This window comes from Pelecanus crispus, chromosome 5 (genome assembly GCF_030463565.1).
Source record: "Pelecanus crispus isolate bPelCri1 chromosome 5, bPelCri1.pri, whole genome shotgun sequence".
NCBI classification, from domain to species: domain Eukaryota; kingdom Metazoa; phylum Chordata; class Aves; order Pelecaniformes; family Pelecanidae; genus Pelecanus; species Pelecanus crispus.
Genome location: NC_134647.1, coordinates 8,057,424 through 8,170,833, shown reverse-complemented (window position 1 = coordinate 8,170,833; position 113,410 = coordinate 8,057,424). Strand labels below are relative to the sequence as shown.

The window sequence follows — 113,410 nt, the reverse complement described above, 5'->3', positions numbered from 1 at the left end:
CTGATTAGGAACAAGGCCCAGCAAATACTTAATTCTTTTCACTCCAGTTTACAACTTACTTGGTAAGTGCCCTAGATTAAAAAAATTGTAACGTTTAATAAACTAGTTGTATTCTAATCCTGAATCGGATACTTACAGTTACTAAAGGCAGGTCACCCTCTCCGAGTGTTTTCCTTTAGGTTAAACAAGGGCAGTTAGTTACATTTTTCTGATCTGGATGTGCAGATACAATTAACAGGACTCTGGAAGTGCCAAAGGCCCCTGATATCTACAGTGGGCAGAGAATTCAAGTATTTCTGCTTTACAGTCTTGTTCATTCCTGATTTTGTGCAGTTTCATACTGTCCCTAGTAACTGAGCAGGGTTCAAACTCATCTAACCAAGGCCATTTCTACCTTCCTGACTTTTACGCTTCTGCCCCTTTTGGTTCCTTAAAACACACAAGCCTAGGGACCATGCAGAGAAACCCTGCACTAGATTTGTTCCACAGATTTGGATCATGTTCTAGAAAGCACAAAGATGCACTTTATGGCGTGAAATAGATGTTGTATGTAAAACCAGTGTTCTCAAGTGTTCTCAGCAAATCTAGTACTCTAGTGCATTTGAACTTCCTGTCATTTAACATTAAAGCCATTTTTAAAGCAAACAGTGGCAAAAGGAAGCAAGTGGCAACTTAAATTCTATTGCAGTATTTTAATACATTTTTCATTTGCATGGGAACATGTCTTACAACTTTCAGAGCTGAGGAAAAAGCACTGGAAGAATAACCAGAAAAGGTGAACAAATCTGGCAATTACCTACTCCACCGAAGGCTACTATTTCTTGATTTTCATTTTTAATTAATACAGTTATATTACCATGTAAAATGTATCCCTGAGCTGCGAACAGATTCAATGTTATTTGTGATATTACAGTGAAAATGATAATTCAAAATTAAGGAAACAAATTTAAGCACCATACTCTGGGAAACACTCAAAATCACACGGCCACAAGGCTGGATTCAGGAAGATCATAGCTGCATACCTGGGAATCTACTCACAGCTTCTACGTGGCTGCCAAACTGCAGCCTCACGTGCCGCGTGTTTCAGTAAGACTGGATTGGTATAAAGGGAAACATTGATAACAGGCGTCTTGCATCTTACCTGAGACTTCTCCCTGGGCACGTTTAACCTATTATAATCTGAAATCCTTTTCTTTCTCTCATATGCATACACTTAGAAGATGACATAAAAAGCAAAGCAATGGAACATCTACAAAGAAAGAAATTGAGCACTGTGGTGTACTGATGAAGACTACTGCTGAGGTGCTTCTACCTCCAACCATCCCTAATCCTACTGGCCTTTTGCAGAACATGCGTTATGTTTCAAGATCCAGGTGGTACAGGACGGTGGTAGGCAGATGGGAGTTCGGTTCTGCGAAAGCCTAAGAATTGTTTAGCTTGATGAATCAAATTGGGTACTTCGATATGCAACATGCCTTTCCCAGTAAGACCATTTTTTTGTCTTGCGCTATTCAAACAGCTCTATGCCCTCTTCCTATTAGTAATGCAAGCCACTTCCCTCTCAAGGTGGAATAAATAGTTACATTCTCATGCTATGACACTCATTTGTGCCTTAAAATTTCACATTTGACATGTTTGTTGTTTTGAGTTAATCTTGTACTAACTTGTCTGGATGTCTCAAGGGGAATCATTATTAAAATTGCAACTAACTTATTTTATAAATATCTATTTTAGCTCCATGACACATTTTTTCCCCTAGAAAATTGGCACAGGCTGTAATTTCCCGTATTTAGCTCTGAGACAAAGAATGTTTATAGGAAGTTTTGGATAAAATTGATCAAGCCACTTCTATGTTACAGGTCATAAAAAATTATTGTAGCTGGAATTTTTAGTATTTCCAGCTGAGAAAAGACTTATTTCAATCCCTTCAATGTTTCTACAGCTCGGTCTTCATGAAGGTTGACGTGCTGCCTCTATTCGATGTCCTGCTCCTATGCATAGTTAAAATGTTTTGGGTTTGGGTATTTTTGGCTATTGATGTCAACAAGTATAAACTTAAAGTGCACAATGACAATGTGACTTCATTTTGGAAGCCTTATTTCTTGGGTGTAGACCGGAACCCTTCAAAGGGCCTAATTTCCAAAACATTCTGAAAATAAAGTCCCTTTAAGTTCTTTTATTCTGGAACCTGAGAGCAAAGTCACTATTCACATCTGAAAACCACAGATGCAAGGTCCAGTGTAAATGAAGGTTCTTCTTGGCTGACTTGAAAATGTATGCAGCTATGTTCTTATCACAACACGTATGAGCCTCCTTTTAGTTCAATTTCTGCCTTGTGTGTTTAGGCTCGTAGGGCTGGAGTTTGGACCTGACTCTGGCAGCCCCTTATTAGCAAGGTTTATTTTCATCCTGCTTGTAACTACTTGATGTTTTGCAATGTTTGCTGTTTGTCAAAATTTGTCAGGTTGAAAGTGGATCTTGCTTAAGATATGATTAAGAAGCATTCAAATTTGGTCCAGGGCACAAACACGTTAGTGTGTGCTGCTTTTTTTCATTTTTCAGTCTTACTGGTAAAGCACACGAGCCTAGTCATTCTGTGGGATGCATGCAACTGTACTGGACTGTTTCTGCACTTCTGAAGAGAAACTTGAATGTCAGATAGGACTAGTGCTGTAAACCAAAGACCTATATAGGAAAATCTGTATGTTGCTGATAGTTGTATGCTTTTAAAACTGGTATAAATTATAAAAATAAACTGTGCTGCTGTGGATAATGCTTAACAGTGAGGTTTATTCTTAATTCAGTTCCCATGCCCCAACTAACTGAGAATCTGAATTAGACTAAGGATTGATTATAATACACCATGCTGACAGTAGTGAAATTTTTCAGACGCAGGTGCAACAAGAGGTAGAAGGCATGCTAGACGCTGGCTGCAATATGGACTAGCTTCAAGCCTAAGTGATCAGTTACATCTGAGTTCCCAAAATTACTTGACAGCTAACTTTAAAAAAAAAAAAAAAAGCAGCAATATTGCACATCATACTTGAATTACAGAGGACCTCGGTTTGAACTTGAGAGGGGAGGCACTGGCGCACTGCTTCTTTCTACTATTTTAACTTTTGCAGTAGTTATAGGGTTAATTAGGGAGATTGATACGCAGCACAGCCTTGCCCTTCTTATGATTTCCAACTCAGTTACTTTAAGAAACAGCATTATTAAGTGTGCTACGATAGTCTATCATCACATTGATTTATACATACTAGGAAATACACCAGAGCTTGTCTCCATGTTTACTCCAATTTGTTGCCTTTTTACTTGGCTTAAACTTTGACTTGTTAATGAACCACTGATTAGTGTGAAGCAACAGTGCAATTAAAAGAAGTAATTCGCTAATAAAACTATTTTCTTTTTTAATCCAAGTAGATCTGTGCTGTTTTGGGTGAAAAAATTAATCTCTTAAAATATAAATGACTGCCTTGCATTGTTTCCCATACTGATTGCTGAGTTTGGTTTTGTGCGTTCATTTTAACAAACTAGCTGACATTTCCACAAGAGTAACAGATGTCATTTCAGTCAAATTTGGCTCCCTGTGTTCTGAAGAGTCTTAGACTTGCAATAGTGAATGCTCTAGAAGTGGATTGAGGCTTCCTCAGACCTTAAAAAATGTGATTACAAGCAATTTGGTAAGCAGGCTGGATGTGGTAGAACCCTTTCAAAACGGCGCTAAAGAAAGGTTTGGGAAGTTACCCTGATCCATGTAGAGTTTTCCTTGTCTCTCTGGTTCTTATTTGTGTGTGTGTGTGTACGTACACACACACGACGTTTGCGATGGTGCAACACACCCAACTTGATCTCTCTGTCCTGCTTTACAAATGTTCCCTATGTATAAAGCAATTTGCCTAAGTCAGCCAAGGACTTGGCAGCACACCAGGGACCTGAATGCTTCGGCTATCAAATTATTTTTTCTTATTACTCAACAGAGCTTTCTACTTACGAGTTACTAGTTACCCCTCCCTTTTTCTAGGCCTATAAATTGAAGACCTCTGCTGTCTCCCAGGGGAGTCCCGCTCTAGGGACTCTCAGATTAATTATAGCAGCAGAGGCACATGCAACAGCAGCAACTCAGTGACCCTACAGTTAAAGAATTATACTTTTAAAATTGTAATTATTTGAGGATGTAATATAAATAGTTCCTGATGATGGGAAAGACTGTACACCCTTACTAAAGTTACCTATCCAGTCATTAGTAAGCCCTTCCACTTTTATGTTTAAACAAAATTTCTTCTTTGCTTGAAGTGGTGTAGAAGTTTTTGAAAATCGTATTTGCAAAATAATTTCAAAAAAATACGGTGCTCAACACTTCACTCACCCTTCTCAAGCAACTCTGCTTCCAACTTAGGGTTTCAAATAAGGTGCAATAAATGCAAACTACAGCAGCTGGGAGTGCCACAAGAATTAGTGCAAAACATCCAAATTCTTCATAGAGCTTAAGACACTAATACACGTTACAACCTAACCTCTTCCTCTACATGCACATGCGTAACAGAGATGTCTTTTTGTTCATCTCAAAAAATTGTATAGTTTAATTTAATACCAGCCAACCTTTGGCATTGTTCTCAAATCTGTTCTGTACCATGAAAAAAGAAAATACAAAAAAATAATACCATCTCAGCAGAAAAGCTATAGTGTTCTGACAGTTACTTCTTCAAGAACCTTGGAGAAGCACAGTATCTGTATGCAAAACTTATCCAGCGAGCAGGATTACTGTGACGCAGTGCTGCATCTGGAGAGAGGTGAAACAATTTTTGTATATTGTTGTTAACATTGATTTGCCTCTTTTGACTATAGCTTTGTAGGTTTTTTAGTTGTCATTATCCAGTAACTTTTCTAATTAAACTCCAGGTTACACAAAGTACAACAGCTTTCCAGGCTGAGAGACTCTGCATTTCTTGGCCTTCAAATGTTTGTCAGTCTCTGCCTCAGCAATAGTTACCCAGCATACATAGTAACAGTACTGTGTTTCAGAAAAAAATCAAGTGCAGCATTTTTTCCAAAATGTTATCATCAGAGCACTTGAAAAAAACTGTCCTGTCCTCATTACTGTGAAATGTCCATCAAAGAGACTGTCTGCATTTGCTGGCTGTGCCCCCACCACGGCTGTGCTGTGAACACTGCGCCGTCCCAGTCCCTCACGCAGCCTGGGCTCACCAGGGAGCACGGGAAGATGTCCTGGCCTCACCTCCTGCCACTCATGGAGGATCTGTGCACGCCACGCGCTCTACTTTTTGACATATTTAACATGGATTTCTGTCAAAACTGTTAGCACCTCCAATATTCTTCCCGTCTGTCGCACCCTTGACCTCCCCAGGGTGGATGCTGGGGCCAGGGTTAACTGTCGCCGTCCTGCCCTCGCAGCCCGTCGCCACAGGCCCCGGGGAGCACAGGGCGCACCCTGGGCGCGCAGACACCTTCCTCCCTGCCGCCGCCCCGAGCCTGCCTCCGCCATTTCGCGGCGGGACCCAGCCCCGGGCCGCAGCGCCGCCGCGGCCACAGGCCCGGCACCGAGGCGTCAAGATGGCGCCCGGCCGAGGCCGACCTGCCACCACCCCGCGCGCGATCGGGGGGCGGGCGCGCGGCCGCGCCCTGCCGCCAATCAGAAGGTGCCGTTGGGCGCGCACGCGCGGAAGCCGGGCCTCGGTGCGGCGGCGGCGGCGGCGCATGCGCCTGGTGGCGGCTGGCAGCGCCCGGGGCCGGCGGCACCATGATGTGGTTCGGCGGCTCCATCCCGGCCGCCATCGCCGCCGCCAAGCAGCGGAGCTCCGTCTTCGTCGTGTTCGTGTCAGGTAGGGCCCGGACGGGACGGGGCGCCGGGGCCCGCCCGCCCCTGCACTGACAGGGCGCCTGCGGCCGCGTCGTCGCCGGCCGCGGAGGGGGCCGGGAACAGCCGCCGCCGCTCGGGCAGGCCTCTGGGCTGCCCTGCCGCCCCTGAGGCCGGCGGGGACGGCCCCCCGCTCCGGCGGCCCCCGAATCGAGCGCTGTTCCCGGCCCGCCCGCTGCCCCGCGGGGTGCCGCTGCCCGCAGCCTCCCCCGGCGAGTGGGCCCGGCCCGCCCGCGGGCCTGGCAGCCGGCGCTGCTCGATCGCTCGCCCCCGGGCGGAGCTCGCCGGAGGCTCCGCAGCGCCTTCGCCAGCTGTTGCTTCCCCGCCTCCCCCTCCCGCCGTGCTGTGATTTCTGCTGTGTCAGTCCGAGTCCCTGCTGCCCGGCCTGGCGGTGCCTGGCCTGCCCGGGGGGTGTCCCAGCCCCGGGCCTTGCCCTTGTTGGGGTCTGTCGTGGCTGTAGGCACCGCGCCAGGCACTGAAATCAGTTGTTGCGATGTTTCATTTTTCCCTTCGTTACGTCCTTGTATAAGCCTGCATTCAGTCCTTACTGTTGTAACTTTCTTAGCTGTTTGTGTACAGTGTCCTTTTTCTTTCGAGTTACCTGTAGTGTTCTGTCACTGAACGGTAATTGAAGCCTATAGAAGCTCCAGTTGTCCTTGTGTACGTTGCCTTTCTCTGGAAAAATGAGAATGGGTAAAAGGAAAGGAGGACGTTAGGCTCTTAAACTTTCTTCTTGTGTTTTTATGTACGTGTGTGTGTTGTTTCTTTGTTTTTACTATTGCCTTAAGCGCTTGTGGCTTGAAGTTTCTCAGATGCCTTTTGAGAAAACAACCACGCTAAACACGTGACTAGCGTTGTTCCCTTAAGAATTATTGAACCGTGGGATTCGCTTAGCTTCAAGGAGAAGTTCACTCCCAGAGGGGATGTGAACAGAAAAGTAAAGTGCAGTTAAGTTCCTTTGTCGTTATACTTGGAGAACAACATTTTCTACTGGATAGTAAACACACTGCTAGAAATCAAGATCTCAGCCCACAACATGCTGTGTTGGTGTTGGAGGAAGGGATGGGGTAATGTATGCAGGCTTTAAGGAAGCATTTTAAAGCGCATGAATCATGGTGGCAGGTGGGTGCTATGATGTGAAAGCCTTTTACCATTGGATTGTTTTTTTCCATAAACATAACTTTAGTGTGTTTACCTACAGTGCTTACCTGATAGTTCTCTGCCTTCATAGTCAATAATGAGATGATCCTAGTGGGTTGTACAAAATTAAATGGAAGGCTAGGTAGTAAACAAGAAACCTCCTGGCAGAGGTGTTTTGCAACACTTGACATCATCACCCGTGCAACATAATGTGCTGTGACTTGGTTAAAAGCTGATCTTCCCCCCAACTCCCTACTCAGGGTTAAATGTTTTCTGCTAAATTTCTTGGATGTTTCAAATGCTCTGTATTGGGTTTGCATGGCAAGGTTTTGGTAGCGGGGGGCTACAGGGGTGGCTTCTGTGAGAAGATGCCAGAAGCTTCCCCCATGTCCGATAGATCCTATGCCAGCCGGCTCCAAGACGGACCCGCTGCTGGCCAAGGCCGAGCCCCTCATGGTGGTAGCGCCTCTGGGGTAATGTATATACGAAGGGGGAAAAAAAAACCTGCCCAAGTGCAGCTGTAGAGAGGAGTGAGTGAGAGTATGTGAGAGGAACGACTGTGCAGATCCCAAGGTCAGTGCCGAAGGAGGGCAGGAGGTGCTCCAGGCACGGAGCAGAGATTCCCCTGCAGCCCTGGTGCAGCCCCTGGTGAGGCAGCTGTGCCCCTGCACCCATGGAGGCCCCCAGGGAGCAGAGATCCCCCTGCACCCGGGGAGGAGCCCACGCCGGAGCAGGGGATGTGCCCCAAGGAGGCTGGGACCCCGGGGGAAGCCCGCGCTGGAGCAGGCTCCTGGCAGGAGCTGTGGCCCCGTGGAGAGAGGAGCCCAGGCTGGAGCAGGTTTGCTGGCAGGGCTGGGGACCCCGCGGGGGACCCACGCTGGAGCAGGCTGCTCCTGAGGGGCTGCACCCCGGGGAAGGGACCCACGCTGGAGCAGTGCACGAAGAACTGCAGCCCGTGGGAGGGACCCACGCTGGAGCAGGGGAGGAGTGTGAGGAGTCCTCCCCTGGGGAGGAAGGAGCAGCAGAGACGATGTGTAATTAACTGACTGCAGCCCCCATTCCCCATCCCCCTGCACCCCTCGGGGTGAGGAGGAAGAGAAATCAGGAGTGAAGTTGAGCCTTGGAAGCAGGGAGGGTGGGGCGAAGGTGTTTTAAAATTTAGTTTTTATTTCTCATTATTCTACTCTGGCTTCTGATTGGCAATAAGTTAAATTAATTTCCCCAAGTGGAGTCTGTTTTGCCCGTGATGGTAATTGCTGAGTCATCTCCCTGTCCTTATCTCAACCCATGAGCTTTTTGTTATGTTTTCTCTCCCCTGTCCAGCTGAGGAGGGCAGTGATAGAGTGGCTTTGGTGGGCATCTGGCATCCAGCCAAAGCTAACCCACCTCAAAGATTTTTTTAAATAGTAATTCAGTACCTATGAGTATTTTGAACTTGATACCTACGTATCAGGAGTTGAGAAGTGCACATAGTAACATATTTCCAACACTTTTTTATGAAACTAAAATTGTACATAAAACTGGCCATATCTTTTAGATGTGAATGTTGACTAGTTGGATGTAGGAATATGTAGATATACTGAGCAGAGATAAATTTGTGATTGCAGGGATGTAGTGTTTTGACATTGCAGTATGCTGTAAGGATTTGATTTGTTTTGTTTTGCTTGTTCTTACGAGTCCTGAAAAATGGGGAGTGTTACTTAGGGCGGGCATATCTCCAAAATGAAAGTGTGGGAGAGTTCTGCCTAGTTCGGGTCTACCCTAGGAACTTCAGGGCAGCTTACCTGTGATGGAGCTGATTGCGAAGCAGTTCTGTTATGCCTGCTGGGAAAGGGAATTGGGAAGCCCAAGAATGTACTTTCTTACCACGTGTAGAAGCAGGTGTGTTTGAAGGATGCCGAGTGCTGAAAGAATAGTCTATTTTTATGCTAGCAGTGACTGGGTTTGTTGGTTGGGTAGATCCGTGTTTAAAACAGCACAGCTGGTGGTGATGGTGGCTTTCAGGCTTTGCACTACACGCTTGCCTGTAGACACCGGAGACAAGCATTTGAAAGCAGCTCTCTGAGCAGGAAAACATGCTTTCAGAAATTTTCAGTGTTTCTGTTTTGTTGTGTACAAAAAATTAATAGAGGAAAAAAATTAGTGAGAGAAACGGAAAATATAAAGTAACTGTAATTTTAGGGTGGCCACTGTGGAGGGTAGCTATTAGAGCAGCCTTGACAAAAATTACTGAATTCTGTTAGGTTCATCTCTGGTTGGTGTCTGCTACTGTCTGCCTGTCCTTCTCTCCCACTTCACTGCACTTCTCTAAACAAGCACTAGAAAATGAAGAACTGGATTATTCTTTCTGATTCTAGAATATATTCCAGTCAAGCAAGGAATAATGCGACTATTTATCTTAACAGTGAGGTGGTGTTTGTAACTGCAATTGCATGTTGTTCAACCAGTTTTCTTTTCCTTTAACAGTTTTGCTTGTAGCTATAATACTAATATTTTTTAGTTCAGTTTTTAGAAGCCTCACAGCATATTCTGGTGATGCAGTTGTGTAAGCATATTAAAGATCCTGTTGAATTCACGGGGAGTTGCAATGAAAGGGGTTGCTCCATATGCTCCAGGGAGCGTGAGGTGAAGCGTGTCTGCCTTACAAAACTGATTTTAAATATTAAGGTGAGTTGTTAGATTAGAGGCTTCTGTATACATAAGGCAAAGAAGTTGTTTTTGGGAACCAGAAGAGTTATGTTGTGGCATCAAATAATTGCTAGTAGGCTCTGCTGCTGCATGAGGGAAGAATACTCCTGATACTGAAACAGTTCTGGTGAGTGTCTGTGGTATCGTGTTGGTAGCTGTTCTGTAGGTCATTTTCTAGCCTGCAGAGTTAAAAAACTCCTCTATTCTGTGAGTTATTAATCTAAAGTCAATTGTTCGTTTGATATGAACCCCCTCAGATACCTCCTCTGTTCTGATTGAGGTGTTTAAGATTATTCTTTCCAAAAGTTAGACATGTTCTGATCATGGAAATATCAGGTCACTCGTAAACACTGCTTTTCAGAAGTGAAAAAATGAAGGGGGGAGAAAAGAAAAAACTTCAAGCAAAAATGTTTGTCTTTTTTTTTTAGTAACATTTGTAGAAACACTCCTTCCTTTGTTCATAACTTTATTTTTAGACTACTTTTTTACAAAGCACTGATTTGCAGTCAACAGGCTATTTGTTAGTATTTTGTAGCCAAGCTGCATCAAAGCACTATTCAAGTTAAATATGTGAACTGACGCAAAGGAGGAGGAGGTGGACAACTTGATGTCCTGGCTTACTCTCATTTCCAGAATGGGCAATCCTTACTCTTACAGAGCAGTTACGAAATGTTGGACATTGAGAAGTCAGCTGGGCTTATCTTTCTTCTTCTGAAAGGAAAACACTTCTCCCTGATGACTGTGTGCTGAGGAATAGGGGATTAAAGTCCTTCGACAGCTTGTGATGGTTTTGAGTAAGTTCCTCGTACAGGAAATAAATCATTGCAGAAGAAGAGTCTCTTCCAATTATCTGAGTCACTTGAGAAATGATGGATGTGTTTTCCTTATGTAGATACCTAAATTTAGCTGACCAAATTGAAGAGATGAGCAAGTGTGACTGCAAATTGTGTTCAGGTCTTTCTGCTAAGTGAAATAAGGTGATGCTTTTGTTTGAGAAACATAAGAAATCTGAGAGTCTTGGGAACTAGAATTCTGAGGTGGTTGTGATAGCTCAGTGTTTAGCAGAATTATGAATTACATCGAGTTCCATTCAGCTTGACCTCTTGACTTTTCTGATGCTTTTCCTGTGACCTGGCAGTTTTCATTTCAGGATATAATTACTACTACAAAACTGTAATGAATGCACCTTAACCCCTAAATGAGAAAGGGTAATCAAAACAAAAAGATATATGAGAATAAGCAACTATTCAACTATGTGGGATAGTCACAATATTAAGCTGTGCTTTGTGGCGTAGAGCTTTATAAAATGTGAGTTATCAGTGTTTCATTCATGGGTCACATCTCTCAGAGACTGTAAGGTGAACAGTCTGACCTGTTTGTGTTTTTCAGCATTCTTTTTCTACAGCAGTTGTTTGTATGGAAAAGTTAGTGTTAGGCAAGTACTCGGATATTTTTAGTAGCCTAATTGGATGAGCACATGTCCTTTTGAAAAAGTGTGTGGTGAAGCAGCTGTCTGTCTCTGAGCATTTGGAAATGGGGGAGGAGGCTGACCTGCCCTTGGCAGAACAGCTGCATCCATTGACCACAGTTGGAAGGACTGCACTTAAAGGAAGAGGAAAGGTTCCTACATAAAATACTCTAAATATTTCCTTGCTTACGTAGGATAATAGTACTAAAGATGAATACATTCTTACTTGCTCCAGTACTTCCAGGGAAAAATCAATACATATGGTTGGAAAACACTTTTCTAGAATCAGTATATTTTTGATATATGTCTCTCAGAGAAGCGTTGTGGCCAGACAGTCATGGCCTTAAGGCAGCAGTGCTTCACCAGGGGACTGACTCCACATGTAACTCCTGATCTTTAACAAGTAAAAAATAGTGCATGAAATGGCAACTGGGATGAAACAAACAAATGGTTTGTTGTTGTCACTGAATATTGGATTACTGTACTTCTGTATTTGTGACTCAAATTCTTCATCAAGAGTACAGTTGATTGCAAGCTGCTAGGAAGTAATACAGATTGAAGATAAGCACATGGTTGCAGGACAGTTGACTTGTTGAAAGACGCTTAATACTCCTTGGAATCTATTAACCCACATCCTCACTAAACCGGTGCTTTGGAAGATAAATGCATGATTGATGCGTTTCATCTGATTAACACTTCTGAATCTGTGGCCACAGAGCTCCTTTTCAGTTTCCCATACTTCAGTAGCTCCTCTCTGTTATTCTTGTTCCTCTGTACTCCTCACTCCTTTTCCTCCCCTCCTACTATTACTGTTCACGTCAGGAACTGTAATACCAAACTAAGTTACAAATAATCCTGCAAATAAGTGTTTCTTGGTTGGTGTTTGGTTTTTTGGGTTTTTTTGTTTAACATCATCAAACTGTGAAACCTTGTCTGCTGAATTATATATTTACAAGGAGTGGAAAATACAGTTTTAACTCTTAGCAGCTCGTGTACCAATATGTAATTAAACTTCTAATGAGGGGTAAGCAGTGGATAGTTTTAGCACGTTAGCAGGTCAAGCTTAATGTCAGGGAGAAGCAATGGTTCCCTCTGTGCTGTGGGATCTCCTTGCATATTATGAGAGTATACTGAGCCAAAATACTAAAGCATAAGCATGCACACTGTAACATGAAAGTGAGGTCTTTTGGTAGTTGTGCAATTAGGCGATGGGCTTGATTGCATCTTCGGACTTGCCGTCACCTCCAGTTGCTCTAAGTGCATTCCACCTGTGTGGTCCAGTTCCTTCTGCTCCCTCGGACCAGCTCACCATGCAGTTGAATGACTACCAAAGTTACATGCTTGCTGGCTTGGAAGGATTTTTGGTATATTAGATTTTTGGCATGTTAGCAAGGCGAGTCAGCTGGAGTGAATTGTCTCCAGATTATTAAAAAAAAAATGATTAAACTGGCTTGAAAATAATCACGAGAGTGTCTTTCAAAGGTGATTTCAAGCAATTGAAGCAAAGCTAAAATCAGACCAGAAACAGTAATTTGTGGCAGGTTTAGCTTCACACATATGCTGTATCTTGCAGGTGAGGATGAACAATCTACTGAGATGGCTGCAAGGTGGGAAGATGAGAAGGTGACTGAAGCTGCCTCAGATGGTTTTGTTGCTATTAAAATCAACACCAAAAGGTTTGATCCTATTCTAGTTCTGTCTCTTACACAATCTTTCATTGATGATGATGAGAGTAAGAGGCTTTTGAAGTCCTTGCCCTGATTTGGAGGTAGTCTAAACACAAGGTTCCATAGCATGAGTAAATTCAATACTTCTGAAGCCACTAGAGCCTCAGAAAATTCCAGATTTCCAAATTTACTGTTGTGTTCTACAGAACAGTATTTCAGACTGTATTTCAGTACTAGTAAAAGAATGCTTGAGGTTGTCCCCTTTCAACAGGGAGAGACACAAAAGTTATGTAAAAAAGCTGGAATCAAAATGCAAGTACTCTTGAGGCAGTTCTTGATTTGCCAAGTTACATAATGAATTTAAAAACCCTCATGAATTCAGAAAGATAAAAATCTGTAAAGCCCTAGAGAAAATGTGTTTGTCTCTATTGTAACACATAGAACAGAGGACCATTGAAGTTCCTGGGTAAATTACTCAGCTATTTTTGTTATGTTGAAGTGTTCCAGTCCGTGTGAAGAAAGTGCATTGGCATTTCCCAAAATGGTATTATTTTGAAATGCTTTGTAGACATTTTATTAGACTTATTATATTATTTGTGTTCAATAGACTAGATGTCTTTTTCCTGAATTGCTTCTTAGCACTGTTTCCCTAAATTTTAAGGAGTCAACTGTGATAACCAGGGATTGTCACCATGTCAACACTTATGCAAAATGTTAATGAAAGATGCAATGCAAATTTGCTTTCAGTGTTCTCTCAAGTATTTAAATAGTTTTGTGTGTGGTAGTAGGACAGTTATTTTTATAATGAAAGACTTAATCTGAAGTTGTTGCAAAGTGATTGCTCCTCCTAAATGAATCTTTTCTTTTGAACAGTGAAGCATGCCTGCAGTTTTCTCAAATTTGTATCCTTTGAGATCAGTTTAGATGCTACGTTATGATTACAGATAATTGCTCTTTACAAGTTAATACTGTTCTTAAGACAAATATTTACAAGCAACGTTATTAAAATAGTTATGGCACAAAAATACGCAATAAACTGTGTAGTTAAAAGATACCATCTATGCAATCAACTTACTGTCAGTTCTTAGAAAAAGTGAACAAGTCGGGTTTTTTTAATGTTAATCCTATGTCATTCTCCAAATAGAAAATTGTCCAAAGCTTTATGTAAACAAAATAACTCATTGGTACTACTAATCAGCATTAGAAAACAAACAAGCAATGCTTTAAATTATTAGCTGAAGTTCAGAGTTACAGAGGAGGGAGAACAAGTAGTGGACCGGGTTCTGTCAGATACATGGCTATGAAGTTAGGTAAACATCTGCCTACCTTAAGTAGGTCACTGCATATAGCTCAGGAATTCTGTATGATGCTGGGAAAGTTCAAAGAAAAATTCAGTACCTTAACTTGGATTTTCTTAATGCTGTAAAGAGTTTGTTATTATTGTCTATATAAGATGTTGTCTCACACTAAAACAAAATCTTTCAAGTCAAAGCATAATCGGTTGTCGGATATGTATGTGTTGGAGAAAAATACTTGCGCTAACCATTTCAAAGTAAAGAAGAAATACTGATCAGTTGTATGTTATGTTTTCCAGCATTTTTGTTAGCGTGTTTTTTTCTTCCTCCCTTGGCACTGACTACTGGCAACCAGGTGGAGACAGAATATTGGGCTAGAAGGTTCTGTAGGAAGGACTTCTGCTTTTCCTTTTGAGGTTACTTTATAAACTTTTGTTGTTTGTTGCCCTTAACTGTTGCTGTGCAGATCCTGTAGTGTGCGTTCCATCCAGTTTTTTTATAGGAGACAATGGAATCCCTTTGGAAGTAATTGCTGGCAGCGTTTCTGTCGAAGAGCTTGTTACCAGAATCCATAAAGTTAAACAGGTAACGCTTGCGAACAGACTGGATCTTTCAGATGGAGTTGGGTGTGCTCACGTGCTCACAACAGGAGATGTCCCTGGCCCTTAGCGTGTGCCTTGGGGAAGTATGAATTGCTGGTTCTATATCAGCAGTCCTGGTTAACAGGGGAGGTCCCTGATGACTGGAGGCTTGCCAATGTGACGCCCATCTACAAGAAGGGCTGGAAGGAGGACCCGGGGAACTACAGGCCTGTCAGCGACCTCGGTGCCAGGAAAGATTATGGAGAGGTTCATATTGAGTGAACTCAACAGGCAAGTGCAGGTCAACCAGGGGATCAGGCCCAGCCAGCATGGGTTCATGAAAGGCAGGTCCTGCTTGACCAACCTGATCTCCTTTTATGACCTGGTGACCCGCCTGGTAGATGATGGAAAGGCTGTGGATGTCATCTACCTCGACTTTAGCAAAGCTTTTGACACCGTCTCCCACAATATTCTCCTTGGGAAGCTGGCAGCTCATGGCTTGGACGGGCATAGTCTTCTCTGGGTAAAAAACTGGTTGGGTGGCCGAGCCCAGAGAGTTGTGGTAAATGGAGTTAAGTCCAGTTGGCAGCCAGTCACGAGCGGTGTTCCCCAGGGCTCTGTTTTGGGGCCAGCCTTGTTTGATATCTTTATCGATGATCTGGATGAGGGGATTGAGAGAACCCTCAGTAAGTTTGCAGATGGCACCAAGTTGGGCAGGAGTGTCAATCTGCTGGAGGGTAGGATGGCCCTGCAGAGGGACCTGGACAGGCTGGACCGATGGGCCGAGGCCAACTGGATGAGGTTTAACAAGGCCAAGTGCCGGGTCCTGCACTTCGGGCACAACAATGCCATGCAGCGCTACAGGCTTGGGGAAGAGTGGCTGGAAAGCTGCCTGGCCGAAAAGGACCTGGGGGTGTTGGTCGACAGCCGGCTGAGCATGAGCCAGCAGTGTGCCCAGGTGGCCAAGAAGGCCAACAGCGTCCTGGCTTGTGTCAGGAATAGTGTGGCCAGCAGGAGCAGGGAGGTGATTGTTCCCCTGCACTGGCGCTGGTGAGGCCGCACCTGGAATACTGTGTCCAGTTTTGGGCCCCTCACTACAAGGAAGACATTGAGGTGCTGGAGCGTGTTCAATGAAGGGCAACAAGGCTGGTGAAGGGTCTGGAGCACAGGCCTTATGAGGAGCGGCTGAGGGAACTGGGGTTGTTTAGCCTGGAGAAGAGGAGGCTGAGGGGAGACCTTATTGCTCTCTACAACTACCTGAAAGGAGGTTGTAGTGAGGTGGGGGTCGGTCTCTTCTCCCAAGTAGTTAGTGATAGGACAAGAGGAAATGGGCTCAAGCTGTGCCAGGGGAGGTTTAGGTTGGAAATTAGGAGAAATTTCTTCATGGAAAGGGTAGTCAAGCATTGGAACAGGCTGCCCAGAGAGGTGGTGGAGTCATCATCCCTGGAAGTGTTCAAAAAACGGGTAGATGTGGCACTTGGGGACATGGTTTAGTGTAGTCTACCCTTGATTGGTTTAGCGGTGGGCTTGGTAGTGTAGGTTAATGGTTGACTGGATGATCTTAAAGGTCTTTTCCAACCTAAACGATTCTATGATTCTAACAACAAAATCTGCAAACTTAAATTCAGCACACATATTGAACAGGTTGGAAAGCACTGTGCAGAAGTGCTGCATTATTTTTTGTTTCACAGATTGGTTTAGATCATCTGTGTAACACCTACAGTATTGAAGAAATATGTCAAGAACTCTGAACTGGAATGACGTACTGATTACTTTTTCAGTTCATACATGGTTTTGTAATATCGTTTTGTAATGTGGATTTATAAAGTTATGCTATGGAACATAATACAACTGTAGATAGTTTTGTCACTTTGATTTCAAGTGTAAGACTAAAATTAGGAAAAAAAATATTAAATGAATGATTGCATTCTACTCAACAATATGTGATTAATTCTAGTTTTATATTTTAAATAGGACTGATTCTCCAAAAATAGTTTAGTCTTGACCTTTGAACCTGTGGAAAATTTTCAGAGTTTCATAGTCTTATGTTTTTCCCCCAATTTCTTAGATGCACACAGTAAAAGGGCAGCCTTTGGAAAATGGAAGTCAGCCATCTGCTCCCTGTCCCTCCTCTCAATCTGATGGTGCTCCAGAAAATACGCAATCCAGAGCAGTAGAGTTTTGTGACTCTCCTGAGTCTGTTACAGCTGAGACAATGAGACCTTCTGCTGGTAATGGTTAGTATTTTTACACAAATGCTAGCTAATTTGCTTTTGAAATAAGTTGTTATATGATGGTACATAAAAGGCAATATATTGAGTGGACTTGTTGAGGAAAAGCTTGCGTATCCCAGAATGCTTCTTGCAAGTCTAGAGGGAAGAGTAACTTGTCATTCTGCTCAGTTTTAATGAGTGAGAAATCTGTGGGTTTTAATACAATAAAAATTGTGTATGCTTTCTTGAAATAGGATTCAATTTTAAAAGTTTGTTTGGGTTAGTAACCTGAAACCAAATTATTGGGGGGGAAGTCTAAATAGCAGAACTGGATATCTCCTTGAGATACCCTAGTTGCTGCAAATTATGGCTAACAGTGAGCATAATGATTTTTTATGATAAGAAGTATACCTTTTATTTTTCTCTTATGCATTACTTTCTTGTAAATCACTTGAAGATGGAGCAAATTCAGGTCAAGCAAGCCAGGAAGCAACAAATTCTTCAGATGAGCAAGTGAGTGATGCTCAGCCTGTGAATGATCTTACACTCAAAGTAGAAAGGTAAGTCTTCTTTTGTAGACTACCTAATGTATTGTATTTGTTTCTCAGGAGGTGGTTTTGTTGGGTTTTGTTTTTCTTTTTTTAACAAACAGGCTTAATTACAGGATTTTTGGTGCTTATTCTGTTATCGTTTGGCACACACTTATGTGGTAGTCTTCTCATTTAGATATCTGGGAATACTAGGGTTGATACAAAAGCAGGTTTTAAATTAATCTCATTTCTCACGTACTCTGAAAGAAAAGAGTAATCTGAAAAACTAAAGATGTTGTCCTTATTTTGATATAACTTGAATACAGACAATATGCTGCAAAAATTTTGAAGGAGTTGAAACATTGAATTGAAAGCACTTGAAGCTGGGGTAATAAAGTGGTAACCTAGACTTTGTAGGGATGCCATCTTATTTCTTTTTCTTCTTGTCTACTTGATGACTGTTTGTAGTCTAGGCATGTTGAAAAAGCCAGAGGAATCCTATTCCGAGATGACTCTCTTGTTTTATTGGTGAACGAGGTCTGATGAGCAGTTCTAGTATGTTAAAGTATGGTGACCAGAAATATCTGGTTCAGTACATGGTTTGTTCATTAAATTGATTGGTTTTAAATACAAGATTTTGTGTATAAACTTCTTTTTTTAGCATCTGTAAGACTGATACTATTTGTAATATCCTATCTAAAACCAGTAACACATACTTAGGATTATTTATACTGCTAAAATGTATTTTAAAACTTTTTCCACATTTAATTTCCATTTTCTTCCAAAGTTGTTGGACAGTAAGTATAATTTTTACTTACCACTGATATGAAAATGCAGTCAATATTTTAACATAAGTACCAAAATTCCTTTCTAAAATGTGCATTAATCTTAAATTATGCTGTGTTTGCGTGTATCTACAGCATTTCTTTCGGGGGGGGGGGGGGGGGGGGGAGGTAAAGCGCTGTGGTAATTAGCATTTTCTTTTTAAAAGAAGCAAAACAGCTGCCATACAAACAACATTTTTCTGATTATCTGACTTCTCATGTTGTTTGGTCATGCCTGCCCTTTCCCTGGATTTAAAATATGTTGTAAATTACTGTGGTTTAAGTCAATCCTTATTCTAAGGCACCTTTCTGGATAGATCTATGAGACAGATGCATGGGCAGCTATGTCAGTGCTATATATTATTTGCTTTCCACTTTAGGAAGTGATGTGCAGAAGAAACCAGATGGCTTAAATAGCTATGAAGAGATTGAGATTTAGTGTTTCTGTTAGCACAAATCATAAATAGTACTTGCTTATCGTATGTCTTACAAGGTGGTTCGACAGTAAGAGTATGTAAGAGTCTTCATTTACTGAGTGGAAAAGGATAGAAGGAATATGTTAGAACTCCATTAAAAGTTGGAAACTAGGTGGTGAATCACCACCTCGTCTCTTTATGGATGGTACGCCCGCATGTGAATGAATCGTTACCATTACGCTAGGTATTAGCACTGCGTTACAGTTCATGTTCATTTTCCGGTGTTCCGTTCTTCTGTAAGTGTTGGCAAATGCTTCATTAAAATTTTAAAATGTTAGTAACAGATACTGCAATTTTAAGACTTTTCACTTTATTCCTAAATTTAGAATAACAAAAAAGCTTGAAGAAAGACGAGAAGAGAGAAGGAAAGAAGAAGAACAGGTAACACAAAAATGTAAAACCGCTTGCAATTTTTTTTATACCCTGATTTGAATAAACGCTTAGTTCCTTTTTAAACAAATGTACTTCAATCTTGTCCAAGGCAATTTTGTGGTCCAATTTTTGTCTTTATTGTTTATTCAGAAAGAAATTAAGAAAGAAATTGAAAGGAGAAGAACTGGTAAGGAAATGTTGGAGTACAAAAGACGACAGGAAGAAGAATTGACAAAACGTATGTTGGAGGAAAGGAACAGAGAAAAGGCAGAAGAGAAGGCTGCTAGAGAGCGTATAAGACAACAGATTGCAATGGTAAATCTTTCATTTGGGAAGATAGCTTGCTGCTTCTCCCTCTCACAAGGGCTACCAGTGTACTAAGAGGATGACTTTTCTCATTTGGTGAAACTTTGAAAGATTGTCCATTCTTCTGTTTGGAATCCCGTGACCTTGTATGGTAATTTGTGTTTGGGGTTTATGTAGCATTTCCTGTGTATAGAATGAAGCTTCTGCTTTCATGTTCACAATGATGTTTTCTATCTGAACAAACATACCAACTTTTCTGTCACACTGCTTGAATCCAGTGGAGAATTATCATTTAAACATAAAAATAATTGCAATTTAAGCATAGTTCTGGAACAGAAGCAAGGGTGTATTTAATTGTGGAACATGCAGAAGAACACTGATCTCAAAATGGTGGTGAGGATTGTTTTCTAAGTTTGTGCGTATATATGTGCGTACATGTATGGATATAAACAATTTGTAACAAATGAAATCCCTCCTCATTATTAGGTTTTGGTCTAGAACACTTAGAATTGTAATCGTGTAACTTGTCATGAGACTTCTCCCTGTGTCTTCACCGGAGTGTTAAACTTGCATGGGAAGATCATCCATTAACATCTATTTGCATGAAGTGACTCATTGAAAAGTGTCATCCTGGCTAATGACATGAGGTTATGCAGTTTGGCAGTGAATAATTCCTGGCAGCACTGTCTTTTCTCCTCATTAGGTACTGAGTACAGATCGTAGCTCTCTGTTTGAATGAATATTAAGCTACAACTCATGGTAAAAATTAAGGTTTCTGTTTGGTCCTTTCACAGGATCGTGCCGAGAGAGCAGCTCGCTTTGCAAAATCAAAGGAAGAAGCAGAAGCTGCAAAAGCTGCAGCTCTTCAGGCTAAACAGGCTGAAATAGAGGCCAGAAAAGAAGCATCTCAAAAGGAGCGAAGGTGAGTTCCTGTAGAGAAAGAAGTGTATGTTTCTGGGGAGCGAGGTGAAGAAACCTTACATAAACTTTTAAGAGATTTAGTATACATGCTAATCTATTAATTGATGCCATGTTGAACTGTTTAAACAGTGACATAAAAAGTTGGCTTTCTTTTATATTGTTTATTCGTAGCTCTTTACGTGAATAGCCTGTTCTCTGATAACTTTCATCCTTTTGACATTCCTGATTATGAAACACTGACCGCCTTTCCGTGTGCGTTATTTCAGTTAGAGAAGAGCTTTTGCTGTCTGATCTTTCATTTAAATGCCACATATAATGGGGCGAGGTGGGGAACTAGGTGAGGTGAGAACGTGATAGCTAATGACTAGATAATGTCCGTACTGCACGGGGGAGCATGGTACCGACCCAGCTGTTTGGCTGCATGCGCAATTGGCTTGGATTCAGCGCGGCTCAATTGGACTCATCAGCTGGCTGGGTCAGAGCTGTCTCCTGCTTTGCCCAACGCTGCTGTTCCAGGAAATACTCTAACCTGTAGAGACCTTACATGGAGCCACCGTGAGTCTAGCAGTGCCCCTGAACAGTGGGCGAGCACAGGATGAACCCTGTGTTGGTGTTGAAACTCCAACAGTAATGCTGGGCCGTAGCTAATCGAATATAGAATCACTTGCCAAGCCAGCTTAAATGTCTGTGCCCTCATAGTACAACTTCTTGAGAAAAGAACAAAAATAATACAGGCTACACAAAAGAAATACGGTGTGTATTTCATTCATGTATTAACTTTTTTGCATGATTAATGTAAATATCTTGTTTGAATGGTGATGGGTCTTGAACTCTGATAAAAACCAGAGGAGATGCATTGTGATATCTAGAAGATGGTTATCAACTGTGGATCCAAACTTGTAACCCATCTGCACTGCCATAAGTAGGGTGACTGTCCCTCTCGTCCACATTTCAACACTACCAAGCTAAAGGCCCAGGAGCGTTTGTCTGTAACTGTTCATGTGCTGACTGACCCCGATACGTGTCCTGCAGTGCAATAGCCAGGATTCAGTTCCGCCTCCCAGATGGATCTTCCTTTACTAACCAGTTCCCATCTGAAGCACGACTGGAAGAAGCAAGGCAGTTTGCTGCGCAGGTAAATCAGTGTTCCATTTTCTCAGCTATGTGCTGATTACAATTTGGTGTAGCATCAACTAGTCGTTGATCGTGGTGGAATTGTCATCAGCTGCTTTCCTTTTTGTTTATTTGAAGGGGGTTTTGGTAGCAGCCTTTGCCAGCATCACCAACTGCTTTTGTGTTACTGCAGCATGTTATTAGTAACAGGTAGTGGGATACGACAAATCCTCCATTTCTCTATAGGAAGATGATTGATAGTTTGATGTAGAACTCTTGGGTCAGTATGGCAAGGTATAAGCTGGCAATTCTGCAGTTGTTTGAAAGTGAACAGTTATAAATAAAATGCTTTCTTTATATTTTCACAGACAGTTGGTAATGCTTACGGCAATTTTTCACTGGCGACAATGTTTCCCAGAAGGGAGTTTACCAAAGAAGATTACGGAAAGAAATTAGTGGAGCTAGAGTTAGCGCCCAGCGCTTCAGTAGTGTTGCTGCCGGTAGGTGTTGGGTTTTGGTTTGTTTGCTTTTATGTCCTTGCAAACAGCAAAGCTGTCGCTGCATAGCTGCTTTTAGTTGGCAATGATAACATTTGAATTTTGGTCTTTTCTGTGTCTCAGATGGATTGCAAAATTACTTTAATTTTTCTCAGGACTGATTTGGAGAAGGATTTTCTCTGAAGCAGATAAATGGTGGTATAGGTATTTGTCTAACGTGTAACTAGAGGAGTTCTCTTGTGTCTGCTGAGCTGCTTCTAAATTATGTATGAAATACTCTGTCTACAAGAGCACGACTTCAGTGTCTGACAAGTTTGCTTTATGTGTTCATGACCAGGCGGGAAGACCTGCTACTTCCGTTGTTCAGGCTTCAGGCGGTGATCTGTGGAAGTTCTTGGGCACAATACTTTATCCCCTCTTAGCAGTTTGGAGATTTATTAGCAACTTCCTGTTTACGAGTCCACCCCCCTCACAGTCCACTGTGAGATCAGCGCATCAGCAAGACCATTCAAATCCTTCAACATCGAACAGCGTTGAGCAAAGCAGGTAATCCCAACCGTTCGAGGCAGCTATTTCTCGAGCTGCTGGCTGGCACTGTTTTCACGTAGTGTCATTGTCATGTTTTCATCACATAGTGGAGAACTGAACCGTATCTGTCTCTTAACCGCTGCCCTCTCCTTGTAGTTTCTGGCCACCACCCTTCCACCTGCTTAAAAGGGGATAACCCAGTGGCTGGCGAACTGCATGGCAGCTCTGACTAGGATTTGTTGGTTTTTACATGGGTGATTAAGCAAGAGCCATATTGTTTGCTGCTTCAGTTTCCAGTTACAGACTAGAAAAAGCATTGCCTTGCAGTCATTTATGAGTAGGCAGTTCGGCTGTAACTATAAACCTGGGCTTCACTTGAGCTGATACTGTTCGGAAGATAAGAATTTTGCAAATCAGATGTTAAAGTGTTATGCTATGGTTGTACAAGAAACCCGAGCAACTGAAGTCTGATTCTGACAGTTGAGGTTTTGTATTGCCTAGCAAATGAGAGATCTGCTCTACCAGGAGAGCCGCTGGGCTGGTTCACGTGACGCAGCCACCCATTGCTTCCATGACAGGTGCTTTCCAGGGGAAATGAGATTCTGTCAGTTTGTCTGATTCCTAAACGACAAACCTTCAGCTGGGTATTGCTTCCCAAGGAGACACAGGGCTGAAGAAAACTACTATTGGGGATAAGAGAAGGAAGGATGCATGATTTGCACAAGAAGCGAATGCAAAAAATGCAGTTATTACTAGGGGCAGCTGTCAAACCTCTCTGTCATTTGTACCCTAGGCAAGCAGTCAGGAAACGAGTAGTGGAAAAGCGGGGAGAAGACTTCAAAAAAGAAGGCAAAATATATAGACTGAGGACTCAAGACGATGGAGAAGATGAAAACAATACTTGGAATGGAAATTCTACACAACAAATGTAGTTTTGAGTAACTGCAGTAATCACTGTCTGGCTTTTTTTTTTTTCTTTTTTCTTTTTATTTGATCTAAGTCAACTAAAGCTTCTGGACAAGTGGGGCTTATTTTACACTGACTGAATTGCTTAATCCTTATTCCTGTAGCGGAGTATGGAATAAAGTCACCTAAGTCAGAAAAATGGAGTGGGTGTGGCTGAGGCCTAGAAGCAGAGAGTTAAAAAGACTGAAAATCTCCATCAGCTTTCGTAATCATTACCCTACTGCCATAGAAAGGCACTTTTTAATCTATAAATATTCTGCTATATAAATTTAAGGGCCAGATATTAATATAAAGGTCATGGTAGGCAATGACTGATTGAGGGTTTCAGAAGCACTATAAGTAGTAAATGGGGTAATTAATTTATGTTCAATTTTTTTCTTGCTTCTGCAACTGCAAGCAAAATCTTTGTAGTTTTTAATTCCCCAAGCACTCAATAAACTATTTTCCAGAAAACATAACTGTCTTTTCTTGTGAAGTTCCTCTGAAGTACTTGTGTCACAAGGAAGCAAGCAGTTAGGATCATACACTGAAATTTAAAATAGAGCGGACAAACTTTTTGTTCCAGTTTAAATGACCTTACTCGGGAGTTGTTCATACTAAAATCTGGTAAAACACATCGGAAATAGTGTTTTGGGTCCAGGCTATGGTACAGGAAGAAAAAAAAAAAAAGGGTCTTTATCACATAAGATGGAAATGTTGTTAGCAGGGGGCTGCAATACAAGAGCCTGGAAGTTTGTTTTTTTGGGGTTTTTTTTTGGAGGGAGGGTCATAGCCTTCCCCCATGGAAGGGTGTCAGCCTTCCTTCCCTCACAGCAAGTACTGTGCGCCTCATTGCTGGAGACCAAAATACTACGGCTGCTCTGCCCTGTGTCCGATTCCTGTTTAAAGGAGATTTAATTGAGTATTGCATTCTGTGCAATTGTGAAGGCATAGTACTAAGGCCACTTCCATTATTTTTTTTTTTTAATAATTGATGATACATAATTCAAAAAATACTGTATATGAAATAAAGGAAAGGGGAGAAAAAACCCAATACAGTAGCTGCAATAGAACAGTACGTTCTCCTTGACCAGTTTTCACCAGTGTAGACAGTAACTTAAAAACACTCAGAAGCGGTAGCGTTTCTAGGGGATGCTCTCAGATCCCTTGAAGAGATCTGCATCACCCAAGGGGAGATGATGAAGCCAGAAGAGATGAAAGTTCAAGTTCAGAATCCTTATGCAGATAGGAACAAGCAATTTTACTTTTGTCTTTAAGAAATCAAATCAATAATGCCTGGGGAGAAAAAGAGACAGTTAACATAGAAAAAAATTTGCCTTTGTATTTTGAACAAAATGCTGGGGAGCTATGTCTAAGGCAAGACACAAAGTTGCAGCAGTACGAGCACTAGGGGTTTTTTTCCTGGTGCTCTAGGCTTTTTTTACCAACAAAGAAACCAAACAAACACTTCAGCAAGTGGAAACTTTACAGTTTACTAAGTTCCATGTGTGATTGTTTACTGGATCTTTTGGATAATTTTCCATACATATAGGCAAAAAGAGCCAAGCCCAGTGCTCCAACTGCAGAAAGAGCAAAAAGCATGTACAGTGCTATTTCTGCGCTCTCTGCTGTTAAATCTAATCCCAAAAAGCGGACGCTGCCAGCCGGTCCTGGTGTGGTGTCTGTTGGTGTCACTGTCCCTGGGAAAACAAAAAGTATTAGTGCACAGCCTGGGGTGAACGCTTTCGTGCACGCATGTGCATCGCTGCTGCCTGCCTCCGCAAGGCTTTCACCGTTGCTTTTCTGTACTCTGGCAGTAGCCGTAATTCTTTGGGATCGGTGATTGACACAATTCTAGCTCAGCGCAGAGGCACAGCTGAGGCTGGCAGTGCAATTTTTGAGGCTCCAGGAGAGGCGAGTATTCTCTGGCAGCCATGGTCATCCCAAAAAGCTGATAAAAACAATTATTTAAAAACCCTGCACTAACAATGGTTGCTGTTTGATGTACTCCTCTAGTTCAGAAAATGTAAATGACAAAAGAGTATTTCCAAAGGCTTGCCCAAAACACCGAGTCATAAAGTATTCAAAATTGTTTAGAAAAAATGGTGTGGGAATACTGAATGTGTGTGGTTTAGAAAATATCTTAGGCAGTTCTGTTAATCAGAGAGAAGTAGAATGGGATAACTTTTTTTTGCTGCATTTTGGACACAGGTGTGTATCAAGGTGCTAGCACAGAAAATTTAGTTCTTGTTCTGGTTTTGCATACAGAAGTGACATAATGCCACATGAATGTCTTCAGCCGTAACTGATGACTAGTCACTGTGCTACTGAGCCCTTAAAAAGAATACTGGAGAAAACAGTGGTGTCTTAGAATCAAAGAGTCGTTTAAGTTGGAAAAGACCTTTAAGATCATCCAGTCCAACCATTAACCTAACACTACCATGTCCACCAGTAAACCAGTTAAGGGGAGAGTAGCAATTTCATGTTTCCTGGCTTGGTGGCTGGATTATTTTTAATGAAAGTAAAAACTAGGAATCATTAAGGTTGGAAAGGATCTCTAAGATCATCAGTCCAACCATCAACCGAACACCACCATGCCCACTAAACCATGTCCCCAAGTGCCACGTCTGCCCATTTTTTGAACACTTCCAGGGATGGTGACTCCACCACCTCTCTGGGCAGCCTGTTCCAATGCTTGACCACCCTTTTCGTGAAGAAATTTTTCCTAATATCCAATCTAAACCTCCCCTGGCGCAGCTTGAGCCCATTTCCTCTCGTCCTATCACTAACTACTTGGGAGAAGAGACCGACCCCCACCTCAGTACAACCTCCTTTCAGGGAGTTGTAGAGAGCGATAAGGTCTCCCCTCAGCCTCCTCTTCTCCAGGCTAAACAACCCCAGTTCCCTCAGCCGCTCCTCATCAGCCCTGTGCTCCAGACCCTTCCCCAGCTTCGTTGCCCTTCTCTGGACATGCTCCAGCAACTCAGTGTCCTTCTTGTACTGAGGGGCCCAAAACTGGTCTTTGGGATTGGAATCAGATGCACACACAAGCACGATTTCTGCTGCATCGCTTACCTTCCGGCTCCAGCGCCAGGCAGGGATGCGGGCCCATTGCTGGGTCTGGAAACCCGTTGCAGTTTATGATCTGCGAGTAATACCTGGCAGAAGCCTTGGGGCGCCGCGGCAAGCTGGGGTCTGTGAAATTCACGTGATAGAGCCCAAACCTTTCGTCAAAGCCCACTGCCCACTCGAAGTTGTCCATCAGTGTCCACGCGGTGTAGCCTCGTAAGTCGACGCCGTCGAGCACCACGGCTGTTAGCAGGGCCAGACAGAACAGGTTAGTTGTGCAGCCGGGTGACGGGAGGCATCACCACGGGGCGGGCAGTGGCACAAAGATGCTCCAGGACGCTCCACAGCAGCAGGGTGCCAAGCGCAGTGAGGTTATTGCCACGGTGGCCTCACTGGTTTTGTCATCTCCCTGGTCCCACCTCTCTCATGTGTTGCCTTAGCTCAGTTGCTCTGAGGTAGTTCAGCTGCCAAATTACAGCTAACGAACAACCAGGGTTGCTCAGTCAGCCTGCCAGCACTGGTGGCCGCTGTTCTCTGCTCTAAAAAGCAAAACTTTTATCCAATTAAGCAAAGGTTCAGGCATAGGGAAGAAAAGCCATCAACGCGCAACTGGGGTTTACACAAATGCTCGTGGGGCCTCGCTGCCAAAAGGCAGTAACCGAGCGCTTTCTGAACATCCGGCTGGCAGCTCCCAGGACATCAGAATAGCGAACTGAAAAAGCCCTTCCCCGATGTTTCTTGACGGCTGCTCTAATCTAAACCACTTTGGCCTGGGTTTTTTTGAAGAGATGCAGTTTTTAGACACAGCAGTAGTCAAACTATTAGTCAAAATAGGTATTCGTAACCTACCCGTCAAGTAGTGGAACCTTCTCCTGCCAGATGCAGCTATACAAGGAAGCCGCAGTTACCCTACCAAACCCAGGGTTTGTTCTTCCTTTGGGTCACCTTTCCCTGCAAAGTCGTGGCTATCCAGGGCCAATTTCTGCTAAACCCGCAGGCGCTCAGAAGCAGATACAGACTAAACCCACGTGGGCGTACACCTTGCAAGTGTGATGGCAGTGGTCTTTCAACTCTTGCTTTATACACATCAACAACTTGCTTTATACACATCGGTCTTGTGGCAAGACGCTGCTGCTTGCTAGAGATTTGGATGAGCATCTTGAAATAATCTCTCTTACCTTTCAGTGCTTCGTTAATGTAGCTCCGATAGTAATGCATTCGCCAAGTGTCGTTGAAGCCTAAGGCTCCCCTTTCTGAGATCCCGTTTTCAGTCACGTAAATCGGAGGGTTGTTGTACTCGTTCTTTATCCATCGCAGGAGCTTTCGGAAGCCAAAGGGTGTCACCTTTAGCCAGAAGGAACCAGACTTCAGCCAGCTGCGGTCGGTCACGGAAGCTACACCCCTGCGGAGGAGGACACACTCATCAAGGGACCGGTCCCAAGCGCCTGCCGCTGTGCCTGGCACCTCGTTGCTGCAGGGCTGAGAAATACGGTGCTGAGCTCTGCGGAAAACTGACCCAGAGGTGACATTATGGCAAGCTGGCAAAAAGCACAGCGGGCTGAGGTGGTGCTGGTGCTCACAAGCCTCTAGGAAACACTTCTCATACTTTGCTTTACAGTCATATTCTGCTTAAATCAACTATGGCTGAGGATATGGTGCTAGCTCCAAATCTTTGTCCTTTGACACCATTATTACTGTTCAACGTACAGCGCAGTGCTTGAGCACACAAAACTGCCATTTACACGTACATCTGGGAATGCAAGATTGGGCCCAGTGTCCTTCTGTGGGGCTAAACCACAGGGGCTGGGATGCAGCAGCAAAGGGAAGTTGTAATACGTTCATATATTCTCTGTGGAAACGTTTCAGAAAACAGCCTGTGTTCACCCCATGTACGGGCCCACCATTACCTTAGTTCTCATCAGAAAACTAGTAAGGTCCTACTGTTTACCTTTTGGAGCTGGGGAAAGAAATGGGTATCTCAATAAAAAAATCTTGACATATATACTTAAGCATGAAGTGATTTAGTTATCTAGGCTTTGAACTCACATTTATCCAATGCGGTGAGGGAGCTAACAGCTGTTTCACAGCAAATGGAGCAGTAGCAGGATAATCTAGCAGTGCAAACTGCGCATTGGGGGCAGGAATACGATAAATACAGTTTACAGCTGATCCCAAACTGCTGGGAGACTCACAAGTGCCAATTCCTTCCTTTAGTAGATCCTCTAATTTTCTTTGTTCTGTTTTAACCATTCACGTTTATCATCAGGTCTGTAAAAAGAGGGCTGTTGCTGCACTTTTGTGAAAGTAACAGTGCCACAGGTACTGTTTGGGGATGTTTTCCCTAGCATTGGTTAGACCAGCTTAAAATACCTGTCTCACAGCTTTATTTGCTATCAGTTTACATTGCTCAGTTGGCCCAGGCTCCAGGGTGCACATATTTTACTTGAACAGTAATTTATGTTCATCTGTTACCTGTCAGAGTCATACGACAGAACACCAGCAGGATATTTTACATTGTATGTTAAAACGGTAGTATAATGATTTAGACCAAAGTAGTCATATGTGCCTTTAATTCTTTGCTTTTCACTTTCAGTAAATTCTGGAAGTCTACAATAGAAAACAGAGAAAATCATAAACCCCTCAAAATGTATGTCTTCTCAGGATTTCTCCTTCTTTTGCGTCTATCCCTCCCCAGTCCTGTGGTACAAACCAAGCTTTTGCTAGAATATGCAATTCATGCTGCCTGCGCCAACATTTTCCAGGAGAACAGCCCTTTCACTGGCCAGAGAAGGGACACCTGATGGCTGGAGGCCCTGCTCATGGTCAAACAAGACATTTGCCCATCATCCTGCTTTTGTAAGACAAGAAAGAGCATTTGCCCAGTCAGGAATGTGTTGGGAGGAACTGGGAACAATCATTTTGGTTGTCATGTGCTTGCCACACCCCACGGAGAGCCAGCGCTGCAGTGGTCAAGAGCGCCCTGGCTCGGCCCGCCATCCTGCAAGAGCGTGACTAGCTCTGACAGAGGGAAGCACAAAATGGTGCCTCCTAGCAGCCCATGGCATCCAGGGGTCCTGTCCCCACTCAGGGGAGCTGTCACGAGCCCCCTCAAAACACTGTACTCATGCTTGCACGCACTGAAAGTGCAGCCAGCCACCTGTGCCGAGACGTGCTTCGCGGGGGCAGGGGAGCAGGCATCTGCTACAAAAGGAGCTCTTCTCTGTGTGGCAGTAGTAGGCCTTGGTAGGTCATGGCAGAGGCTACTGTTGTCTCATAAACTCTGGCTTCTACATGAGAAACAATAAAACTTCTGAGCTTTCTCCCCGAGATCCACCCTTTGAACACACTCCATGTGTAATGCTGGTACCCCTGCTACCAGCACCACAAGCACAAGGGGAGGTACCATGATCCTTCTGGAGGAACACGGCAAAACCCAGGAGAAACTGGGAACTAGGCTCTGTGTGTGGACTCTACCATATAATCCCAAAGTGCTTGGTTCCCTTCAGAAGGGAGGCCTCCACAGAAAAGAACAGCCCCCTTTGGCATCTGCAGCCCTGCACAGAGTAAGAAACGGAGTCAGGGGTACCCTGGAGCGACGTTTCAGCTCTCTTTCAGCGAGAAGAGGGAGAAAATTCTCCTGGGAATTAGCTCCCCAGGCAATCCCTGCTGAAAATGCAGCCGGTGCTCCTGGCAGTTTGGTGATGCTTGAGAGTTTGCAGTCTTAGACTGAGGACAGGACTTCTTCCCCAGATTGAGATGCTTGGGCACGTTATCTCATAAAGCAACACGCAGTGACTTTGCTCTCTTATTAATGGCAGCAACCGCCAGAGAAGAAATAACATGTCAAAAAAGGTGCTCAAGAATGCAAGTGTTTCAGCCACATAGAGAAGCATAACTGGAATCCTGGAGACCTGCCTTTGCTGCAGAGCACACACACTGACTCTTCCACCACCTCCCTCATTTCGAAACAAGTGGTCTCTCACATTTTCAGAGAGGAATGATCAGGAATAGCCCCAGATCTAATACACCCCATCAAATTGCTATTAAAATGAAGGGACGGGGGAAAGTTCTTTCCATATATGTGTCTAAAAAGGGAGAGAAAGGGAAAAACATTCATGATGGAGCACTGCTAGCACAATAGGGTGAAGAATAATTAATGGGAATGGAAAAGAGGAAACCTAATTCAGAGGGACCGATGAGTTCTCAGTGCTCAAGTTCAGGACATCATTTTAAGAACAGTTAAAACACATTTACCGTGGTCAGGTAAAGCACTCTGTCTAATGCAGATCATTTACTGTATCACTCTGAGCTGCCAACTTACTATCCCAAAGATATATTAGTAAATTTAGTTTGCAAGAGAGATAAAGATAGGGAACGGCAAAATGTACATGAGAGTTTTTCTGTGAGGATGCAGTAAGATTTTTACAGTAACATGGAAATTTAGCACTTCTTTCAGAAAAGCAGGTTTCAGCACAGCAGACCTGCCTGGGCTCTTACCGGGACTGGCTCAGGCCCTGAGCCAGACTGCGTTCCCGAATCCTCGTTTTCATCACTTCGTTATAATCGCCATTTTTGAAAATGGGATGAGCAAACCAACCTAGAAAAAACTGAGCCAGGAAATAAGGGAGAAGGATAAATTATGTATCAAAACAAGGGATTTAACCATCTCTCCATGTGCTGCTTTATAGCTAGTACCTGAATTTATAATGAGCAGGCACATGGAGATATGCAGGGATGCCCATTTAATGGCAGCAAATTTAATAAGCTTTTGGCACTGCAATCGTATTTTGCCTCATTTCTGTTGCATACTTGATCAGCCACCAGAAGAGGGTGATACATTTCCTTGCAGTGATGCCTGTGGCTCATCCTTTTTTTTCATGCTGGCACGGTGAGATGCTGATCTGGGGTTTGGGCATCTCCAGCACCCAGGATGGGGGTCCCACCATGAACAAACCCAGGAGCAGCAGGGAGAGCTGTGACCGGGTGTCACTGTACCTGCAAGTATTGTCTGGCAGCATCGATGTCCTCCTGGTTGTGTGGGTTCCTTGGTTCTGCCCAGTCAGAGTTGATGGTGATAGAGATTAATCCTCCTTGTTTTGCCCGGTAGGTCTCGTTGTAAAGGTGCCAGGCTTCTGCGTGGGCCTTTATTAAGTTGTGCCCCACCACGTAGGGGGCTCGCCCTGGCCGAACGGAGATGCCTGCAGAGACAGTGACAGCACAGGCAGCGGAGCAGCAGTTCCCAGCTTTCTCATCGCCTGCTTTCCAGGTTAACGCAGCACCCGAGACACCCACGCCTGCTAGTAAATGAATAAATGTGCAGCACCCCTGGGGCCCTGCCCTGGACCGAGACCGCTGCTTCGGCAGAGACAGCTGAAGGTGCAGCTGCAGCGGGCAGCCTGCGTGGCACCCCTGTCGTGGTTTAGCCCCAGCCCCAGCTCAGCACCACGCAGCCGCTCGCTCACTCCCCCTGCCCCGGTGGGATGGGGGAGAGAATCGGAGGAGTAAGAGTGAGAAACACTCCTGGGGTGAGATAAGAACAGTTTAAGAATTGAAATAAAGTAAAGTAAAATAGTAGTAGTAATAATAACAATATAATAATAACAGTAATAATAGTATACAAAGCAAGTGATGCACAATGCAATTGCTCGCCACCCGCCGACTGATACCCAGTTCCCAAGCAGCGATCGCTGCTCCCCAGCCAACTCCCCCCAGTTTCTATACTGAGCATGACGCCATATGGTATGGAATGTCTCTTTGGCCAGGTTGGGTCAGCTGGCCTGGCTGTGCCCCCTCCCAGTTTCTTGTGCACCTGGCAGAGCGTGGGAAGCTGAAAAGTCCTTGACTAGCACAAGCAGTACTTAGCAACAACTAAAACATCAGTGTGTTATCAGCATTCTTCTCCTACTAAATCCAAAACACAGCACTATGCCTGCTACTAGGAAGAAAATTAACTCTATCCCAGCCGAAACCAGGACAACCCCGCTTGCCCCTTCCTCCCGCTGCGTCGGGACACGGGCTGGCTCAGTGCTCTGCCCGTGCAGGGCTGCCAGCCCTGGCAACAGGCTGCTCAGGCCAGCTCCCAGCCCTCCCCTTCCCTTGCCTCTACCCTACAGCTGAGCTTGGCCCTCCTCCAGCCCTAACCCTTCTCCACAGCCCCTGGAGCTGGTCTAGAAGTGGGGTCTGCTCCAGACAGCAGGTGTAATCCAGAGGTTGCAGAGAAGGGGTGGATTAGAGGAATGGAAGAAGGAGGATGGGTCTTGGAGGAGACAGGCAAAGTGAAAGAAGGACCTGGTCACCACGCCACAGCAGTCCAAACCCCATTTATCCCCACCACACCATCTTCCTTGCTCTCTACCTTTGCAAGCCCCTAGCATCTACTCTGCCACAGCATAAAACAGAGTTGTGCCTACAGTGCTGCAGAGGCTCTGAGGTTATGCCCAGCAGTCTTACCTGGAGCCGCTGTGCCAACGCCATAGCCCAAATATGCAGTGTTGTAGGGTTCATTGAGGGTTATCCAAAATTTCACTTTATCTCCCAGTCTCTGGAAAAGGAGCTCAGCATATTCCTTAAACCTCTGAACTATCGTATCATTCTCCCACCCACCGAGGTTCTGCAGTGCCTGTGGGAGGTCCCAGTGATAGAGAGTTACCTGTGGGGAAAGACAGCAAGAGAAAGGACTCAACCAGTCACTTTCAGAAAAAAGGACAGTAATCCAGTCTCATTTATGAATATAAATAAACTGTGCTTTGATCTGCAGCTACCTGTTCCTGTAACAGTGTTTGAGTTGGTAGCGACCACTCATGCACTCAAAATACCTTTTTGCCAGTGTTTCAGTTTCTTTAGTGGGGAAATGACTTGAGCTCTAGGGACTGCCTGATGGTGAAGATTTAGCTTTTACCAAAAACCACCACAAGCTTGTGATAGCAAGAACTCATCAGTGAAGAACTGCTGCGCCTGCACTGGCTCTCAGATGAAATACAGTCCTACAGAATGCCTGTTCGGGCTGGTACATCCGTTGGACTGGTGTAGACCAACGCCATGAAGGCACAGGTTTGCTCAGGCTCAGAGCTGACTGACGCAGTGGTGAGGTCACTGTCCATGACATGCGACAAACCATGCTGATCAGTGGAGCTTTCTGACTCCTGGGAAAAGAATAATGTTACACCCGTCTCCAAGAAAGGCAAGAAGGAGGATCCTGGGAACTACAGGTTGGTCAGCCTCACCTCAGACTCTGGAAAGATCACCACACAGGGCCTTGTGGAATCCACTTCCAAGCGCATGAGGGATGAGAAGGTAATTTGAAACAGCCAGCGATAAGGTTACTGTGATCTTTCTGGGTACCAATTTCTAACATATTACTATATTCCCAGTTCATTTGCTTATGCAAAAACCATGTTTCCTTGCAGAACACAATGGAAAACAATTTCTCTGTGAAGGAGGGCATGGATGGAAACACACACATGTGCTCTGAGCATCAGACTCAGGTTCTGCTATTTTTTACTTACCTGAAAGTTACCGGTTTTAGTTACCTGAGGCTTAATGTTAGCTGCCAGAAGAGCATCGATAAGCCTTTCATAGTAGTTCAGTCCCATTTCATTGATGTATCTGGTGGTCCCATCTGGGAGAATGCGGGACCAGGAGATTGAAAAGCGATAGTGAGACACCTTGAGGCTTTTCAGCATTTCCACATCCTCCTCAATCTTGTGGTAGCTGTCACAAGCTACATCTCCAGTGTCATCATTGCTGATTTTCAAGGGAGTGTGAGAAAATTGGTCCCAAATGCTAAGTCCTTTCCCATCTGCTCTCCATCCTCCCTCAATCTGTAATTCAAGATGGGGAGGCAATTGTTAGCAAACCCCAAATTTAGGTCTTGGCCTAGCAAAGAATTCAGCCTGTTAATCTTTTTGGCACCACACAATACTTTGACTTAGCAGCTTAAGACTAGAAATAGCAATGTTTTTGCTGTACCAAACTAGTAAGACCTCTTGGGCCTCAAGGCAAGATGTATTAACAAAGTACAATGTCACAGAACAGGCATTGTTTCAGTTCACCTGCTCCTTCATGTTGGCTGGATCTTGTGAAGCCCGTGCTGCTGTCTCAATTCCTGGGGTATAACCATGCCCTTAAATCTCTCCAAGCTCCTCTCTTTTGCAGCAGTTGTTACACTAACCCTTAATTATGGTAAAACCTAATGTTACAAAAGCTGTAGGCATCTCATCCAAAATGAATTAACTGTCCGCAGACACTTTAAGAGTCCGTCCGGGTTTCCTAACCTGATAAGCTGAAGTTGCTACACTCCACCAGAAGTTCTTTGGGAACTCTCCATACAAAAATTCATCTTCTTTTGGCAATGGGATACCATTATTGCGGATGATTTCTGCATAGTATACAGCAGAGCGCTTTGGGGTTCTTGGCCTGCTGGGATTGTCAAAATCAACCTGGTGCAATCCAAATCTTGGATCATAACCATTCAACCATTCAAAGTTATCCATAAAAGACCAAGCATTGTAGCCTTTCAGATTAACACCGTCCAACTTGTAAGCTGAAAGACCAGAAACAAACAGAAGAGAATCAGTGGTATAATCGCACATTAAATGAACCACAAGGAATTCACATGCAAGCACATACACAGTTCTAGCTTCTTAAAGCTGGCACTGGTCAACTAAGATCATTAAGAGACTCTTCATAGCTGGAGGATACAAACAGCCATGCAAAGGAGATCATAAAAAGAAATACTATGTTTATATTGTGTTCAGAATATTTAAAGACTGGTATCAACCACTTTTAAAAGTGATTCTTCCTTCAGAGGAATAAGGTAACCAGGAATCTAGAGAGGAGACACACAATACCAACAGAATAAAAGCAAACACCGGTACCTTTTAAAGCTTCATCAATGTATGTTTTGTAGTAAAATATCCTGGCATTGTCATCAACATCTGATTTGGTCTTTATCCCCACCCCATTCTCAATTATGTATATTGGGGGATTTCCATATTCTTCTTTGATCCAGTTCAGTAGCCTCCTCAGCCCCCAGGCCACAGCCCGATGGTCAGTAATAGCTGAAGAAGGCCAGGAGCTGTCAACCTTTGTTAAAACTTCCTGGTCATACTCATAAGAGAAGGGCCTCAACTGGGTTGTTGCATGGGTTACAATTTTGGAGGTGTAGGTATTGAAGCAGAAAACGTCTGCTGTGCCCCTGATGTATTCACGCTCTTCTGCTGTGAAAACCGGTAGGCGAGATGATGGCAGGTTCTGGAGCTCACTCCTGTTCCCAACTTTCCACTTCATGACCTCAGGGTAGTCCCCATTTTTGAAAATCGGGTGTGCAAACCAACCCACCAAAAACTGCAGGTACCTGTCTGCAGCTTCTGTGTCCCTTGGATTGCTTGGTGTCTTTGGCTCAACCCAGTCAATGTTGGGACACAGAGCGATGACCCCTCCCTGACTTGCTCTGTATTTGTCATCATAGGTGTGGTAGACCTTGGCGTGAGCTTTCAGCAAGATGTGAGCAACCCTGTAGGGAGCACTGCCAGGGTCATTGACATTGGGTGGAAACGCCCCAATGCCGTAGCCAACCCAGGCAATGACTTGGGGTTCATTGAATGTAATCCAGAACTTCACCCTGTCCCCAAAGGTCTGGAAACAGAAGTCCGCAAAACTATCAAACAGGTCAATCAGTGCGCTGCTCTCCCAGCCACCAATGTCCTGGAGAGCTTGTGGCAGGTCCCAGTGGTAGAGAGTGACGATTGGAGTGATGTTGTTTGCAACCAGTCCATCAATAAGACGGTTATAGTAGTCAACTCCATGGCTATTTATCGAGTTGTTCCTTCCGCTGGGGAAAATTCGAGACCAGGAGAGGGAGAAACGGTAGTTCTTTACCCCTAAGGCTCTCAGCAGGTAAATATCTTCCTCCACCTTGTTGTAGCTATCACAAGCTATATCTCCGGTATCATTATTCTTTATATTCCCTGGGACATGGGTGAAGTTATCCCAAATGCTGGGCCCTTTGCCATCAGCATCCCAACCTCCCTCTACCTGGTAGGCAGAAGAAGACACACCCCATGTAAAGTCCTCTGGGAATGTCCCATAAAAGTACATGTCCCTTTCAAAGTCTGTTTGAGATGAAAACTTCTGCCAGACAACTTTTGCCTTAGAGGGAACTTCTGATGCTGGTAAATTCGGCAACTTTGATGGCATGGGTAGGCCAAACACCACCGGTGTAGAAAATCTGTCCAAGACTTTGGATGGGAAACCATTTTTTTCAATAACACTGGAATAGAAATAAGCAGATGCCTTGGGAGTCCTTGGTCTGTTGCTATCTTCAAAATTCACATGATGTAGCCCAAATTTTAGGCTGTACCCCGCTGGGCCTTCAAAGCCATCAACCAGGGATCGAGCAATATATGACCGAACATCAACTGTGTCTAGTTTTACCGCTGTCACAGAAACAGTACAAGACACTGTTAATCATTTGAACATTTTCTGAATACAGCACAGCACAACATAAGCACCACAACTGAGGGCAACAGTCTGATAAGCCAAACATCTACGAATGGTCTTTTAGGCACACACCCCACCCCTGGCCCCCAAACAATTAGAGTATCTGGCGAGAAAAGCAGTCAGCACTGTAATGGGAGCTGGTCAAGTGCTTCGTGATGAAAATGTGTGAGAAAAGAAATACTAGTCAAGAGATATTTGAGTACAGGACACTTGTGCCACTGGTATCCTTTTCCCTGTGTTCTTGTTTTCAAGCACAATTCATTGATTTAGGTATATGGCACTCTTTTAGATTTAGCAGTATAGTTAAACCAAAACATTATGTGTATTTAGTGCTTGCCTATCTTCCCTGAGCACGAGAGAGTTTCTTGTAGCAGAACAACATATCCAATACCAGCAGAGGCAAGTCTGGCATCCTTCCTCACATTGCCTACAAAAAAGCACTAAATCTCTCTCCTTCCAGAGAAGTTCACTTCCCTTATGCAGTCCATCATCTTTACTTCTGCTGAGGCATAACAGCAATGCTAAATTGTGTTTTCCATAGCTCTTTTCACACTTCTATCAGTATGTTGAGAACTAGGTCAAGAAGATCAAATGCTGTATACTGATGACCAATGTATTTAATACAGCAAATTTAATAAAGTTTTCCTGACAGTATTGATTTGTGTATCAGTCAAATCTCTATTTGAAATTTCAAATCTCTGTATCTGTCCAGAACTTCAGTGACTAATACTATTTTTATGCCAATTGATAAGCAGTTTGCAAAGATACAGGCATACCTTGAACCTTGCTCAAAATGATTAAGATATTTATATCTCCCTAACAATTCTAACCTGAAATGGTACAGGATGCTGTAAGTTAGATCTGCTTAATCAGTAAAGACATCATTCAGTCCTGATCTATGAGATCTCTGTAGGCAAGAGCCTGCCTGCAGGCAAATCATCTTCAGGGAAGCTGGAGTATATAAACACTGTTCTCACAGAGGGACTGACGTTAGGCTCCAGGCTACATTAATCCATATATATGAAAAACCTATTCCCATATCTAAACAGAAAGGAGAGTTCCATATCTGGACACCAGATAGGCTGAAGTTTATGAGGTCACACTACATCCACAATAGGAGCTGACCTCGTATCACTACGCAAGTGGTCATGTTTTAAAGTTAACCACCATGGAAGTGATAGAATAACTAGTTGCTATTATTAAAAAAAAAAAAATTAAAAAAATATTTAAATTTCTCCATACCTTTTAGAGCCTCATTGATGTACCGGCGGAAATAATCCACTCTCAGAGTGTCATTAATAAGATGCCCCGCGCCTTCTGTTGGCATACCATTTCCTGCTATGTAAATTGGGATCTTTGTCCCTGTGTATTCCTGGGACACAAACTTCAGTAGCCTTCTTAATCCCCAAGGGACCACATGGATCCAAGAAGAGGCAGTCTGTGGCCAAGAAGGATCTACATGCAAGGAGAAGTTCCCGATGCTCTCGTAGCTTGGTGTGCAGGTCCCATTAGTCACAGCACTGACCAGGCGGGAAGTGTAATGGGAAAGACCAAAAAAATCTGCAGTCCCTTTCACCCAGGACTTCTCCTCTTCCGTAAACAGAGGCAGCTGTGCAACTGTTGTAGAGCACTGCTGGTTTACTTCCTGGATCTGAGCCTTCAGGATATCTGGGTAATCACCATTAACAAATACAGGGTGAGCAAACCAGCCAAGCATGAACTGCAAGTACCTCTCAGATGCCCTCATGTCCTCAGGGTTGGTTGGAGTCTTGGGTTCAGCCCAATCCGAGTTCAGCACCAGGCCCACCTTTCCCAGTTGCTGAGAGCGGTATTTGTCGTTATACAGGTGCCAGACCTTGGCATGAGCCTTGAGAATTATGTGAGCCACCTGGGGGCAGAAAGCAGAGGAATGTGTGACACTGCTTTGCACGAGAACTCCTAAGCAGAGATTATTGCCATGCAAGAATGTCATTTCCATCCAAAAGAAGAGACCTTGACAAATCAAATAATCATAGCCCGAGAGTGCAGTAGGTTTTGGATTAAGCAGAAGAATCTGGCTATCCATCAATACCAGCTTTCAGAATAGAAAAATAAAATAAAGACGTCTAGCACCCACTAACTATCGCATTTTTTTGCAACTATCATAAATCCAACAAGCAAATGGTTTTCTCAGAGGCCACATTAGTCTTGAACATAGTTAAAGGACAGAACCATCAGAGGAAAATAACACAACAATGGCAGCTGCAGGATCCTAGTTATTCCTGTGTCCCTACCTTGTAAGATGCTACTCCCGGGTCAGTGATTCCTGGAGGATGCTCTCCGGTGCCATAGCCAGCGTAGCTGATAACCCAGGGCTCATGGAAAGTAATCCAGAACTTGACCCGATCCCCAAAAGTGGCAAAGCAGAAGTCTGCATAATTTACAAAAGCGTCTATGATACTCTCATTCTGCCAGCCACCAAGAACCTGAAGAGCTTGTGGGAGGTCCCAGTGGAACAGAGTCACCATGGGCTCAATGTTAGAGTCTAGCAACCGGTGAATTAATTGGTTGTAATAATCAACACCCTTGGAGTTGATGGTCTTGTTGGTGCCAGCAGGGAAAATTCTAGGCCAGGATACAGAAAATTTGTACAGTTGGGGATGAAGACCCCTAAGCAGGTAAACGTCATAGCTGGTTTTATAGTAGCTGTCACATGCCACGTCTGCTGTTTGGTTCATGTAGACGTGACCTGTGTGCCCAAACTGATCCCAGATGCTCTCTCCTTTCCCATCCTCTGCCCAAGCTCCTTCAACATTAAAGGCACCTGTGGATGTGCCCCAGAGGAAACCACTTGGAAAAACATCTTGCAGAAAAGAATCCCTCTCCAATTCAGACTGTTTAGCAAACATTTCCCAAACTGTTTGATAGGAGGAGCGAGGTGCAACCATAGCATCTGGATTCTCTTGAAGAGTATCTGTTTTGCTGGAAATAGAGTAAAGAGAAGTTACAATCTCCAAGGTGGATGTCAGTGCCACAGAACTTGCAAACACGGAGAGTAAAAGGATCATTTGCTTCCCATTCAGCTGACATAAGCCACTTAGCGTATAGTTCCTTTGCCATCTGATCAATCCAACCTACTGTCTAGCAGATGAAGGTGGAGTGCAACGAGCTAACTGCAGAGCAGCTCAAGAGCTATATATCTAATGTATTTCTTTGCAGGTAGATTCTCAAAATTCATTACAGCTAGGTCAGAGGTGCAAATAAAATCCTTGCAGTGCGTAGCAATTTCACACGCTACAATTGCTCTCATGAACGTCCATAGGATAAGCTAAAACTAATTAATCCTGCTTCTGTAATCCTTAGCATCTCCCTGCACAATGACACCTCCTACGTTTCTGTAGGCCCAGCTGGCTTCTCTCCTATGAAAGCCTCTGTTTTATTTACTTATTTAAACTATTTTGCTCTTGAACAGAAGGCTTGGAAAATGTACATGTTACTACTGGCTTGAAGGTGCAATCTGGGTAACCAAGGATGAGAATGGAAGAGGATTACATTGCCTGTAATAGTAGGACAGAGGATTGCCTGTAATAGCAAGAGACAGGGCTCAGCAGAAAGGCATTCCTTTCCAGTCGTTTCAGCAATTAACCGCAGGTTTTACCACTAAAACTGTCCTGTGTCTGCCTGCACACAGGTTTCTAGAGGACACCATTCTGTTATAGTATCTGATTTAAGGGACAAAGCTGTACCTTAAAATATGAAATGATGAGAAGTCCAAGAACTCATTAACATCATACCCAATCATACGTGTCTCTTCTTTATTGATAGCTGAAACGAAACAAATGGTAAGTGATGGACTTAGTCACAACTTAGATGCCATGGACTGCATGACACTACTTGTACATACAATTACACCTTTAGAAACAAGGTGCTTTTCATAACTAATGGCTATTTTTCTCAGATCAAATATGTTGGATTTTTATTAGATATTTACAATTTCATGTTAAAAAATGATCATAGAATCACAGAATCATTGAGGTTGAAAAAGACCTTTAAGATCATCAAGTCCAGCTGTAAACCTAACGCTGCCAAGTCCACCACTAAACCGTAGTACACATCTTTTAAATATCTCCAGGGATGGGGACTCAACCACTCCCCTGGGCAGCCTGTTCCAGTGCTTGACAACCTTTTCCATGAAGAAAGTTTTCCTAATATCCAATCTAAACCTATCCTGGCACAACTTGAGGCTGATGAAAGGCTTTGGGGAAGATTTCCTGCTTCCTTTCCCTCAACACTCACCACCCACCCTTAATTTTCCAAGAAGGCTATGAAAGAAACCATAAAGTTATTTCATCTAATAGCAGCGGTCTGGACCAGACAATTTTGAATTTCCTCTATAATTTGCCACAAAGAGCTTAGCTAAAGAACTCTCCTCCTTCTTGAAATATGTCACTCACCTGTGACAATGGCAGCTACTGGTATGGAAGGATTCTCTTCCATGGAACCACAATCAAGGAATTTTAGACTAAAAACCAAGATCTCTCTGTCCTTCCAGACATTCTGCAAAACCAGAAGTCAGAGACTTGTATGAAAAGAAGCATCAGCCAGCTAGTAGAACCATGCCGTTGGCATTTGTTGCTTTTTAACATAGTAGGAAATACCTAGAAGACTGAGAATCGGTGATAAAGTTCTCAAAGTTAAATTCATAAATCAACAGAGTAAGCATTAAATACCACCCGCTATTTTTCTCTGATCCAAAAAACCAGCCCAATGCAAATCAAAGCATAAACCCCAGACACCTTCAGTGTTTGACCTGTCATTGAAAAGGCACAAGGAACTATGTCCTTCTTTTGAAAGCTTACTTGGTAAGAATCTGTTGCCATAAATGGCCCACTACAGATTTTTAGAGCAACTGCAGCATGCTGGGACCCTGAAGAGTCACATGGGTAGCTCCTTATTCTGCTACTCAGTTGCTGGATGACTCTTGTGTTACAAATTTGAAGAATGCAATTCACTACCAGAGGTTTAATATCAGGTACTAGCCTATAGCATCACTGACATTGTTGCTGCCATGTGATCTAATCCTTTCACAAACTCATCCTCATTGACATTTCTAGCACTGCCTCTACTGATGAGGAGTTGAGAAGTTTGGTAGTACAATTGCAGAACACATACTAGAATAAAATAGTGTCTTTTAGTGTATAAGTATTAGCCTAACAGCTTATCAAACAATGAGGATGTGAGAGAGAATGTTTTTCAGTCCTGGACAAAAGATTTATGCCATTCCAGTCGTTAATGCACCAACAGTGAGCACTGACCAAGACGATCCTTTCCAGCACTTTCGAACACCTGTTTTAAAGTCAGAATAACAACAGAGAAGTAAATGAGCAGTATGCAGCTGTTTCCTAGTATAGCTGTTGTCTGAGCTGTCATAGCAAATCAGAACTGTTCAGATGTGCATCAAGAAACATGAAATTCCCCTTCTATTTATGGTCTGTTGTCTGCTGCTATACTTTGAACCCTGTGCGTAATGTTACCTGGAATTCACTCAATTTCTTGTAGAAATCTGTTTCATTTCCGCAACAGTACTGAAGGCTGAGAGACAGAAAGTCTACCGAATCCTGGAAACAAGAAAAGGAAAGGAATAATTCTGGAGTAAAATGCGTTTTTTGCAGGTATTACATTAAAAATATATAAAATTGTAAAATATTTGATAAAGATACATTGCTGGAGTAAGAAGCCGTACAGCCATATGGGACCCGTGGACAATATGAGTACAAACTGGATACTGTATGGGAAAATGCATTTTGTGTCTCCTTCTAAACAAAGTAAAATGTAAACAGCTAAAGAAAATTCTAGGAGTATTTTATGAATTTAATATTAATGATTTAGAGTTGATTCTTTAATTAGTAAGACTGAAGAAGTCTATGATTAATCAGACAGAGAAACCTTTGCAACTATGTGGTTCAGGTAGACCTTATTAATAACCCTTTTGGGGAAAGTCCGTTTCAGAGATCTTTAATCATTCTCAACTACAAGCATGATACTAATCAGTCATCAAGTTCAAGGGAATAAATTGTATTCTTTTATTAAACCAGCTGATGAAGTTGGAAAAAATCTGATAAGCGTTCAGCTTATTTTTCAGTCCAAGGTTTTCTTCTAGTTTAGTCAGCTCATCTAATACAACATCTTTCCTCTCCCTACAAACCACACCTTGCTTATATCCTTGAAACGTCATGCTTACAATATTGCTTACCCTATTACTAAATTTTGAAGGATTGTGAATACAAGCCAAAAACCTTCACTGTCATTTGTTCACTACATCCTACATCAACATCCTCTAGGTGAAGACAACTACTAACAGAGGGTTTGGGCTTTACAGAAAGGATGTCATCATCTTTGCAGAGATTATGTTCTCCTGATGTTGTGCCATCCCCGTGCAGCTAGATCACTTTTAGCACAGCTCCGTCTGTGTTTTAACATAATAAGCAGATTTTTTTAAAGTAGTGGTTATTTAAAATAGAGTATCTATTTTATTTGGTGGTGCATTAAGTAGAGTAGCAAAGAAAATAACAATGGGTACACTTTTTGCAGATGCTTTGTCATTTAAGCATGTATATTGCTATAATTGCCAATTGTGAGAGCAAATATTTCTCCATATATCTTAATCAGTGCTTACTAGGCAAGAAAAGATGCTGAAGTAATTTTTTAAATCTGCAAGCTTCACATGATCAGACTAAACGAATAAGTAAAATTTACCAAATTGGTCAATTGGTCAACTTGCTGAAATTTTATTTAACTTGCACCAAGTCCGTACATAAAAATCTAGTTAAATAAAATCCAATTCATATAACTTTGGAAAAAATTTCGATTAAGGTGTTACCTGAAGAGAAACTGAAAGCAATTCTGATGAAGCTCTATCCAAGACATGACCCATTCCTAAAACAATGGACAGCTTTCCACCTTGACAAAAAAAAAAAAAAGAGGTAGTCTATTAGTAGTATGCTAAGGACAAATAAAAAACTTCAGTTCACTGCAGTTATTTTAAAATCAGTTGGAAATTTTTGAAGATATGGATCATCAGACAGTGCCCGAGGCAGCTGATTTCAGAACACCCACCATGATTTCAGCGGAGAGTTGAAGAAGGTAGAAATTCAAAGGCAGAGTTCAAGGAGTCTTTGTCAATAAATCTTGTCTTAGCATGACTGCTCATAAACATCTTAGCACTGTTGCTTGCAGGAAGGTGGATCTCAATACAGCTGTCTAGTGGGTGCCTTTCCATCCCATCAATAATTGTAAGTAATATCTTTAATATTCGTGCCTTTGTGGTGGTTCTACAGTGGTTATTTTTTTAAATCCATTCTGTCTGGATGCTGCCAAGATGCTGGGATGCCAGGAACTTGGGGGACAGGTTATGCGGAAGGGAAGCTGGGCACCTTCTAGGGGCTATCATCAGATAGTGTGAACTGTACTGCAAAGTATTCCTGACAAATGCAGGAATTAAAAATAAATAATTTTAAAATTTGAAAAAAAACATGACTCAGCTCTACCGGTTGTCTGCCTGGGACAGAAAAACTCCAAGCCCAAAGAAAGCAGACCCAAGAGGACAGCTGCTTAGAAAATCCCAGGTACCCATCATAGAAGAGGTGAAATTCTCTTGCTCTGTGTTAACACAGGTAGAGTTAAGATTTAATTCCTTTAAAACCCCAGTGTCTGCAATGAGGAAAGTCAAACAAAGGACATTGCAGACTTCCTCACACTATTATTATTTCACAGGAGACTTGTTGTGCCTTGTTTCTTCATGGTTTGAGGTCCATTTCAGGAATTTTTTAGCCTTTCCTCTGGGGGTCAGGAAGAGGTACACAAAAATAGATTATTATCCACAAAACAGCTTGATTATTATGACTTTGTCATTGTGCACAGGAAAAATAGAATAAGACTGGATTTGAGTAATTTTAAAGTAATTTGTAACTGATAAAGATAATTACTTTTCATTTTACACTAAAAAGTAAATATTTTGTTTCATGTTGCTTTATTTAACTTTTTAAAGTTAAATAAAATCCTTTCCCTTTGATTAAATGACAAATGTAATTTTAAACCATGATCAGTTTTGTTTAAGTGGATTTTGTCAATACATTTGCAAGGATTTCCACCTTCTAGGTGGAAGGCTGATAGTTGCATTTGACCTGATTCTTCAGCTAGATCTGGACCTCCAAAGCTGTATTCCTTGGGAACACATCATGCCTTCATGAAAAAGCCTGCACTCATCATACATAAGAGATTATAGCTCAGCCACTGACTGATGGCATGATCTTCCTCTCTCAGCTGAAATGGTAGCAATTGCAATCACAGTTTTCAATGACATCAAAATAAGTAATAAGGCTTTAAAAATGAGGTGACTGTGCAGGAATCAAAGATTCTTCCTAAGTCCCAGTCCCACTTTTATTATACAACACATTAAAGGCTTGGTAGATGAACAGTATGAGACTACCGTTCACCGGGGGGCATCTGCTGGTCTTTAAATTAAGAGCACATGGACAACAGCCCTTAAAGAAAAAGTGTATAGAAGTATTATAATATTCAGTTTTGAAGTAGTAGTTTCTGCTACTCAAATTAACTGGAGGCTATTTAATACTTCCCTGATGCTTAAAAGATTAAATATAAATATGCATACATACACATATATATTATCCCCAACTATTTTGGCTATCGTTGCAAGTAAAATGCAATTACCAGTAAATTCTAAAACAATTATCAAAATAAGGGATTTGAAGGAACCTGTTACTCAAGGATTTCTATGTAATTCTGAGAGCGCTGATAACATATTCACACAGAGATTGCATGTAGCGGTTGCCATTTTATTTGTGAAAAAGTTAGATAAAAAAATCCCTCTCCCCATTCTCCTTACCTGCCGGCGAGTATTTCTCGTGGTAGATGGTGTAAGCTCTTTCATGAGCAGCAGCTAGGGCCTGGGCTCGGTCCTGGGCGTCATCGTAAGGCAGGCTTTTGAGGACCTCCGGCAGGTCACTGAAGGTGAGCCACACATCGACCAGGTCCCCAAAAACACGGAAGCTGAACTCTGCGTATTCTACAAAAAGGTCAGCAAAAGCATTGGCTTTCCTACCCATGGCCTGCGCGGCCACAGAGCCAGGGACACGCCGGTGATGCAGAACTACCACCGGCCGGAGGTCCACAGCAACCAGGGTCTCAAACAGCTCCTGGTAGCACTGCACTTGAGCTTCCTCCGGCTTCCTGGTATCCCCCTCCGGAAGAATGCGTGCCCATGGCAGGAAGACTTTGTAATGCGTCACCCCGATCTCACGAAGGCGGGAGAAGTACTGGGGCAGCTCAGGAGCCACAAGACCTTGTTGGCACAGGTAATCGTGGGCTTCAGCCACGGCAGGGACCTGATCTTCCTCGGGTAGGACTTGGTTCTGCAGATGCAATCTATTTACCAACTCGCTGGGTAGAGGTCCAGCAATGGCGATAAAATTCCAAGCAAATTCCCCATCTATTGCAAGGCTGGGAGAGACTAACAGACAGACGATGACTGTCTTACAGATCAGCTCCATTTCTGGACCTGCTTCAGAAACAGTTATTCCACACTACTTATATTACACTAGAAGTAATATTTAACTGAAATTATCTATTACACAGATAGATGTTCCTAGAACTAGCTGACACTAGAATGATAACAAATCAGGACTTTCAATCAACAGATGAACAAACAAATGGATGAATACAAAAACCACCGTCAAACAATTAGTTGGAAAAAGGTCATGTGGAAACATTTTCTGAGATGTCCAGGTTCCCCTTTATGCTTGAACATTTGCTGATACATTTGCTGATACTGCCTCCATTTCAGAGGAAGATAAAATAAATAGACAATGCTTTTCATCTCCTCTTGCCCTTTTTTTGGCTTAAGAGGAATCCCAGCACAGCTCTGGATGCAGAAAATAGCAAGAGCAGAGTTATCTGTATTGCCGGGGCTGGGTGCCACCACGGCTCAGGGTGTGCAGGACAGCAAGAGGCATGTTTGTGCTCTAATTCTTGGGTGCATAAAGGAAATCTGAGATGTGGCATCTTACCCACCTGGAAAAGTGGCTATTACATGAATTCAGACAGCAGCAACTGGGCGTGCGCCCTCATGCCAAATAACATCAAGGAAGTTGAACATCGTTTTATTGCTTTCCAAAGTACTCCCTCCTTCAGCCTTGAAAACGCGTGCTCTCTCAGCAGGGTGGACACATACAGTTCACCCACCTGAACTGCTGCAGGGAGGAGATAACTCGACTCTTCTGCATGCAAATACAGCAAAACTGAACAGCTGAGAACATTTGCTGCCTAAATACAGAACGTGTTTAAATCAAGTAAACACAAAATTCTATATAACTATATTGAAAAGACAGTTCTATCTCCCAGTTTATCTCCTTTAGTTACCCACTTTTTGTCTAAAGCATACCTGGAATCATCTGAGCAACTTATATTGCTCTGTCAAGCAATATTATCTTTAAGTTACAGTAGAAAACGTCTGTCAACATTTGCTGTTACTCAAACAGCTAATCTTATAGCTTATACAGGGATTGTAATTTGTGTACTTTGACCCCGTTTGAATCCCAGGTGACTATTCTTATTTTTTTAGGAAGCCTCGAAAAGCTTGCTGAAACATTGGGCTTACTGTTCTGAACAGCTACGTAGTTGCTTTTCTTTCCCCCCAGTGTTTGAAAAACAAGTTTGAATAGGAACTTCAGAGCACCATCTGCTGCTTATTTTTCAGTAGAGCAGTGTTAACTCAGAATACTCTTCCTAGCCTATGAGGCATATAGAACTGGGGAAAAAGAAGCAGGAAAAATACTTTCTCCCATGTGAAGAATATTTATTAACAAACAAAGGCTGGGGGAGGGGGAAAACACATAACGAAGTACAAACATCTTCCTGTCCTTATTTTGAAAGTAAATGAACAATATAGAATAACATGAAACTGTTGTTGCTGGTGGGTGCCAATTTTAATGAAATGTAGCATTTGCCAAGATGCAGTTTATGAAAGAAATTAGTGGAGAGAAGTTACTGCAATAAGAGTTAGCGACTTAGTGCCTAGTGATGTGGTAGTGTTGTTGGTGACAAATATTTATGATTCCTTCCATTCCTTAAATATAACTGTTATCTTTAATGATATGCTTAGTTAGACCAAGGCATATCTCTCCAAAGCTGGGAGAGACTAAGAGGAAAAAGATGACTGTCTTACAAACAAGCTCCATTTCTGGACTTGCTTCAGAAACAGTTATTTCACACTATTTGTACTTAAAATATATGGTTTTGGTATCTTTCATGCTATTACAAATGTTTCGTAGGTGCTGGTATCAGGTTGACAAGACAAACATTCAGGTATTTTAAATTCTTAATAGATTATTTCATAATCCCATAGTATACAGCAAATAATTGAGAACAACAGAAATTTAAGTAAAATTTTCTTACAGAAAAATCCACAAACAAATTTACAAATATAGTCTTAAAAATCCCTCACAAATGATGGCAGTTTTCAATTCACTTACAAGTCAAGACATTCATCATGATGGGGGTTTCTGACCTCCAAACTTAAAGCCTTGCTTTGGGCCTGGCTATTTTCAATTTTCTATTTTACATATGCAACAGGAGCATACACATCTTTAGTCCCTCTAAAAAGAAAGAGAAGCAATCAGAGTTTCTCATTATCCATACTGGAAGTTAAAAAAACTTCTTAAAAAACAGCATCTGTCATCCAGGAAATGTAATATTTCTTAAGACATTAAACATCTAGATCACTATTTTTTCAGCCTCAAAGCATAGGCATAGAAAATAGCAATCCCATATACGAGTACCAACAAATCCAGCCCCAGACATCTCCAGATATTTAATGATCTTTTATTTATGTTAATAAGAAAAACAGTAAAAACCTAAAGCATAAAAAGTCTACTAAATACAATAGAAGAACAATGCAAAATTCCTCTCATTTAAAACAGAAGCATCTACATACCTTGATGCTGAAAAGAGCTATTGAATGATTCTCCTCTGCATCTAGATGATGGCACTGAAACCCAGAATTAATAACGAAACTACTATGTAAGTGTGTCATTTCTGTAAAAACTTTCCAGGTATGCTCAGTGTAAATGAGCAATCATATATTACTAACCACACATTGGTGCATTCCACAGTAAAGCATTCATAGGAATTTAAGATGTTAGCTATACAGCAACCCTTGCAAGAAAAGAATGCATTTTCCAACATGTAACTAGTCAGCTCTACAATCCAGTTCTCAGCCCTTAGTCTTCCAGCAGATAGTTTGGGTTGACAACCAGGTATGGATCTTCATCAAAAGTCTCCTCTTCTCTGGATCCTCTCAGTCCTGACTGGGACAGTTCTATCAGAATGTGGTCCTGCAACAGACAAAAATTTGTATTCAAACAAGAAGAGAAAGGTCTGTTTGTACTTTTTGAAAGGCATCTCCTTTTTATACTGGTAGCACCTCTTATTCATGAATAATTTAACCCTTTTAATTGTGAACTCCGTCTTTAACAGGTTCCTAAGCTTAACAACTATGCTCAGTGGAAATCTCTTGCATGTTGTATGCTTTCTGGGAACACTTCAATCTAGCAATTTTGTACCTTTAAAAGTGAGAAGTATTTTATATTTTCATACTTTTCCCTCCAAATTACCCTAGTGCCCCCGTGACTTAAAGCTGTCCACTGAATAGTGCTGTTTGTATTTCTGTATCAGAAAAATATCACTTACACTTCTACAGGGACATAATATGGCACTTTGAACTTAGACACATCTCTGATTTATTTCAGTATTTTCTCTATAATTATTTTTAACAGGTATTAAACAAAGAAGGCATTTATACTGCATCAGTCAATAACATGGAAGCACAAAACATATTTCTCAAATTAGGAATGTATTCTATTAAAATGAATCATTGCACCATGTAAGTTAAACCCCTTTTTCCACACATCTCTATACATACATAATGAGTAAGTCGGTGAATGACTCTCTCTATGATCTTCTTTTTATTTATTAGTTCTTCTTCAGATTCTATTTCAGATTCAATTTCCTTTAGATACCAATTAATAAGTTCACTCTTCTTTAATGATGAATCGTCCTCTTCTGCAAAGAAAATAATTTGCATAAACACAACAGCAGTAAGATACCATTCAAACCGTAAGAGAAAAGGATTTATATGTTAACATTTACAATGCCAAAGAGAGAAACATGCTTTTAAAGATGTTTAAGAAACACCAGACTTTCTTCTGTTTCTTAGTCATCATGTTTTGTACAGGAGGCTGTTGTATCATGGCTTAATTGGAGATATTTAGATTGAGAATTGAAGCTTTCAGTTCTATGCATCCAAGTGGCTTACAAATTAACTGAGCAGCCTAGCAATCACATCAGCCTTCAGCTTCAAGAAAAAGCAGTCACAAGGACTTGTACAACTTTCCTCTAAGTAAGGGCAAAAGAAAATCACTGTCACACAAAGCCAAAGAAGTCATCCTTCTACAGGTACTCAGCATTTTGACAAGATATTGCAGTCTCCACACCCTTCCAAAAACTTCATCGCATTGGTACATGCTATGAGACAACTGCTGCATTTCATTACAGGAGTAGCCTCATTGCAACTGAAATATTTCTTCTGCCCAAGAAATGATGCAGCTATTTGGCGCATACTGGTTAAGTGTATACTTTAGGCTGCAGTTGCTGGCATACATTAAAGCTCTTGCTACAGTGTTCATTGCTGCTGACTCTTCTAGCTAGGTTAAACCAGCATATGCTATAAATTGTTTTCTGGATCTGCTCTGTTGGCACGCTCCTCGACTTACTGGGTTTTGACAAATGAGATACCAGGTAAGATACCAGATACCAGAGATAGGAAGTCCAAGAAGTTGTATTTGTATCATCAGATGTAGTATAGCCGCATGTGTACAGGTTCACACCTGACCTAATAAGTTTGGTGTCTCAGCAGGAGTGAAAATCCCAAGTGCAACAGCATGAGGTGTAGTAACAGCTGCTCCCTGAACCCAGGGTCTGCTGCCTTTTTAATAAACAAATTCTTACCTTCTTCTGCTTTCCTGAGATGCAGCACCAGGAGGTTAGAAATTCGTCGATACTCAGAGAAGCCCAGTCTAAGAGAAGCTTTGGGTGCGGCATCCTTGTTCATGTCCTCAGAATGGCCATTGATCCCATTCACAAGACCATTGACCCCAGCTGGAGCTTCTGCCTCACCTGTTTGGACACATGCCCAAGTTTAAATCTGTAATACCTTTTAACTGTTGAATACTCTGAGCCACTGAAAAGTGTTGCATTGACCAACCAGACGAGTGGACCCACAAGGAGGCTCAAGAAGTAAGAGAGTTAAGAACAGGAGTCAAGATTCCTAGACCCTACTAGGTGAGAAAAAGGTGAGAAACTGAAGAGAAGCATATACTCAAACAAGGCAAGCTGTAAAGGCTGGAAGCACTTTCCCCTTTCTCTACAAGTAATTTACCATTGACTCCATCTTGGTCCTCTTGATCCTCTATTTGCTGTTCATCATCTTGATCTAAATTGATGTCAGGAGTCTCAACTCTAATGATGGACTTATTTAAAAGCCTGAAAGCTTCCTTCACATGTTTCGGGTGAACCTGGGGAAGATTTGAAAAAAAACATGTATTAAATAGGAATGGTGGCTCTTCTAGTGTTAAAAGTTTTTTTTCCCCAATAGCTCCAGAAACTCACCTCTGACTCTGACGAAGGGTCTTTCTACCCATCTCACCTGATTAAACCTAAGCAGTAAAGACTCTGCAAGTCAAATTATATCCCACTGCAAGTACTCTGAGTTCACACAAGGTTATGGAGGGAATAAGCAGCCTCATGAATCTTTCAGGCTTTAGCAATCACGTGGAGTTGATAGAAATTTTACTTAAGACAAGAACATTTTGAAGAAAGATCAGTGGAGCAAGAAACATGAAAGAAATTGGTCTAGACAGAAAAAATGTGAAGGGAAAAAAAAAAAAAAAAGATGTAATCTCCTCCAGAATTGAAAAGCAAAAACTGGAAAAATCATTTCTAGCTGAGCCATAAGCTAAAAGCTATCTGTTTCTTTATAAGCTGAATTAAATTAAAAAGAACCCAATGGGTGTCCTTCTTACACAACCAGTGAGTAAGTTTCTACCACTGCATGTGTCACATAACCCCTAATCAATATTTCAAAAGGCCCACTGAGTTTTAAAGCGGGGACTAGGTGGATAGTAGTCATACCACAGTTAATAGCCATAACACAATATACATTTCAACATTGGTTGATGTGAGAAGGAACTCAGATCACAAATACAGGTACTCTTAGGGGGTTCAGATACTTTGATGAACTTTGGCTTTTTAGATTGCGGATGGGAGAGAGCTGTGAGAGATTACAAACTACACATGACCAGGAGAGACACTGCCAACAGCCCTGGCTGATACTAATAGGTGATTGTTCTTCCTATTTGTCATGATTTGACAGTTAACAGGCTGAGAGTGCTGATGCAACTGTAATGCAAAAACACTCATGTTCTCAGTTTGGACCAGCTGATCTGGTCCATACCTTAAAAACAGTACTTCTGGCATACAAATTCAGACCGAGTATGACCACATCACAAGTGAAAACATGATCCAAGCTCTCCTCCTCACCCACACGATTTAAATATGTGCAATACCATAGTCAAATAGCAAAGCCAGAACTCACACAACATTATGTAAACACTTGTATAATCAAAAACCTGATACCTCATCGCAGCAGTGCATACGGGCCATAGCTTCAGAGAGCCGAATCATGCTTTCCAACTGTCGCACTGTGATTCTCCAGGACGACTTTGTCACTCCAGAGCCATCACGCTGCCGTAGTCGTTTATACTGCTCCACTATAAAGTCTTCAGACTCCTTAGATATCTTTGTGACATAAGAGAGTATGACAGGTTGCCATGTTAGAAGTATTAAAGTTTATTCTTCTTGCATTAAATTGGCAGTTCCCAGACTTTTCTGTACTAGCTATTGCTTTTCTCCAAAATATGCTATGCTATACACATACTATACATAAATATAATGACAATCACATTATGTTAAAGTTATATTGTAATAATGATTACAGTAACAATGATATTACATTAAGTACACTGATGCATTCATTATTTTACAGATTTTTGATCATTTCTATTTTTCTGTTCCACCGACTTGCTTCCGGGCATAATTCATGTCTGTCTCAACTAGATTGTTCTATGTTCAACCTTTCATTCTGCGTGCAAACACACACACAAGCATACACTTGATGTACTAACACTGACTACAGCTTTGTGTACATGCTTTTCAGCCTGAGTCTATCTGCACATACACAGATCCAGCCGGAAAACAAAATCCCCACGATGTGGAAATGAAATGGGAGTTTTCAAAACTCTGTAAGGGAGGGTGTTCTCTCTTTCTTTTTGAGAACTACATTAGAAGAACTTCTGAAAAATCTAACAACGCAGCCCATCCAAGCTGCTGTTTGGATAGACCGCAAAAATTTGTACTTAGAGCAATTTCCCACGTTCTGTATTTTACCACAAAGCAAAGAAATATCGAGGAACAATACCCTTTTAAAATAAACACAAACAAACAGTTTGATTAAGCAATAAGTCAATAAAATACAAAAATCTCTGCAGCAGCCGTGCTGAATAACCCATGCCCTTGAGGTATGAGAAAGCTATGAAGCGACCCCTCAATTGTTCTAGACAGAGGTTAAGAACTGCCACCAAAGCAGTTAAGACTACTGATTATAACAGTCTCAGCTGGGCTGGCTGGGTTTCTGGACTTCAAAGAAAAGAGTACATGGCTCCAAAATATGCTATGTTTCTAGATAATAACTGAGTTTATGGCTCCTTTCTTGAGAGAACACTACACTAAGTGTCTTTGCATTTGCTGGAAAAAAGCATGCTACAGAGTGACTGTTCCTTTGGACCCCCTCATACAGAACAACTTAGAGTTGTATACAGGAAAGTAGAATTACCTTTGGTTTAAACTGTCTTGCAAACAGCAGATACCTTCTGATATCATCTAATGAATAGACACGATCAACAGATTCTTCTACTCTGGAATGCAGATCCACTATGCGTCTGGCAATGGCGTAATCTGTAACCTGGGATATTATTGCTCTGTCAGATCACTTTCACAACTTCAGCCAAATATCAAAACAACAGCTATATTCTTCCTTCCCATTCCCCTCCCTCACTTGCACTCCTCATGGCAGAGCTAGTGTTTCCAGAAGCCCGACTCCCTGCCAGAAGATGCAGGAGAATACCCTGGCGGTTTTTAGTACAAGGAAACATAGCAGAGAAGGGATAAAAGGCAGTTTTAGGATTTATAACTTCTTGGAACTCTCCTGGGTTACAAGTTAGCTGTAGAACAGGCAGAAAGCAGCACTTTGCAGCGTGGGAACTGCTTTATTCCTTTGCAGCCTACTCTGTCTCTTTCATCAGTCCCTTCTCAATTAGATAATCACTCTGAGCAAAACAGTGGAGAGAATAGCGCTGAACCAACATTAATCTCTGTATCTCATGCGTTCCCAAGGCAAATGCCACATAGACAGGTGGTAGCAGTCTTAGCCTTAGTGACCAGCGATTTGTAAAAATGACTAATGGTGTTAAGTTTGCAGGTCAAATCACTACAAGATGAAAAGGCATCCTTGTATTCATCACAGCATGTTCAAATCTGTACTGCCAGCTTTTAACTTTGCAGACAGAGAAGAAAAGCAGAAGCAAGACACTTGCATGAGATCAGCTTCACCTAAAATTGCAGAGAGCCACCAAGATGGTCAGAGGACAAGAGCACATGATGTATGAAGAGAGGCTGAAAGAGCTGTGTCTGTTCAGCTTGAAAAGAAAGCAACTGCCTCATTGGCGAGTATAGATGTGCTGGAGCCAAATTGTTCTTAGAAGTACAGGTTGACAAGAGGCAACCAACGCAAACTAAACCAGGAGAAATTCTGATTAGATATAAAACTTATTATTATTTTTTAAACACATGAGAGTTGTCAAACATTGCAGTAGGGGCCTAGAGAAGCTACAGAATCTCTGTCCTTGAAGATATACTCGAAACTCCCCAGGTCATGGTCTTGGCAACCTGTTCTCAACAACCTGCTTTGAGTGTAAGGTTAGACTAGAGACCTCCAGAGGTCTTTTCTGACATAAATTATTCTACAATTCCTTAAAATTACCTCATTACATTCATCCACAAGGATGAAGAAGAGATCAAAGCGAGACATGATGGGAGCTGACAGGTTTATATTCTGTTTCAGTGACTTGGATCTGTCATAGCGCCCGCCAACTGGGTTTGCTGCAGCCAAAATTGAGGTCCTGGCATTCAGGGTAGCCTGACAATGAAAAAAAAACAAAACAAACCCAAAACCTTTTAAAAAACAGAAGAATGATATCTGTGACCACTTGCTAAACCAACTCATTGCAATTCGAATGGGTCAGCATAACATCTTTTAGATGGAGTTTCAATGGAGGTATTACAACAATCACTCGTCAGAAGAGCCCAAACTCTTCCAACCAGCCCTTTCTAATCAGGTCTCTGCCCCAAGACACAGCTTGATGAATCAATGTTTTAACATTGTCACACTCTTGCCAACAATACTGAAACAAGCTCTTAAAACTGTTTTTCACGACACTCTGTTTTTAACAGTGCAAATACACACTTTACTTCTACAAACACACACAAATTTATAAGCTCTTTTGGGGTTACTTCAAGGTTAGAATTTTTCCATTTTCTGTTTCCTGTCCACTACTATCTCTTTTTTACCTTTCAGCAACATTTCTGGTGGCACAAAAACTTTGCAGGCAAGTGATCTCTGTCCTGCCACAGTGAGGCAGCTGCAGAGCTGACACAAAAATCTATCAGATGACGCTAGATCAGCGCATGGAACAAACAGTCAGGCGACCATACAGACTACACAACCAGAAGAATAGCGCAAGCTACCTTTACTCCTGCTTTAGTAATGGATATAGTCTGCTGCTCCATTGCTTCATGAATGGCTACTTGATCCCGCACGTCCATTTTGTCAAACTCATCAATGCAACAAACCCCCTGCAGCAGAAGAACATAAACCAGTAAGTCACCCAAATTCAATCATGTTTGGAAAAAAAGCATCGTTAAGACAATTTGGGGCTCTTTATCATTAATCAAAACCATCCCAGGGATGCAGGAACCTCTCTAGTTCCTGGACTCACATTATCCGCCAGCATCAGCGCTCCAGCTTCAATGACAAATTCATGAGACTCCTCATCTTTTACAACAGCCGCTGTTAGACCAGCAGCACTGGAGGCTTTTCCACTGGTGTATACAGCACGAGGACTGAACTCGTCCACATGCCTATGGAGAGAAGTAACAGTGAGGAACAAACTTAACAAGTCAGATTGAAACCTGCAAAAACAAGATAACTGTAATGCAGTGCTGTTTTCAACCTCTCAGGCTAGGGCTTGTTCCTTCCTTCAGGAAGCAATTAGTATTTAGCTAGACCCTCCCACCTCTAATGATGTCTGAGCAAGCCTTGGAAACTAATCCTTATCTAACTGCAGTCTGTCATAGGTCTGTTATTCACCCGTGCTTACACCAGCAGAAGAAATAATCCAGACCTCCTCCCACAAGTTTTCTGCTGACTTCACAAGTTAACATAGCCCTTGCGGGTCAGGTAAATGTCAGCACAAGGGAACAAACGGCTTCATAGCAGGAAGCAGCGAGACTGACCACAGGCAGCCTAAGGCATCTTTTGTGGTGCCTCTACATTTCTGAGCTGCAGCGCACGCTGCAAGGACCTCAGCTTCATGGGGAATGATGTAGAAGTAAACGAACAGTCATGATAAAATAAAGCCACATGAACCAGAATTTCTGATAAAAAAGCATTGTAATACAAGATGTAGCATAAAACATAATTATTTCATAATTACTTTTCAGGGCTAATAGTTGTCTATTTGTCCAAAGTGTTGGAACCTACTAAACTAAGCTAAAAAAAATCGTTATTTCATCTGTCTCTGATATCTTAAGACGTGCAATAAGTTTTGGGCTTTTAATATTCAATGTCTTTTGAAAATATTTGGAAATTCATACTTTTATAACTACCTAAAGAACAAAAAAAAAAAGTCTTAATTCATTCTTTGTTATTAGCACAGCAGCTTGTTGAGTTTGCTTCAGCCCTGTTCAAATACTTCAACCACATCCAAACAGTTCCTGGAATATATTCTTAAATACTTTACTTCCCTTTCCTCTGTTTAACATAAAAAAGGCACAGTACACATTTATAGCTCTAGTCACACTGGACAATATTTAAATACTGAGTTTTAATGAGATGCTTACTTTAGAAATTGACTCTTGGCTGTACTTGGATCACCAACAACACAAACATTGATGTCCCCACGCAATGAAGTGCCTTCTGAAGTGGTCTTAGGAACTCCTCCAAAAAGCATCAGCAGGACCCCACGTTTCACTTCATCATTACCTGCCCCAGAAAAGACACTCGACTAAAAATCCAAAGAAAACACCACATTTTTCCTATTTAAAAAAAACTTCAGCCCACTGGAATTTTAGAGCATTTGGGCACATCCGCTCAGAATTTACTTATTTGCTAACATCCACTAAAACTGCATTTATGTGCTTGATACAGTTTCAGGGAAGAATGACTCAGAAAGCAGTTGAATTCCTTTATGCTACAGTGTCTCAGAATATGGACAAATTCAGCTGATCAAACTTTTCAGACATAACCAACGTAAGTCCTCAAAGTAGCTCTGAGCCAGAAACAACTGCAAACATACACACACACATATGCATGCGCAACAGCACACAATCTTTTGAAGGTAAGCCCATATAAAATAGAGCTTATATCCAACTGTCAGCTGAAGGGTTTAGTAAGTCACCCAATAGCAAACCCAACCATTTTGACTAGCCTTGCAGGCTGGTTTAATGATTAAACACAGCAAGTACTCAGGAAATAGATTCTCCTTTTCTAGCATAACCAGTGCTGGAGGGGAGAGTCTGTGGTAGCTGGCATAGGGCTTTCAAGCTTTCCCAAAATGGCACTACACAGACAGCAAAAACAATTACTATTTTCACAAGTGAAATCTTCCCTCTCTGAGGCAACAACTGGACTCCTACCATGAATAGTGGGGAAGAGGCTGGTGCACAGATTATGGTAAAGGTTCTTATCTTGGCTCATTTCAAAAACCTTTTCCCACTCTTTCACAGACATTTGGTTTTTAATGCTTTCTGCCGTCTGTTCTTCATCTCGGAGCTCTTTTCCACCAAACTAAACAAAGGAAATAAAAAAATAAAAAAAAAAAAGTAGTAACATGGTCGCTACTGAATGTGAGTACTGCAGACAGGAGGTTACAAAAACTTGCTCTGTAAGCTGAATGGAACACATTCAGAAAAGCTCACCTTAGACTAAGGAAGCTCATCACCTTAGAACTTTAAAAACCAACAGACAATTTCCGAGGAAGCAAAATCAATGGAGTGTAACTTCAGTTAGTGAGAAAAACCCAGGAGACATGCTTGTCCAGAGATTAAAAAGAGAGCAAACCAGTACAACTTCCTTTGGCTAAAATTTGCCTTTGTAAAGATTCTTCATTAACTGGAATTGACAAGGTCTTTCATTACTCTGGAATGAGGCAGGAAACTTCTACACCCAGAAGATAACAGATGCTATTTTCATCCTATGTGACGGTGAAGCTGCTAGCAGAATTACAGATTAAAATATCATACCATGCTAAAACCCAGCCATAGTTGGTATTACTTATTATGTTGTAGTAACATCCCAAGATGTCATGTGATAAACCAGAGGGAACAAGAAGGATCACTGTTTTCCCTGTGACAAAATGAAGCAATGGGATTTCCTGGAGGAAAAGGAAATGCTGCAGAAATGGATGAAAGCTGAATGGAAATATATGGACCAGTTAACTCTTTAGAATAAAATTACAACATTGGCAAATAATCACATCTGTGAAAACTGCTATGAACAATAAAGCTAAGAAAAAACCCTTGCTATATAAATCCAATCAGAATATGAAGACAGACAAATGCACAGGAAGGTGCTACACATCCATATTTAAAGCTTGACCCGTTCCTGCTCCCTAATTTGAGGTCAAACCATACAGAGCAGAAACCATCAATACCTTCAAATCTATTTTCTTTCCAGACTCACCCGTGGATTTGTTGGTGCAACGTAACAAGCTAGAAAGACTAGCTTATACGACAGCTCTCTGACTCCAAGGGCACGAAGTCCTCGGATGCCTTCGGTTTCATAGCCCTCTGTCCCGCTCACCCGGGAGCCGGTTTCTGCACGCACCCCTGCCATTAGAGTGGGAGTCAGAACAGCAGTTCCCAGAACAAGCAGGAGGGACACGTCATCAAGGTCATGAGCGGTAGCAACAAACCTGGTGTTGAGAGCTGGGACACATCAGGCACGACAATCAGTGACCCTGTGAAGTCACATTTGTCACCTGCCTGAGCAGACTCCACTGCTTCTGCACGCAAGATCACTTCCACACTGCGAGGAATGCTGCCGCGCGGCAGCTCGGCCTGCGTCTCCTGAATGCGAACCTGGGGAGGGAGAGAATATTAAGCATTCAGTGGATGTCACCAAGTTTGAAACTGTTTCAAAAGCTAACCTGCTAATAAATATAGTTAGCATTTGATTGCTGCCATCCATGTCAGTCATGAAATTCCTCTTACAATAAGGCAAACAACAAAAAATCCCTTCATAATCAGTATCTAAGGAGTCTTGGAGAAACTTCAGAGGATACACAGGGGTCACAATGACAATTCTGCTGGCTAGGAAAAGCAACTTGAAGAGTCCAGTTAACGTGACTGACACAAAGTATTATTGCAGGATGTGAAGTGCTGAGGATTTTGGCAGGGTAAATCAATCTGGAAGAGCAAAACACTGCAGATACTAGAAGACATCTCTTTTCACACTTGTATTAACCAACTACATATGATGTACCTGCAACACGAGACTAGCAACGGCTCAAATACGTGGGTTTTCAGTGGCTTACTTAGACAATAAACATCATGCAACAAAACTGCTTTGATGCTCTTCATAATTTCCCATGCTTAAACATAAGCCTTCCATAGACAGAAAGAAACTATTTGCAGAAATTCCAGTGCCTTTTCTTGAGGTCTTGTCTTGATGTTGGCAGAACCAAAATTAACAGTCTTCAGTGTGTAGCAGTACAAACAACACCTTTCAACTACCACAGGAACATCACTGATCGTCGTCGTCCCCCAACCTCACCACTGTACCTTTTGGAAATCAACAAATCTTGATTTGTTTGTGTCCAGCAGGAATCTCCTTCTATTGGCACAGACTGGGTTTCTGCAGATGTTTGGCTGCGTGTATTTAAATTGCTGTTCCACATCTTTAATCACTGTCTGGCAGTCGAGGCACAGGAAGGTTCCACTTACAAGCTCAGGATGGACTGGGTGGGTACGTACCACTTGTCCACTGATACGCATCAGTGAGCCAATTTTGGCTGATGTCAGTTCTCGAATTCTGGTTAAAACAGAAATTCATAAGGATTAAAATTTTAAGTTGAGTTGACATTTTTAGGCCCAGGGTACTCCCCAAGTACTGAGACGCAACACCGTTTCATTCACTCTGTGACTAAAGAACAGTTGTAACAGACAAAAGAAACAAAGTTACTAGAATGTATTCTCATTTTATGATTTTACATGAACTTTGAGATTAATACTAAAGGTCAAACCAATGCAACAGCTACTTCACTAATACTTCAAAAGCAACATACTCTAAATCATTTTTTTAAATTAGAGAAGTTACATTTGTTTGTGGAATATGATGAACGTGAGTTTCTGACTACGATTCACAAATGAAAAACTGTTTCAAAAAATATCCTGCAGAAGATGGGGGAAACTTTTTCACAATTGTATTGGTCAACTGTACATTTCACGCTATATAACCAAAACATCTTCAGCATGCTTTGACTCTTTTTTTTCCAGTAGTAAAAATGCACAAGTTTCTGGAATTAATAATCGTCTTACTTGTGTCTGGTAGGTAGATCTTGGAATGCAACATAAAAGTCCTTGTTTGAAGCAACATTTCCATGGTCTCTGGCGAAAGTCTTTACTGCTCGGCAGAGGTAAGGGTAAACCCTGAAATACGGAAAATAAGTTCAAATTTGATAGAAGCTATCAAAATGCCTCTTTGCTTTAGACTACATCCAAGGCTCGTATCATACATTTCCAGGTTCTGGCTTTTACTGCCACATTATGTAAGAACACAGAAAAGCTAATCTAAATATGCTAAACATGAGATAACTGCATAATAATGCCATTTGCTTTATTGTCTGAAAACAAGACTTTTTAAAGTTTCATTTTATGACACTTTTATCCTTCTATTAAGAAGTAGATCCTCAAAATAAGCCACAGGTTCAATAAAATATTCTCAGAGCAAGAAAGTTCTAGAGTTTATTCTGTATTCCTGTACTGACCATCTACTTTACCAGAATAAATGCAATTGCCTAGATTAGTAATGGCTTCCAGAGAGGAATCCATCACGAAATAAGTTTTGATCCAGTTAAAAAAAAAAAATCTTAAAGGTAAGTGTTTTCAGGATACAGAAAGAAGAAAAATCTCTCCGTTTTTACACAACACGTAAGACATTATGGGCCTGAGACCGCAGCACTGCTCAGCTCTTAGGTAACCTCTACACTTTACCTGTAAAATTCCTCCTGAATAGTGGTAGAGAGCTGCTGATTGAACTGCTCCAAATCGGCAAAGCTTACGATCAACGTGTTCCGCTCTGGCCGAATCAGTTCTTCAGCATCATGCAAATACTTGACCTCCCCATCACTGTTCTGGAACCTGAAAGTGATTCAGGAAAACATTTCACAGTTACGTATCAGGCTGCAGTGGAATACTTCTAATTCAGGAGAGAAAGAGAAGGAAAGGCTCGCACACGTTAAGGAGTGTGCAAGAGAACGACGGCATCCCACAGTCCCTTGCAAATGTCTTTTCCAACAACATTTCTCCTTCCGCCCCCCTTGCTACGTCCGTTCTGTGAACGCCCCAGCACAGGCGCACTGCATCTGCGCTTCACACAGCCGGTTTGCCACGAGGAATTTTATTTATGGTTTAACAACGACTCTGCACCAGCAAAACGCGTTTGGTTTTGTGTCCCTCGGGGTGATGTGAAGGGTTTCCTTGTTCGCTGCTGAAGGGTCCCTCGGGAGACAAAACGTAGGGAGTCAGATGCATTAAGGTGCAAGGACCAAGCCGCAAAAGGGATCTGCGACCTGGCTGTCACAAGACTTTGTTAAAAGGGGCCAAATGCACCTCACAAAGTCCCATCGAAAGCTGCCTGGGAAGGGTTTTGCCACCCGAGGGAGCACGGCGCTCCCTTCCTACGCGCCTCGCGGGGCAGACACCTCACGGCAGAGCAGTGCCTCCGCGGCGGGCCCAGGCGACAGGAGAGCTCTTCTGTCTGAAACTCCAGGGACCGTCGCGACAGGCCCTGACGGGACCTCACGCTCGCCAAATGGCGGCCCCCTCTGCGAGGCGCTTGCGGCCCGCCCGCCTCCCGCCGGCCCTGCCCGCCCGCCGCCGGCCCCGCCCGCTCTCACTCACTCCTCCAAGAAGTCCTGGAACAACTTCTGGCACTTCTCCGCCACCTCATCGCGGAGCTGCCGGTGCTGCTGCGCCGCGCCCGCGTCCCCCGCCGCCACCGCCAGGTCCATCCCGGCCGCCGCCGCTCGCGCCGCAGCGCACCCCGCGCGCGCCGCCGCTCCGGCCAATCGGCGGCCGCCGGCCCCCAGAGCCCCGCCCCCCGCCCCCTTCCCTCACGGGCGTTTTCGCGCCAAAAGCCTGGGGCGGGCCGGGGCTGGGGGCGGGGTCCGCGCGGGGGCGGCCGTTAAGGGGCCGTTGGCCGAGTCTGGGGCGGGGTCCGCGCGGCCGTTGAGGGGCCGTTGGCTGAGTCTGGGGTAGGCAACCGCCTCCTGCCGCCGCCCCGGGCAGGGGAAGGCGCACGGAGGGTGGGTTCCGGCCCTCAGCACCCCGCTCCCCAGCCTTGCGCTTGGCTTTCCCTAACTGCTGTGGGGTTGGTTGGTTTGTGTCAGTAAAATTATAAATGCTGTGGAGGATTTAAACCCGCGATAGAGGAACGCGTCCCGCGAAGCACGTAGGTGTCTGCTGTGGGGGGCTTCAGCAGGCTCGTTGGCTGCAGTGAGCTCCTGCAGGCCGCGGGCTTCCCGGAGAAGCCGGCCGGGTCCTGTCGCTGGAGTTGAACCTCCCCTGGCGCGCCCAGGGCGCCGCTGAGGAGCGGGGAGCCATGGAGGCCGCTACGCTGTGCGCGGGAGGCGTCTTGGGCAGCTTCGGGCTGGCAAGGCCCGCTGGGTAGGCTGCATGTCCGGCTTTGGAAGGACTGGCCTCAGGTGGAAAGGATGTAACTTTAACTTAACTTTTAACCAGGTGAGGGTCAGGCCTTAGTCTGGGCTCTTGGCTCCTTGTTTGTGGCCTTGCATTTACGGGAAGGATGGACGAGGTAACATTTGCCAAGTGATGCCATGGCTGACAGCCACGGCCGCCGGCAGCTGGTGGCACGTGATGCCCGCCAGCCCCAACTGTTTCAGTATCTATGAAAAATGGCTTAGAATTGCTCTGCCACCTGCAAAGCCATTAATCGCTGCCTAAACTGGGAATTTTGCTGTAATTAAGGCAGCTAAGGGCTGACTCTTTTTCAGTTCTGAAACACTTTTAAAAAGTGCTAGCAGCACAGGCTTCCTGCAGTAGCGCTGCTTCATGTTATGGTGCACTTGCCATACAGGGAACAGAGACGTGTCTTAACTGCAAAATGGTAAGGACTGCCTGGCAATTCAGGGTTTTTTGGGTGTAATAAGATTCAGCTCTGCACGGTTCGCTCACTTTTCACTGCAGAGGTCAAGAGTAGAGGTTCTGGCTGGGTTAGTCTTTTTTGAAAGTTGGTAGTATTTTAATACAGATTGTTGCGCTTTGGTACGCAATTACAGCTTTTTGAGGGTTGTTTTTTGGGTTTTTTTTTCTTTTTGAAGATGGCTAAGGGCTAAAGAGGTGGCGAAGTAGAACTGCCCAACCGTTTACAATTTATCCTATGCTTACATGCTCTTTTAATCCTGAAGAAAACAGTAGAACTAATTTGGTAACTTTTTAAAAAAACTTGCAGTGAATAAATTCCATATTTTCTGAGATTGTACTAGCAAAAATGTGCACAAGTGCATGTTGGCTGTGGCCTTATTTTAAAAGAAATAATAATTCTAGATAATTTCTGCTGTTTTTTCATAATTTTTCTCTACCACCCCCACCCTGCATGCAGATGATGATAGTACCCAAACAAGGAATAGTAAATAATTGAAATATGTTTGGGCAAGCTGTGTACTCTAGAGATGGCTGTCAAGAAAACACGCTGTTTTCCCAGGCTCTCTCATTTTGGCACAGGGGAAGATGCTCTAAGGGGACCCGTGGCTGGCGGCAGGGTGTCTGGGAGGAGCTGTGCGGGTGCACAGGGTGGAGGCCAGCGGTGGACTCCCGTGGTCTGAATGGAATCGCCGTCAGTGCTGCCGTATGGGATGTGCTGGAACCCCAGCATGAACTGGGGTCTGAGGCAGCCAAGCGGCGTGCTGCAACAGATACCATGTTCTCCCTCCTTTCCTCTGGCAGTGGAGTGCAGGCCACAGTTTGCTTTCACATGGAGGGGCATCCAATACACCTGGAATTGACTGGCCCGGTGTGGAAGCACAAAGTTTTCCTGCTTTTACTGTTCCTTTCCTCTTCCCCTGGCCTGCTGGGCAGGGAGCAGGCAGCTGTGTGGCGCTTGGCCGCCCACCAGCGCTAACCCCCAAGAGGGGAACCAGTCCTGCACTTTGCTTCCAAAAGAACAGCCCCAGTCCTCTTTCCTGCTGGGCAGATTCAGAGAGCTCAGTGAACACAGATGGGTTCTCACAGGAAAAGGTTTCAGTTGAACTGCAGAAACAAACTGAGGCTTTGTGCTGTTTGTTTTGAGCAGATGACTCCCTGGCTATTCCTTACCAATATCCTTTTTAGTTCTTTTAGTTTAAAAAAAAAATGCATGATTGTAATTACCATCTGCATATCATGAAAGAAAAAAAAAAAAACAAACCCAAACCACTTTAATTGGTGGAAAAGTAGCAGCAATGTGGGCTCCATGTAAAATGTTAAACTTTCCACAAGTTACTGGAAATAAAGGACTATACAAGTTTGACTTTTCCAGAACTACCAAATCAGAGTTGTTACCTATCAAAGCAACATAAAATTCTGAAATTACTATTTGCAGGATTTCAAGCTAAGTTCTAACAATGTGCAGCTCCTACTAAAGTAACCTTTACATTCAGGACAAATGCATTTTGATTTATGATCATAATTATTTTCAGTTAACAAAGAAAAACTGCATACAAAGGAATCAGGGTCTCCATCTGAATTCTTGTTCTTGTGTAGCAACTGTGAATAAATCAAACTATAGCATGAGCTTGAACAACTCTTAACAGAATTGGGATAAGCACAGTTGTTACAGAAATGTGCACACAAAACTTGCTGCCAAATCTACAGCAAGAAATGTAGTTCTCAGAATATTTTCTTGTTGTTGCTGGCATGAAATGTAAGTCGGTAATTTTGCTCCTTATTAGAAGGATGTGCTTCCAATGTGGAATATATTACCAGTTCCATATGAAAAAAAGTAATTAAATTAAATTCATTCCAGTTGGCTTAGCTGAATAAACAACTGTTTTGAAACTTAGATTCATCAGTAATAAGGCTGTGATGATAAGCTGTGTTTATAATCCACTTAGCTTTGCAAAGTACAACCGGGTACACTGTTAAGATTTTCAAGTTAATAATTTGGGGAAGATTCTGTGGCAAATTAAGGACAACAAACTCATAAGCAAAGCTGCAAAGTGTGTTATTCCTTGAATGGCGTGACTTCTAAACAAAGTTTAACTTTTACATTTCCAGTACTTTACCTAACTGACCTTTAGTATGATTGTTTTATAATGGAGAACTCGTCACAAAACATTAAAATTAAGTCTTGTTCAATGGCAGCTGCAAAAGATGATTTGCCCTTTTGTGAAATTCTACACAATTTATACACAGCCTCGCTGACCTTTTTGTAGCATAACCAATATGTGACTTCTCTGACATTTAAAAATCAAGGCAGCAACAATAACACAGACTTTGTCTAAACCATACCTCCTACTGAAAGCTCTGTATCATGTAAAATGTTAAGCAAAAATTAAGTCAGGAATTACAAATGTGCATGAATATTAGAGTAATTCTATCACAGTGCCCAAGTAAAGAATTTAATCCTTTGCTCTTTGGCATCCACACTTAAAAAAATGTTTTAAATTTGAAAAACAACTGTTGTGGTCCATAAACAGAAGTTTCAAATACGCTGGTTCCTCTCCAAATGCAGGGCACATCCTTTGGGTTGGGAGGAGAAGGAAGAGAAGTAGCTTTGCGCATCGCTGCAAATTGAGGACGTTCAAGCAGGTGATTCATTTGAGAAAAAGGATGTCTAGAAAGAATTTTAGAAGTACTCTGACTTACAGAAACACCCACTGTCTCTAAATGTACAACAGCCGGGCTGTTCACAGCATTTATAAATGAAAAACAACCTGAAATAGGTTGGCTTACGTTATTTGCTTTTCTTTCGTTGGCAATAGATACAAAACAAAGCAGCAAGGATTTCATGTTTGCTATCCTAGGGGCTAGGTCAGGCAGGAAAACACATGACCTGCTCTCAAACTCACCATCCATGTATTTTCTCAGAATATTACTGTCCTGGTTTTGGCTGGGATAGAGTTAATTTTCTTCCTAGTAGCAGGCATAGTGCTGTGTTTTGGATTTAGTAGGAGAAGAATGCTGATAACACACTGATGTTTTTAGTTGTTGCTGAGTACTGCTTATGCTAGTCAAGGACTTTTCAGCTCCCCATGCTCTGCCAGGTGCACAAGAAACTGGGAGGGGGCACAGCCAGAATAGTCAATCCAAACTGACCAAAGGGCTATTCCATACCATACGGCATCATGCACAGTATAGAAACTGGGGGGGGGGGGTTGGCCGGGGAGCAGCGATCGCTGCTTGGGAACTGTCTGGGTATTGGTTGGCAGGTGGTGAGCAATTGCATTGTGCATCACTTGCTTTGGATATTATTATTACTATTATTATATTGTTACTATTATTATTTTACTTTATTTTATTTCAATTATTAAACTGTTCTTATCTCACCCCAGGAGTGTTTCTCACTCTTACTCCTCCGATTCGCTCCCCCATCCCATCGGGGTAGGGGGAGTGAGCAAGCGGCTGCGTGGTGCTGAGCTGCTGCCTGGGGCTAAACCACGATAATTACATATCCCATAAGTGTGTGTAACCTCCTATCCCTTCTCTAATAGTAACATAAAATAAAGAACAGGCCTATGGCTTGTATACAACTTTCAAAAAAAAGGGGGGGGGGGGGGGAAGATGGAAAATAAATTTAAACTTTAGGCAGTTATTGCATCATTAAAAAAACCCCCAATCCTTATCAATTCATGATTATCGATCAACAAAGCAAAAACCAGAAAGACAGATATTGTATCTAATTTACTTTGAGAGATTTATTGCAATCTATTTTCACAATTTCACATGAAGCCTTTTTGTTAAGAATGTTGTTCTTCTCACCTGCTTCTCTACCTGACACTCGTGTAAATTAACAATTGGCTGGTTTCCCTGATTTTTAAATTGCAAGCATCCATTTATTTTAGCTCTGAGCCAATTCTGTGCTTCAGAATATTCAATCTTGCTGACATAAGTTAAAAATGCAGAATTTTTATTGCATAATTTATTAAAATGTTTAGAAACATGATACAATTTCATGTGACACTAGAATACTAATGCAAAGTATCACATTTTCATTAAAAATGTGCACAGTTGCCAATACAAAGAGTCTTGATCTGTTAAAATATTTTCCTTTAAATAAACAGCTAAGGATAAAAAAAATTATTGTGGCACTTTAGTAATTGAGATTTTTTTTTTATTGCATATTATAACGCTCAAATCAATACAGGTTCATCAGTAGCAGGGGCTATGCTTGCAATCCTATCATATTTGCAGGGCAAATCATCTCAAACTTTCAAAAGCCACTCATGTTAGGGTGTCAGTCGTTTGGGATCCCGTGGGAACATGGAGGTCTGACGAACATTATGCAGCCCTAGGTACAGCATGGTTACTCTTTCCAGCCCTACAACAAATAAAAAAAGCCATCAGTACAGTCAGTCTTTTGTATGAAACTCTTAAGAAGCTAAAGGTACTTCATACCTACAGCCAGCCTCACACAGCAGTGCGACCAAATAGCACGTCCAACTACAGAAAGGAGCCAGATCCAAAATTTTACAGATTTAGAGATTTTAGAGATTTTACATATAGTGCCCCTTCTGCCAGGACACAGACTTCATTTGGAACATGTATCAATAAGCAATGGTACCAGAGACTCAACCCTGCTCTGAATCACTTCAGACTCTGAAGACGGTGTAGAAAATTGAAATAGGAGGTGGGCATTCGGGAGAACTGTATCTTGAATATAGTAACAGAAGTATAGTCCAAACCAGTCTTAACAGCTTCAAAGACATTAAGTGCCGTAAGCAGCTACAGTAAAAAAACTACAGTTGGGGAATTTTATCCCAAACACCCTACAGAACAAAAATGTCGATTCAGCAATACATACCCATGTAACTCTCTGCTGATATCTTTATGATAATAAATACTGCACTGGTCATTGTGTTCTTTCTTCCTGAAATCTTACAGGTTATGTGTGTCCTGTGGACCATGGAAGGATTTCCTAATCCATGGGACTACATCTGCACCCCAGCCATGCTGAGATGAAACCCAGATGCATACTAGTTTTCACACACTGCCCTCCTATGTTAAGGTTTCCATCTGAAATGGTCAGAAACCAGTGTTCATTCTCACAGCATCTCCTGTTTGGCTGATACTTGGCCTGGCCTCTGGGATGTGCTGTGAGAAGCATTTACTCTGCAGAAGAGATGGCAGCTTCAGCTTCCTTCATGTCAGTTCTGGCTGGTCTAAATAATTTTGGATCCTCTGCAAATGCTGCATCTCCTCTGCTCACAAGCACTGGATGATCACCGATGCTTACATCTTGCAGGTATTTCAGAACAGCTGTCTCAACAGCCTATCGCAGATCTAACGCAGCTGCTGAAGGCACACTTAGGAAGTTGTTCTGAGAACATGCTGAGGATGTACTAAATATACTTTACAAAAGTAAGGCAAATGCAGAAAGACTGAATCAAAGAAATCACTGTGTTTATTGGTCAGGACCTACAAAGCATTGTATTTCCATAGGCATTTCATCCTGCTAATGAAAGCAATGTGCATAACTGTAAATTATACATACAATTGTGCATAACTGTAAATTATGCACCCAGAGAGGTGGTGGAGTCACCATCCCTGGAGGCATTTTTAAAAAACGGGTAGATGTGGCACTTCGGGATATGGTTTAGTCTGGTCTACCCTTGATTAGTCTAGAGTGGGCTTGGTAGTGTAGGTTAATGGTTGGACTGGATGATCTTAAAGGTCTTTTCCAACCTAGATGATTCTATGATTCTATGATTCTAAATTGTTATCATTAAGATGCCTAAACCCTATCTTTTTTTTTTCATTTTAATACGTAAAATACTCACACCCAAGACATGAAGCCTCAATACCTTTGCTGAAACAACTGGCGTCAGCCAAACTGATCAGCGACATTCAGTCAAATCACTGAGTAAGACAGAAGCAATCACTTAACTCTCCTCACTGCAGAACAGCTTCATCAAATGCACTAAGAGACCGGTGGCTTCTAGATAGTAGACTATGATAAATCCATACATAATATAGTATTTTCTTGCTTCCTTGAATTTTCCTCACTGGTCAAATTTGAAAGTGATGTGCCTGGCTAATAAATCGGCGTTTTTGCTTGTGATCGCCTACTTTTTAACCTTGCCAGACTGTGCCATTAGTATTTTGCCTATTTATTTTATGATGATCCTTGTATTTTAGTTTCTCTCCTTAAATTCTCCAGGCTAAACAGCCACACACATTTATCTAACAAGACTACTATTCTGAATTTTGTATTGAACCCTGCTTGAGACTGAGCAGTTTAAATTAAGCTCAGGCTAACACAGAACAAAATAAAATACAGATACTTACCTATTCCACCACCTGCATGTGGAGGTGCACCAAAACGAAAGGAATCGATATAAGCCTTTATTTTCTCCAAATCTAGAGAGGAAAAAGATAGGTTTCTCATTTGCTTAATGAACCCCAAGCCAAACATACAAGTCACTAGAGGACTGCAAACACAACAAAAAAATTTACCAATTGAACTTACAAACTAACAGTAGGGTTTTACTTATTAAACATATAAATTATCCAGGACTATCTAGAAATTATGACTATAACAGTTTTGGTTTATAATTTTGCTAATAACAAAATCAGGGAAGGAATTCTAGAACTGAGTAAGAGCTAGGCCCAACTGTTCATTGTAACTTACGGAAAATGGTGACTTTTTGAATAAACTGCAGTGAGAAAGTGAAGATTTAGCAACTGCTTTTCCACCTTGCTACAGTGGGAGCTGCTACTCCTTTGCTACCTGCCACTTCACTTTGCCATTCACTGAAAGCATAATTTTCATCTACATTTTACTCTCCTGATCTCCACCTAATTTACTCTTTTACCCTTCTACTATTGGCCAGCCTTGTCCCTGTTGAGTTTTTTTTTTAGAAAATTTCACCAATGGATACTTCTTGCTTATTTGCTCTCAGCTCAAGAAAAAGGACAGCCAACCCCACGAGACCCTGCTGGAGTACTCCGTAATAAGTTTGTGAGATTACAGAGAGGCACGACTGAATGAGTCTTGTTTGTCTACCCTCATTCTGTCGAAGGTATTTCCTGCATTACATTCTCTTTAAAGTCCTCGGAAACAATTCCTTTTCATCAAGGTGTTGCTGGGAAACTAACTAGGTTCTTAATACCACCACTCTAGATTAAAATGGTTAAACAGAATGAGATGGATTAACATTAAGCATGAAACAGTACTGTGATTGTAGCACTACTGCCATATAACAAATTCCGCCCCAAGGTCTTCCTCTAAAGGAGACAAATCCAAAGGAGACAAATCCAATCATGATTTATATTCTTTTAAATTCAGCTTCATGCTGTTTGACTTGTTACCGATGCCATGATGCTGGGCTCTTTCTGTCAACAGCTGAGGATCGTGAATTCTCTGAGCTCCGGACAAAATCTCTTCCCCTCTCATGAACATATCATAAGAGTTAGAGTTTTTCTGGAAAGACAAAGATGAGTTTTATTTCACAACTACAATTGCTCCATCCTTAGGTAGCAAATATGCACCTCTCAGTAACTTCACTCATGATACCCAAAGTTGTGCAATAAGAATGCAATGTATTTGGAGTCTGCCTGGGAATTACAGCCCTTTGGCTCCTCTCATTAGACTGGAGCCAATTTAAAAAACTGAAGTTCACCCGCATGCCCTTTGAAAAACCGTTATACTTGCATGTAGTTATCCCAGCAAAAGATGCTCTAAAGATATTTACCCTGGATTTTGGAATAAACTGGGGAATTTCTAACAATGTAAAAAAGCATATTTTCTATTAAAGTGTCTGTTGCCTGGAAAGAATGTTTTTGCCTCTTTTCAGTGATGGCAGCAGTGCTCTGACCATGGAGGTCTCTTCATAAAGTTCTCCCGGTTTTAGCTAGATTCTTTCCGGTATATTTTCACCAGTGAAGAGTAACTGTAAACATTTTACAAGTCATGTAATGCTGACCTACTCTTGTTATCAAAATTTTGATTATAGCAGATGATCATATAAATATACTTTATCTATTTTGTCACGTTATCCCTACGCAGAATAATTTAAACTACCAAAACCACCCCATTGACAACAACAAAGACTTTTACTTACAGGGTTCACCGGGTCTGGCATTGTATAAAAAGGCCTCACAGCAAGGGGATATTTGTCAAGAATATAGAAGTCCGTGTCATACTGGAAGAAGATAATTTAAAAGTTAGTACGAGATAAAATGATGTAAAGAACAAATTACAAGAGGAAGACATAACCAGTGAATCTTTGACATAAGATAAAAAAAACATCTCCCAATAACTTTCCACAAATTTGACAGTACTATCTTAAAAAATAAGTTATCAATAAAAGTGGTGTATTATTTTTCAGTTTTCCAATACTACTTCTAGTGTAAAATTACACCTGTTTAGCAGTAACACATCTTGCTGTAGCAATACATATTTATTTTTTGCCAAAGATCTCATCTCCTCCTACAGATTTAGTTAGAATCTGGTTTGGTTTTTTTTTTTTAATTCTTGTAAGAACTGGCTTTGGAATGTACTAGCCGGTTTGGTGTACTCAGTATAACAGGTGATAGAAATAAATATAAAAGACTGAAAATGGCTTGAAACAGCTTATTAATGATAAAGAAAAACTATCAGTAGATTAAATAAGCAGCAGCAAAATGGGAATGCAGTCAGACAATTAAAAAATGGTTATGTGTTATTGCTAATCACAAACTCTTCACAACTTCTGCATGTTCTGAGATACTTATTCTCAATCAGTGTGTAAAAAGTTGTTTTTCATGATGTAGGCATTTATACCAAGCCAATGACTCCATGACATCAGGTTTCAGATTCAATGACAAATTTATTTATTCTAAAATAATTGTTACCTTTTCCTTTACCAGGCGTCCAAGGAGCTTTTCATTAGGTGTGCTGAAAAAGATTATCACCATTAAAATTAGGCAATTTAAACTTGTACTGATTATATACCTCATAAAGCTAAAAAGATTTCAAGCTACAGATCTGCTGCACCCTGCCGTTTAGAAAATCTAGTACTTGTTTCTGAATGTTTTGAATTGTGCAGACAGAAATTTCAGAAATACAGTATATTTATTTCTGTTCCTAAGTATTTTTTATTGGTCCTAGAAATCCCTTAAATAAACTGACACCTAAAGATATTCCTGCTCTTAATATAACTACTTCCTAGTCACCATATTCTGATTACTGAAGAACTGTGTACTCTATTTCCTATTGGTATATACACCTTATATAAGCAGTTGCTGTGGAAATGATTTTGCTCTATCAAACTCTTACAATTGAAATTTCTTTGATGCACAGACTGTTTAACTGTAAAATCACACATTATCCTAATGGTACTGGATATATTATAGGAAAGAACAGAAATGTTTTAATTTATTAAATGTCTTTAGAAAAGTTTTATATAATCAGTTAGTTAAACCCATCTTTCAGTAAATCAATGGGAATGCAATCATGATTGCTTAATCATTTTCCTGAGAGGTGGAAAGAAGAAATGGGAAGGCGTTACTGAAAAGAAAGACCTTAAGACTGAAGAATCTTTTTGTTTAATCCTATTCCAAGATGTGCCAATTCACATGAAGGACTGCAATTGTTAGAAAAACAAATGCTTCTTATCCTTAGAAGGTTCAAATTACTCTCACTTTACGTTCTAAGTTACCTTCTTTTGGATTTCAGAGTTTGTATGATTAGTCTATGTTAAAAGAAAGGACTATTTTCATATCCATTCATTTATTTGTCAAGGTGTCTGGGTATCGGTACCATTCATTCCTCTAAAAGCTTGTGGTTCCTTCTTGAGGGCTGACAGTTGCACAAACTGACACTTTACTACCACCTTCACAAGACTGACACATTTGTCTAGTGCCAAAGTACCTCAGATCTTCTTCATCACCCATCTCAACACCAGCCTCTCTAAGCATGGCCACAGCTTCACGGTATTCCAGCCTCAGAGTTGGCTCCAAAAACTTAAACGGCTCACACGGGAACTGTTTGTTCACTGTCTGAATTTCAGTTTGGAATCTATATACGAGGAAACAAGAACAGAAGCAAAATACAAAACAATCAAGAAATGCACACTTCTTGCATCTAATAGTCATTTTGCAATGGCAATACAATTTTGCCACAAGAGGTCCCTCTTGCAACATAAAAAACCGTTCTAAAGCCACTTCTGGAGAAATTCGGTACAATCCTAATGAAATATTTCACGTAAGTTAATGCATCTACTTCAATGATATACATGTTAATATTTTAGTATTACTTCTGCTTTATTCCTTTTGTAAGGAATAATTGACTAGGTCAGATTTCTACAGTGAAGACATTGAGAAATCATCCCTTTGATTTGTAATATTTGCTTGGGTTCTTTGATTTGAGTAATAGTGTATTTCAAATATAAAAGAGAAATTTCCTTCTAGACAGATGAGAAGATTTGCATTTCTGCTGGCAAGATAGTCTAATCTGTAAGCAAATGAAACTACCTCCTAAACTTTTGGCCTGGCTTTTTAATGAGTTAGGCTGTGAAAAATGGAAAATATCCTTTGCTGCTTTCATGGCAGAGATGCAGGCTGTAACAATAGATTTGATTCAGAAAAACTGTCTTAGACAGTATATATTAATCTTAATTTCAAAATAGAACAATCGGTCTACCTGTAGTGGCACAAAAAGAAGGACCTTTTAAATTAAAGGTGGATCATTTCTGTTAGGAGGCCCATGCAACAGTAAACAACTAATTTTCTTAGTGCAAGCTAGCATACCCTAGGAGATGCAACTCGGGCTAAAAATAGACAGTTTACTGGCCTATGGCTTGAGTGAACTTTAAAAGTCAGGCACAAAGAAATAGTTAAGAGCAAAGTGAAAATGTTTGTTTTGAAGTTCTGTTGTAAATCAGGTTACTAATGATTATCTGACAAGCTGAGGATAAAATGCTCACCCATTTCATACCCCAGTGCAAGAGACCTCGAAGTTGCTCGTGAAATGGAAAATGCTCTCATTACCTTTCCTGAAGTCCCTTGAATATCTGCACCAAGGTATCTGCAATCTCATCTACCACTTCATGATAGTGGTAGTTAAAAGCCATTTCAATATCCAGACCAACAAACTCAGTCAGGTGTCTGTGTGTATTGGAGTCCTCAGCTCTAAATACTGTAAAATCAAACAACAGAAATTCTAACTGACCTGAAATTATCATTCCATTTTGAAAAATAACACTGACAATCAATCACATCAGCATGTCTTTAGACATGACAATTCTCACTGAAAAACAAAAAGAAAACTAGCTGCCTCAGAGCATCATTTATAACAACAGTGACAGCATTATTGTAGCTGTGGTGCTCAAAGGATACAAGACAGACAAGACTTGTAGAGAGGCAGTACCTCTTGTTAGACCAACAGACAGAAGTGGAAAAAACAGACAAGCTTTCAGGCACACAAGAACATTCAGATTTAAAAACTGCCTTTTTCAAAGGAAATGGACTTGTGCATGTGTGTGTGTTCTGGGGTTTTGGTTTTGGTTTTTTTTTTTTTTTTCAGATATATGAGTCTAATATAAACATGTCTTCCTATAAACCATGACTCATCTGTCAGTAATTAACAAGAAATTTAAGTTCTTGTGAATTACTTGCATCTTTTTTTAATTTTATAAGCTGTTATTGACTTGTTTTCCAGCATTTCCAACTTACGTACCTTTAAACCTGTCTTTGAGGTCTTAGGAAAAAAATACTGTAGTACCACCTAAAGAGGCCATGTCCTATCAGCTTTTGAGAAAGAGAGAGCATGAGACTGGAAATTATTTATTTTTTATTATTTACTGACAGCCCAGTTAAAAGTGTACATTTTCTAAATAACATTGTTTGGTACATATACAAAAGCAAGCAATAAGTATATGTTAATATGCAATCTGAAGTACATAAAACCTAGCCTGCCTATTTTAACCTGCTTACTACTGGGCAACTAATGGCAACTAGGCAACTACTGGGCATGGTTAATAGGAAATTATGGCTTCAGTAATCACCGTGTTCTTCCATGTTTTACTAACTTCATCATATTATCAATTTCTATTCTGTCTCCTCACAGAACAGCAGGCACTGGAGAAGAGTACGCCATCCTTATTTCAGCATTTTAGTTTAGTTCCAGCAACTTCTCTGTCAACTTTACTCTCATTAGTTGCCCCAACTGAAATTTGTTTTGGTGAGTGAAATTATGTTAAGTGAAACCATTCAAAGCTTTCAGTGTGCATGTTTTCTTATTTGTACCACAGCTGCTAATGCCATCGCTGCACAATTCACACTTTGGATAAACCAACGCTTTTCTTACCTGGTCCAATGCAAAAAACCTTTTCAAAGTCAGCACATATACACATCTGCTTGTACAGCTGTGGGGACTGAGCCAGGTAGGCACTGCTTTTGAAGTACGATACAGTAAACACATTGGCTCCTCCTTCACTGGCAGCTGAAAAGCAAATGTTTGCAGTAATTATTAAAATACAAACGTAAAAAATAAATCAGAGGTGGAATGACAGACTATTGGTCTTATACTCAAGAGATCAGAAGGAGATTTTTCTTCAAAACATATCAGAGGAAAATGATATATTTGCATCCATTAATGCTAAGGGAAGTTTTGCAGCTCAGGACTGTCACACATTATCTTGCAAATCTGCAAACTTAGTTAGGGTAGTTTAAAATGTTACTATTCCCAGCTGTCCTTCTCCTTAAGAGTGACAACAGCAGAGAATGCATGCTTGTACCACCATGCCTACTTGCAGACCAACATTTCTGGGGAAACCAATCTTTATCAATGACGTAGGCTTCCAGGGGTTAACTGCAGAGGCTGAGATAAAAGCGCATATCCTGTTTTGCCAGGACCATCCTCTCTAACTGAAGGCATAAATCTCTCTCAGAGCCAAAACTACGTTTGCCAGAGGACATCTGCCAAAGGTATAAAGCTTTTTCTCAGTTTGAGGCAGTTTTCACAGCAGGTTACCTTGAGAGAACAGGAACCAAGAACACATGCATTTGAATCCCTTACCAAAACTATGAGCTGAGTCACTTTACCTTTCCATTTCCCAGTGTGTGATATGAGTTATAGCTGCCTAACTTGCTAACAAAAGCATACCAGAGTGAAAGATTAGTTAATAATCTTTGAAAGTTCTAACGTTAAGATATCTCTAGGTAAAGTACTAATTATTATTACTACTAACCATTCCACTGAGATGAATGTTTCTTTTCTTTCATTACCACTACTCCCACCAAAATGGTTTCAGTGAATACTTACAGTTATTTTTGAATACAGGTAACTTTTAAAATCTCAAATCTTAGAACAGTTATGATATTTAAATTTGAAGTGTAGTAAGGATTGCATCAACTTAACTTATTTTTACAAAATATGATCTCATTCAAACAATAGGATGCTTGCTTGCTTGCTTTCAGTGGTACAATGCACAGTAAGAATAGCACACTTCCTCAAAGGTCCTACATAAATAAACTACTTGGGAGTCTTTAGTACTTCATGCTGTTTCAACTGTCTCTGTAGGAAAAAAGTTATCTAATCTTACAGTTCAACGATACTTTCCATGTTGAAAGAATAGCTGCTTACATGCTTTTTGTTAAAAAGCCCTTTTTTTATCTCAATCAAGAGCTGTCTTCAAAAATATAAACACAGAAGTATAAAATTCAGTAGGCAAAATGTACGCATATAATGAATATACATACAGTAAGAACAATACAAATATTCTGCCCTACATTTGCCATGCCATATGTCTTAGCGACATCAACAAAACCTCAAAGAGCAGCAATAAGATGGAAGAAAACCAACCATCAGTAAATCACGTTATTTGACTTTTGAGAACAATACAGCAGATCAACAACAGAACTAGAAGCAAAATCTACATTTCCAGACGTTTAGTTGGGCTGAAGCCGTTAGGCCACACCTTCAGAAAAATGATCTACCACCTTCTATTTGGGCATAGGCTCATTGCTAAAGAAGTGACATATTGTATATAATGGCATTATCTTTTATACCGTGATATGTTTGTTGTAACTTCTTTATGATTGAAGCTGCTTTTAATCTAAGTTAGAGTGGGATTGTTTTTGATACTGGGAATGGAACTGGCAGTGCTCAACATCGAGAACTTTGATTTGAAGAACAATGCATATGATCAGACATCTGTATTTAATCAAATTAAAACTTTAAATGCACTGCAGAGTACATAAATCAGGTATATATATTTGTCTTGTCATTCTTTTAACATCCAAAGTCAGGAGAAAAGTAAAGAACGACTTTGACACCTGCTAGAAGACGTTTGCTATGTTGCATCTAAATTAGAAATAGAACTTTATCTTTTTTAAATAAAACCTTACTAAATTCTTGGCAGATAGGTATGCTGAGCAACTGTAAAAGCAGCAGACCTGTAGCTGCTGGATCACATATACAATACCTGAAATGATTTTGGGAGTCTGAATTTCCACAAATCCCTTGCGAATAAGAGTTTCTCGGAAAAGCTGACAAATACCAGACTGAAGGCAGAAGATTGCCTGACTAGTGGAGGTCTACAAGAAGAAGACAAAATAATGAATCCTAAGTTATTTTTTCCTGACTCTGTTACTTTTTCTGCACAGCTGGAAGGATGAATCTCTTCTCTTAGGAACACTTGATTATTGCATTTGCCTAAAGAGAGAAAAGTGCAAATCGGTAATTGTTTGTTACACAAAAAGAAACAGCAAAGGAAACAAGAGAAACTCCTCATTTCAATTTATGGCATATTCAGTTATAAAGGAGGCACTATGGTCAATTCTGCATTTAAAGAATCACTGATTTATGAGATGTGCTTCTTCAAATAAAGGTTTTATAGTAAGAAATTGAATAAAAACACTAAACCTATTAAAAAGCTTTCAGCACACTGAACTAGAACAGCTGCAGTAATACACACTGCATGATAAAAGCAAAGCCCTCAATAACTTAGGTAGAAATGTTTTGTCTGTTAAAGGCTACCAAATACGTCTTTCATGTAAAAACACAGCCACATGTTAACCATGTACAACACCGCCACAAAAACATCCCAAAACCAAGGTCTAAACTCTCAGCATTTAAAACAGTCCACATAACACCTGATCACATGAACTGCAGTTCTGTCTTTTCAAAATTTACCTGAAGTACATTTAGCTGAAAACAAAAGCAGATTTAGCTCAGTTGATCATCTTTTAGTTTATGTATGTGACACAGTTAAGCTACTTATCTGGTTAGCAAATACCTACACTAAATGTTCCTGCAACAGTTTTGGGGCTTTAGTGTGAAGAAAAAAAAAAAAAAAAAACAACACACAACACCCTTAGTGAAAGCTGAAAACACTGCAATACGTCAACCCTGAACCCATATCTGATTTCGTGCTTGCAGCATTTAAGACCTGACAGTTAGCAACCTAGAAGCGAATGTAAAACCTAACGAATTCTTGCAAACAACTGAGAGAACAGTTCTTTATGACAATCTGCGTCATAGCACTGTTTACTTCTTCTTTCTGAAAGGTACCCAACTTTTCAGTTAGGGTAAGAGCAGCCTTGTGGGCTTTTTCACATGACTCGTACCAAACCACAAAACAAAAAACCCCCAGCCAAAACAAATTATATAAGCACCCAAATTTAGACAGTCAGACAGTAAATGCATTGAAATAAAGCTACATACATCATCTCTGCAAGATAAAGATATCACTTCACTGAAAAAACAAAAGAGAAAACTGTAATAATACTGCAGATCTGTAGCAATTTGGAGTTATTTGCAATTTTAGATGACCGATAAAATATCTCAGGAGCGTAAGTGGTTGAGACTAGTAAATAATAGCTAGCAGCTCTCAATGTCTGATAGCATTAACCACAGCCACTACTCCCACTACTTTCAAAATGAAGGAAACGAGGTTTTGAGCAACAGTTACAAAAGTACCCTCAAACTGTTTCACCTTTTTTACACAGGTCTGCCAGAATCAGACATATGCTAAGACTTAGCCTGAGTTCTGGGCATAATTTGGCAGTGTTACATCAAAGCACTGGGATGATTCAAAGGGATGTTGGTTTTTTTTTTTTTTTTTTTTTTTTTCTTAACCATCTCCTACTTAGAAGCTGAAGGACATTTTCCAAGAGATGACAACTGAAACAGTCACGTTTGGGTTTACCAATACAGTTTTTGATAAACTAGACAAATTTCTAAAAATGCTGAGACAAAATGTGTAACATTTATTTTAAGCGGGATAGTAACAACGCCTCCTCTACCCTTCTGATGAACCAATGCCAGTTTCGTGCCAGAGCAGGTAAGAATGCAGTCTTAAGTCATACAGTCCTAGGAACAAGAAAAATGGTTGCTAAACCCAATCTGAAAGCAATTACTCAGTCTGATGCCTAAAAGTGTGCACAGAAACACAGCCAGTCAATAACTAACACAGTTCTCCACTAACAATAGTTCGTCAGGTAGTAACTCCTCCTGGCTTTAGTGAGGATGCAGAGCAAAGACTCTGTCTTCCAAATCCCATCTCTAAGATAAATTATACTTAAAAAATGGCATTTATGAAAGCCGCCAAATTCACTGATCTGGACACTGAAGCTTTTATTTAACTACAGACCATGGAAAGAACAGGCAGCAATTCTCCATACCTCAAAGTAGATCTGACAAGACCACTCTTCTTTCTACCAAAGGCAGCTGAGTTTCAGTGCCCATTCATGAGACTGCCAACTTGAGAATTTGTGATACTGAAGTCTCCTTGTAAGAATTAAACAGGCCAACAAGACATTTGAGATAAGCTCCTAAAGAACTGCCACTCTCCACATGCAGTGGAGTCACATGGATGACCTCCAAAGTTCTATGTGCCGCTACAACTTTCCAAAGATTTTAAAGATGATTCTGTATCTACACATGGAGCAAAACTTTTCAGATTTCATTACATCTTTTGCACTGGTATAACGTTTAGGACAAAAAGAGAGTGAATTTATCTGAAGAAAGTAAGTCAAGCTGTTGTCCTGTCTGAGATGCTGGTACGTGTATTACCATGTTTGGTACAACGGTAGGTAACAGTTACCATTTGAGCTACCACACAAAGGTACAATACAGCAAACTAAAGGCAGAGACAGCTGTCAAAGTGCATCGATTTTTGCCTTTGCCTTACAAAAGATTTTGCCATGGCATTCTTTTCCTGTAGTGTTCACTCTAATATGAACTCTTCCACATACATATTGACAAAGTATCTTATCTGAGACAGTAAATAAAAAAAAGTAAATAAAAAAAGACAGTAAATATTCCTTCAAGGGTGAAGCAGCATCAGAAACAAACTTATGCCACTTAAATACTGTTGCAGTTAACAGTGTTAATGTTTTAACTTGGTCTGTGGAGTTGATTTTACAGGAAAATTCTTTATTTTTAATAATGACCTTTGTTACAGACAGCAGGAAAAATGTTTAGCTAACAGTGCTGACATACAAGTTTCGGTCATAACCTTACTCTAATTTCACATGTGTGTTTATTATTTAAATGCCACAAAGGAAAATATTAATAATACAACAGAGCATATTTTAACACTACAAGCAAGATTATAAAAACAATTATCACGTTTTATTCAGCACAAGCTGCAGTGTTAGAATAATCACAGCCACATAAGTTGCCAAAGACCAACAAATGTGTTTCAATAGAATTGAGGCCAGGTAACACCTTATGTGATCATATCTCAAAGAGGTGCGACTGAGGCACAGACATGCAAAGTTCTGAACTTTTCTTTTTACTGTCACATCAGCTGTAGAATTTGTTCCACCCTCACCTCAGTTTTGCTTCTGTTCGCCTGCTGTAACTACCTATCTTCCACCATGAACAATCACTAAATACATGAAGCAGGCTAAATAAAAAGGCAAAATAATGCAATCTACATTCTTTTAACTAATATACATTATTTTAAACAACGTAAATAATTTTGCAGTTCTTCTACTATATATATTTACGAGCAATTAAGTTTTTGCTAAGAAATAGGATTTACATTAAATAACATTTTTTTAACCCCAAAGTGACTGAAGTTGACTTTTTTCAAATTTCAAAATTACTTATAGTACAAGAAGAAAATATGAACATGAAGTTTGTTGTCTAAATGACTGGGACTGTTATGTCTTCACCACCAAATCACTACCCACAATAAACTGTACATCTGTTTGTTTGTTACAGCTTGAATTCAAGTCAAGAAAAACACAGCTTTTGCAATGAGTAAATTGAATTCAACACAATGAAATCAAGCTTGTAGTAATCAAGTATTTTGAAAAAAAACCCTGCATTAAGATCAGTGTACAGTTGGATTATTGTATAACATAGTCTGACATCCATAAACTACTAGAGACAGAGTTTAATGTTTATGCTCTACCCTGAGCAATTTAAACAGGATAATATTGACCCTAAAAAGACTATGCTTTGGTCTCAATGAGCTGTGCATTAGCAGACACAATTATAGCATGAGGACTGCAAAATGCATATAATTCAAGTCAAATTTGGACAGATACTGTTAAGATAAAAACCCCTGCTAGACATCAAAAATAGGCCAGAGCAAGGACATCAGTCAGGTCCATTGTTAAAACCTGATGAACCTGAATTGATTTTTTCTTCAGAGGAAGACACACTAAGAAGCAAAACCCCCAAATCAGTGCTTCACCTGTTGTCTTTTCTTCATTGTTTTTCATCTACCGCAGATCTTCATGAAATATGGTTTCTGTAGGTGTTTTTACAGACATGAAAGTCTATATATCACTGAATACTTCAGTTAAACTTAAGAACAGAAGAAAAGTAAGGATTTAAAAACACAATCAGTCCTCCAATTTGCCTTTTTTAATTGTTCCGATAAAGGAATGGTAAATCAAACAACTCCAAAATCAACTGTTTTGACTTTCATTAAGCTGTCGTGAAAAATAGATACTTAGGTCAGCAGTGGTTTCCTCACAGTCACCTGTGGTTATGTGGAAGAAAATCTGGTCTATACATGGACTCTTCATTCTTCTTACCAGCTCTCTTGTCTCTACACCCCCAATTTTTCTACTCCACAAGTATGTGATCTGTATTTTATGAGTTAACCCATAAGGAACAGATTCATTCTTCCTCAGTCATCATTCCTTGGAAAGGATTTTTAAAACCTCTCCACCCTAAATAATCACCATTTTCCCTCCAAACATCAGAATAACAACTACAGCAACAGCTTGGGATCTTGGCATTTAAGTACTTCCCATCCCTTACATCCAAAAACTAGCAGACACCTCTGCAAGATCTTTGTCAGCAACCAAAATGCAAGACTCTTAAAAATACAGGGCTCTACTCAGTCTATTTCCACATGTACACAAGAATGGAAGCCTTGCAATCTTTGTAGAATACTCTGGATATGACATCTCCACTAACATAATTTCCTTATTATTAATCACACTCCTTCTATTGCATCATAAGAGAACTTCTTGGTATACATCATAGCTGGATGGAATGATGCCATTTTTTGAAATCCAGTCCCTTTCATTCATGCAATAACTGAGTTTCTCAGCTGCACTTTATCACAATTTGGCCCTATCTAATGAACTCATTGGTTAATCACTACTTAAAATTAGTTAAACTACTCAACTACTTTAAAGACTGTATTTAAATGGACAAAAATAATTTTAATTCCATACTAAGGCCTTTTTTTAGTCTGAGTCTAGCCAAGATCTATGCATTTAGTTTGTTAAACCTTTCTCCAAAAAAATAGTATCTTTCTGATGTTCGATGACCTCCTTCTTCCTTAAAAAACTGGGGCACTGAGGAAACCAGAACTAGCTGGTACATATATCTGTGGTTGGACTTCCTTCCACACTTGTAGGAACAGACCATCACAGCATTAGATTAGAACTATTCTGTTAACATTCCTTCCCTGCTGCCCATGATTTGGTTTTCCTAGAAAGAAAAGGTCTGAGAGAGCAGTGGCTAACAATGGTTTCAGGTACCTCTCTGAGCTTTTAACACATCATGTCTTCTAATCCTCCTTAGAACATGTCTACTTATGCAGTGCATTTGAAACACTAGGGACTCTGAAGTCCCATTTGTACTACAGCTCCAGTCTATGTAACCAAATCACTGAAAATCAATTACTACTTTGAGGGGTTTGGGGTTTTTGTTTTTTTTTTTTAGTTATTTTGAAGGACAAACAGCCTTCGTGTCCCTGGCTCTTGTGATTCCACTGCATCCAGTACTTAGGATGTGCACATATATATAAGCATATGTATTCTCACTGGGATTTCCCCTTTCTCCTTAAAATAGCATTTCTGCTTATTCAGCTTTCCCTTTAAAAAAACAGGTCAAAGTAACACATAATTATTTAAAATCTTCTTTTGCACAAGCAAAGCTCCTGCAGAACAAACAAAGCAAACTTATGAATAGGCATGAGCCTACTGTTACAAAATAATCTGCTTTTGTTCTGAAACAAATAATGAAACGTGCAACAGAAAAGACACACAGAAATGTGATACAGTCAGAGACAGAAACTTTTCCCGTACATAGGAGGAAGGCAACATAGATACCTAAGCCTAATCGAGGGAAAGCTGTGGCCAGGTTACATCCAGCCATGGATGCATGCAGAGGACGAGACATAAGGCACTGAAGTACTGAGATTTGACATTTCATCCTTCCACCAATTTTGTTAAAAGTTAACCTGAATTCCTGTTTAGCATGCAATAGCTGTTTAGCACCACACTGCAGCAGCTGTTGGAGCTGAGAAAAATAGCTTCTGTAGAAGGCACAGTTAAGGTTCAGACCTCAAAACAAGGTGCCAAACATTGCTGAATAAATGGTGTACCGACAATGGTTGGGACACGTAAGTTAGAAAAGGTTATAGCAGCATCTAGTTCGCTCACCAGCTGTACCCTCCAGGCAGAACACTGGCGCTAATGTTCTTCTACTATACTGGCAGAGACATATAAGAAGTACTGGGAGAGTCCTGCTGGACTACTGAATGTGTACAGGGATGGAATAATTTTAGCCCACCCCTTTCTGTTCCACCTCTTGTGGTTTATTCTGGCATTACAGTCTTCCTTCTTTTTCCATTACTATATACCTTCTTAGGTTTTACTCTGCAGATGCCCTCATCTGAATTACAGCCAAGGATACTTTTCATGCCATTATTTTCAGCTAGTATTTTTAACTGTTATTTCCTTTTGTATTGTTTCTCTGTTCTCCTTGGGGTTCATGGCTCTTTCCAGTTTATTATACAGGTATTTCATTAATTTAATGGATTTTCTTAAGTTTCTCTGGAGTGCTGTTGAGCATTTTTCTTCATCACCAGAAGTTCAAGTAAAACTTGCACTTTGAGCATCCCAGAGTTCTCCCTTCAGTTCAGTACACTGCCTTACCACTACCATAAGCTGATGATCCTTTAAATAATTTACACTTTCAACCATTAGTATAGAATTCTTTTCATCAAAGGCTTAATCTAAGACACAGATGAAGAGACCAATATGATGAGATACCGAGTACCCTGAAAAGCAATCACAAAGTGCTGTTGCTCCGTATTAAACATAAGGTCAAGTGAAAAGCAATTACCTTTGGTCCAAGTAAAACAATTTGCACAAGTAGTTTTAGTTGCTGAAATAAGGAGAGCAAATGCTTTAAGCGCCTCAGTGCCAGAACTTTTCCAAATTTTCCAATAAATAACTGACTTTGTTTTATTTCCCAGGTCCATAGATTGATTTAGTGAGAAACTGCCATTATGAGAACTTTGAAGGCAGTACTAGATACACCATAAAAATGAGCTAAGCACACTCTTTGTTCAGTGAAGAGTTAATTAAAAATTTATTGTGGAGAGCCAAATATGGGAAAAGACCAGAAAGCCTCATGTCAATGGTTAGTTACTTACACACTTAGTTGCTGTTTCATTAAAAAAGAAGAAAAGTTCTGTAAGTGATTTAGTAGATAGTTTTTTGCTGCTGATCATAAAGAGTAAATATTTGGGAGGTATATTAATTCACAGAAGGCTGTGTCTCTATGACCTGGATGAAGAAAGGTGTTTCAGAAAAAAAGAAAGATATGAATGCTGTGGAAGAAACAAAGAGAATGAGACTGGTATCATGGCCGGGTGCAATTTCACTTGCAAGACATGCATTACAGCACCTCAATTACATGTTAAATTCAAAACTTCCACCTCATACTTAAAAACTGAGCTCTTAATACAGTTTTTGGGTATCAAAGACTACAACTGAGATGAAATGTTGTCTCTAAATTGTCCCTATTCAGTCACCTTTGACTTTTGTAAATTAAAAAGCCCAGATGTACATGGCCACATGCCAAATCCTAAATGTTCACCTTTAAACTACTAGTACATGTTCTTTGACTAATGTCAGGAAAGGTGAACATTTAGGATTAAAAACCCCTTATGTTTTCACAATGCCACTCACAAATAGAAAAATATGTGGTTTAGTTTTCCTCTGGCCAACAACACACTTCCATCAAATCCACGACTTTTATTGCTTCATGGATTAGAAATGTGAAGAATAAACACTTGCAGGCAAGAACGCAGGACGTTCCTTACCCTCAGATCAATGACTCTGTTGTCCAGTCTTGTATCTTGATTGACAGTAGCTCTTCCATCCTAAAGAGTTGTGCAAAAATATGTAATGAATACATACACCTCCAAAAAAACCCCCACTCAACAAAACAAAATCAATGGAGAAAAACATCCTTGGGCTAAAAGCCAGGGGCTACTTCTAAGTTCAGTAGAATTTCTAGATCATTCTAGAAAGAACATACAGCAAATGGGCAGCAGAGCAAAGCTTAAGGTGTAACTGCTCCCAGAGGTCACAAACAGAACCCAACTATGAGGATCCAAGAGACACACACACAAAACTGCAAACCCTCTGGTTTTGACCTTCTACTGCAGTTCAGCAGACATCAAAGCTATAGAGATTTCTAACACAGTTCTGGATAACGCAAAGGAAGTAAAATGCAAGCCTAACAAACCCCCCAAGTCACTGCATTAAGGAAGTTGCCTGGCTTTCATGTTTTTGTTCAATTACAAAGACAATAAAAAGTATTTGAGGATGCAAAGTTTTCACCTCCTCTCCTTCCACTTCTGGCCGAACCGCATCATCCAGCTGTAAGGGTAGTCGGGGTTCAGCTAAACTGACCACATAGATCTGAAATTGAGACAGGAACAGAAATAGCATGAGAGTCAGCTCAGAAGGAGGTGTGATTTACAAAAGGATATTTCTGGCATAGACTTGAAACAGTGTTTGCATAGGCTCTTAGCTGTAAGACTGTGATTTTAGTCAAATACTTGAGGTACATGGGTGCATTCTCATGACAATACTGGAAGTGCTTAGTTCCTATTTTCCTTCTGAAAGATTAAAAATATTTTTTTTCTTCTGGGAAGCACTGAGTTGAGCAAGTACACACTGCCTGAGGGACAACCCTACTGGCACGAATGCTAGGTCTGAAACTAACAGATTTCACAGAGGTTTAGGTTCTGATTCCAGCAAGATCACCCTGTTTTTCTCATTGTTAATGTATAATTTTACTTATCATCTGATTGTATCTGAAAGAGCCATTTCAGATTGAAAATTTATACCTAAAATACAATCGGAGAATGAAAAACAGCTTGCCTTGCCTTACAGTCTAGTCGTAGGTGCAATGAATTTGATATTCTTTCAGACAAATTAAGCATATCATAATCTGCACATATATTAAAACATGTTTCTTCAAAATCTGATTTTCCTCAACACTGCTAGCTAAAGTTTATCTTACTCTGCTATAACTATAATAGCCATTGTACTCTACTCTAGAGGTGACTGTGTTTCAGCTGTATTGTAGGCATACAGTTTGCTTGAAAACCTTTAGAAGGAAAGGATATTACACAAAGGTTTAAATATGTTTTCTATTTAAACAAATTATAAAGTTATACTTCCTCCAGCCCTACAGCACAAGCTACAGGAATTTTAGATTCCAAGAGCTTCCATACTGTTAAGCCAGTGCTTTACTTTTGCTGAGAGTTAGGTATTCCATTCCATTGTACTAAGGGGAAGATTGTAACTTTCTGATAAAGAAGAAACTTCTGACTTGCACTTAAAAAGCAGCGGACTTTTTATTACAGTATCTGCTGCAGTTAAGAATCAAAAACTAGAATTACAAGCATTCCTAGCCAAATTATTCTAGTGAGATACTTTATTTTACTTGGTACTGTAGCTCAAATGGCAGATAAAAATAGGAAAATCTAAAAATCAAATCTCTTAAACCCAGAAATGTTCCATGTTTACATATGATACACTGAAATTTGTACTTTAAACCAGTTTAGTTCTCTGGTACGGGACTGCTTACTGGCAAAGTCTATATATGTAGATAGACAGATAGCCTAGACAGACAATCTCTCAAACAATTAACCAGTGCTCCATTTGCTCAAAAAGTTACCCTTTGAACGTGAAGCTCAACATCTTGCTGAGTACAACCTCCGATTTTCTGATGTGCTTTCCTCACAACACCTTCTACATCCACGATGCTCTCTTTGTTGATGCTGTCAATAAAGACAGGATAGGAGGCTTACTAAATTTCATTGCACACTGCACCATACTCAGTACTGAGCACTAGGATGTTCATGTACTGTATGGACTGCTGGAACAACAAAACAGAGTTAAGGATTTAGGTAAAGTTACTTATTTTATATATATAATAACTGAGTAACGAAGGACTTTGCTAAAACATTCCCAGCCACAATAAATTCAAACTGGGATAGAAGACTTGGGAGGGAAAGTATTACGATTAAGCTTAGTGCTCACTCGTTGTGTGTGTATACATAAACTGACAAGTTGCATAGCTCTTTTTCTGGGCCACATACACTCGTGTATGTGCCAGCTGATGCAATTATCTGAAAGATGTGTCTTAACCAGCAGAACAACAAACTGAAAGGAAGTCCTAGATCTGGAGGGCAAAATCAAAACTGATTGAACTTGTTTAAACTACATGACTTGTTACTGAAAGATGCAAGATGCTTGTAAGTCATTTCTCTACAACAGGGGACATCTTAATTGCTCTCCACTAACAGTCACTAATAGCACATTAAAACACCATATACCATCTTGAAAGTCTTCCAAAAATATGATATAAAGTATGTGTGCTATAACCAAACAATAACAAAAGCCTCAAGAGTCATAGGTGAGAAAATAATTTGTATAAGCAGTTTTTATTTAGGTATTTAAGGCACTGGACTTTAAACCAGTAATTTTCTACAGATAATCTCACCCCCACTGGAAATATATTTTCACTCTGTCTCTGTGGCAGCCTGCCTAAAAAAGGCCAAATATCGGAAAATATTTCTTTCCTTTTTATGAAAAATAACTGTTACAATTAACTTTGTTTCACTTCTCAGGCCTTCTTGAGAAAGCTGGAAAGTCCTTCATGTACATTACTTGACTGCATAAGCCCTTAGAAAGCAGGAAAGTAGCAGGCCCACAACTGTGCTGCAAATAATAAGAGGTGAGCAAGGATGTCATCGGACAAGCTGGCCACTACTGATGTCAGTAAAGCAAAGAGCAATTAACAATCTTCAAGTTTACAAGGTTGGCTTTTTTTTTTTTTTTTTAGGAAGACCCCTCTCCAAGCCCCCAAAAACCCAAGCCGCAAAACCCACACAGCTAACTTGGAGGGTGTTGAGATAAATATTTATATGCACAGGAGGTGTTAGTGAGGGGCAGTAACCCCCAGTTAAAGGAGGTAAGGACAGAGTACAAGCAGGTACAAGCTACTGCTGACAGTAACTACAGTCCTGTCACTTGCATCTGCATCAATTTATTTAGCACGACCTGGACTCAGTCTAAGAGCTGTGAACAAAATCTAGGTATTCTAGCCCTACAGTCTTTTTGTACACCTACACCACATGAGAAATGTACTAGGATTGAGAAGTTTCTCTTTAGAAATATCTGTGTTTGGAATTAGTCATTCTCTCCCATTTTTAAATTAAGATTTACCCAGCTAAACAATTAAATTTATCTTTTTAGTTGATGAGGGAAACTTAACTTTCTTCTCTGATAACGCCTGAGTGGTGTGACTCAGAAGCAGCTGAGATACAAATCACCGAGTGTTGCCGACTATGACTACTTGCTTGCCCTGCTTTCTACTATTCCTGAAGCATCCATATCAGCCTTAAGAAAAGCTAGATGGATCTTTGGTCTAACCTGGGACAAACTTTTTAATGTTATAAAGCTGACTTCAAATTTCAGTTATCCAAAAGAATTTTTGAATAAAAATTATTAAAGTTTTGAAAAATCTGATTAAAGTAACAGTGGAAAATTCAAGCATCAAAAGTCTCAAAACCTAACAGCATCACTATAAGTAAATTACAAGGAACTTAAAAAAAAGCCAAATTTGAGCATTTCAGTTGACTATGCTACTTCTTTGATGGTAATACTTTCAGGTGATGGAACTTACTGGCAGCTGCTCTAAAAGTTATATAGACCATGGTGCTTCATATGCTTGACTTGCTTAACCATTAGGTAATTCCATACACTGCATAAAATTTGTGAATAGTATGTTTTTCTGGTACATTTACACTTTAAAAGAGCTACAGTTGATCAAATCAGTATAATGAACAAATGACTAAATTTGTACAAAGCAGAGGTCGACAGCAGGCTTTAAATCAGAATTCATTTAGTTAAGGGTGAGCATCCATTCATCTCCATTATTTAAGCAGAGGCAACAAATTCAAGAAAGACAAGGAGAAATGACACTAAGTGCTTAGAAGTACACCCTCTTACAAAATGATTCTGTTTAAAACTCCTTAAAAAGACTGAGATACCAATACAATGCTTTGGATGCAACAGAATGTGATGATTAGAAACACAGAGAACATATCATGCTAAAATATTATTAGGTGTAACTATAAATTCCCTTTGCTTTTCAAGTAAGTGAATGTTTAAAAGACTAAAAGTTTTACTCTTGTGCTAACTTTTTTTCCCCTAAACAGTTCTCCTCTATTTTTCCCGCTTCCTTTTTCATGTCAGCATTTTGGCAAATGCCCAGAAAACACTAATGACACAAAAAGCAGTGTCTTCATTGAAAAACATAGGTTTCTAATCTGGTGAATAACAGCCCTCTCACTAATACTTGCAAATAAAAATAATGTTTTAAACTTATTGAAGCAAATTCTCTGCACTGTGAAAAAGAAAATAATAGTTAAATGTAAATGTGTTGTATGATGGATTCATAATCAGATTACTGATCCCATGGCTGAGAACTGGTGTTAGTGAAGTCACTACAGAGCTCTGATCAGAACATGCACGGAATTCAAGACATGCAAAATGGTATCAGTTTAAAAATAGAGGAAGAAGCTGACTTTTACATCATTGTAAATGTAATATTGCTTTGCAAATTTGCATAACAGACTTCAAAACTTTGCACTTGTGATTAAATCTGCTTTTTCTCTCTCTCTCTAAACTGGAGTTGCAATTAAAATGGTATGTTTCTTGGTCTGGAACACACTTTAAAACTGTAACATCCCTTAGTCATTAAATTTGCCATAATTTTAAGATGTATTTCAACTCAGTTCCTACCTATGTAGATCCTTGTATCCAAATATGCATCTAATTGCCTAGGCACACAAAAACACTACCAAGTTTTCTACTGCATATGACCTTCTTTGTATTTACAAATGTTCATCATCTCTCTAAACTTTCATTTGATAATTAGAAAATATGCTTTTGCTCATTCAGGCTACAGATCTAATCTGGTATGGAAGTGAAAACTCATGTTTTGAATTCTGCTTGAACCATGCTCAGCAAGATCTAGTGCTGGAAAAGCCTTAAGTCCCTAACATAGTTGCACCAAATGTAAACTACAGCAACCTGAAGGGTGCTGCTTTGATCACAACAGGTAATTCCAAGAATGTTACTGAAATGGTAATTTCAGTTCAAGTTACAAGAAAAAAGACGCTTTACTTAAATGCTGGTAACTACAGCAAAGTGTTCACAGCAGCAGTGCTAAGCCATCTAGGTGATTTTTTGATAAAATTCCCCTGGGTGACAAAAATACCCCAAACAAAACAGAAAAAGTAAACAAGTAGCAGAAAAGCTTGCCAAAGCAATCATCATTTCCATTAAAGACAACAATATTTATACCTGTAATTAATATTACAAAGGACTAGAAACTAAATTAGGATTCATGATGCATTAAGAAAATACAGATGACATTTATACTGTCTAATCCTTAAAGCAGCTATTTTAGTAATAGATTCATAAAGTCCAATGCTAAAAAATTCCTCTGTATAGCAAACTGCTTCTTTATGTGTAATGTTCCTTCCAAAAAAATCAAGACTATAATTACTAAAATGTCCACTAGATGCCTTATGTCCCTCTTAATGATCTGCATGTCTATTAGCCAAGACTTTCTCTTTTAACCACAGGATTGCATGATTGCAGTCTGTATGACAACATCTTTCATCAACAGCTTCATGTTGCAAGCTGAACCCCATGTGGGCCTCCCTAAGTGAATCACAATCAACATTTTCTTGATCAAAAGTCTCAACAATTGGAAGAAACTTGGTTATTTATAGACTTTAAATAGAAAAATGTTTTACTTAATGGAAGCATCTATGCTTGTTCAAACACTTTCTTGTTTTTTCTTCAACATTGTTTTCTGTAAGCAGACTGCACAAATTATTCTATTAACACGTTATTGCATCTATTAAATAATTGCCATAAAACTAATAATCAATGATCCTTTATCTGAATGTCAGTGGAAGTTGAAGGCAATAGTTTACTTTGAAAAAATGAGTTCACTTTGTAAACAGTTGAAAGTATAAACATTTTATACTCAACTCAATAAGAGCTACTGTAATAACTGTCTGCACAAATACGATCAATATCCGTTAAGCCCTCTGAAAGGGGAGTTAACGGGTATTGTATACATGAAGGCCAGTTAAACACCTATTATTATTCTCTTCATGCTAAAAATATAATAATCTGTTTCCTATACCAACATTCTAACACCTGGATGAACCTGGATATCTTCGGGGGGAAAAAAAAAGCCCATCTTCTTTTAAAGATTTTAAGTAACAATATCCACTACACTTTTTTAATCATTTTTACTGAAAAAAAATTCCACTTTATTTCCCTTCTGAATTTACCTAGCTTCACCATCATTGCATCTTGTCATATCTTTCTATCTGCAAAGTAAAGAACCCTCCATTGGCAGAAAATCTTCTTGCATAGGTACCATCAGACTGGGATTTAAATTACTTGCTAATTTCTCTTCAATAGAATAGAAAGTTTTCTTTAGTCTCACAGGAAGTCAGATTTGCCTGACCACATATCATTTCATCTAGCAGCTTCACCATCACCTTTTCCGATTTGACATATATTCAGACACAAAGACAACAAAAGTGGACAAAATATTCCAGAAATGGTCTAATGACTGCAATATATTTATTACATTAATGGCATTTTATTCCTTTTTTTCAAAACTCAAGAGATCTCCTAGCATAGTAGGTAGGAGAACTGCATGGACTCCTGCTAAGTCAGTTATCTATCATCATCTCACATTTCTCATCACTTACTGTCCTACATATTAATCCTGAACATGCACAAGATCTGAACTAATGATCACAAAGGTACAAATTCACACTGAAGAGCATCAAGTGATTATTCTAAACGAACCTTGGTTACTATATACTCCTAGCCGCTAGTTTACCATTCCAATTTCTGCGTCACCAGCAAACTTAATAGCTGCGATTTGACATTTTCTTCCAGATCACTGATATAAAAATTAAACAGAAATGGATAAAGAAAATATTTCTGCAATACCCAGCACTTCTCCTGGTATTACCGATTTATCTAGCTGATGAACTTACGTATATTTTTCTACATTGTGAAGTCTTTTCATATACGTTTACCCATATGCTGCCACCCCCCCCCTTTTTGCTCTCTTTTCTGGGTTTTCCTTCTCTAGCCTACTATAAAAAGCCATCAAGCTACTTCCTAAGAGTACATTGCTTGGGCTGCTAAATTAGATCTGTTAACCACCAACTGCTGTTCATATCATGTGGCTGTAGTAAAGGCAGGGAAAGGCTCATGCTGATATAAAAAAAAAAAAAAGAGAAAGAAAACCAAAATGGACCACACCCAATACTTTATGGAAAAAAAAGCAGGTAGTTAAACTACTAGTTGATAAACTAGTAATTACTTCGCACCTCTGCTGGCTGAAAGAGACAATTAATTCTTTCTCTTATACAGCATCCCTTGCAGGACTAGGCTGAATTTTTTTTTCTGATGAAAGACATAAGAACTCCACAGCTGCCAATCCAGTATCTTGACCAGCTCTATGTTGTTGGCTATGTATGTTTTGAAAGTTCAACTAGAAACTTTTCACAGTTAAGTTCACAGAACTTGTAACTTGTAAAACTGAGTTAAACCAGCATTAAGTATGTTTCACTAAAAAGAACTCGCATTCTTATGATAATGGAGATAATCAGTATATGAATGTTGCTAGACCACAGAAGGTTATGCAAGTTCTTGGTTTCCATGTGCCAATATCTAAAAGAGGAACTGCTTTGTTTATTATTTATGAAAATTTGTATAAAAAAAAGTTCATGATTTAACCAGTTCTGATCAAAAATTCAAAATCCAGAATTTCACAACACTATTGTCACAAACTATTTGTGAAAGAAATACTAAGATATACTACTTTACTATACTAATACTACTAAGAAAGTTTTGGACCCAGTATCAAAATATGAGAAATATGAAAAATAAAGTTTATGTACTACTAGTGAAAAAGTTTAGTTTAAAAATTTAATTGAAATGTAAGGTATTGAAGTTAAATGTTTTCTTCAGTAAATGTGTATTTCCTCATTTAATGTGCAGAAACAAGAGGAGATGATGAAAAAAGACACCGAGAAAGGCAGAGAAACAGTATAGTTATTTTTAGACATCTAAGACCAGCCTCATCTGCTAGTGATAATGGTGTCATTCCACAGCAGGTGAAAACTAGTAGGAACACGACTGAAGACAAGGCACATACTGTTGCTGTGCTTCAGGTGTCACTGACAGTGGCCACAAGTGCACTTAGACATCAGAGAACAGCAGCAGCCTCTGCAGGATGAGAGGCAACTGCAACGGCGGTATCAGACAAAATTGTGGAAGAAGATAAAACACTGGAAAAAGCGAGAGCATTTCAGGATATTAATAAAATAGGTTAGTTGGTGGGAAGGAATAATGAGAAGATGATGGCACTAATGGTGTTAAAAAACCAAAAGCAAACCCCCAAAAGAAAACCCAGAAGGCTGTAGCAGAGAAAGCTCTATCATTCAAAGAACATGATGATAAGCATGTAAGCCTTTCAGAAGCACAAATTATGAGTAAAACGTGCATGCTAGAAATTAGAGAGGCTGAAGTATCAGGAGTTAGTTAGCAAACGCTATCACAAAAAGGAGCAGAATGAAAAGTCAAAACACAGTACAAACACCATGAGTCTGGCTACTCAGAGGAAATAAGGTGTCTCACATCAAGAAAAGCGGGGAGACAACACAGAGTTGGAAAGAACCTAAGGATGAGATTCCATCTGATTTAACAGCTCACTGCTACCAGTAGAGAAAGAAGCTTTGCCCTCTACTCTTTCCAGATACCCCTTTCCACCATTTACCACTCCTTGTTAGCTCTGGACCTCCAGGACCTAGTTTAAATCACTAACCTGACAGAAAACTAACCGAGTAAGGAAAGATTTGTCTATCAAAAAAAAAAAAAAAAAAAAAAAAAAAAGGCAGGGAAGGCTCACAAGTGGTAGAGTCAGCACATGGAAGAAAAGAAGAAGGACCAACTTCCCTCTCATGAGCTCTTAACCATTGAGCTCTTCCACTCATGAAACGTAAGAAATTCAGTTGTGGAGGAAAAAACCACAAAGAAAACTGGAAAAGAGCGATGTCAGAGAGAACTGGAGAATAGGAGAGTGAGTGTCACAACTGTAAGAATTGTTTCACTGTTCTGTAGCACAAGTTCGTCCAGAGAGTACAGGCAGACTGTTGGTAGGTTAGAGGGAGATGAATTGGGGAACAAGTAGATTACACACTTAATCCTTTTCAAAGATTCTAAGTGCTGGAGAGAACAAACTATTTCATGAAGAAACAGAACACTTCACTTTGGCTCATAAACACCTGTAAACAGCATGCTTCACACTGGCCCTGCCAACACTAAGCACCGCCAAACAACAAACACTGCTGGTTCTGTTTTCCCGTTGCCTTGAACCTCATCAGCAGAAGCATTATCCTAACCTTCTTAACTTGGCTTCTGGAAGTCTATACTATAATGAATCCCTCCTCTCCCTGACATATTGAAGGTTGAAGGCTGTAGCACTTTTGCAGCTAATTAGTGGGGGCTCCCTTCCCAGGCATGAGAGTAGTGCCAAGAACTACACAGAAGCAACTCAAGTGCCACATGTTAAACACATTATTGCACCAAATTGATCCACATTTCTACTTGTGAACAAGTAGATATACATGATTAAAAGCTCTACTATAAAACCACCTTTGTCACGCAAGCATATTTAGTACTGGACAACCTGAAAGCACAATCTTAAGGCAAGTAGCAGGGGAAGGCAATTTTTTATCTTTAAGAACAAAACAAACCCAATAACTGAATTTAAACTGCTGCAACAAACACTTGTTTAAGTGGCAAGCCTAACGATTACCCCCCCCAAATATTTTAAAAAGTAAGTTAAACCCTTCATTAAACATTCTAGTGCCAAAAATAAGGTGTAAATAAGATTAATTCAGTGCACAGAAGCTACTCTTAATTTCTTCAACTCTGTAAGCCACTTGCAATATGGATTCAGTGCACAGAAGCTACTCTTAATTTCTTCGACTCTGTAAGCCACTTGCAATATGGAACTTCTTCACATCCGTTCTAGCTATAAAATGTATTACCACACTGCACATCTTGTAGAAGAAAAACCCTGAACATGTGCAGACACACACAAACACCACACACAAAATGCACTGTGGCCCACTAAGCTCAGCTTGCCAGACTTTTTGTTAGTCAGCTTGAAAGTAAATGTAGGTTGTCTATGGCGAGAGAATGCTGCTTCAGCAGTTCAGAATGAATTTCAAGCCTGTTCTCTATTTTATCTTTTGTCAGTGTAATGTATTCAATGCAATAGTGAGCTGACAATTTAAATAACTACATTTTAAAACAAACGAAGCATTGATGTTAATGTGTGAAAATGGTCCCAACCCCTGGGAGTCCTGGTTCCCACCATTGTTTACTCTGACAACAGGATATAATTGCTTACTTACTTGGCAGCAAACTTTACCATCTGCTTGCTTGCATGCTGTCCCACAGCCACAAGAGCCTGGATATTAAACTGCTGCTGACGCAGGACTAAGAAACACTGCTTCCCTGAATACAAAGAAAAACAACGCAGGTGTATTAAGGACAAGTTACTCGAGGCCTGTGTGAATGAGAAAAAAAGCTTTACTACTTTAATATTAAGCTGAGCTTTTAAGGGTGTGTGTCTCTCTCCCTTGCCACCGCTCTCCACCCCGAATAGCTACATCAAACTAGTCAGCTCTGCATGTACACCCCCCCCCCTCCAATACTGAGATAAATCAAGTAATTCTGCCTTACATCTATAAACGTGTGAATGGACATTTTCTAAAAATAACAATAAGCCTTCCAAGATAAATAATATCTAAACAAAACAAAAACTAGAAATCGTAACTTTAAAAAAAAAATCTATTGTTCTTCAACTGCTAGAAGTAAATCATACTTTTCCTTGTTGCTTTGCTCACAAGTACTTCAAGTCTATATTATTTTAAAAGAAGTTTTTTCTCATCTTCTCACATTAAAGCTGTAGTTCATTTTACAAAGCTGCTCTGAGAGAAATAGGCTTGATTTTGCACCACAGGGACTAAACCAATGATGTTCATTCTATAATACACCACACATTCAGAATGAAGGGGAACAAAAGGAGTATTGATTCTGGTGAATGACAAGAACCTAAAAGACCCAAGTAAAAATTCCTGTAAGAACAATTTATTCATCAACCGCTTAGGGAAAAAGAAGTTAATAGGAATTAATAATAATTTACAAAGAACATAATACACTTTGTTGACTTTTAAAATTAGTATTTCCAAGTGAACAAAGCTCTTTCTAATCTGTTTAGCTGATAGTTACAACCATTTCGTATTTCTCCTCACATCTCTAATAATCATTTACTCCTTAGCTTAGATTTGAGGAAATATGGTGATTTTAAATGCTTCTTCCTCAGACAGAGAAATTAACATCAAACACTTCATTGTTGTACCAGTATCTGATAAAATGCATCAATATAATTTTAGTTCCAAGTTCTGACTCATAACATTACAACATTTCCATTAAAATGGTGATAATAGGAAGAAGCCAGAAGCTTTGTTATAGATAGCTATTTCCCAGTTATTGTTGACTTAGACTATAAAACATTAAAATCAACATATATCTAACTTGAACACTGACACTAAAAAGCCAGTTGCAGTTTTCATTTGTAATTATGTAATTACTATTCCTGACACATAGCCGCAGATAATTTAAACAGTATCAGAAGATAAATGCAGAACATGAAAATAACAGCAAACATATAAAACTAGTACAAAATATTATTAAAAATTAACATTATTATTATTATTGGAAATAACTAACCTTGTCCTATGATTGTGATTTCGGAAATGCAACAAAATTAATTCTACGTTTTCAGAAAACAGTACAACTATTTCTGTATTGCTTAGATATTGCAGCCTCTGGAAAGAAGCTAATATGGTATGGATGTACATATTTCTTGCAGGCGAACATTAAGCCACAGATTTAAATTAGAAAAGTACAGGCTTCATAACTTAAATAGAGCCTTCAGTGGTATACATGCCTGTGTTTCAGACCCAGCAAGTCAACAAACTAAATACAATTTTTCCATAGGACACAATGTGCTAAGTTTCTTTGGATAAGCTAGGCATATGTCACATCTTTGACATATCAATATTTCTTACTTACAGTGTGGTTTGATACAGTATTTCCTAGAAGATAGTATTTGTCTCTATGATTTCAGTCACAAATAATTTAGCAAAATATGATCGAAGTTTCAGCAATGATGTATTAGGTGTTCAAACAAAAAAATACACAGCTGAAGACAGCTACAATGTCACTCAACTAGTAAATATTTAAGGAGAAGATAGTGAAATAAATGGAGGGACCTGCTATCATACTAATCAGAAGCAAAAGTTTGGCAGTTGTACTTAATCCCAAACACTAGAAGTCTGATCAATATCTGCATTATAAAAGGACTCAAATCTTTCGGTCATGAGTAACAGTTGTTTTCATGAGGAAAGAGGATGTTTTGTAGAATATAACCATTTCTCATCACACAGAAGATAAGTGATCAAACAAAATTCACTGACAGGAACAGTTAAAATACTAGAGTTAAAGGTTGTAGGAGGAAACAGAACTTTTCCCAAAAGTGCCAAAGGCGTGCAAAATAAAGTATCAAAAAGACAAGCCATGATCAAATCTAGTTCATGATTAGATGCCTCTCCAGATGGAGTCGGAAAAAAGGAAGCATCAGAGTGAGAAGAAAATTTGGATTATGGGATATTCTCCATGTGTTTTGAAATATTTACATGGTATTTAAGTAAAAAGTGTAAGACCAACTTTGGTCACATTCAACAGTAAACTACTCTAAGTTTCTGTAAAACAAACCAATACTGTGCCCCACAAGAATGCCTAAAAAAATGAAAGGTTTCAAAAGAAATTTTGTTGAAAAGGTCTGACTCAGTCTAATGCAAGGAACTTTTAGTCACTGAACAAATAAGAGAAGACACCACACAGAAGATCCCATCAAAAGCAAGCATCAAAAGCAAGCACCAAACAGGAATCCATTTTCTTTCTTGGATGTAAGTACCAAATGACACAAGACCTTGAGAGAAAAGGAAAGCAGTTGTATAAAGAGTAAAAAATGTTTGGTCATATAAATTAATACATTGCTAGTTACAGACATCTGCCAGCAAAGAGAAAACTTTATATGGTTTATTATAAAATTTGACATAGTATTTAAATTGCTCTTGGTGGTACTCTTATTTTCAGACATACTATTTTGATGTTTTATAAACCCTTGCATTCATAAACCAAAACCAAATCCAGGTCTAACATACTGCACAAGTCCCAGCTGCCTGGCAGAACCCAGACTGATTTCCCAACTGCTTTTCAATGATAAACATGATCAGTAGCTTAGGCTGGCTTTAAAATAAGGCCAGAAATAACATTTATTCAATCTACGATAAAAACCACAGGACCGCAAGCACTTTAATTTCAGTACAACCCACAGAATAGCCCAACACCCCATTCTTTACACATCTTTCAGTTAATTTCCATCAGACTTCATGAGTGGCTTGCTATACAAGACAGCTGGATTTTGCAGTTGTTCACATGCATTTTTTTTGTTTATTGGTCAGAACTAGACAGGGTTAAATAAAGGATATGTTGGTTATTTAGGAGTCAAATTTGAGCTTCTGAGAAAAGCTAAAGCTATTTTTGTGTAAGATTTTCCTGTTTCCTACAAGACTTTCCTTTCCACAATGGTAGGAATAGCGCCACGATGCGTGTGGGAAAGGCTAATATTACTTTTTACTCTTAAACATTTGCTTTTCTTGTAAGATTCTTTCCCCCAAAGCTTAAATAAACAAGCATATGGCATTCCCTAGCAGCATTCCCTGAACGTCAGAATTGTTCTGTGTTGTCAGACCAAGAGGAAACAAGAAGCACAATCAATAAATTGAGAACACTTCATGCCCACAATCAAGTCCTTTTGCTTTCATTTTTCAGGCTGTGTTAGAGTTTTGAAAATAAGCACTGTTATTTCATGAAAAACAACAGTCTTTCCTGAGGTCAAAGGTGAACGATGACAAACAGCTTCTTGTAAGTTAATATGCCCATGTTACATACATGTTACTCTGATGGAAGTAAATGCATAAAAATTATGCAAGGTATCATATATAAATGCAATACAGAGGCAGTAATAAACAGCCATTGAAATTCATACTGTTTTAAAGGTCCGCATAGACACCTGTCTTTAACATACTAAATTCTGTTAACAGTCTGAACTCTTCCTACAATTGCAGAAGAAAAACCCGTAAGGATACTCCTATTTGTATACTGATAGCAACATTTAAATCAGATAGAGTGTCTCCTGTCAGAACAACTTCAAGTTGTAATGACCAAGGCTTTCACAGCTTTTGGGGTCAACAATCTCTGTACACAGCAAAGACAGACTTCACTACAGAACTACTGAGGAAATCACAGAGGACTCACTACATTTAAAAGATTCTAATACAAACTAAGATGTGCATTCCATGCATATATTCACATGCAGTTCCTTATTTTAACTGACTGCAATACAGACACTCATTAAGAGGGCCATTTTTTAAGAAAATGAAGCCTCCAAAAGAGAAATTAATCTGGTACGTGTGACAATATTCTGTATTGGATTCTCGCCCCTAATTTGCATTATTCCCAATTCTAAGACTACTGTTAAGTTTCATTCATGAAGATAATTTCTTTATGCTCTTTTCTTTCAACTCTTGGGAAGACAAGGTATTTATATCTCACTACAGAGCTGCCAACCATAACTGAAACCAGTACAACATCTGACCAGTTGTCAGCATCTAATGTCAACTGAAAAGGCCAAAGCCTATTTAAGTTTGCATATGGCAAACTAATCTCCAGAGAGAACTGCTGATTCCAGGGAAGAAATATAGCTGTCAGACAGCCAAGTATGACAGCCCACACTACTGAGAACCTATAAAAGGATTTTTCCCTTTGTCTTGTTAAAGAAAGATGATGTTTCTTATTTTAAGTTCAAATTTAAATAATCAGATGCTGGTAACTGAAAGTAAAAATTCTGAAATTAATACAGATTTTTGTTTCCTGGTAAAGAAAAAGATATAGTAAAAATATTCATATGCAGCAGAATAGATACGGCCTGTCTGACAACTGCTACATTTATAATGAAAGTACATGTTACAGTAGAAGCTTGTAACGATTTTATCTCACAACTGTCAACACCCAAAGGAGAATGGCTATCATATTTTTAAATTCCTGTTATTTACAATTGTCCACACATTATTTAGTAGTACGATAAAACCAAAATTAACTTTTACTACAATGCAATAGCAATACCTGATTTCCACTCAGCTGAAAACAAAATTTCCTTTTCCCCTCTTGGGAAAAGAAAGGTAGAAAAAAGAGAAAATAACCAAAGTGAACCCTGAGTGAACACTGAGTAACCAGGTGGCAAAGTTTTCTTTTCTGCAAGACATAACTAACAGGTCATGAAATCAAAATAAACATTCAGGTTATGCTAACAATATGAAGAAATAAAAACAAAAACTCTGGAGGCATCTCACCTTTAGCTCTGCTTGTATGAATTCTGCCACGAACCCAAACCACTTCATCAGCCTTCTCCACTGTCAGGTCTTTTATTCGAACCAAAACTCTATCTGAATTACAAGAAAAAAACCGCCACATTTTATAACAGAGTTGTTTTTTTTGAAGCAAAACATTTTTCACTTTAAACTCCAAATACATTTTCTATCATTGCTAAAATTTATAATAAATCCAAAACATTACTTTTTTCTATCTACAGCATAATAGATGTACTGAAAACACACAAGATCCCATTTCCTTTCTCAGTGAATTGTACTTAGCCAAGCAGTTTTAAGTTGGTTCAAGCTTATTGTTTGACTTATATAGCAGGGTCAAACTGCACTAAAACACAAGCAAGACTTACTGTAGTTCACGGACAGCAGAACCCAGCATGACTACACTATTTTTGATAGGACTTCACTGTGCTGCACTGTACTACCTGCACTTATTAGTCTGAATTTTTGCTGCTAAGGGATGTCCGCCCTGCTCCACTGTGCAACGTGAAAGTTGGTATGCTGAACACAGCAAAACAAAGGCTCAGAGGTGACATGACTATTCTCTGTATCTACGTAAGTAGGGTGAGTATCATTGTAAAATAATTATTATTTAAAATAAAGAAGAGAAAGAAACCACAAGTAAATGTGCATTAGAAATTGAAAGAAGATTTATTTTGGTTAAAACAGTAGCATTTTGGAGCAACAAGAGTACTACTGTGTAAAACCAGGAAAATTTATTTTAAGAGAGAATCTCTTTGACAACCTGATCAAGCACTACTATCACTGTAGGAGCCAGGATTCATCAGAAAGAACCCTTCAAATTCTATGTACCCAAGAAAGCTAAATAACAATAGGAACGCATGGTTTCAAAAGGACAGATTTTGGATACTAAAGGAAAAAAAAAACCTTATCAAGGAGAATATTTTTAAAGAAATCAGGACTTAAAAAATTACATCCAACCACTATGGACTGCCAACATTCTGGCTGCATGCCACTATTCCTTGAAATGTACTCGTTTAATTGTATTTTTCTGTAGATTTTTGGCCAAACGTATTTTGTGCATGGTCTCAAACACTTACTTCTTACAGTATCTACAAATCAGAGGATTACGTAGAACCTCAACAGCTCTGACAGCTCCACTTACTCATATACAGTTCGTCTGTGGTTAAAACCACTGCTTATTAGAGAGAAAAAAAAAAATCTTCAAGGGAGATACTGATCCTTATGGGTCTCTTCCAACTCGAGATATTCTATTCTATGATTCTATGATATGCAACACAAGCAAATTCACTCTCTCTGCCTTTCATCACAGACTTCTCCCTTGTTTCAAAGTAACATCAAATTCACTAAGGCACTTCCAGTCTAGACTTTTCCCGCCAGACCTTTTCCAAAGTTTGCCCACCCCAGGTTACCATCTGCTGTTCTGGACTCCTTCCCTCTGTCTGTGAATACCAGTCACAGCTTGCCCTGCAAGCCCATTATCCTGCACTGGGAATTTTAGGGGGTTGAAAATGTTTATTAGCTTATGCTCAGGGCAATCTAGTTTTTTTCTTCACAGACACACATCAAAACCAGAACAGAATGAAAGCGCACAGAGAACTGTGATAGGAAATTACTAATGTGTGTGTGCGCATGTGTGCGCTCGGGAAGGGAGAAAGGGGGATAAAGATGTTATCACTTGCCAGCAACTTCTGATGTTCAAACTTTATCAGTACAGTACTATAGGAAACACGCAACCAGCACAACCCGTAAGCTTTCGTATTTCTAAGAGTTTGATATTCAGACAGTTAAAACTACCTCAGTCAACTTAAAACGGTATTGTTAGAAACTGAAAATATTTTCCAGGCACAAGTATAAAGACAGAATGAGGTGTTACCCTTTTTATGGATCCTTCATGTTTCAGGAACCATCTGCATTAGATAAGTATTTTTTAAAGTCTTTTGGATACATAATGGTTCATGTTTCATCAAGACTAAAGAAAACACCTTTAACACCAAAATTTTTATATGGTATGAATTATTAAAAACTATTTCACCTTTCATAAAAAGAGTAATAAAACAATATCCCAAAAGAGACATCATAAAATCATTTTTCCAACAGCAGATCATAGAATCACAGCACGGCTGAGACTGGAAGGGATCTCTTGAGGTCATCTGGTCAAACCCCCTGCTCAAGCAGGACCACCTAGAGCCAGTTGTCCAAGATCACATTCTGACAGTTTTTTAGTATCTCTGTGGAGGGAGACTCCACCACCTCTCTGGGCAACCTGTGCCAGTGCTTGCTCACCCTCACAGTAAAAAAGCGTTTCCTGATGTTCAGAGGGAACCTCCTGTGTTTCTGTTTGCGCACACTGCCTCTGGTCCCGTCAGTGCGTTCCACTGAAAAGAGCTAGATGTCACAACCGTTAAGTCCCTTTGTTTCCCTCCTTCAACGCTTCCCAAATCTAGGCTTCTTTTCCTCTCATTTCTAAAATGCCAGTAGTTCATGATAACATCTACATTTGTTAGTATAAGCAATCATTTGCCTTTGTCTCTCATTTTCTCTTGTCCAACCAACATATTGTAGCTCAAATCTTCCCTCTGTACTCTCACATATCATTTCACCTGGAATTCCTTTCAGATGATTTCTATCTCTTCCATGATAAAAATGAAGCTTCTTGCTCTCACCTTTAAGGTCCTCCTGCCATCCTCTTTAGACTACCACCTTCTTGTTCTTTCACAAATGCAAGCCATACTTAACATTTTCTGTTGTCTTGCCACTTAAACACTTGCAGACAATTAAATAATGCAAAAATAAAAGATGTTTTAAACTGTGCTACAGTTGCAGTGAAGACAAGGGAACAAAGATTTTAAATGAAGTTCAAACAAAACACTCCATAAGTCTGAAATTACACTTCCCAGCTTCAATTCAATATTCATGCTATCTCACCTTCATTGCCATTCTGAATCATGTTTAAGGGGAAACCATATTGTTTCATTTCCTTCATGTATAGCACGATCTCTTCTTTTCAACATACTAAATATCCTTATCTTTCTCTCAGAACTCTAACCTCTTCTAAACATGGCAGGAGAGGATAAAAACCCAAAAAGCCATCATTTTTCCACCCCCAGGCCCCCATTCCTTGTCTGTCACATCAGCCTGTTTACTAAGTTAATTTATCTTGCATCATGGAGTTTTGAACAGTATGATCCATATTTCTGCTGTCTCTGTGAACTGCCAGCATCTTTACAATGTTGGATAAATTTGAAAAAGAGAAGATAAGTTTAATAAAAAAACCTGAAAGCCAAAAGCAGTATAAGATGAAAGCAGCTTCCAGGGAGGGGAGATGAAAGTAATGGGGCTGAAGGGAGAAAAAGGGAAAGGCAAATGGAGTTTTACTAGCAATCATAGCCTCAAGCAGGCAGGAAGGACTTAAAGGCATGATGTCACAGGAAGTGAGAACATCAGACAGCCAGGGCAGCCAACATTAGCAGAAGACAGACTGAAGTGGGTCAAGAATGAAGGCACAGGTGTGTGAGATCAGTAGAGCAGGGTGGAGCATCTATGCAACAACTTTGTGAACACTTGAAAAGAGTTTTAATTTGCCTGCAGAGGAACAAGAATCTACGAGTATGACAAAAGGAGAATAAGCCTATCCCTTGGAAAGGGAGAATAATTTGCTCTGATCACTCCAAGTTTTTTAACTTCCCATGTCCAGCCAGTGCCCTCAGGACAGTGCAGCTACTACGGCAAGCCTAAAAGCAACAGTGCCGCAGACAGGCAGCTGAGCTCCTGCCCACATCTGTGCTGTCTGCATTGCCTGTTGGCTCCAGTTACCAGAGGGTACGTAGGCCGACACAGGTCATACCACAATTCTAACTTAGAAATGGCACGTACCCACACAGACTTCACAAACAAACAAAATTAATATGGTACAGACAGGTGGGAACACTCACATTTGTGCTTCCCCACCACCCCCTGCCCCAAGCAGTTCCTCCAAGACACTCAATGCAAGCAGAATACTTTGGGGAAAAGCATATATACACTACTGATGCCGAGAAATGACTTCACCCTCCCGTGAGTCCTTTGATAAGAGCTCTCTCTGACAAGAACTACTGAGTCTTTAAATAAGAGGGCATTAGTCTCAAGGAAGGGACTAGGCTGATCTTAAACTTTTTTACTATAGGCATTTTGTTCTTTACTGTTACCCAATTTTGGTGTTCTGGATAACCATCTTCTAAAAAACATAACAGCAGGAGTGCTGTAGGTTGTATTTTAAGCCCAGTGGAAAACCTACTCAATCATGTCCACACATTGGCTGAGACTTTTTTTTTTTAAAAACAGGGATGGAAGGTCAAGGGGATAACAGATCTAAATACACCATTCAGCCTTTTTCATATAATTTCCCGTCACTTTCGCCACCTTCCTTCTCAACATATTTTTTTTCTCCACAGTATTTTTGAGTGTTTCTTTTGAATGAGACAGTTGGCAGGATAGACTTTCTCCATGAGAGCAGGATTTGATTCACCATCTCAATCTGCCAGCTTGGGTCTCCCACACAGTTGTTTGCTCTGGGGTGTGAAACTGGCAGAGGAAACACAGCTTGCAGAAACTCTAGTGAGCCAAATGCCATCACAGAAGAGTGCAGGGAGAGGAGATCCAACAGGGCAATCTTTCAGCCTACAGTCAGCAGTGCAGGTTAACCAGTCAGATGCTAACTTGGAGAAATTACCTTTTTCTCAGTATTATACCCTTTAGGTTGCGCCTACACACCAATTTATGGATTGTTAAGTGGTTACACATAAATATGGATAGCTGTGTTCCTGCCCCTTCCAGCAGTCATCAGACCTTCTTTCACTTTGCTAAGCTGGCTAAACAAGTTGTCATTATTAGCATGTTGAAACGGATCAGCAGAAGACCCAGCATCAGGAAGCGGGAGACCACAGCAGCCAGCAGCTGGGCTGGCTTACAACGCGATTTCAACTTCCCTTCCCTTTATTTGACAGCTAGTATGTATTTTCTTCATTAATGACTGTTAATACAGTCTCTAGTGATTTTTTTGTCCCGTTACATTCTTGACATAATGCTCCCCTTCAGTTGGTGTTAACCTATGATTTCTTCTGTGGCTCCTCCTCTTCCCTACATTCTACATTTCCCTTCCTAAGGGAGGTCAACCAAAACAACCATTCAGAGGAGAAAAAAAATCACCTAATCACAGATGCCGTTCCTTTTTTACATTTCACTATGAAGAAGTTACAAGAAGCTAGTATATTACCTTCCCTCATTCCTGTTTCATGCACTGAATAATACGAAGATCAGTATTTCTTGGGATGTTGGTCTGGGAGATTGTTCTATAGCTGACAAGTCTTTCTGAATCCCAATTCCCCAACAGTATAAAATGAGCATTTCCTGAATTCACAGCAGTGAGAATAATGATAAAATCCATAAATATTAATATATAATATTAATAGATTTGGTACTCATATGCAGGAGTAATGAGGGCTGCATAAGCAGATACCCTACTCAGAGAGGGAGTGCTGTTGCAGCAAGCCATAGCAGAACTTACTCCAAACAAAGAAAAAACCTGACATCTCAGGACGCAGTACATTATAATGAAAAATAATTTAATAAAAAAAAAAAAAAAAGCCTGCAGTGATGGACAGAGACAAAAACTGACAAGCTCTGTAGGGCATGGTCCAGGCAAGGGCAAAGATTGAGATTCCACAACCTTTCTGGACCCAGCTCCAATATCCAACCACGCTCATTTTTTTTTCCTTCTATCTAATCAGAATTTTCTGTGTTCCGACTTGTGTCCATGACCTTCTGTCCAATTACCACACACCTTCAAGACTCTGGCTTTGTCTTCTCTACACCCTCCCATTAAGTAGCTTTAAACAGTAGTAAGGTCACCCCACAGCTTCCTCTTCTCCAGGCTGAACAAACCCAGCTTCCTCAGCCTCTCCTCAGAGATCCTGTGCTCCAGTCCTCTGAGCAATGTGATAGCTCTCCGTGGGACTGGCTCCAAAATGTCAATGTCTTCCCTGCACTGGAAAGCCCAAAACTGGACACAGCACTTCAAATGCAGCCTCACAAGTGCCAAATGTATTCAAATAAAGGGAAAGAATGGCAGCAGGATTTGAATGAAAAAATTTAGTAAATGATTTCTCAAACAAGTACTGTAGATATGTAGTACATAGCTTCTTTTTCCCCCTTTTTTTAAAAAACTTTTTTCATTTTTTAACTGACCTGGTTTCTCTTGGGATTGTATCATTGATGACACTCCATATCTTTCCTTAGCATAATCCTAAAATGGAGGTGAGAAACATACATCAAAGAAGCACACACAAAAGGATGAACAAAATAATTACAGATTTAACAGAGCTAACACGAAACAATTAGCTGTAATATTAAACTCAAGAAATTGTGTTTCAGACTCTTAAAGACACACAGGTAAGAGAAGGTAATTGTGCCCTGTAAGGAAAAAAAAAATCCAACAGCAGCAAACACACATTAGGGTCGTTATTTGTTACACAGAAGTTAGTGTGAATACCTCTGTAAAGAGCCTACTCCTGAAAAGATATTTGGGTCCTACAGAAGTAGATCCATGGCTAAGTATTTCCTTCCAATATTCAGGCACACTAAGAAATGCAGCAGATTGCATGTCATTATGACAGCCAAAGGAAGCCTGACTGATTACTAACAAAAATCTGTTAGGTAAGACACAGGGGGATGGGGCCTTTTCATCATAAAGATCACAATTCTAGTTTGCCAACTAAGCCTACTCATTTCCAAAAAATAAAAAAAGCATTATGTATTTTATTCTATTCGATATATATACCTAATTTCATTCTAAATATTTTTCTTGGGGATGTTCTGTTTCTCTGCCTTTGATGAATCATGGCCCATGTATAATTTTACAGAAGCAACCTATACTCAGAATTCCTTACAGCTGATGCATTTTTGGTTTTTCAAAGGCAAGCAAAATTGATTTTATAGCCAGATGAACCGATGCTCATCATTAACACTGTCTTTTTCTCTTCTTGCAGGAACACTAGGCTAGTGCCTACAATTTTTCAGCACTGATCTGTCGTCCAAATAAAAGACAGAAACATCCGCCGGTGCCCCCGCAGAAGCGGCCTGCTGGGGAGCTGCACCCAGGTGTTTCTGCAGGGGATGCAACGGGGACAGGGCAGAGGGACAGGGCAGGGCTGTGCTCGAGCACGGCCTCCGTGAGACTGGAGAGCCGATTCCAGCGGGTCTCAGGAGGCGCCGTGTGCCCGGAGAGGGGCAGAGCTCTTCACTGAGGCACGAACCGACCGCGCCCGGCGAAGGGGGAGGTGGACACGGCAAAGCAAAAGGCAGCTCTGCCCCCGGGCCCGGCCAAACCCCGCCTCGGGCCCGGCCTCCCCACCCCGCGGGGGACGCGGCCGCCAGCCCCCTCCGCGCCGGCCCCTCTGGCGGCTTCAACCCCTCGCTAGGCCGGATCCTGCCCCTTCCCCCTCTCGGGACAGGCAGCCTCGGCGCCGCGCCCGCCCCCTCCCTGCGGAGACCCACATCGGCCGCCGACGGCTCTTCGTTCTCCGGGCGGCGGTCCTGGCCGCGGTCCTGGCCGCGGTCCTGGCCTTGGCCTTGGCCTTGGCCCTGGCAGCGGCCGGCGGCGCTCGGCATCCTGCTGCGGCCGGCGCGGCCCCTCACGGCTCGGCTCGACTCGACTCGACTCGGCCCGGCTCGGCCCGGCCCGGCGCGCCACGCCGCTTCCGCGCGCCCACCTCTCGCGAGAGCAGCGGCAGCCACGCGAGAGCACCACGCCTACCCCCCGCTCCGGCCGCACCTATCGCGAGAGCTGAGCCGGTGCTGAGGGGCGGGGCTTTGGTCAAGGGGGCGGGGCTTAGCCGGGGCGGGGCGGGGGCGCGAGGCGCCCTCAGAGCGTGCTCCCCCTCCCGCCCCCACCGCGGCCGCTCGGGGCTGAGGGAGGCGGCGCGCGCAGCCCGCGGCAGGCGGGGTTGGCGTTTGCCGCCACTGCCCTCGCCTCAGGGGGCGAGCGGCGGCCGGAGCGGTCAATTTTCACGAAACTACAACCGTCCCGACCAGGCTCGGCGCCTCCGGCCCTGCCCCTGATGCTGAGGCGAAAGCTGCCGTGCCGCAGCGGAGGTGTGCTGGTCTGGGCCGCGGCTCTGAGGCTGGGCAGCGGGTGGGTTTGGTCCTGGCCTGCCCTGCTTCGCCATCCGGCACGTTACGGCCTGAGGCTGCCGTGCTGGACCGTGAGGTGGCTGGCTAATGCACCCGGCTGGGCTCGGTAGCCGAACCAAAGCGCGCTTCTGTTCTACCTCGCCGGCAGACTTGGCTTGCCAGTGCTTACCCTGATAGCAGTGCAGTCGCCTGTCCCCCTGCTAATCCTGCTGTTTATTATTAGTTAGCTACACCCCAAAGTAGGTCTGGTAATGAATCAGTGCAAATCCAGGTGTTTCCTTCCAGCTGGGTGCTTAAATCAATGCTAGGGTATGGAGGCCGGGGCTTGCTGCAGGTGCCAACTTTCAAATGACAGAAATCAAAGTTGCAACCAGCTGCTGAATCCTATGGGCGTAGACTGTTTATTTGGTGCAGGACGAGAAGCAGGAGTTAGCTGTCCTGATTTAAATTGCAGTTTTGAATTTTCACATTTGACTAACTAATCCCTCCTGCGGTATCGATTAGAGCTCTTCGTTTCCTGTCCTACAGTTGTTTATTTTACAGCACTCGGTACTGCGTTGGTTCAGCATCCCTCCTCGTGGGAATCCCCTTGCAAAGTTCCCCTTCTGCCTCTGTCTCAGAGAAATCTGCACTTCGCCGTAAGACCGCATAGCTTTCACAAAATCCTTTCTTCTCATGCAAAACGCTGTTGCAAAGAATTAAGATCCAGTAAAAGAGAAGGCAAATCGCAGTCAGTTTTCATACTTCCTCACCACAAGAAACAAAATTCTGATAGTAGGGTATCATGTAGTGTACTTAAACGCTAATATAACAGTAACAAAACACGTGGCTTTCTTACAGCGTGTCGGTTGTGTCTTTTCTGTTACCTGTCACTTAGAACACGAGGCTGAGCAGAACCATTGCTGAACCTTAACTAACAGACAGATGCAAATCTTGTGCCTCACCACGGAGTAGACTACCATCTGTACAATGGAGTGCTCTGTAATTCTCGGCATTTCTCTGACTTTACTGCAAAGTTCAGTCAAAACAGATCAACCCTGTAACCCTTATTTTTATGCTGGGAGCCTTCCAATAGTGAATAGCATAATGAGTATTTCCTCTGGGGCAAATAATCTGAATGTGGTTCTGAAGAAAAAACCCTTTTAATGTAATGAGGGTGTTAACTGAAAACAATATATGTCCATTTAAAGGGCACTGTAGCTAATTACTCCATTGCCAAACTTTCAGAAGAAGCATTTTTCAGAGTTCATGCTCTCAGGTCATTTGTCCAGAATCCCTTTGTCTTGCAGTGTGGAGACAGGGTTTTTTGAACAAAATTTGTCAATGCACTGAAAACAGGAAAATAAATTAATTTTAGGAAGAATTACCGACAGTAATTATTTCATATTGGCTTAAATAAACCCTTCAAAATTCTCCATTTAATTTGAGTCTGCAGCAAAAATGTATTCTTCCATATCCATCTCACTAAATTTGTTACGAATCTACTGCTAAGAGCACAAAATACTACGTGCGGATGATGTAGCTCATCTGCTGCACCTTCTGTTTCATTGCGCTATTATTGAAAGTCCTGTAATTGGGGCAGTACCTGCAGTGAACCTTAGAGTGATAAGTAGGAGCAAAGCCAGTGCCGGGCCCGGGTGGGAGGCGGAGGGGCTGGGGGACCTGCCGGGCGGCCAGTGCTGTCCCCTGGGCCTTGGCCGAGGATTACCAAATGGAAATGACATCACCCGCAGCCAATCCGGGGGCCCCGGGGGTACAGCTGGATGGAAGCCATATTCCACTTAAGTAACAAGACATGACATACCATGTGCTAATGCTAAATAATTTATCCCGCAGGCATATAGTGAATTGCAAAGCCAAGCTGAGGCCTGGTCAACAGTTTGTAGTTTAAATTAAAACTGGCTTTTTCATCTTAAAGGGAGGGAGGGGGTTGTCAACATCAAAAGTGGAATGCAGAGGTCTGTTTTTTTTCTCCTCTTCTCTTCTCTTCTCTTCTCTTCTCTTCTCTTCTCTTCTCTTCTCTTCTCTTCTCTTCTCTTCTCTTCTCTTCTCTTCTCTTCTCTTCTCTTCTCTTCTCTTTTCTCTTCTCTTCCCTTCTCTTCCCTTCTCTTCCCTTCTCTTCCCTTCTCTTCCCTTCCCTTCCCTTCCCTTCCCTTCCCTTCCCTTCCCTTCCCTTCCCTTCCCTTCCCTTCCCTTCCCTTCCCTTCCCTTCCCTTCCCTTCCCTTCCCTTCCCTTCCCTTCCCTTCCCTTCCCTTCCCTTCCCTTCCCTTCTCCCTTCCCTTCTCCCTTCCCTTCTCCCTTCCCTTCTCCCTTCCCTTCTCCCTTCCCTTCTCCCTTCCCTTCTCCCTTCCCTTCTCCCTTCCCTTCTCCCTTCCCTTCCCTTCCCTTCCCTTCCCTTCCCTTCCCTTCCTCCTGGTATAATTTGATCTAATCAAAACACTTTTTAGTGATTTTGGGGATGTACTCCACATATGTCTATTAACATGCAAGAAAATCTTAGAGCAAGTTTTAAGTCACTAACGATATTCAACTGCACCTGCAATCTCCTAAACTGAAGCTATTCCAAAATTCGGTCATATGTGTATTTGTGTTATGAATGTTATATGGGCGTTTCCATAGCAGAGTCATAAATACTTCTCATCAGGAATCCAGAGGCATTTGTTCTGCTGAGGCTGAAGATCACGCCCAGTCAGCCTCTACTGGCTGGTCTGAGCTAGCAGTACACAGAGGCTAGGTATGATTTTAACCACGGCATTTTGTTGCCTGCTGTTGGCTACTGGAACTCATAGCATAGCCTTTTCAACTCAGTGGTCCAGCTAAGCTTGGCCAAAGCTTTGACATATTTCTTAAAATACAGTGCTGTTCTTACTTAAGAGCTGGGTGCCACAATATG

At 40.9% G+C, this 113,410-nt stretch overlaps 4 protein-coding genes across 7 annotated transcripts; 1 reads left to right on the top strand and 3 right to left on the bottom strand.

Annotated features, from left to right (window-relative positions):
* Positions 1-5,751: 5,751 nt before the first annotated feature.
* UBXN4 (UBX domain protein 4) lies at positions 5,752-23,906 on the top strand. 2 transcript variants are annotated; one of them, XM_075711020.1, is made up of 13 exons: positions 5,752-5,843; positions 12,748-12,850; positions 13,715-13,743; positions 14,603-14,721; positions 16,786-16,954; positions 17,403-17,490; positions 19,087-19,141; positions 19,283-19,447; positions 20,233-20,360; positions 21,392-21,494; positions 21,841-21,972; positions 22,307-22,515; positions 23,291-23,906. In XM_075711020.1, exons 1-13 carry the CDS (start codon positions 5,762-5,764, stop codon positions 23,427-23,429), a joined length of 1,521 nt encoding a protein of 506 aa, XP_075567135.1. In that variant the 5' UTR covers positions 5,752-5,761; the 3' UTR covers positions 23,430-23,906. The 2 variants fall into 2 exon arrangements, with proteins under 2 accessions (XP_075567135.1, XP_075567134.1); XM_075711019.1 differs by having other exon boundaries at positions 17,388-17,490.
* A 1,021-nt stretch (positions 23,907-24,927) lies between these two features.
* Positions 24,928-46,559, bottom strand: LCT (lactase). Of its 2 annotated transcripts, XM_075711022.1 has the most exons (19): positions 45,896-46,559; positions 43,921-43,950; positions 43,323-43,384; positions 42,525-42,608; positions 41,445-41,547; positions 40,737-40,815; positions 40,305-40,348; positions 39,285-39,964; positions 38,254-38,899; positions 35,388-36,947; positions 34,785-35,053; positions 34,041-34,331; positions 32,962-33,160; positions 31,507-31,709; positions 31,009-31,118; positions 28,984-29,118; positions 27,690-27,913; positions 26,518-26,754; positions 24,928-25,136 (listed from the first exon to the last, which is right to left on the bottom strand). In XM_075711022.1, exons 1-19 carry the CDS (start codon positions 46,557-46,559, stop codon positions 24,928-24,930), a joined length of 5,829 nt encoding a protein of 1,942 aa, XP_075567137.1. The 2 variants fall into 2 exon arrangements, with proteins under 2 accessions (XP_075567137.1, XP_075567138.1); XM_075711023.1 differs by lacking the exons at positions 40,305-40,348; positions 43,323-43,384 and having other exon boundaries at positions 39,285-39,972; positions 43,871-43,950.
* Positions 46,560-49,286: 2,727 nt separating this feature from the next.
* On the bottom strand, positions 49,287-62,747 carry MCM6 (minichromosome maintenance complex component 6). Its single transcript, XM_075711093.1, has 17 exons — positions 62,638-62,747; positions 61,729-61,875; positions 61,054-61,164; positions 60,298-60,547; positions 59,430-59,595; positions 59,198-59,343; positions 58,153-58,303; positions 57,358-57,499; positions 56,235-56,376; positions 55,984-56,091; positions 55,220-55,375; positions 54,014-54,142; positions 52,759-52,920; positions 51,503-51,638; positions 51,073-51,240; positions 49,988-50,127; positions 49,287-49,400 (listed from the first exon to the last, which is right to left on the bottom strand). The coding sequence occupies exons 1-17, from the start codon at positions 62,745-62,747 to the stop codon at positions 49,287-49,289; spliced, it is 2,478 nt and encodes an 825-aa protein (XP_075567208.1).
* Positions 62,748-67,672: 4,925 nt separating this feature from the next.
* Positions 67,673-109,922, bottom strand: DARS1 (aspartyl-tRNA synthetase 1). Of its 2 annotated transcripts, XM_075710575.1 has the most exons (16): positions 109,881-109,922; positions 108,573-108,630; positions 102,333-102,425; positions 97,203-97,305; positions 88,340-88,442; positions 86,992-87,072; positions 86,469-86,528; positions 78,360-78,471; positions 76,241-76,375; positions 74,923-75,070; positions 73,805-73,951; positions 72,787-72,829; positions 72,015-72,095; positions 71,263-71,374; positions 70,240-70,311; positions 67,673-68,272 (listed from the first exon to the last, which is right to left on the bottom strand). In XM_075710575.1, the coding sequence occupies exons 2-16, from the start codon at positions 108,595-108,597 to the stop codon at positions 68,181-68,183; spliced, it is 1,407 nt and encodes a 468-aa protein (XP_075566690.1). In that variant the 5' UTR covers positions 108,598-108,630; positions 109,881-109,922; the 3' UTR covers positions 67,673-68,180. The 2 variants fall into 2 exon arrangements, with proteins under 2 accessions (XP_075566690.1, XP_075566689.1); XM_075710574.1 differs by lacking the exons at positions 76,241-76,375; positions 109,881-109,922 and having other exon boundaries at positions 108,573-108,714.
* Positions 109,923-113,410: the final 3,488 nt, after the last annotated feature.

Coding starts and splice junctions, on each gene's coding strand:
- UBXN4 (XM_075711019.1), top strand. CDS start 5,762: ATGATGTGGTTCGGCGGCTCCATCCCGGCCGCCATCGCCGCCGCCAAG. Junction 12,851..13,714: donor ATTAAAATCAACACCAAAAG/GTTTGATCCTAT, acceptor TCTTTTGAACAG/TGAAGCATGCCTGCAGTTTT. Junction 19,448..20,232: donor TAAGACAACAGATTGCAATG/GTAAATCTTTCA, acceptor GTCCTTTCACAG/GATCGTGCCGAGAGAGCAGC.
- LCT (XM_075711022.1), bottom strand. CDS start 46,559: ATGGAGCTGATCTGTAAGACAGTCATCGTCTGTCTGTTAGTCTCTCCC. Junction 40,816..41,444: donor AGTAGCTGCCATTGTCACAG/GTGAGTGACATA, acceptor GTTTCGTTTCAG/CTATCAATAAAGAAGAGACA. Junction 34,332..34,784: donor TAGCAACTTCAGCTTATCAG/GTTAGGAAACCC, acceptor CTTGAATTACAG/ATTGAGGGAGGATGGAGAGC.
- MCM6 (XM_075711093.1), bottom strand. CDS start 62,747: ATGGACCTGGCGGTGGCGGCGGGGGACGCGGGCGCGGCGCAGCAGCAC. Junction 61,876..62,637: donor TTCCAGGACTTCTTGGAGGA/GTGAGTGAGAGC, acceptor AATCACTTTCAG/GTTCCAGAACAGTGATGGGG. Junction 57,500..58,152: donor CCTCTTCCCCACTATTCATG/GTAGGAGTCCAG, acceptor TTTCTGGGGCAG/GTAATGATGAAGTGAAACGT.
- DARS1 (XM_075710575.1), bottom strand. CDS start 108,597: ATGATACAATCCCAAGAGAAACCAG. Junction 97,306..102,332: donor TCATACAAGCAGAGCTAAAG/GTGAGATGCCTC, acceptor CTTTGTATTCAG/GGAAGCAGTGTTTCTTAGTC. Junction 72,096..72,786: donor GACGCCTGGTAAAGGAAAAG/GTAACAATTATT, acceptor ATCTTCTTCCAG/TATGACACGGACTTCTATAT.